Here is a 144,179-nt window from a genome sequence, read left to right as displayed (position 1 = left end):
GTTGTGCAGAAGCTTTTAAGTTTAATTAGGTCCTATTTGTTTATTTTTGCTTTTATTTCCAATATTCTAGGAGGTGGGTCATAGAGGATCCTGCTGTGATTTATGTCAGAGAGTGTTTTGTCTATGTTTTCCTCTAGGAGTTTTATAGTTTCTAGTTTTACATTTAGATATTTAATTCATTTTGAGTTTATTTTTGTGTATGGTATTAGAAAGTGTTCTAGTTTCATTCTTTTACAAGTGGTTGACCACTTTTCCCAGCATCACTTGTTAAAGAGATTGTCTTTTATCCATTGTATAGTCTTGCCTCCTTTGTCAAAGATAAGGTGTCCATAGGTGCGTGGTTTGATCTCTGGGCTTTCTATTCTGTTCCATTGATCTATATTTCTGTCTTTTTTGCACATCATTTTAAAGCACATTTCTCACTTTATGTTATTTTGCAAATGATATTACTTTCTGTGTATTTTATATTTATTTTAGACTATGAAAGTTATATTAGACAAAAAGCAAATTCCAGCAATTTTCTTATTTGAATTCAAATGGGTTGTAAAGCAGTGGAGACAACTTCCAACATCAACCTATTTGGCCCAGGAACTGCTAATGAATGCACAGTGCAGCAGTATTTCAAGAAGTTTTGCAAAGGAGACAAGAGCCTTGAAGGTGAGGAGAGTAGTGGCTGGTCACTGGAAGTTGGCAATGATCAACTGAGAGCCATCATCAAAGCTGATCCTCTTACAACTATGCAAGAAGTTGCTAAAGAACTCAATATCGACCATTCTATGGTTGACTGGCATTTGAAGCAAATTGGAAAGGTGAGAAAGCTCGATAAATGGGTGCCTTGTAAGCTGACCAAAATCTTAAAAAACCATTGTTGTGAAGTGTCATCTTCTCTTATTCTACACAATAACAACAAACCATTTCTCAATCAGACTGTGGTGTGCAATGAAAAGTGGATTTTATACAACAACCAATGATGACCAGCTCAGTGGTCAGACTGAGAAGAAGCTCCAAAGCACTTCCCAAAGCCAAACCTGCACTGAAAAAAGATCATGGCCACTGTTTGGTGGTCTGCTGCTGGTCTGATCCATGACAGCTTTCTGAATCCTAGCGAAACCATTAGTAAATCTGAGAAGTATGCTCAGTAAATTGATGAGATGCACCGAAAAACTGAAAACCTCAATGTCTGCAGCCAACATTGGCCAATAGAAAGGGCCCAATTCTTCTCCAAGACAATGCCCAACCACATGTCGCACAGCCAACACTTCAAATGTTGAATGAATTGGACCACAAAGCTTTGGCTCATCCTCCATGTTCACCTGTGTGTGCTCAGTTGTGTCCAATTCTTTGTGACCCCATGGACTGTAGCCCAGCAGTGGGCTGTCCACATGATTTTCCATGCAAAAATACTGAAGTGAGTTTCCATTTCCTACTCCAGGGGATCTTCCCAACCCAGGAATCAAACCTGTATCTCTTGCGTTGGCAGGCAGATTCTTTACCACTGCATCACCTGGGAAGCCTAATATTCACCTGAACTCTTGCCAACTGACTACCACTTCTCCAAGCATCTCAACAACTTGTTGCAGAGAAATGACTTTCACAACCAGCAGAGATGGAACAATCTTTCGAAGAGTTTGTCAAAACTCAAAGCATGCATTTTTATGCCACAGGAACAAGTAAACTTATTTTTCATTGGCAAAAACGTGTTGATTGTAATGGTTCCTATTTTGATTAATAAAGATGTGTTTAAGCCTAGTTACAATGGTTTAAAATTCACAATCTGAAACCACAATTATGTTGCACCAACCTAATAATATTGGAGAGTTTCCTAAAAGACTATTTATATTCCCTAAGAATTTATTTTACATATATATATTTTCCTGTGGCTCCCACCCACGTCCTCTCTATTGCGGACAAGTCTTTTACCATCCGAGCCACCATGGAAACCCATAATATTGGGGAGTTTCCTAAAGTTATTTATATTCCCTAAAAATTTATCTTGGGAAAAAAAATATATATATATATATATTCCCTTGTTGAAATACATCCACAATGGATAACTGGTAATTATAATGCCTTTTGAAGAATTTCCAGGTTTTGTTATGACAGATTTTACTTTTTCCTGAGAACAAAGCCAGACATTTTGCTTTGGTCTTTGATAGCACTGAATTTGTAAAATTCATTTTGTCATCTTATCACATCCCACCCCTCTATGTCATCAGAGAGCACTGGGTTGAGCCTTCTGTGTTACACAACAGCTTCTATTTTACACTTGGTGATGTATGTATATCAGTGCTACTCTCTTAATTCATCTCTCCCTCTCCTTCCCCACATGTGTCCACAAGTCCATTCTCTACATCTGCATCTTTATTTCTATCCTGCAAATAGGTTCAACAGGACAGTGTTTCTAGGTAACTTATATATGTGTTACTATATTTGCTTTTCTCTTTTGGGCTTACTTCAGAAGGTATGGTACCCATATAAAATGGAATACTACTTGGCCAATTTTTTTGTTTTTTGATCTGTGTACTTGCTTGTTGAAGTGATCTTCAATCCTTACTTTATAGTTGTCTTTCCTGTAGGGATTTTTCTTTTCCTATGACTCTTACTTCTTTACCGTTGAGAGAAGACCCTTCAGCATTTGTTTCAGGGTAGGTCTATTATTGTGGAATTATTTTAGTTTTGCTTGTCTAAGTTCTTTATCTCTCCTTCTATTCTAAATGACAGTCTTACTGGATAGAGTACCCTGGGTGGCAGGGTTTTCCCTTACACCACTTTGAATACATCGTGACATTTGCTTCTGGCCTGCAAAGAAATCAGATGGTAGCTTTAGAGAGGTTCCCTTGTATATAACTTTTTCTCTTGTTGCCTTTAGAATTCTCTTTAATTACTGCCAGTATAATTATGATATATCTTGATGTGGGTCTGTTTGGGTTTATCTTGTTTGGGACCCTCTGTGCTTTCTATAGCTGCATATCTGTTTTCTTCTTCAGGTTTGGGTTGTTTTCAGGCATAATTTCTTCAAATACACTTTCCATTTTCTTCTCTCTCTTCTTCTTTTGCAACATCTATAATGTGAATGTTGGCACATTTGATGGTTTCCCAGAGATTTCTTAGATTCCTTACATTTTTTAAAATTTGAATTTTGTTCTGCTGTTCTGATTAGATGATTTCCAGTACTCTAACTTCCAGACAATTTATGTATTCTTCTGAACCACTTAATCTGCTATTCATTCCTTCTAGTGTTTTTTTTTTAATCTCAGATATCAAATTATCTATATTTGATTGGGTCTTTTAATATAATTTAATTCCTTATTGAAATGACCAGTATTTAGATCAATTATCTTCCCTTATTCAGTTTACATTTTCACTACCAATTTCTGAAATCTTTATCTGCTAAATTGTTTATTCATTTTGTTGTTTTTGTTTTCCTGGAGTTGTCTCTTCCTCTTTCATTTGAGAGTAGTTCTTCTGCTTTCTTATTTTTGCTTAATATTCTCTGCTTCTGTCAATTTAGGTGAAACAGTTACTGTGGTCCTGAAGGGGTACTCTTTTGTGGAAGAACTTCTATACATATTAAATGTGTCCAGTGCCTTTGGTGAGGAGCTGAATTTGACATGGGCATCCGCCGCCTTTCCTCAGCGTCCACTGGCAGCTATCACCTTGGTAGAGGAGGGACTAGATATGGTGGAGCAACAGCCTGCAGTCTTTCTGCAGGCTATAAGAACTTTCTCTCTGCCTCTGGGACTTCTCTCTACTCAGTGGTCATTCCACCCTTTCAAGGGTGGGGACTGATCCCAAGTTGCTGATGTGGAAGTCCTTAGGGCCGGTCTTGTGTTTGCTCTGTTCCCTTAAAGTTATGTTTTCTTTCTCCCTGTTCCAGAACCTTTACCACAAAGGAAGGGAATGAGGAAGTGGGGTTTCTGCACCTACTGAGGTCCTATGCTCTGCCTTTGGAGGCATCAGTGTATCCATGCAGATACAGCCCATGGTTACCTTTTCCCCTGTCATAGCTACCCCAGATCTAATGCCATGTGTAAAGTGTAGAGTAAGTGGATGTAGTGTTTGCTTGGAATGGGGATGCACAAACAGACAGTCATGAGAATCCTGGCAGCTGCACTGCAATCGGAAGTCTGGGCTGCTTGTGGGGCACTCCCTGAGTAAGGGCCAGCATTGGCTGACACCTACCCACTGGCGCTCTTCCCTGGGAATGGGTGGCCTCTGCATTCCAAGGTTGAGTATTTTCCCTGGTCCTGGAAGCCCTAGGTTCTGTGCCACTCTGTGAAGTAAAATGCACGGGGCCAGGGTGTTCACTCCAATTGGGGCTGAGGAGTATGGTGAGGCAGCTGCTAGGGCAGATGTCTCTGCACCCTGAGAGAGGAATTGTTCATGAGTGGAACTGGGGTTTCTGTAGCCTTTTTATCTGTTCTTCAAAGTTCTCCAAACGGCCAATGGCTCTTGCCCCCTATGCATAGGACCTCGAGACTAGGAGGGCAAGTCTGTGACTCAACCTCCTCATGACCCAGAGTGGATGCCCACCTGTGGGCTCTCCCTTTTCCTCTGAGCTCCATCCTAAGGGCACAGGTCCCAACCCAATCATTTCTCTTCCCAACCTACCTGATAACATGAGATCTTTCTAAGAGCCTTGATTGTATAACATTCCTTCAGCCAGTTTCACGCTACATGTTAGTGAGAATTATTCCACATGTAGATGAATTGCTGATGTGTTCATTGTTAACAGTGAGCTCCACATCCTCCTACTCTGCCATCTTGATCTCTCCCAGAATACATTTCATGGTAGATCGAATAATTGCTTGAATTGGATATGTAAACAATAAACAAGGTTCAAAAATGAACCCCTAAAATTGTATCTCATATTACATCAAATCCAAATCTCTATTTGACTAAACTAACAAAATCTTGGATCTGTTTCTCCCTCAAATATGATCCCAAGTCCCAGGAGTACCTTTAATGATTGACAATCTCTTCTTATGCTCTCAATATTCACTGGTGTTACCAGAATGTAAGTGAATCCCCTGCAGAGTCAGCAAAGTCCACAGTGGCTGCCATATTACTGGAAGCGCTTCCCTGAGTCCATCCCTACCACTACCCTGGGGGCTACTGTGAGTTAGTCTCCTGACTCAATTGCCCTTTGTCCTTTACCCAGCCATTCTGAAAATTCCTCAGGATCCTCCACAATGGGGGCCATCCTAAATCCCCATTCACTGCAAGTTCTCTACATTGACACTTCCAGATCCTTATTGGTGAATATTGATCCTCGATCCTAGAGTGCTCAATACCATCTATTACAGGAAATTATAGGCTTCCCTGGTGGCTCAGATGGTAAAGAATCCGCCTGCAATGTGGGACACCTGGGTTCGATCCCTGGGTTAGGAAGATCCCCTGGAGAAGGAAATGGCAACCCATTGCAGTATTCTTGTTTGGAGAACCCCCATGGACTGAGGAGCCTGGTGACCTACAGTTCACGGGGTCGCAAAGAGTTGCACACAACTGAGCACAGCACAGCACGATGTCTAGAAATGTCTAAGAGGTTCCCCCTTGGCTCGGTGGGGGAAGCTTCCTTGTATTCCATCTTCTGTTTTACGTTCCCACAGGAGGCTGAGATGGAATTTACACTGGAGGGTCCTTTAAGCAAGATTTAAATGGGAAGAAGGGATGGAAAGAATTAAATTTTTGAGTCCCTACTTCAGGTAAAGCACTGAAATTATCTCACTTGATCAACCCAATTTAAAGTGGTAAGAGGAAAGAAAAACTGAAAGATGAAGTCCAAGATCACAGAGTTAGAAAGTAGTGAGAAAATAGCGGGGACTAATGATAATAGCTATCTCTTAACTGGAAATATCAGCCCAAATTTTCAGATCCCTGTCATTGGCAAGCATAATGCCACCTGATAATTTCCTCAGAACTCTATGTTTTCTGAAGTGAGTAGGATGGAGGTATGATCAGACAGCAGAAATAGGAAAAATTCAGGGTTCACAGAAGAAGAGGATGCTCTTCATTTCTACCTCCTCCAGCAAGCAAAGCCCTTCTGTCTGCAGCCTGGCACTGCCCTGAGAGGGAGAGAAGGCCACTGAAGGCGGGATCTGATGCCTGTGTCTCCCTGGTGTGGTATTGTGATTCATAATAAGAAATGTATATTTGATCTTCATTCTCATTCCTGACACAGGGCTCCTCAAATCCTTTACTAATCACTTAACAAACATTTATGTTAAAAACATTTGTGTGACTTTGACATCAGACTGAGAAATGAAACCAAAAGTCTGTTCTCACACTGGGAGTGGCCTGAGTAACAAGCAGCAGCTATGTGGTGAAATAAACTTGTTTGTAAATTTGATTTTGAGTTCATGGGATTGCTTTACCCCCTAGTTAATTTATCATTTCCTGAAATCTTATCACATATAGAAAATGTGCTCACGTTGTGAGAATCTAAGGTACATCAGACACAGGCTCTGTGATCTCTCCACAGCACAGCAATAGAGACGACACAGGCTGATACAAGACCCAGCACTGAGTGCAAAAAGAAAAAAGAAAACTCCACTCATACAGAAATACTCAGGTTCAAAGTAAACACTGAAGGAACACTGCAGCTGAAGACACTCTATTTGATATCTCTTGTTTGGACACATTTCATCTTCAAACAAATCATGTGCTGGGGGAGAAAAGAATTCATATTTGAATACCAGCTTCAGGTCAGGCACTGGGTGGGACTGACCTATCTCATTTATCCTCATTAATGTTATATGAGGTAGCTAGTGCTACTGGAAAGTCATTCCACCACTGGACTATTTCTTACTTAGGTAGCCCCACACACCTAAATATAGTTAGTAATTAGTAGATCCTGGACGAACTGAAGCAGCACATGTTTTAGGAATCAATAAAGCATATATTCTAACATGTCTGTGATAATCACATTGAGGGTTCAAAAATATTCCCCTAAAATGGTATGTCAAATTACACCAACTCCAAGTCTCTATTTGACCAAACTGGCAAAAATCCTGGATCTGCTTCCCCCTCATATCTGACCCCAAACCCGAGGGATACCTTTAGTAACTAGTAATCTCTTCTAAAGTTTTCAATATTCATGAGTGGTACCAAAATGCAATTGAATCCCTTTCAGAGCCAACAAAATCCACGACGGCTCCCACATTACTGGGAGCTCTTCCCTAAATTCATTCTTACCACTTCCATGGTGGACACTCCAAATTAAGCTTCTGACTTAATTTCCCTTTGCATGGTTCCTGGCTATTCTGAAAATCCCTCAGGTTCTTCTGAAATGGGGGCCACCCTATATCCCCAACCACTGTAAATTTTCTACATTTGCTCTTCTAGATTCATATTGATGGTATTTACCCTGGATTCTAAAGTATTTCAGTATCATCAATTTTAAAACCTATCATAATATCTAGAAAGGCATAGTAAGTTCTCCGCTTGGCTTAGTGATGGAAGATTCCTTGAATTCCATCTTCTGTTTCACACAGTGTGAAAGTGAAAGTTAGTTGCTCACTCATGTCCAACTCTTTGCAACCCCATGGACTGTAGACAGCCAAGCTCCTTTGTCCATGGAATTCTTCAGGCAAGAATACTGAAGTAGGTAGCCATTCCCTTCTCCACGGATCTTCCTGACCCAGGGATCGAACCCAGGACTCCTGCACTGCAAATGGATTCTTTACTGTCTGAGACCCCTTCAGTTTTGCATAATCAGTTTCAGTACCTCCGTCGGAGACTGAGATGGAGTTTACACTGGAGATTCCTTTAAGCAGAACTTAAATGGGAAAAAGAGATGGAAAAAACTAATATTTTGAGCCCCTACCTCGGGTTAAGCCCCGGAATTCTCATTTCATCAACATAATGAAAAGTCGCAAGAGAAATGTTACTGAACTTTTACAAACTTGAGTTCACTAGCACATGTAAAGCCAATCTACTGACACCAAATTTTGGTGAAGGAAAGTGAAAGTGAAAGTCACTCAGTCCTATCTGACTCTTTGAGGATTATACCCAGGGACTATACAGTCCATGGAATTCTTAGGCCAGAATACTGGAGTGGATAGCTGTTCACTTCTCCAGGGGATCTTCCCAACCCTGGGATCGAACCCAGGTCTCCCACATTGCAGGTTGATTCTTTACTAAATGAGCCACCAGAGAAGCCCAAGAATACTGGAGTGGGTCGCCTATCCCTTCTCCTGGGCATCTTCCCTACCCAGGAATCAAACTGGGGTCTCCCACACTGCAGGCAGATTCTTCATCAGCTGAACTAGGAAACATGCTGCATTTAATACAGAGCCATACAAGCAGTCATATGGGCTCAAAAGGTCCAGATTCCCAAGTAGATTTCAGAAAAGGATTTTTTTTTTAAAGGCAAAGTGAGGGAGAGAATCAGAGGTGTGTGATCAGCTTGTGAATAATTCTCTGATTGGCTGATGGTGATATAACAAATTGGTGTCATAGGGGTTAACAGCATCAATCAGACTCCAATCGGTCTGGGGGCCACATTCTCATAGTCATAAGGCAGTTAACTTCTTACATCTGGTGGAGGTTTTCTAGTATTTGCAAAACAACCCAGGAAGTTGTATCAGACACCATTATCTATGTACTTCAGGAAGGAACTAAAGGTCCTGTGACTGCTATATGGTTGATCTGTTGTTTAAACTGTTACCAGTTCTCCTGGCCCAGCTACTATTTTTTGTTACTACAAATTCACAGTCTTTAAATCAAGTCTTGAGCCAGCCTTTTGGGACTCAGGAGAGACCTGGGAGACTAACGCTTTTCTACAAAGAGGCAGATGGAGCACATGGGAGGGCAGGCGGTTTGGTTTTGGAAAAGCCCTACAGGGTCCACCTTAGTTACTGAAAAATGGAGAAAGATTAAATGAGTGACCAAAGTTTGTATAATTAGAAAGTAACCATATGGAGTTCAGGCCCACATTCCATGTAAATACACACCTTTAAGGAGATTAGTACTGATAGCCATCCCTAAACTTGCCAAATCAGCCCAAATTTTTATATCCCAGGAATCTGCAAGGATAATGCCACCTAAATATTCACTTAGAAATTCATGTTTTCTAAAGGGAGTAGACTGGAAGTAGGATCAGACAGCAGAAGCAGGAAACTCTCAGGGTTCACAGAAGAGGACGCTCTTCCTCTCTACCTCTACCTAGGGCTAGCAAAGCCCTGCTGGCTGCATCTGGGCACTGCCCTGAGAGGTAGGGGGGGAAGCCCACTGAAGGCAGGATCCGATGCCTCTGTGCCTTTCCCTGTGTTATTTTGTTATTTATAATAAGAAATATATAGTTGATATTTGTCCCAATTGATAAAATAGGGTTCTTGAAATGCTTATAAATTCCTAAGTAGTAAGAATGATAGAAGTACTTTGGTTTTAATGAGGCAACTCTGGTTGTGCCCCTGGATGGGAGATGGTCACCAGAAAGACAAAGCCATGATTAGAAGTTTCATATGTTCAGTCCTTCACTTCCCATTCTCCAGAGGGCTGCTGGAAATTAACTTTAAAATAGAGGAATCCTATGTGAGAAAGCCTACATGAAATCCCAAGAGCATGGGGTTTGAAGGGCTTTCAGTTTGGTGAACACATTCATATATACCAAGAGAGGGATGGATCCCTACTCCACAGGGACAGAACCCACCCAGACTTCAACCTATGTATCTCTTCATCTGTCTGTCCATCTGTATCCTTTATCACATTCTTTACTCAACTAGTAAACATAAGTCTTCCCTGAGTTTTAGAAGTTGCTCTATCAAGTACAGCAAAACCTGAAGAGGCAGCTTTTGGGAACTTCTCATTTATAGCCATGGCATACAGAAGTTGAGGGTAACCTGGGGATCTACTGCCTGAAATTGACATGTGAAGCCAGTGGCAGTCTCCTGGGACTGAGCCCTCAAACTGTGGGACCTGACAGTACATTCAGAAAGATACATAGTGTCAGAATCAAGTTAAACTGTAAGACACTGGGCTAGTGCTGCAGAATTGCTTGTTGTGGAGAAAGACCCACACACACCTGGTGTTGAAACAAAGGAAAACTGTTTTGCCTTTTCTAAAACACCTAGGTTGTCTGATTTTTTCTTCCTCTTCTTCCTCTCTTTGATGGGACACAGTGCAGGTGACCCAACATATGCCACTTCGGGGTGTAGATTATTTCAACCTGAAGGTAAGGAAGTTCCAAAAGACTCAGAAAGAAACTTTGAACTTCACGTAACTGCCTAAGAGAACAGAATATAGAGCCTGTTCCAGGAGGGAGATACCACTATAGACAACTATACAACACTGTATACAACTATAGTATACTATGAACTAGGTGTGCGAAACAGGGAAGAACTTAGCAAGGCCAGTTTGATGGAAGTCCTCTCTGTGTCCTATTCTCTCTAGACTGACCTGCAAACATTTGTTTAACAAACATTAAATCTCTACATTTTCCTGTGACTTACTTTACTTCCCTTTGAAGTCCCAGACTCTGACCTCTTACTCCTTAGTCCAGTAGGATTTATAAATGTACCTCACTTTGCCTTAGTATCTTTCAAATTTCTCATGCCTCTGTTAATTCTCCAGACATAGGTATTAAACTTATTTTCTACTGGGAATGTCTTATATCATTTAAATTATTTGACTAGCCAAAAGAAATGAAAGGGGGAAAAGAAAAATACCACACCCCTTTTTTGTTGGCAAGTATCACCCACCTGATTTCAGAAGAAGCCAACAGAGTCCCTTAACAGACATATTCTCTTAGTCAAAGAAGAGCCAATTAGAAGGAAAGAATCAGGGGAAGATGTCAGGCAAGAGAGACCCAGTGATCTCCGCTGCCATTTTCTCTGTAATCAGTGGGTTAGAGACAGATTGGTTCATGCCAGGATGTTTAGCTGAAGCTAAAAGAAGGGCTGAAATTTGGGTGAAACAAGTGAGGCACTCAGACAACAAAATTCAAATCTCTCTCATCACAAGTTCCCTTGTACCCTAAACTCTTCTCTTGCCTCACCCTAGTTCCAGCCCTGGGTGCTGGGCTCTCTCTATAATCACTGTGGAGGACTGGGTGATTTCCTTTTTGCTGTTTATTCAGCATAAGGCTCTAACTTTTCAAAGAGAACTTAAGTTAAAAACTGGCAATAAAAAAAGAAACAAAAAGACCCTGGAGAAAACATCTTTCAAAAAACAGTCACTAGTCATTTAACCGAAGTTCATCTTAAAAACAAATATTTCCTGGAATTGAGAGAAAAGTGAAAAAGAAAGCAAAAGTCTGTTTTCTGTATTGGGCATTGACACGGAGTACGGGAGGTAAATTGGAAATAAACTTGTTTTCAAATCTGATTTTATTCTAAGGGATTGCTTTTACTCCTTCATTAATTTATACATTTACTGAAATCTTACCATGTACAGAAAATCTGTTCACTGTGTGACAGAATCTGAGGTACAACAGACGGACTCTGTGATCTCTAGACCCAAAGCATAGCAATAGAGAAGATGGGCAATGACGCAAAGCCCAAAACAAGAATCGCAAAAACACGCAGGTAACAGAAATACTCAGAGGTGCAGGATGAACAGTGAGGGAACTCTGCCGCTAAAGACACATCCCTTGATATTTCTTGTTCTGACAGATTTGGTCATCAAACCAATTGTGTGCTGGGGACAAGAATTCATACGTGAATGTACACTTCAGGCCAAGCACTGGGTGAGATTAACCTATCTCATTTTATCCTCATTAATACTCTGCAAGTGGATGATGCTACTGACGCAAATTCATTCCACTACTCGACGGCTCCTCATTAGTTAGGTCACCCTCTCCACACTCATAAGCAAATATAGCTAGGAAGTGCTGGATCCTGGACTCCAACTAATGGCTGACATTGAAACTCTGGCCTACTAGAAAACACTTTCATTCCTATTCTAAGAGTAGGAAAAGGGAAGTCTTATTGGAAGGGTACCATTCCAGCCCTTCTTATCCCTTCCTTGTGTCTTATGTCACTCACTGAAATAGCTGCTAATATTCTCACACATAACTGAAGACCCAGGCTCAAACAGACCAATCATTTTCTTATTCAATCATGACATTTTGTTCATCTATATGGTTCACGCACTACGTGTGGGATACAAAGACGAATAAGCCAGATCCCCCACAACTGGGAGGAAGACAGGGAGTGGGGAGGTCTGAGGTTGGGGGAGAAATGAGTGGACAAGCACAGTTAGAGAGCAGCGCACTGTGGCAGGAGCATCGGCAGTGGAGTCAGTGCTCTGGGAGCACTCCCAGCCAGCTCAGTAAGGTCCCTGCAGGGGAGACACACAGGTGCACTGGGGGTGGAAGGGGAAATATGAGATGGCGTGGGGAGACTTTCTAGAGGTCCTGAGAAAAATGAGTATGAGGTTCTCCTCCAGGAAGACATGTGCAGACATATACAGCTTGAAGCAGAGAACAACGCAGCAGGCAGTACTGTTTACAAGCAAAATCATGATGAATTAAATCATGGGGTAAGATAATAATCAATGAAACAAAATGCTTTACATGAGATATGTAAGGGAAAACAGATTTTTAACATTACTCAAAATCTCTGCTTCCCTTGTAGCTCAGTCAATGAATCTGTTTGAAATGCAGAAGATCTGGGTTCAATTCCTTGCTTGGGAAGATCCTCTGGAGAAGGAAATGGCAAACCACTCCAGGATTCTTGCCTGGAGAACCCCATGGACAGAGGAGCCTGGCAGGCTACAGTCCATGGGGTTGCAAATGTTAGACACGACTTAGCAACTAAACTACTACAAAAGCTCTAATATAAAATTAGAGAACAGTAAAATTTTCTTTCTCACTATAAACACACAGTATGCTTTTAAGAATTTAGCTCATGGTAGTGTTGAATCATCCACATCAGCTAATACAATTTCGAAACTTTGTTAATGTTCAAATAAATCACACAGCTAGAACAGTAAAGCAGTTAAAGCAAGTTCCTCGAGGAAGACATTCTAATGTGCCCTTGTCTCTTTTCTGAAATTCTTTCCCTATCCTGTTTCTCCCATGTTCTTTATCTGGTGCTCACCCCAGGCCACCATAAATAAACATGCACACACCACTCCCCCCGAACATTAGTCTTCCATTTGCAATAACCTTATCATCCAGGAATCACAATGTAAACACAATTGTAATTCACAATTATCTAATCATAATTATATAAATAAATATAAATCACAATTATAAATGAATGAACAAATAAATAAATGAGGATTCTTTAAAATCAGCTGATCTTATAAAGAGGGGAAAAAAAACTAAAGTGAAACCAGTATTTCACTTCCTGCTTGCTCTTTTACCACAGAAGGAGCTGAAGTCTAGGCTGGAGATTTCAATAAGCAAACTGCCAGACTCGGGGAAGGAACCTGCCCTGCTTTCTCGCTCATCTCTCTGGAGCAAACTGAAGACAGGAGTTTGGCCTCAAGGAGACAGGTAAGTGGAGGAAAAGGAGAGAAATGGGTAGACAGAGAGATACAACCACATACTCAGAGACTAAAATACAAACAGAAATTGATGGAAACAGGAATAAAGACAGTCAGAGATCAAGGCAGATTAAGGCATGATGGGAACACAAATATGAATCTAACATTCTCATTGTTCCAGTAAACAGCTCCAAATCTAAGGGGAAGGGAGTACATTATCAAAAGAGACAAACAATTTGGCAACTTCTATCATCAAATAAAAATAAATCATCATCTACAGGACAGTGATTGTAGCACAGATCAGCTCAGGAGACCCACTGTCATTCAGAATCCCCATCAATATGAAGCCACTTTCCAGGGTGGAATTCCAGTACTCCATTCTGTGTTGTTTCTTTAGTTGCCTGGAACCAAGTAGATTCTAGGTGAAGTTTTGTTAGGATGGTTGCAATATTTTGTAACATCAGAGGCCCCATAGAATGACCAATATTAGTCCAGTATGGTGATTCCTTTCCCACTGGTAGCTAATTATATTTCTTGATCTCTGTTTCTGAATCTTTTAAGTATCTTGAAAAGAACCATCTGAATGGAGAACAAGCATCACATTAACAGCTAAATATTCAAAGATCACTAGATAAGAATATTATTCAGGACATCAAACCTGAACATGTATCTCCCCAGAAATTCAAATCATCTTTTGCATTACAATGTATCAATATTCAGGTATCCATGCTCTTAATGATTCTTATACCTATGCTTTAGGTATAATGTTTGACTGATGATTTAAGTACCCCGTCACTGTTCTGTGTACCTATTTTGAATATGAAATACTAAAACAAGAGCATCAGGGTGATATCGATAATGTGCCTCATTATTTTTTTCCATATACCGTATGTTCACATTGATTTGCAGCCCTCAAAGCTGTAGAAACAGCCTTAGTAGAAGAGCTAAAGTGTTCACCTTAGTTCACTAGACCAGGCCTACACTCTCCACGTGCCAAAGAGGGAAGAGAATTTAGATTGTCTGAGACTATGGAGTAGTGTCCTTGAGGTGATGTCACTTTCAGAACTTAACCTTTAAAATCAAGGCAAACATAGCTGTTTCTTTTATAACATATTATAATAAATGTGACCCTGGGATTATTCAGAAATATGAAAAACATAAGGAATTGATAAGGAAGCTCAGATTGTTTTGGAGAGAAATAGGGAAAGTTGTAGGAGAAAAAAGAGCATGTGTTGTATTTGTAATCAAGTTCACTAACCTCAGCTCCCCTCTCTTTCACCATCTTAGGTCCCCAAACTGCAGAGCCAGGGTATCCACACCGAACTGAGAAGCCACAGGGGGAGGAAAAAGAGCTCCTGTTCTGAAAGCTGCCATGGGAGTCTGGGACCCACTCCCAGAGAGAAGCTTTCTAGAACAGGGACACGAGATGGATGGAAATCAGTTTCACGCACCATGGAAACTGGGCAGATAAATCCAACTTTGAACATATCTTAAGAAGTCTGTCAGTGAAGCATATTTCTAAAACTCATTTTCCTCTATTATGGCATATATTTCGACATTTCACTAGTTTCCATTGACTTCTACAAGGTCCACAGAATGTTAATAGTAAAGAGGTACTAAAGCATGTCACAAAACTACCATCTGATCTTAAATGATCCTTCAGAGGCATATATTATAACATAGCTACAAATATTTTTATCAGACGCCAGTAAAGCCTAAAGGTCTAAAGACAGATCCTGATGCTACCACCAGGAAGCAGATACCCTGGTATGGGATGTAGCATAGAATCTTCCATCAGGCCTCACTGATTCCTCCTCATATTTAGAAAACAAAGAATAGAGGAGTTTGTGATCAGGTATAGAGCCCAAGCACCAGAGAACCTGGAAGACAGAGTAGCTGAAGATCTTGGGATCTGCACTGGGCTCCATTTCTCAAGTCAAAATTCCTCAAGACTGCACCCTTCCCTGAAAGTGAGACAATACTCTTACCTGAGGTGGTTAAATGCCAGCTGCCTGACCACATGGACAACCCTGGGGATTGTTTGAGGATCAAGGAAGAGGCAGTCGAAAACGAGAAGGAAGATGGGACTTTTTAAGCCGTATCCAATAGGTTTCATTTTGTAAGTGATGCTACAAGTCTGAGGGTTCTGACCAAGGTCGGTTAGGACGACTTTCATTCCTTCAGTTCCTCTACAGGTCTGCTCTGGAAATGCAATACTTGCTGACAGAGCCAACTGAATCCTTCTGACTTGGAGAGCTTCTACGGAACAAAAGTATAGCTTTCCTGTTTTTACACCTGTGGAAAATTAAAAGAAACTGCTTCTGTCACATAGCTCCTCAAGTAAAAGTTTCATCTATCTATTGTGCATTAGTCAGACAGGGTTCATGGGTACTGATGCTCAGAATTTTATTTACTCTTGCTGGGATCTGGGAGAAAAAATGAAAGCAGTGGGAATCGGGAGGAAGTAGATATTAGAAGGGCTGCTCCAAGGAGACCCTGCAATGACTGACCTCACTGTCCCTGGGGCCATCATGGAGCCAGGGCCTGTCCTGGGGGAGGCTGCTCAGTTTCCTCATCCCACGATCCCACTCCCTGTGTTCTACCCCTGTGTTTAGAGGGACTTAGCCTAGCCTCTCAGCTGAAATAGCCTTCCCTGGAAAGGCTGGTCCAGGAAACGGGATGGTAATGAATCCCTTTGGGCCTGTTTCCTGTCCTATATGCTTGCACTCTTCTCTCACTAAATGAGCTTGGAGGCCCTGGGTTTCTATGTCACCTAAGGGAGGCACTGATGGCCCATTTCCAAATTACTGACTGAAATGAACAGGAAGAAAAGACCCTTTTGTGGTCAATCAGTCCTCTGCCCCAGCTTTAAGGTGGGTTTTGAGGCATCTGTGGGACGTTGCTTCCCACCTCCATCCCCCTGGCCTCACTTATCATCTTATTAGCCTGGACTATTTAATTCAACATGACTGTGCTCTGTGGAGTCTCTGATTACCAAGTCGTCCCTCCATGACCTTTGGCATCTGTTTTGTCCTGTCCATATGTACGTGTGTTTGGTGTTATATTGTGTGCCCCAAGTGACATTTGAAGAGAAAGTGTGCAACTTCATAAGCATTGAGCAGGGGCAATAAAAAAAAGTTATCCAGACAGTACTGAATATGGAGAATATCAGTGTTAATGAAAATCTTTTAAATTCTCTCAAAGAAACAAGACAGATTTCCCACTGACAAAGACAGAAGATAGTGGAGTTTTCATTGAAGTTATAGGACAAGAGAGAAATACCTTCAAAAGTGCTGAGGGAACATAACTGTCCCCACCAAGAGTGTTTTGCATAGATAAAGCATCAGTAGAGAGTGACAAAAAATTACAAACAAAACTATAAGGCTTTACCACCAAAGATACCTGAATATAATAATTTCATTAAGACAGAAGGTGATGCCTAGGGATGTATATATATTACAGGGAGCAATGATGAACACAGTAATTGACTCAACAAATGATCTAGCAAGTTTAATTGACAGAATAAATAAAATTGTATTTCAAAACTATAACACTAAACTCTTGACAAAAAACAATATGGCAGGGGACTTTTTCTATTGGTACTTAAAGAAGATTGTAAAAGCAGGATATTAAAGGCTTCATATCCTTTTATTTACAATTATCTTTTCCTATTCTTTTTCAGTTTTACTAAGGTACAGTTTTCATATGGTTAAATTCACCTTTTGTAGTATATAGTGCTGCAAGTTTTCATAAATGTATACTTGTTGTTCAGTCACTAAGTTCTGTCTGACTCTTTTGGGACCCAATGGACTGCACTTTCCAGGTTTCTCTGTTCAGGGGACTTCCCAAGCAAGAATACTGGAGTGGGTTGCCATTTCCTTGTCCAGGGGCTTTTCCTGACCCAGGGATCAACCCACATCTCCTGCAATGGCAGATTCTTTGCCACTGAGCTACTAAGGAAGCCCATATATAGTATACAGTCACCATCAAAATCAAGACATAGAAGTTGTATCGACCTCCCAAATTCTCTGGTGTTCTTTGGTAATTATATCCTGCCTTCCACCAGTCCCCCGCCAACTCTCTGATCTCTTTACCATTGCTACTATTTTTCTTTTTTGCCTTTTCAGCATGTCACATGAATGGTATCAGACACGTTGAGTATAGCTCCTTTCACTTAGCATAATATATTTGAGATTTATCCAAATTCTGCTGATTATTAGAAGCCTGTTCACACTTATTGCTAAGTAGAGTCCATTTATATGGACGTATCATAACTTGCTTATCTATTCATCAAAGACATTTGTGTGTTCTTTCTGACTTTTGTTGTTTGTGTAAAAAGCCATTGCAAACATTCAGGTGCAGATTTTCAAGTGAACATAAACTGTTAATCACTTGGGTAAGTATCTTTCAGTGAATTAGCTCAATTTTTTGGTAAATGAATTTTTAAGGAATTATCTTCCATAGTGACTGAACCATTTTCATTTCCAATTTTATTTTCATTTTGCATTCTATTAATTGCAAAATATAGGGTCTTTAAGTTGTTATTCAAAATGAGGGAATTATTGCCTCAACCCTTAAACCTCACATCTTTCCAATAAGCATTTTAGAAAATAAAAAAGGAGTTTTGGGAAATGAGCAGAATTTTTTATGCCTGTAAGAAAGAGTGCAATTCCAGAGAGAGAATCATGTATGAACGCACACATTGAGTATAAGACTAAAAGCATTAATGACAATGGAATTCTGTACAGTTAGTGGTGCTGGAAGTGCCTACAAATTGTTCTAAATTTTTCTGAGACATGTAGATTATAAATATTTGTTGTATCTTCTATGGAATTTAGTTTTTAATCTCTAAAGTCTTTTGATGGTCATTGGTTATCATGAGTAGTATATAGTGGTATATACTATATATAACATATATATATGATATATCTATATATCTATATCATATATACTATATATCATGGTAAAAGTTCACTTTTACCATTTTATAAAATACACAAACTATATTTTCTTTGTCGGACGATGAATTTCAAACCTGTTTAATTGACAAGCACAGCTTCAGTGCTCTGGGTGTGGAGTGGAAGGGAACCTGACTACAGTGCGTGTGTCCTGAATAGTAGAAAAGGACCTGAAGCTATACATACAGTTAGTCCTAAACCCATAGTTTCTGGTAAGATGATTTGCTCTGAGAAATGGAGTAGTAACTGGAGGGAAGAGTATGACTTCAAAGAAGAGGTCTTTAAGATGGGGGTTACTGGAGCAAGTGTGTGAACTGTAGCAATATTTCTGTAAAGAGATGCTGTGGAGCAGAAGCAGGTAATTCCAATACCTGTTTCTTTGAGTAGTAACAGAACTTGGTTCAAGAGTACTTAGTGTAGTGTTTGGTCTCTCAAGGGCACTGTTTACATTTTAACAATGAAAAATAACTCGGCCATTTAAAAAAGAGTGAAATTCTGCCATTTGTATCAATATGGATTGTCCTGGAGAATATGATGGGCTCTTCCAAAGATAAATACACTACGTGCAGCTGTGCTAGTAAAGCTGGTACTGGAAGATGACGAAGTTCTATGTAACTACTCTCCCTTTCCCTGCGATGTATGATGCAAATCATAAGCAGAGAGTCAAGGTGTGAAATGGTATTTTTAGGGAATAACAAACAAATTCTATTGGGTGAGGCAATGGGATACTACATTCCTGGGAGTTAAGACTAGATACTGCAAAAATATAGCATTTCCAAATCAATGTATGAGTTAAATACAATAACAACAATATACCAGTGGGGTTTTTTGCACAGTTAGCAGATGATTCAAAAATTCAACAGGAAGAATAAACCGATGATAAAACCTAAGAAAACTTTGGTGAGGAAAAATGGAAACAGAGACTCTTTATTGACCAATGAAACTAGAGAACGGGAGCAGAAACATTCTCTACTGCTAGACTTACAAGACAGCATATAGTCAAGCAATTATAAATACAGTAATAGAAATAATAAACACATACTATGGAAAGATGATTAAGAATACTAGTAAGAAAATCAGCTATTTGGGGAGAGGAGCTAGGATGGCGGAGGAATAGGATGGGGAGACCACTTTCTCCCCTACAAATTCATCAAAAGAACATTTGAACGCTGAGCAAACTTGACAAAACAACTTCTGATCGCTAGCAGAAGACATCAGGCGCCCAGAAAAGCAGCCCATCATCTTCAAAAGGAGGTAGGACAAAATATAAAAGATAAAAAGAGAGACAAAAGAGCTAGGGATGGAAACCCATCCTGGGAAGGGAGTCGTAATAGAGGGAGTTTCCAAACACCAGGAAACCGTCTCACTGGCGGGTCTGGGGGAAGTTTTCGAATCTCATAGGGCAAACTAACTGGAAGGAAAAATAAATAAAACCCACCGATTACATACCTAAAAGCAACTCCCATTAGAAAAGTACCCCAGATGCCCGCATCCGCCACCAGCAAGTGGAACGGAGAGGAGCAGGCAGCATTGCTTAGAGCCGGCGTGAAGGCCCTGAGGGCAATCGGAGGGAGCTAACATGAGACAGCAACTTAAACTGTGGGATAGCAAGAGAGAGAGAGAAAATTAACCAGTCTGAACACACTGCGACCCCTTCACAGAACAAAGAAGAACTGTGATTCCAGAGAAGAGCTAACTGGCAGCGGGCCGTCCCATCCCCCGCCAGGGGGAGGGGAAAGGGGCAAACTCGGCCCCAGAAATGGCGTCCCCTACCAAACTGCAAACAGGTTCCCAGTTTCTAACCAAAGACTTCCTGAGATTCTGGATGGTTGACATCGGCCGGGAGGGTCGCGGCTAGAGACCAGTCCCCAGAACAGACACAAGGTGCACCCAACCGGCACGCGCGGAAATTGAGGCAGGGACCGCGGAGGGGATAAGGCGCACCGCACCCGGGAAGGGTGCTCCTGTTAAGGTCCTGGCTGCCTGAGCTGCTCGGTCGGGGAAGGCACAAAACGCAGGCGTTCTTGTGGAGTACCCAAAAACTGGAGCCGCACGCAAACGCAGGGCCCACTCCCTACAGAGCAGCCTGGAGCCTGAGCAGTGTAGATGGGGGAAGCAAACGTGCCCGCCGCGAGCAGGGGCAAAGCCAGTGTGGCCAGAACACTCCGAGTGCTCCCCACACATGCCAGTGACATTTTTCTGGAGTGCCCCTCCCTCCCCGCAGCAGAAGGGAACAAGCGAACCTAAACAAGAGACCACCTCCGCCCATGTGTGTCAGGGCAGAAATTAGACATTGAAGAGACCAGCAAACAGAAGCCAAATAATCAAAGGGAACACTTCAGAAGTGACCCATGCAACAGATTAAAAGCTCTGTAGGTAACACTGACTATACTGGAAGGGGCCTATAGATATTGAGAAGTGTAAGCTGGAACAAGGGGCTATCTGAAACTGAACCGAACCCACACTGACCACAACAGCTCCAGAGAAATTCCTAGATATATTTTTACTTTTTTTTTAATTAAAAAAATTTTTTTCCTTTTCTTTTTATTTTTTCTCTTTTATTTGCTTATAAAATTCCCTGTTACTCCTCTATTACTCTTAACTTTCATTTTCATTTTCATATATTTTTACTTTTTTAATTAAATTTTTTTTTCATTTTTTACTTTTTTTCTCTTATTTTCTTTTAAAGTCATCTATTACTCCTTAATTTTCCTTTTCACTTCACTATAACCTTGCAAAAAAAAAAAAAGAGGCCCTATTTTTAAACCGAATTTCATATATATTTCTTAAATTTTTTGTGTTTTTGTTTTTAATATTGTATTTTTAACAGTCTAACCTCTACTATAGATTTTTAATCTTTGTTTTTCAGTATTTGATATCAATTTTGGACATTTAAGAATCCAATATTCAGTACCCATTTTAACTCAGGAGTGTGTTGATTACTGTCTCCCACTTTTGACTCTCTGTTTTCTCCCCCAGATCACATCTATTTCCTCCCTCCCTCTTCTCTTCCCAATCCAATTTTGTGAATCTCTGTGGGTGTCTGGGCTGCGGAGAACACTTAGGGAACAGACAACTGCGTAGATCTGTCTCTCTCCTCTTGAGTCCTCCGTTTTTCTCCTCCTGCTCATCTCTATCTCCCTCCTTGCTCTCCTCTTCTTCAAGTAACTCTGTGGACCTCTCTGGGTGTCCTTCACGGTGGAGAATCTTTTCACCATTAACCTAGAAGTTTTCTTATCAGTGCTGTATAGTTGGAGAAGTCTTGAGGCTACTGGAATAATAAGACTGAAATCCAGAGGCAGGAGACTTAAGCCAAAAACCTGAGAACATCAGAAAATTCCTGAGTACAGGGAATACTAAGTAATAAGAGATCATCCAAAAGCCTCCATACCTACACTGAAACCAACCACCACCCAAGAGCAAATAAGTTCCAGAGTAAGACATACCATGCAAATTCTCCAGCAACACAGGAACATAGCCCTGAGCGTCACCATGCAGGCTGCCCAAAGTCACACCTAACACATAGACCCATCTCAAAACTCACTACTGAACACTCCATTGCACTCCAGAGGGAAGAAATCCAGTTCCACGCACCAGAACACTGACACCAGCTTCCCTAACCAGGAAACCTTTACAAGCCAATTGTCCAACGCCACCCACTGGGTGAAACCTCCACAATTTAAAGGAACCACAGACCACCAGAATATAGAAAGCCCACTCCAGACACAGCAATCTAAACAAGATGAAAAGGCAGAGAAATACCCAGCAGGTAAAGGAACATGAAAAATGCCCACCAAGTCAAACAGAAAAGGAGGAGATAAGGAATCTACCTGAAAAAGAATTTAGAATAAAGATAATAAAAATGATCCAAAATCTTGAAAACAAAATGGAGTTACAGATAAACAGCCTGGAGACAAAGATTGAGAAGATGCAAGAAATGTTTAATAAGGACCTAGAAGAAATAAAAAAGTCAAATAAAAATGAATAATGCAACAAATGAGATCAAAAACACTCTGGAGGGAACCAAGAGTAGAATAACGGAGACAGAAGATAGGATAAGTGAGGTAGAAGATAAAATGGTGGAAATAAATGAAGCAGAGAGGAAAAAAGGATCAAAAGAAATGAGGACAACCTCATGGACCTCTGGGACAATGTGAAATGCCCAAACATTCGAATCATAGGAGTCCCAGAAGAAGAAGACAAATAGAAAGGCCATGAGAAAACACTCGAGGAGATAAGAGCTGAAAACTTCCCCCAAATGGGGAAGGAAATAGTTACACAGTTCCAAGAAACCCAGAGAGTCCCAAACAGGATAAACCCAAGGCAAAACACACCAAGACACATATTAATCAAATTAACAAAGATCAAACACAAAGAACAAATATTAAAAGCAGCAAGAGAGAAACAACAAATAACACACAAAGGGATTCCCAAAAGGATAACAGTTAATATATCAATAGAAACTCTTCAGGCCAGAAGGGAATGACAGGACATACTTCAAGTAATGAAAGAGAATAACCTATAACCTAGATTACTGTACCCAGCAAGGATCTCATTCAGATGTGAAGGAGAATTCAAAGGCTTTACAGACAAGCAAAAGCTGAGAGAATTCAGCACCACCAAACCAGTTCTTCAACAAATGCTAAAGGATCTTCTCTAGACAGGAAACACAGAAAGGTTGTATAAACACGAACCCAAAACAACAAAGTAAATGGCAACAGGCCATACCTATCAATAATCACCTTAAATGTAAATGGGTTGAATGCCCCAACCAAAAGACAAAGACTGACTGAATGGATACAAAAACAGGACCCCTAAATATGTTGTCTACAAGAGACCCACCTCAAAACAAGGGACACATACAGACTGAAAGTGAAGGGCTGGAAAAATTATTTCACACAGACGGAGACCAAAAGAAAGCAGGAGTCGCAATACTCATACCAGATAAAATAGACTTTCAAATAAAGCCTGTGAAAAGAGACAAAGAAGGACACTGCATAGTGATCAAAGAATCAATCCAAGAAGAAGATATAACAATTATAAATATATATGCACCCAACATAGGAGCACCGCAATATGTAAGGCAAATGCTAACGAGTATGAAAGTGGAAATTAATAGTAACACAATAATAGTGGGAGACTTTAATACCCCCCTCACAACTATGGATAGATCAACTAAACAGAAAATTAACAAGGAAACACAAACTTTAAATGACACAATGGACCAGCTAGACCTAATTGATACCTATAGGACATTTCAACCCCAAACAATCAACTTCACCTTTTTCTCAAGTGCACATGGAATAGATCTCCAGAATAGATCACATCCTGGGCCATAAATCTAGCCTTGGGAAATTCAAAAAAATTGAAATCATTCCAGTCATCTTCTCTGACCACAGTGCAATAAGATTAGATCTCAATTACAGGAAAAAAATTATTAAAAGTTCATACATATGCAGGCTAAACAACACGCTTCTGAATAACCAACAAATCATAGAAGAAATCAAAAAAGAAATCAAAATATGCATAGAAACGAATGAAAATGAAAACACAACAACCCAAAACCTATGGAACACTGTAAAAGCAGTGCTAAGGGGAAGGTTCATAGCATTATAGGCTTACCTCAAGAAATAAGAAAAAAGTCAAATAGATAACCTAACTCTACACCTAAAGCAACTAGAGAAGGAAGAAATGAAGAACCCCAGGGTTAGTAGAAGGAAAGAAATCTTAAAAAATAGGGCAGAAATAAATGCAAAAGAAACTAAAGAGACCATAGCAAAAGTCAACAAAGCTAAAAGCTCGTGTTTGAAAAAATAAACAAAACTGACAAACCATTAGCAAGACTCATTAAGAAACAAAGGGAGAAGAACCAAATTAACAAAATTAGAAATGAAAATGGAGAGATCACAACAGACAACACTGAAATACAAAGGATCATAAAAGACTACTACCAGCAGCTCTATGCCCATACAATGGACAACTTGGAAGAAATGGACAAATTCTTAGAGAAGTATAACTTCCAAAACTGAACCGGAAAGAAATAGAAGATCTTAACAGAACCATCACAAGCAAGGAAACAGAAACTGTAATCAGAAATCTTCCAGCAAACAAAATCCCAGGACCAGATGCCTTCACAGCGGAATTCTACCAAAAATTTAGAGAAGAGCTAACACCTATCTTACTCAAACTCTTCCAGAAAGTTGCAGAAGAAGTTAAAGTTCCAAACTCATTCTATGAGGCCACCATCACCATAATTCCAAAACCAGACAAAGATGCTACCAAAAAATAAAACTACAGGTCAATATCACTGATGAACACAGATGCAAAAATCCTTAACAAAATTCTAGCAAACAGAATCCAACAACATATTTAAAAAAATCATATATCATGACCATGTGGGCTTTAGCCCAGGAATGCAAGGATTCTTTAATATCCAGAAATCAATCAATGTAATAAACCACATTAACAAATTGAAAGATAAAAACCATATGATTATATCAATAGATGCAGAAAAAGCCTTTGATAAAATTCAACATCCATTTATGATTAAAACTCTCCAGAAACCAGGAATAGAAGGAACATACCTCAACATAATAAAAGCTACATAGGACAAACCCACAGCAAGCATCACCCTCCATTGTGAAAAATTGAAAGCATTTCCCCTAAAATCAGGAACAAGACAAGGGTGCCCACCCTAACCACTATTACTCAACATAGTGTTGGAAGTTTTGGCCACAGCAATCAGAGCAGAAAAAGAAGTAAAAAAATCCAGATAGCAAAAGAAGAAGTGAAACTTTCACTGTTTGCAGATGACATGATCCTCTACATAAAAACCCTAAAGACTCTACCAGAAAATTAATAGAGCTAATCAGTGAATATAGTAAAGTTGCAGGATATAAAATTAACACACAGAAATCCCTTGCATTCCTATACACTAACAATGAGAAAACAGAAAGTGAAGTTAAGGAAATAATATCATTCATGACTGCAACAAAAAGAATAAAATACTTAGGAGTATATCTACCTAAAGAAAAAAGAGACCTATACATAGAAAACTGTAAAACACTGATGAAAGAAATCAAAGAGGACACAAACAGATGGAGAAATATACCATGTTCATGGATTGGAAGAATCAATATTGTCAAGATGACTATACTAAACAAAGCAATCTATAGATTCAATGCAATCCCTATCAAGCTACCAATGGCATTTTTCACAGAACTAGAACAAACAATTTCACAATTTGTATGGAAATACAAAAAACCTCGAACAGCCAAAGTACTCTTGAGAAAGAAGAATGGAACTGGAGGAATCAACCTGCCTGACTTCAGACTCTACTACAAAGCCACAGTAATCAAGATAGTATGGTACTGGCACAAAGACAGAAATATAGATCAATGGAACAGAATAGAAAGCCCAGAGATAAACTCACGAACCTATGGACACCTTATCTCAGACAAAGGAGGCAAGGATATACAGTGGGAAAAAGACAAGCTCTTTAACAAGTGGTGCTGAGCAAACTGGTCAACCACTTGTAGAAGAATGAAACTAGAACACTATCTAACACCATACACAAAAATAAACTTAAAATGGATTAAAGATCTAAATGTAAGACCAGAAACTATAAAACTCCTAGAGGAGAACATAGGCAAAATACTCTCCAACATAAATCATAGCAGGATCCTCTATGATCCACCTCCCAGAATATTGGAAATAAAAGCAAAAATAAACAAATGGGACCTAATGAAACCGAAAAGCTTTTGCATAACAAAGGAAACTATAAGTAAGGTGAAAAGACAGCCCTCAGAATGGAAGAAAATAATAGCAAATGAAGAAACAGACAAAGGATTAATCTCAAAAATATACAAGCAACTCCTGAAGCTCAATTCCAGGAAAATAAATGACCCAATCAAAAGATGGGCCAAAGAACTAAACAGACATTTCTCCAAAGAAGACATACAGATGCTAACAAACATATGAAAAGATGCTCAATATCACTCATTATCACAGAAATGCAAATCAAAACCATAATGAGGTACCATTACACGCCAGTCAGGATGGCTGCTATCCAAAAGTCAATAAGCAATAAATGCTGGAGAGGGTGTGGAGAAAAGGGAATCCTCTTATACTGTTGCTGGGAATGCAAACTAGTACAACCGCTATGGAGAACAGTGTGGAGATGTCTTAAAAAACTGGAAATAGAACTGCCATATGACCCAGCAATCCCACTTCTGGGCATACACACCAAGGAAACCAGATCTGAAAGAGACACGTGCACCCCAATGTTCATCGCAGCACTGTTTATAATAGCCAGGAAACGGAAGCAACCTAGATGTCCATCAGCAGATGAATAGATAAGGAAGCTGTGGTACATATACACCATGGAATATTACTCAGCCATTAACAAGAATTCATTTGAATCAGTTCTAATGAGATGGATGAAACTGTAGCCCATTATACAGAGTGAAGTAAGCCAGAAAGATAAAGACCACTACAGTATACTAATGCATATATATGGAATTTAGAAAGATGGTAACAATAACCCTATATGCAAAACAGAAAAAGAGACACAGATGTACAAAACAGACTTTTGGACTCTATGGGAGAAGGCAAGGGTGGGATGTTTTGAGAGAACAGCATCGAAACATGTATATTATCAATGGTGAAACAGATCACCAGCCCAGGTTGGATGCATGAGACAAGTGCACGGGGCTGGTGCACTGGGAAGACCCAGAGGTATGGAGTGGGGAGGGAGGTGTGGGGGGATCGGGATGGGGAATACATGTAAATCCATGGCTGATTCATGGCAATGTATGGCAAAAACCACTACAATACTGTAAACTTATTAGCCTCCAACTAATAAAAATAAATGGAAAAAAAAATACAAGAAACTACTGAATATAACAAAACAGAAACAGACTCACAAACTAGTGGTTACCAGTGGGAAGAGGGAATAGGGGAGGGGCAAGAAAGGGGTAGAGAATTCATAGGTAAAAACTATTATATATAAAATAAGCTACAATGATATATTATACAATAGAAGGAATATAGCCAATATTTTATAATGACTATAAATGGAGTATAATCTTATCAAATTGTGAATCACTATATTGGAAGGACTGATACTGAAGTTGAAGCTCCAATACTTTGGCCACCTGATGTAAAAAGTGGACTCACTGGAAAAGACCCTGATGCTGGGTAAGATTGAGGGCAGGAAGAGAAGAGAGTGAGAGAGAACGAGATGGTTGGATGGTATCATCAACTCAGTGGACATAGTTTGAGCAAACTCAGGGAGACAGTAACGGTCAGGGGAACCTGGCATGCTGCAGTCCACAGGGTTGCAGTCAGACACAACTTAGGGACTAAACAATAACATATCATAAACCTCCAACTTATATAATATTGCACATAAACTATACACAAATAAAAAATTTAAAGATAATTTTTCCTTATATGGGAGAGGGTCAGCTATTCTACCTCCAATTTTTTATATTCTCACCTTCATCTTCAAGCATATCAATCACATCCTGTATGAGGCTCACCACTTCTTTGCTAATCTTCGGATGTTGTAAATTCACCCAAGTCCTGACTTCTTCAGGGGAATTGTCAGGAACTGCTCCAGCACCAATAACTCTAGAATCTGTTTCTTTGTATGAATTTCTGGTCTCAGCCACTGAAGACTGAGCTCCCAGAGTTGGCTCAGGGCTTCACGAGGCCCAGACACTTCCAAATACTGGAAATGCCTGAATTTCTGACGAGAGGCCTCACAGTCATCTGTCTCCATGACTGGGATGGTTTCCTGCTGCCAAGACATATTTGCTCTCAGGACATCACTTTGTTCATGAGCCAGGTTATGAGGTTTTGATATAGTCATCAGCTTGCTCAAAGGATGCATCTTCCTCCACAGAACTCTACCTGCAGTTCAAATTTGTCTTACCAGAAGATTACAATAATTCTCAGGCTGGGGCTAAGCACTTGTGTACAATGTATATATGCAGTGAGAAAAGTTCCAGGAGCTTCAGACACACAGCCAATATTCAGGTAACTGAGAAACTGAAAAAAAAAAGACACAAATGAGATCTAGGTCAAAAAGTATATCCCCAGACTATAATAATTAAAAGCTTTCATTTGTTAGGATTTGCTATGAACCAGTCTGCAATGTGCAAAAGGGCAATATTCAAGACTTACAAGTCTACCACAAGTCATATTTGGCACAAGCTATTAAGAAGGCTACTAGACAGAAAACAAAGCTTGCTAGCAGAGGACTGAGGAACTAGAAGAATTCTTCACTGGGAGTTCTCACAGAGTATAGCTCAAGTGCAAGGCAATGTGGCCCAGGTAGGTTGGGCAGAAAGCATCTTGACTGAAAGGTTCCTTCCACAGGACCAATATCTAACGACTCTACAAGTGAAGCTGTCAGAGATCTCCAAAAGAGCATGCCTGATTATAAGAGTCACTGCAGTCAGAGAAGTTCAGATCCAACTTTCAATCTGGTTTACAGTTCTCCCAGTCCAGATGCAATTTACCATTCAGGAGTCATGCTTATTTTAAGCTGCTAGGCCAGTGGTTCTCAGGTGCAATTCTGCCAACACAGAAAATCTGGCAATGCCTGGAGACAGTTCTGGTTGTCACAAGTGGGGCTGTTACAGGCATCTAGTGGCTACAGCAGGGAAGCTGCTAAACACCCTGCAGTGCACATTAATCTCCTTATAAAAAATAACTATCCAGCCCCAAATGTCAATAATTCTGAAGCTAAGAAACCCTGATATAGTCAATATATAGTGGCTAAGAGTACACACTTTGGAGTCATAGACATGAAGTTAAATCCAGACTGTAGTAGTTACTACATGTATGAACTTGTGCAAATTATTTAGCCAAAGTCTGAGTTTTCGCAACTGTAAATGCTTGTAACAAAATCTGTCTGATTGAATTATAGGGATTAAAAGAACACTCACCTCACTTCTCAGCAGATAGTAAGCTCTCAATATATTATCATATATCATCATACACAACACAGATGTGTCTACCTATAAGTATACCTTACAATCTGGCCAAAATTTTACGCATAAAGGTATTTCCGGACCTCATTTACTGGCAATGCCCACCTGAATAGATCAATCAACATTCAAGTAAGGATTAATAAATAAAGTAGGGGAAGGATATATGAAGGCCTTTGAAATGAGAGTGTGATAGAAGGAAAAATACACAATGCTAGAGAGGAGAAGAAAACATTTTAGAATACGACATTCCAGGAAAAAAAAAGGAGTCTGGAAATAAGCAGAATCCATAAGACTAAAGGCAAAAGAGAACATGTTCCTGTTGATAGTTATTTTCCATGAAGGCAGAAATGAACAATTCTGATACCGATATACACTTGTGCTGAATAATAATATGTCAAAGGCACACAGAAGCTAAATAAATAAGCTGAATAATAAGTAAATCGCGTGCAGTTTCTGAGAGCCAGGTTTCTCAATGTTTGAGTGGGAGTTTACAGATAACCAAGGGAAGGAGGCCAAACGATCCACGTGGTAACGAATTAGAGCTGGAGATATCAGTATGAACTTATGTTTTGCTTAATACAGGTAAAGAAGGTTACATACAGAAATATTTACAGATATATGAATATATAGGGGTTAGTACACACACATATATTTCCTTGCTCTGTCAGCAGAGTAGGCATAGAAGGAACACCTAGCTCCCAGATCTTGGTTTCTAAAACCATTCTTCAATAAAAGGAACCAGTATTCCATCGACAAATGGATGATCTGAGGACTGGGGTAGGAAATATATAAGATGAGCCTGGCACATCTTCAAGTGCCAGAAAGTAGAGACATGCTCAGAAACCAAACAAAACACATTTACTGGGGTATGTCAAAGGCACACAGAAGCTAAATGAAAGAGCTCCCAATGGTCAAAGCTGGAGCAGCATGAACAACTGAATGAAGTAATACGGGATTATAACCCAAACTATAAAATAAATATCTTTAAGCCACACTGATATACATGAATGAATCAATCAATAAATGCGGAAGAATACACAAATCCCCAATGAGAAGAATTCCAAATATTTATATACTCAGCCCTTCAGGAGGTAGGGCAAAACTCTCCATTGAGTGTGGGCTCTTTGTAGTGATTTCCTTCCAAATGAGTAAACTATAGAGAGGAAGAAAAGTGCATTTATAGTGGAGAAAGGGCTTCCCTGGTGGCTCAGATGGTAAAGAATCTGCCTGCAATGCAGGCAACATGTGTTTGATCCCTGGGTCAGAAAAATCCCCTGGAGAAGGGAATCGCTACCCACTCCATTCTCCATTCTTGCCTGGAGAATTCCATGGAAAGAGGAGCCTGGTGGGCTATCGTCTCTGGGGTTTTGAATCATCGTGGTTTTTAGACATCGAGTGTTCCCCAGTTTTCTGCTCATATTTAAGAATCAAGTGTTAGGTTGATTATTCTAGATTGTCACATGAATTTCTACTTCTTCTGTATCAGTAGACTAGTTTCCTAATGGGTAATGCCCTGAATGGGAGACTTACCAAGAGCTATGTGAATATCTTGTCACCCTGCTTATTTAACTTAAATACAGAGTGTATCATGAGAAACACTGGGTTGGATGAAGCACAAGCTGGAATCAAGATTGCCACAAGAAATATCAATAACCTCAGACATGCAGATGATATCACCCTTATGGCAGAAAGTGAAGAAGAACTAAAGAGCCTCTTGATGAAAGTGAAAGAGGAGAGTGAAAAAGTTGGCTTAAAACTCAACATTCAGAAAACTAAGATTATGGCATCTGGTCCCATCACTTCATGGCAAATACATGGGGAAGCAATAGAAACAATGATAGACTTTATTTTGGGGGGCTCCAAAATCACTGCAGATGGTGACTGCAGCCTTGAAATTAAAAGACGCTTGCTCCTTGGAAGAAAAGTTATGACCAACCTAGACAGCATATTAAAATGCAGAGACATTACCTTGCCAACAAAGGTCTGTCTAATTAAAGCTATTGTTTTTCTAAGATTCCTGTATGGATAAAAGGGTTGGACTATAAAGAAAGCTGACTGCCGAAGAATTGATATTTTGAACTGTGGTGTTGGAGGGCTCTTCAGAGTCCGTGGGAGAGCAAGCGGATCCAACCAGTCAATCCTCAAGGAAATCAGTCCTGAATATTCGTTGGAAGGGCTGATGCTAAGCTGAATACTTTGGCCAATACTTTGGCCACCTGATGCAAAAAACTGACTCATTTGAAAAGACCCTGATGCTGGGAAAGATTGAAGGCAGGAGAAGGGGATGGCAGAGGATGAGATGGTTGGATGGCATCACCAACTCAATGGACATGAGTTTGAGTAAACTCTGGGAGTTGGTGATGGACAGGGAGGCCTGGCGTGCTGCAATCCATCGGGTGGCAAAGAGTCGGACACAACTGGGCAACTGAACTAAACTGAACTGATGTGAATATCAGTGAGACATACACATTGGCAAGCTTAGATTTAGGGTGAGAGGAGGAGCTCGCTGTCAAGCTATGGGCTCCCTACACAACAGAGTGAAAAGGTTTTACTATAAAAAAATGTCAACACCAAAGCTAAAAGTCTTCATTCTCCTCGTATGGTTTATTCGATTTATTTAGGAAAGAACCTTTTGTGGGAGGAAGGTGCTGGAGCTAAATTGCTTCTCTATGCATGTGGAAAGAGGGCTGGGAGTTTGGGGAGATAACTGGAATAGATGTTTCACATGTAACCCTTCACTCAATCCCTATCTTCTATTTGACTCAGCCTGCCTGCTGTGTTGAAACAGCTTAAGATTCACAGAGGCAGATGGGTTTCCACCTTCACTGTGGTCACCTCCTAGCATATTCTAAGTGGTGGCCTTTGCTAAACTGTTTCTTTAAACAATATTTTCACTGTCTTGTAGAAATATTTGAAACCATTTATGTACTCATTAAGATCCCCATTAAATGGGGACACAAGGCAAAGTGGATCAACTGAGGAAAGATTCTGAGACCCAATACAAACCTTCTCCAAACTTTAGGAATGTATGGGTTTATTAAAAAAAGAAGTTCCAAGTGCTGAAGAGGTATCACTCACTGAGTTTCAGCAGAAGAATGAACTATGGGCCCAGATACTTTAAGAATGAATAATAAACAAGGAGAAAAAAGAAGAAACAGTTCACAGATCACATGTTAAAAATAAAAACCGAGGGAGCATTAAAAAGAAAAAAAAGTAGGTTTAACAAAAAAGAATATCCATTGTAATGATAAATGCACTGAGTAAAAATTTAACTCAATTATGTAAAAACTCATGAGACATCCAAAAGAACTCCAAAGTTTAAAGGGATGATTAAAAAAATAACAAGCAAATGTAAACAATAAAATAAGCAGGGATAAACTGAATTAAGATATATATTGAATTGAAAGCACAAATGAATGACATTAGACAAGGAGGAAACCTTTAAATGATCGAAGGCACAACTCATGACATTATGACTACTACTCTCTGTATAAAATCACATAAGTGAAATATATTTATAGCAAAACTTTCAGAAACCAAGAGATGTGATCAATAATAGCACAATATAAATAGGAGACTAAGACAACTTTTTTCAGTCCTTACCAAATAAAGTAAACTAAAATTAATAGCACAGTGGACATGAATATGCTTACTTTGATATACAAAACCAGATAGAAAGTAATTTCTATTCAACACTTGTGAGAATGCTTTAAAAAGCTGCTCCTTATTAAGGTACCAAAACTCTTCAATAAACAAAAGGTAAACAAAAGTTGTACAAACTACATTTATTATCAGAATGAAAAATAGCTCTTAACACCAAGTAGAAACAGAAAAAAAAATCACTACTTTGAAATTTAACTTTTGCTTCTAAAACACAACTCAAATTAAAAACACTTCAATCACTGCACTTCAAACTCTACATAGCACAGCTCAAGTTCTACTGTTAGGCAATGGCGAAGCCTTACATATATAAACAAACAGGAATGAGATGAAATACACATTCAACTCAAAGTGAGAAAAATCAACAAAAAATAGGGATTTATAGATTAGAAATTAATAAATTACTCATTATATTTACTACTAAATATAAAATTACTAAGTTACTTTTAGTGCGTAGCCAGAAATGGCTGAGAAAGCAAGGCAAGTTGCAATGAACTTTTCTCCATTTTCTTTTCCAGTTAATCGATCCAATCAAACTTGATCTGGAATCCACGAGTCATTCCAAATCAAGCTGAGCAAGATATATTTACCAGGGCAAGCGCCTGGAGACTGCCCGCATCGCAGAATTGAAGGGGAGACAGGGGACCTGGACGTGGAACCTAGCCTTGCTGTTTCCCACCCATATCCTGCTTACTTCCCCTCTCCCATGCGCTGACTTCCTTCCACAGCCCAGGCCTCCACGCCTGTCAGGTCGCGTCCTCCTCCAGCGCCTCCAGCAGAAATTGCAGAGCGCAGAGCTGGAATCCAGGCAACTGCAAACAAGCCGAGGAGGCCCAAGCGCTCCGCGTGGAAGCCCTCTAGCCGGATTCCCAATTCCACTCTCCCGCCTCCTCACTGCCCGCTGAGCCGCGTGAGGCCTGCAAGTACTGCTCCCAGTCAGGGCTGAGTTCAGTCACACCCAGGAGCCAGTTCAGAGGAGCCACACAAGTCGCCCACCGGTCGGGGACAGGAGCTTGCGTTGGTAATCACTCCAGAACTGAAGTACCTTGGGTCACACTTGACCCTTACTCGCCGGCGCCGGTTCCGTACCTCTTAAAATTCCAGGAGCAGGCCGACACACCTGCGCTCGCTCACCAGGCTTGGCTGAAGCCCCCAGCAGCACCTGCGGCCGAGGTTTGTACAGTTGACCAGGGGGTGGGGTCTCTCCCAGACCCGCCCCTTTCCCAGGCCCCTCCCACTTTGTAGACTTGACCCCAACTCTACTGCCTAGAACCGAGGCCCACCCATAGGGTAGGTGGGAAAACGGCTTGTCAAACTTCTGTGGCTTCCTACATCTACATCTAAAACTGGCCGAAATCTTTCTTACACGTTTTCACTGCCCCACCTACCCATCTCCCCTTTCTCCTGGAATCAAAAAGCAGACAGGAATTTGTAGATAGTCAAGATATGAGAAAGGGTAGGATTTAGTTTCATGGGCTATGTGTCATGGATATTTGTTAATTTTAGGCTTCTGATCATTTGAATAACCTTTCTATAATTATAGTTTGGGTTTCCCTGGTAGCTCAGACGGTAAAGCGTCTGCCTACAATACGGGAGACCTGGGTTCGATCCCTGGGTCGGGAAGATACCCTGGAGAAGGATATGGCAACCCACTCCAGTATTCTTGCCTGGAAAATCCCATGGACTGAGGATCCTGGTAGGTTACAGTCCATGGGGTCACAAAGAGTCAGATATGACTGAGCGAATTTCACTTTCACTTCTGTAATTACAGTCTTCTGTTGAGTGTTGTGGAGAGTTAGAGCCTATCTCTGTCCATAGAAATTGAATGCATCTAATATTAACTGCATTTGTCTGCATTGATGTTAGGACTTAACCAATTAGATACACCCAATCTAGACTTTGCCCTGCCTGTTGAGAAACCTATATGCAAGTCAGGAAGCAACAGTTAGAACTGGACATGGAACAACAGACTGGTTCCAAATAGAAAAGGAGTACCTCAAGGCTGTATATTGTCACTCTGCTTATTTCACTTATATGCAGAGTACATCATGCGAAATGCTGGGCTGGAAGAAGCACAAGCTGGAAACAAGATTGCCAGGAGAAATATCAATAACCTCAGATATGCAGATGAAACCACCCTCATGGCAGAAAGTGAAGAGGAACTAAAAAGCCTCTTGATGAAAGTTAAAGAGGAGAATGAAAAAGTTGGCTTAAAGCTCAGCATTTAGAAAACTAAGATCATGGCATCTGGTCCCATCACTTCATGGGAAATAGATGGAGAAACAGTGGAAACAGTGTCAGACTTTATTTTTTGGGGCTCCAATATCACTGCAGATGGAGTCTGCAGCCATGAGATTAAAAGACACATACTCCTTGGAAGGAAAGTTATGAGAAACCTAGATAGCATATTAAAAAGCAGAGACATTACTTTGCCAACAAAGGTTCATCTAGTCAAAACTATGGTTTTTCCAGTGGTCATGTATGGATGTGAGAGTTGTGCTTTGAAGAAAGTTGAGTGCCGAAAAATTGATACTTTTGAACTGTGATGGTGGAGAAGACTCTTGAGAGTCCCTTGGACTGCAAAGAGATCCAACCAGTCCATCCTAAAGGAGATCAGTCCTGGGTGTTCATTGGAAGGACTGATGCTGAAGCTGAAACTCTAGTACTTGGCCACCTCATGTGAAGAGTTGACTCATTGGAAAAGACCCTGATGCTGGGAGGGATTGGGGGCAGGAGGAGAAGGGACGGCAGAGGATGAGATGGCTGCATGGCATCACTGACTTGATGGACATGAGTTTGAGTAAAATCTTGGAGATGGTGATGGACAGGGAGGCCTGGTGTGCTGCGATTCATGGGGTCACCAAGAGTCAGACAGGACTCAGTGACTGAAAGAACTGAACTGACTTGAAAAAGCAAGAACATTAGTTCCTTTGTTTTTTCAAAAACAGACTTTATTTTTCAGATCAGTTTTAGAGTTAATGAAAAAATGAGAAGCTATAGTACAGCGTACATGAACCTGAACTTCCAGATTTGCAAGTTGGATTTAGAAAAGGCAGAGGAACCAGAGATCAAATTGCCAACATCAGCTGGATCATTGAAAAAGCCAGAGAGTTCCAGAAACACATCTATTTCTGCTGTATTGACTATGCCAAAGCCTTTGACTGTGTGGATCACAATAAACTGTGGAAAATTCTGAAAGAGATGGGAATAACAGACCACCTGACCTGCCTCCTGAGAAATGTGTGCAGGTCAAGAAGCAACACTTAGAACTGGACATGGAACAACAGACTGGTTCCAAATAAGAAAAGGAGTACGTCAAGGCTGTATGTTGTCACCCTGCTTATTTAACTTATGCGCAGAGTACATCATGAGATATGCTGGATTAGATGAAGCACACGCTGGAATCAAGTTTGCTGGGAGAAATATCAATAACCTCAGATATGCAGATGACACCACCCTTAAGGCAGAAAGTGAAGAACTAAAGAACCTCTTGATGAAAGTGAAAGAGGAGAGTGACAAAGTTGGCTTAAAACTCAACATTCAGAAAACAAAGATCATTCGATCACTTCATGGCAAATAGATGGGAATCAATGGAAACAGTGTCAGACTTTATATTTTTGGGCTCCAAAATCAATGCAGATAGTGACTGCAGCCATGAAATTAAAAAATGCTTACTCCTTGGAAGGAAAGTTATGACCAGCCTATACAGCATATTAAAAAGTAGAGACATTACTTTGCCAACAAAGGTCCATCTAGGCAAGGCTATGTTTTTTCCAGTAGTCATGTATGGATATGAGAGTTGGGCCATAAAGAAAGCTGAGTGTTGAAGAATTGATGCTTTTGAACTGTGGTGTTGGAGAAGACTCTTAAGAGTCCCTTGAACTGCAAGGAGATCCAGCCAGTCCATCCTAGAGGAAATCAGTCCTGAATATTCATTGGAAGGACTGATGCTAAAGCTGAAACTCCAATACTTTGGCCACTTGCTGGGAAGAACTGACTCATTTGAAAAGACCCTGGTGCTGGAAATGATTGAAGGTGGGAGGAGAAGGGGATGACAGAGGATTAAATGGTTGGATGGCGTCACCAACTCGATAGACAGGAGTTTGCATAGGCTCTGGGAGTTGGTGATGGACAGGGAAACGTGGCGTGCTGCAGTCCATGGGGTCGTAAAGTCAGACATGACAGTGAATGAACTGAACTGATAGTAAAACGATTTCCCAGATACTTCCCCATAAACTTTTCCCATTATTGACCTTGTTTTTGTTCAGTTGCGACCAATTCTTTGTGACCCATGGACTGCAGCAACATGCAGGGCTATCCTGTTTTTCACTATCTCCCAGCCTTTGCTCAAACTCATGTCCACTGAGTCAGTGATGCCATCCAACCATCTCATCCTCCTTCAACCCAATCTCCTCCTACCCTCAATCTTTCCCAGCCGTTAGGGTCTTTTCCAATGAATTGGCCCTTCACATCAGGTGGCCAAAGTATTGGAGTTTAAACTTCAGCATCAGTCCTTTCAGTGAATATTCAGGGTTGATTTCCTTTAGGATTGACTGGTTGGATCTCCTTGCTGCTGTCCAAGGGACTCTCAAGAGTCTTCTCCAGTACCACAGTACGGAAGCATCAATTCTTTGGTGCTCAGCCTTCTTTATGGTCCAACTCTCATATACGTAGATGACTACAGGAAAAAACATAGCTTTGACTATATGGATCTTTGTCGGCAAAGTGATGTCTCTGCTTTTTTATATGCTGTCTAGGTTTGTCATAGCTTTTCTTCCAAGGATCAAGAATTTTTTAATTTCATGACTTCAGTCACTGTCCACAGTCCATTGTTGTTATTTACATTATTATGGCACATCTGCTACAATTAAGAATATAAGAATGATACCTTATTATTAACTAAACTTTACACTTTGCTTGGATTTCCTTAAGTTTTCTTTTTTATCCTTTTTTTCTGATCCAGGAATCTACTCAGGGTACCATATTACATTAAGTTGTCATGTCTCCTTGGGCTCCTCCTGGCTGTTACAGTCTCTCAGATTTGTTTCTGAGGACCTTTAAAGTTTTGAGGAGTAAAGGTTATACGTTTTACAGGAAGCCCATGTATGAGAATTTGTCTGATAATTTTCTCCTGATTAGACTGAAGTTATGGGTTTGAAGATCTTCCGATCATAAAGTGATGTTTCCATCACATCATCTCAAGGGAACATACTGCCAACGGGATTTAACACTATTTATGGTAACCTTGAGCACTTGGTTGAGGTTGTTTGTCAGCAATTTCTTTTTTTCTATCAGCGGTAGAGGAAGCCGCGCTATTCCAATTTCCAGATTCAGCGAAGTGCTGCGCCAGCCTGAAGAAGGTATTGACTGTGTAAGCTGCGCCCCCTAGTGCTGAATAGCAGTAATGTCCTCACTGACCTGTGCGCGCATGCGTGCGTGCAAAGTTACAGCAGTCAGTGTCTGACTCTGTGACCCTGTGGACTGTAGCCCACCAGGCTCCTCTGTGCATGGGACTCTGACCCATTCTGTGATAAGTGAATTAGACCTGTGGTTCTGGCTGAAGGTAGGAGTTAATATTATTCAGTATTTTTTCTTTTTAGCTTAAATCATACACAGTCAGTTTCTGTTACTTGCAACTAAAAACCCTGACTGATACATCATCTTTATTATAATTCTTTAGAAGCCTCTTGGTCCTTTATCCCCGTCTCCCTCCATAGCAGGAGAGGTAGTGGTTTTCATTGGTAATGTGAAAGAGCCCCACAGACATCTATTTGAATGGGAGAGAGCATGATTCTCTCAGAGCTTTAGTGATTCATTGCTGCATAACAAACCATCTCAAAACTTAGTGCCTTAAAGCAGCAGTCATTTTATTTCCTCAGGATTCTGTGGTTTCACAATTTGGAAAGTGGGGATGACAACTATTGGCAACGACAATATTTAAGATATGACCACTGTTGAAATCATTGAAGGAATGAAGATCAAATAATTATGAGAATGCAAAGTATCTGAATATTTCATTCTGTGTGAAAAGTAAAGTAGCCAAGAGCTTTAAAAAGAGCAGTGTGTTAGGGAAAGTGGCAGTGAGTACGGGGTTAAAGTCTGAAGGAAAAGGGAAGGGGCCTGTAAATCTAAAATAAATAAATAAATTAAATTAAATTAAAAGCCCACAATCCCACTTTCACAGTCATATCTTATTTCTTCCTTTGCCTTCATGGCAAAACTTCTCCAAATTAGTGTCTGCATTTTCTGTGTACATTTTCTGGTTTTTTTTTCCTCGAGTCACTGAATTAGATTTCATCTGGATCATCACTGGCAGCCAAGTCACAAACTTCAACTATTAATTTTTGTCCTTTTGTATGTCACCTCAATTATCACAAGCTTGAATAGGGGTTTTCTCTGATCCTTATTCTTCAATTAGAGTTTGTCTATTGTAGTGCCATTCTAGTAATTTTAAAAAGATAGTAACAAGCGCAAAATGTGTATGAAAACACTTTATGTGTCAGTCATTTCTTTGGGTGTATTGGATACACTTGGATAAGATAAAATGAAATAAGAGCTCAATAAATGGTTTTAAAATGATTGCATGGATACATGAATGAAAGAAATAAGAACTTTAGCTACTAGATATCTCCTCACTGGGGAGATATTCTACTGTGAAATCAATCTGAGGCATGTTGTTCCTGACCCATGTTTATGGTAACTGTGGAATGGTTACCATGGAATCTCCTCTAAATGTGTACCTGATTAAAGTTTGAGTAAAAGAGCCAAGCAGTTGTCAGCCAGTTTATTTAGATTAAGATTTTATTTGGATTAAGTACCTGAAGTGGATTCCAGAATTGACCATTCTAGAGAAGGTGAACCACAGTGAGATGTAGTTAGAGGCAGCTAAGCTTATGGAGTTACCAGCCTAGAGTTGGATAAACTCCAATTTCTAAAATTCTAATTCTATTTTACTTTCAGAAGAGATATTCATTGGGTAAACTGGGATCATTCAAAGGAAGGTGATCCGAATGAATGTAGGGTACCAAAGGATGTTAGATAAAGGAATTTTAAAAGAACAAGTGGGTGATTGGCTGTGAGAAATGAATTTGGGTAGATATAGAAATTGACTTCAGTGAGTTTTAGTATAGAAGTATAATGAAAAATTATTCTAAGAGTAAAACTAGTGAAAGTTGGTTTGAGATATAGGAAAACTGAAAGATCTTTCTAATAGTTAAAAACTGTCTGTATATGAATGGGAATGATCCTAGAGCATAGGGAGCTAGCTATATCATTCTTGTTTAGACAAATGGTGGACAATTAATAGAAATATTATAGAATAGTTTAAGCCTCAGACATATGTTTGGATTAGATGACTGAATTCCCTCTTTACTCTGATAATCTGTGATAGATGAGCTTTGGGGTAATGAAATAAAAAATTTTCCGGAGCTTTCAGAAAAGAACATCATGAGCTAGGAAGTAGTGTTGCCTCTGGAACCTTTTTACAACTGGAATGCTTTGGGCCATGAATGATCCCAGTATTAAAGACTCTTCCAAACATGTTGATTGTTTTGATCAGACTATTCCCAGGTTTGTATGACTGGGACATTCAAACTTGAAATGTCTTTGAGGTTAAAATAATGTACTCAACTCATATTAGATATTATCTCAGGATAATCCAGTTTAAATCTCTTAGAGTCAACAGTGATCATGCTTAAAACATGTTCATGTTAACCAAAAATTCCCTCAAAATAGCACTTAATACTTTTCATAATCAAGAAGTAACCTAACTTTTCATCCTTTTATTTTTTTGCCTATGTTTAGCACGATATATTCAAAGTTTCTGGAATGCATCCCTTACTTTTATCCTTCTTCCTGGAATGACATAATTCACAACTGCTGACTGCAATTTTGCTCTTTTTTAAGGATGTTACCATGCCTACAAAAGTCAGACCTAAAGGTCACCGTCTCTGAGAAAATGACTTTCTTCTGGCCAGTTTTCTGAGAGCTCCTTTGACATCCTTGTTTCTCAGGCTATAAATTATGGGGTTCAATATTGGAGTTACCACGGTATAGAACACAGATATCATTTTATCCTGCTCTTTTATGGTCTTGGAATTTGGCCGCATGTAGGTGAATATTCCTGATCCATAGAAGAGGACAACAACAATGAGGTGGGAGCCACAGGTAGAAAAAGCCTTGAGCCGCCCCTCCCCAGCCTGCATCTGGATCACAGTGGAGATGATATTCCCGTAGGAGACCAGGATCAGGGAGACGGGAGCCAGGAGGATGGCCACACCCATTGCAAAGATGGCCATTTCTGTTCTGTAAGTACCTGCTGAAGCCAGCTTCAGGAGGGCAGGGGGTTCACAAAAGTAGTGATTGATAATGTTCTGTCCTTGATGAGGGAGTTGGAAAGTAAAGGTGGTATCTACCAGAGCCACTACTGCACCACTGGCCCAGGACCCTGTGGTCAGCTGGAGACACACTTGCTGGTCCTGATGGTGGGGTAGTGCAGGGGCTTGCAGACCGCCACAGACTGGCCATAGGACATCGCTGCCCGCAGAGCACCTTCTGTGCCCCCGACCGGAAGGAAGACAATGACCTGTGTCATGCAGCCCACGAAAGAAATAGTTTTCTTCTTCACCAGGAAGTGGACCAACACTTGAGGGACAATGCTGGTAGAGAAACAGAGATCTGCAAAAGAGAGGTTTCTGAGAAAAAAGTACATGGCGTGTGAAGTTGAGAATCCGTGAAGATGAGAATGAAGATAAGCAGGTTTCCAAGCACAGTTAACAGACAAATGAGGAGAAAAAGAATAAACAGCAGGGTCTGGGTCTGTGAGTCCTGTGAAAGGCCAAGGAAGATAAATTCTGCCACAGAAGTGTGGTTTTCTTCTCCCATTGAGGTTTATGCTTGTTTCCCTGTTTGGCACAAACAAAAGTAACAAACTTTGGGTTTATGCTATTGGGCTTCCCAGGTAGCTCAGTGGTGAAGAATCTACCTGCCATGCAGGAGACACAGTTTCAATCCCTGGGTGGGGACGATCCCCTGGAGAAGAAAATGGCAACCCAGCCCAGTATTCTTGCCTGGGAAATCCCATGGACAGAAGGAGCCTGACAGGCTATTATCCATGGGATTGCAAAGAGTTGGACTGACTTAAAAGAACAACCTGTAGAAGAGGCTCATTTAAAGCCCAATTTAAAAGCTAATTGGATATTTCTAGCTTTCTGCTCTCCAGCTTGTTCTAATTGATACTAAGTAGAATTTATTCTTATTAGTTGGCTACAATTTAAATCCACTCTATTTTCCCCCCAAATCTCACAGTGCCACTTATTTACAGATAAAATATGATGTTGTTAAAACCTTCTTGGGTTTTATATGTTCTGCTATGAAGATATTAACAATTTATGTGAACTTTACTGAATGGCTATACACAGATTATTAGGAAATGACTGTGTATACTGTTAGGATTATCACCGTGTGTAAAAACAGTACCACTAACTGTTCAAAACACTATATGTTAAATTATAACACATGCTTGAAAAACATGAAACAGGTTTCAGGCATCAAATTTAATTTGACCTCTTAAGAAACAGCAAACTTTTCTTGGGTTTAAAAATATAGCCTTAGCATATCAATACTAAGGACAATTCTGTTTGGATTAAAGAATATAATAGTAAAACTAAAACAACACAAAAAAGGAAAAATAGGTTTAAGTTGTGATATATGATTAGAATTAGACTTGAAAATCACAAAAGCCTTCTAAAACACCTTGAAGGAAAAGTGTCGAATTTACAACATAAATGGAAAGACTTCAGTGAGATAATAGCATCATGAATAAATTTAAAAGATAACCTACAAACTGAGAAAAATATTTGAGGGAGATATCAGACAAAACTTAAAATACTTTACTACATTATGATTCTATATAAAACACTATGAAAATTGTTGAGTCTAAGAAATAATGGGCCAAGGACATGAACAGACTATTTACAAAGAAAAAAAGGCAAATAGCTACTAACTACAAGAAAAAAAATTCAATATTATTATGACTAAGTACAATGACAACGATGAGAGATACAGCTTTTACCTGGGAAATTAGCTGAGGTTTTAATAGCAAAAGTGACAGCAAAAAATAATAACTAGTATTTTATTGAGCATTTAACACATATCAGGCATTACTTTAAGGGTTTTATATGATCCTATTGTCCTGATAACATCTTGAAGTAGACACTGCCTTATTTTTCAGATGAGAAAATTGAGGCACAAAGAGGTTAAGTCACCCAATTAATAAATGGCAGAATTCATTAGCTCTATAATGTATAATGAAAATGCAGAGAAAAGTCAATTTTGTACAATGTAAGTAGGAAAGTTAGTATAGTATCTCTGAGAAACAATTTTGTCATATACATTAAATGACTCAAATGCTCATATGCTTTGACTGGTTCTCAGTAGTATGGATAAGGAAGAAACTATTTTTTACCAGTCCTTTCTCCCCAGGAGGAGTAAAAATCTGATTTGTAATGTGAGGCTGTTGATTGGTCCATGTTTACTACTAGGTAGAGTTATTGTGCTTTAAAAGGCCATGCTCACTTCTCTTTCTTCTCTTCTTCCTGAGAATGGACTGTTAAGGTTCCTTACTGGACCTTGAACAAGGTCACGCTTTAGAACTTTACTTGCTCTATTCTTTCATTTTTAACTAGTTCCTTGGTGTACTCATCATCACTTTGTTCTTTTGTATCATGCCACCAGTCAGAGTAATACAATGATACAATATGGATTTAAGCCATAAGGGAACTTTAAAAGAACTTTAGACTAGACCAGGTAACCCAATCCATGCTCCTCAGAGCTCTGAACTTCAGTGGCTTTAGAGACTAGCCTGATTAATAAAAAGTGGCATCTTAGTTTTCATTATTTCATGTTTCTTTTGTAGAATTCTAAGGGGAGGAATGATTAGGAAGAGAGTAGTATTAAGACCTCCTAAGTCTAATATAAGACCTCCTAAGGTGGCTGAGAGGAGCAACCCCACATCCAAGGCAAGGAGCAGTGGCTGCGCTTTGCTGGAGCAGCTGTAAAGAGATACCCCAGGTCCAAGGTAAGAGAAACCTAAGTAAGATGGTAGGTGTTGTGAGAGGGCATCAGAGGGCAGACACACTGAAACCATAATCACAGAAAACTAGCCAATCTGATCACAGGACCACAGCCTTGTCTAACTCAATGAAACTAAGCCCTGCCGTGTGGGGCCACCCAAGACGGACAGGTCATGGTGGAGAGGTCTGACAGAATGTGGTCCACTGGAGAAGGGAATGGCAAACCACTTCAGTATACTTGCCTTGAGAACACCATGAACAGTATGAAAAGGCAAAATGATAGGATACTGAAAGAGGAAATCCCCAGGTCGGTAGGTGCCCAATATGCTACTGGAGATCAGTGGAGAAATAACTCCAGAAAGAATGAAGGGATGGAGCCAAAGCAAAACAATACCCAGTTGTGGAGGTGACTGGTGATGGAAGCAAGGTCCGATGCTGTAAAGAGCAATATTGCATAGGAACCTGGAATGTTAGGTCCATGAATCAAGGCAAATTGGAAGTGGTCAAACAGGAGATGGCAAGAGTGAATGTCAACATCCTAGGAATCAGTGAACTAAAATGGACTATGGGTGAATTTAACTCAGATGACCATTATATCTACTACTGTGGGCAGGAATAACTTAGAAGAAATGGAGTAGCCATCATGGTCAACAAAAGAGTCTGAAATGCAGTACTTGGATGCAGTCTCAAAAATGACAGAACGATCTCTGTTCAATGTTAAAAATTTTTTTAAAAATAAGTAAATAAAAGAAAAAAGGACGGGGTGACTGAACTGAACTGAACTGAAGCTTAATATCTTCTAACACCCCCCAAACATTATCCCAATTTCTAAATCCAACTCTAGGAGTCCATTCTAAATAAATACTCTAAATTTCAGAAAATATTCACAAGAAAATACATTCTCATATCATATAGTGAAATAATGCTTAAAAGCAAACATTCAGACATAATGAGAGCCGAAAATAAACCCCCACATATATGGTTAATAAGATGCCAAGAATATATAATGGGGAAAGGATAATCTCTTCAATAAATGGTGTTGGGAAAACTGGATATTCACACACCAAGGAATTAAATTGGACCCGTATCTCACACAATATAAAAATTAACTCAAAATAAAGACTTAACTCCTGGAGGAAAGTATGGGGGAAAACTTCTGGACATTAGTTATGGTGATGATTCCTGGATATGACAGTAAAAGCACAAGCAATGAAGGCAAAAGCAGACAGGTGAAAGAAACTACATCCAAAGGCCTCTACATTCCAAAGCAAACACTTAACAAAATGAAAAGGTAACCTATGGAATGGGAGAAAATATTTGCAATCCATCTACCATAAAAAGTTCATGTTTAAAGTATATAAGCAAATCATACACACAATGTCAAAAGAGCAAATAACACAATTAAAATATGGACTAAAGAACTGAAAAGACATTTTTCCAAGAAGACATACAAATGGCTAACAGTTACCTGAAAAATGCTCAACATCACTGATCTACATCGAAATGTAGGTCAAAACCACAATGATTACCTCATCCTTGTTAGGATGGCTATTATTAAAAAAACAGATATAATAAATGTTGGTAAAAATGTAGAGAAAAGGGAACACTTCAACACTGTTTGTGGGAATGTAAACTGTAGCAGGTATTATGGAAAACATCATGAAAGTTTCTCAAAAAACTGAAAATAGAACTATCCTATAATCCAGCAATTTTACTCCTGGGTATATATCCAAAGAAAACAAAAACACTAATTTGAAAAGATAAGTGCACCCTGATGTTCATAGCAGCATAATTTATCAATATATAGAACAAATCTTAACATCCAACACAAATGAATGGATAAAGAAGATGTAGTATATACACACAGAGGAAGATTACTCAGCCATAAAAATAATGAAATTCTGCCATTTGCAACAAGATGGATGGACCTAGAAGGTATCAAGTGAAATATGTCAGAGAAAGACAAATACTGTATGACTTCACTTATATGTGGAATCCAAGAAATAAAACAAATGAAGGAATATAACAAAACAGAAATAGACTCGCAGTTCTTGAGAACAAACTCGTGGTCACCGAAGGGGAGAAAGACAGAGGGAAGAAGTAGGAGATTAAGAGGAACCAAATACTGTGCATAAAGTAAGTAAGCTACATGGATATATTTTACAGTACAGAGAGTATAGTCAACATTTTATAGTAAATTTAGAGTATAATCTATATGTTAAAACACTAAATCATTGTGTTGTACACCTGAAGCTAATATAATATCATAAATCAAGTATATCTCATTAAAAAATGGTTAAAGAAAATGTTGGATATACACACAGTGGAACATTATTCACCCTTAAAAAGAAGGAAATCCTGCTATTTGTGTTGACATGGATAAACTGAGAAAACTTTATGCTAAGTGAAATAAACCAGACACAGAAGTCCAAATACATAATATCACTTATATGAGAAGTATAAAATAATCAAACTCATAGAAGCAGAGGGTTGCCAGGGGCTTTGGGGAGGAGGAAATGGGGAAATATTAGTCAAATGATACGAAATTTCAGTTACACAAGATGACTTCTAGAGATGTACTGTATAGCATAGTTCTTGTAGTTATTCAAAGAAATATTTCCTTTTCCAGTTATTTTTGAAATTCCACAGGGAATAACTTACCTGTTCTCAGCAGGCTCAGCTTCAAAGTCAAGTCTATCATTTTCTTTTTTCCATTTTCTTGTCTAGGTGTTATCTGAGCCCCATTTCTTCTATACCCTACAAATAATGATTATCAATAATGATAATGAGGACAATAATCTTCCATTGGTGTGAGAGAGAGAAAGAATATCTTCCAGGTGGTGCTAATGGGAACGAATCTGCCTGCCAATGCAGGAGATGCAATTTTGATCCTTGGGTGGGGAAGATCCCCTGGAGGAGGAAATGGCAACCCACTCCAGTGTTCTTGGCTGGAAAATTCCATGGGCAGAGGATCCTGGTGCATTACAGAACATAGGGTTGCAAAAGAGTCACACACACACACACACACACACACACACGCATATTCAAAATGTATAGAAAATACTGAACAAAATGTTCCAAAATTTTGAGAGCAGTTTACTCCAGGTACTGGAATTTTGGGTGGCTTATTTTTCTTCTTTTCTAATACTGTGATGCTTTAAAGTTGTTCTTTAAAAGGCCACATAGTTACAATATAGGAAAAAATATGAAAATAGGAAAATCTTAGTATTTAACTGAGGATGCTTTAAACTAAAGTCATTTTACTACTTCTACTTTCAGTCTTGATAAAATAAGTGGTATAGAACTAGCCATCTTGCTGGAAGCAAATATAAAACAAAATATATAACAATCATTTTTCAGATGTTGGACAATAGCCAACTCAGAATATAATCCTGTATAAGAAGATTAGCAAAGGTGAAAATAGATTGAAGTCACCCAATGTATATTGGAGAGTGGGGCAAACAGATTTGAAGTATGTAGCATGTACATTTACCAAAATCTCTCTGGAAGATAATCTCAAAATATTACAAAATTCTAAAATAAGCTTATCTTTTTTCTGAACAATGCTAATTTTAGGTCTTTATATTTTGGAAATCATTATAGATATTCAAAATCCTTGTCTCAAAGGATATTCACATATAGAATTGTTTCCAGAAAAAAAGAAAGCACTTAAAGCCTAACAATGGGTGATATGTTAAATAACTTCTAGATTTACTATTTAATGTAATCAATTAAGCACAGAGAAACAGGTAAGAGTAAAGATGTCTGAGTCACACAGATGTAAGTTGGATCCTTTTCCCCTCATTTCTTAACTCTGTATCCCTGGACAATTTAAGTATCTCTTGCTTGCATGTGACAGTTTCCTAATGTAGAATGGACATAGCACAAATTCACTGTATGATTATAAAGATTAAATGAAGAACTTAATGGAAAATAGTTTGCTCAATGTCTGGCAACTACATTAAAGAAATGCCTGCCTACCATTAGGGTGAGGATGATGATGCAATAAACCATTGAAAGGTAAGTAGATCTATATTTTCCATAGGAAGATGTCTGACACTGTTGCCTCAAAAAAGTAGGCTGCAAAATAACATGTGTGTGTGTGTATCTCAATGAACCCTTTAAATAATACCCTTATCACATTGATAAACAACACACAGCAAAACTAAGAATTCAGGTAGAAACTGTACAGTACATATGAAGAATGGTTATCTATCTAAGGTGGGATTTGTACATTTAACATACGTGTATGTATATGTGTGGGTTGGGAAGAAGTTGGTTTAATCTCCAAGCAGAAAGAGAGAGTAATAAATGAGTGAAAAAAAGGGTCAAATAAGATGAAATGTAGTATCATTTATATCCCAAAGAAGATCAGGGAAAATTATTCTTTTACACTCTAAATGTTCATGTAACTTTGTCAATTTGACTAAATAATTCTCTTAAATACAGATAGAAAATGAGGAAGCAGAAATGGATGGGGAAAAATATTAATGGGAATATAAATTAGAAGAAAGTAGGGAGGGGAGGCTGAGCATAGAGGACAGGAAGCCAGAGATGTGGAGAAAAGCAGAAGGAGGAAGGGGCCACAGGAGGAGATCTGTAAGTCTGGCTCTTTTCCCAAACAAAAAAGACAGGCAGTGAACCTTTTATACCTCGGAGGCCCTAATGACATCATAACCAGTATGGTCTTTCCAGATATCTTCTCTTAGTGAGTTAATCTTATGTACACACAACTGCGAATTTGGGAATGACTTCTTGTCATACACAGATAATGATGCTATGTGTACCTACTCAGTCAACTTCACAAGCAATATTTCACACAAACGCACAGACAGCTACACATCACAGATATAGTCACATAAGTATTTTGTATTCTTACATACTTACTCTCATAGCCCCCAAATCTCTACCATAACAAAAGGAGTCACAGAGTAAGTATTGGGCCAACTGGATACTGACTGAGGTCATATAGGAAGTCACCGTGCCTGACTCGTATGAGAAGATTATTGGAATATGAGGCATACGTGTGATGGCCCAGCAGTGGAGGCTAGAGTCCTCCTCCTACTGGAAGGACAGCGCTGACTGTAGCTTTCCTCCATCTGCTCTGACTCATCAAGGGGATTGGAGGCGGCAGTACTAGCATTCCTAGATCAGTGTATCATACAATCAGGCTCCTTCACATCTCCTACACCCAGAGCATGTTCACAGACAAGAAACTCTTGAAGGGGCTCCTCAAAGCAAGATTCCCAGTATTCTTCCCGCTCCCTGCCTACTCAAGAGGAGATGGTAGAAAAAAATGCAAGCTGGGGGAACAGTGAAGACCAAAGGGTTGATAGCAGAGGGCAGGGGTGAATAAAACATAGTTGTTTGTTAACAGCAAGAGAGAAGTCATGTGACCTTTCTGGAAACAACTTCATCCCAGAAGGAGAAATTTTGGAAGAGGATTTGGGGCTGGGATTCTTGAGGAGAAGACTGGAAATAGAATTGCCTTCGGGAGTCTAGCAAGAAAAACATTAATGGGTAAGAGTGACAAAGCTCATTTTCCCAACACCATGCCCACAACCCAGTCCCCAACCTATATTGCAGATCTGTAGACTGAGGTCAATCAGAGATTTTCCTACTCTTACCTGAGAGCAGAGAGAAAATAGAAAAAGGCTGAGGAGTCATTGGAAAAGGAAATGAGGATCAAGTGCCAGAGGGAGTGAGTCCTATAGCCTGCATAGCCATTCTTGAAGAACATCACCAGTTGTATGTAGGCGCTTAAACAATACCTCTCAAAGTCTGCACTTGAGTCATCCTGTGAGTTTTACTCCAACCCAAGCTTCCCTGCTTTACTTAATTCAAGGTACAAATTCCCATTCTCTTATGTCCCAGTTCTGAACAGATGATTTTCCTTCCAGGGAATATTTAAAGGTGAGGTCCTGAAAGTGATGTAAACAGGGCAATCCCTGGAGTTCAAGAACCCTCAACCTTTTTACCTTATTATCTTAATACTTTCCATCCTTTGAGACACCCTAGGGCATTTCATGTTATATTTGAAATCACAGACTAAAGCCTTCAAATCATAATCATCTCTCTTTTAAATCTTATAATGTTATTCAAATAATGTTAGCACATATAGGCTCAGAGGTTCATAAGTCATCAAAAATTGTATCTTGTATGATAATTAAATAGAAATGAAAATGAGCAGATACTGGATTATGCAGATGCCAGCTTTCTAATTGAGTTATGCAGCTTGGTTGAAGGGCTTGCATTTTCGTTTCAATTTATGGTTGTTTAGGTGCCATGTGATCACCTTAAGTGGTAGAGTTTAATTTGGTTAGTGCTGTCTGATACCACATGAGAACAGGGTGTGCTGTTATATTAAAATTGTATATTTTTACTGAACAAAGTCAAACTTTTCTTTTGTGGAGAAAATTTACAATCAAAAGACAGTTTTGTAGAGTGAAACTTTAGCTTTGTTTCTTAAACTATTAAGACTGGTTTGACTATGTGAAAATGGAACTCCTGCTACAATTCTCTCAAGCTAATGAAAAAAATGTAAATATATCTAAATGAGGATTACATATCATCTAAAGGCCAAGCAATGCATAGTGAAATGATGAAAGAATCAAGTTATCAAAGGATAGTATAGGCATATAAGATTCAAGAAAATGTCCTGAAGCTGTTTGTTCTCCAATCATAGTTCAAGTGGCAATTTCGTTTCAGCAAGACATCATCTGTCACATTAAGGAAATGCTATTAATTTGAATTTTGTAGTTTTACTGGCTTTGTGGTTTGGCTTAGACATTATTGGTGGTTTAGTTGAGGTTTCATAGAACATATAAATGTAACTCATTAAAAATAAATGGATTTTGATTTGTGATATAAATATGCCGTGATCTACTTAACTATATTCACGTTAATGGACTGCTGGGCTATTTCCAATCTTTAGATATCAACACAGTGCTATGATGAATAATTTTGAATACATATCATTGTGTCCTTTTCAAATATATTTGATGAGTAAGTTTCCTGAGGCTTAATTGCTGGGTCGAAAAGTATATTGCTTTAAAATATTAACAAATATTGTCAGTTGCATTAATTTATACTCATCAAAATTGCATTCAAGTTCCTATTTAATTACATCTTTCCTTACAGTTGGTATTGTCATGCTCTTCAATTTTGCCAAGTCATTAGGGAAAAAACCCTCACGGTTATTCTATTATATAATCTTGATAATATAATCTTTAAACATATATTTGAGGATGAGCATAATTTTATATGTTTATTCATCCCTTTCATTTCCTTTTCTGTAAAGGGACTATTTACTCATTTTCTCTTATTAGGTTGTTCAACTTTCTTTCTGTTGTTAAGTCAGTAAGTACTCTTCGACTCTTTTGCAACCCCATGGACTGTAGCCTGCCAGGCTCCTCTGTCCAAGGGATTTCTCAGACAAGAATACTGGAGAGGATTGCTATTTCTTTCTCCAGGGGCTTTTCCTGACCCAGGGATCGAAACTGCATCTCCTGCGTAGGCAGGAGGATTCTTTACTGCTAAGCCACCAGGGAAACCCCGACTTTCTTTAACTGCTTTCTAAGACCTTTGAATATTTTGAAAAATTGACTCTTCAATTTTCCTTCAGAAATAAGTACTTTTTCATTTTGTTGGTTGACCTACTTTATGAATTTTTATATCACACAAATGCTTTTATTATTTAACCAATCAGTCTTTATATTTATTTAAAAGTCTCTGTTTATATTTTAAATCATTATGCTTTTTAAAAATATTAATTTCTTTCTTCTAAGATTTTCATATTTTTGCTTACATTTATATCTTGCTCCATCCAGAATTTATTTTGATGTAAGGAGTGGGATAGGAGCTTCTTAGTTCTTTCCCCCAAATGAATCTGTCACAGAATGGGGAAGAATATTTGCAAACCATAGGCTGATAAGGCTATTTAGAGCCTTGTGCATGTTTTCAGAGTCCTTGCATGTTGTCGCAAATATCAGTACTTAATTCCCTTCTATGGATATAACACATTTTGCTTCTTCAGTGCTCAGTTGGTAGACATTTGGGTTGTCCCAAACTTCAGGGTATTTTGACCAGTGCTGCTATGAATATTTATGCACAAGTATTTGTTTGAGTTCTTATTTTCAGTTCTCTTCGGTGTTTACCAAGGAGTGGAATTGCTGAAACGTATGGTAGTTCTACACTTAACTTATTGAGGACCTGCCAAACTTTTTCACAACAGCTGCACAAATTTACATTCCCAATAGCAATGCATGAGGGTTCCAATTTCTCCACATCTTCACCAATCCTTGTTATTATCTTCCTTCCTTTGTGTCTTTTATTATTATTATAGTTATCCTAGTGAGTGTCAAGTGATAGCTCATTGTGGTTTTAAATTCCATTTCCCAAATGCCTAATGGTGTTGAGCATTTTTCATATTCTTCTTAGCCATTTTCTTTGGAGACATGCCTTTTAAGTGCTTTGTGCATTTTTACTTTATTTATTTAGTCCACTTTAAAATTAGGTTGTTTGTTTTTGTCTTAAGTTGAATGAATTCTTTATACATTCTGGATATTAAACTGTCATCAGCTATATGGTTTGCAAATATTTTCTCTTATTCCACAGGTGGTCCTTTTCAGTTTCTTGGTTAAAACAGCACAAAGGTCTCCTAATTGGATTCCAGTTGTCTTTTTCTTGATTAAACCTGCAACTGTTTATTGTAAGCTTTTGGTATTTTCCAGAGTCTAGATAAGGGTTTTCTTTCGGACAGTATTTGCCATTTTTTCTTTTATATTTCTTTGGCGGAATGGCCCTTTGGGATCCTCTATTTTACTGTTTCACTCTTAAAAATAATTTTGGACAGAACTTTGACTATCTTAGTAATCTTTACAAAGAACCAGTTTGGGATTTTGATAATCTTATCATGTTTATATTTTGTCTATTTCATTGATCTCCTCTTTTGAATTTGGATGTGCTCTGCTACTTCACACCTCTGCCCCCAGCAGCTTTAATTAAATGCATCACTGTATTTTTCCTCTCCTGTCTCTCTCTTCTCTCTCACCTCTCTTTCTTTTAATGAGGTGTTACTTACACACAGTAATATGAACCAATCTTAGGTACAGTTCAAGAAGTTTTTACATATGTGTACACCTGCATAACAATTATGTAGGTCAGAATGCAGAACATACACAGATATCAAAATGTGCCTAGTCAACGCTCCTTCAACAGTAACCATTATTTGAGATTCTAAAAGCAAAGGTTAGGTTTTCCTGTTCTTGTGCTTCAAATAAATGGAACCATGCAGTACATACTTCTTTGTATGTCTGGCTTCTTTTACTGCACATCATGCTGTGAGTTTCATCTGTGTGGTTGTATATAGCAGCAGTTCTTTCTTTTAAAAGTATTTAATAATATTCCAGTGCTTGATTGTACCACAGTATATCTTTTCTATTGTCTATGGAAATTTATATTGTTTCCATCTGTGGCTATTATGAATAGACTTATGACATCCTTGTACGTATCTTGTGATAAATATAAACATGCACCTCTATATGGTATATATTCAGGAAAAAGTTTACTAGGTTGTTGGAGAGAAGACACATGCTTAGGTTAGTTTTCAAAGATACTTCCTGATGGACTTTTAAAATTTATTGTACCAATTTATGCTCCCATCAGCAATAAAAATTTTTCCACATCCTGTCATTTTATGGATTTTTATTGAGGGTTAGTGCTATTTCACTGTGGTTTAAATTTATACACTCTGGTGGCTAATTATGCTGTTCCTGTGCTTATGAACTATTTTCTATATTGCAAGCACATGTTCAAGTCTTTTACCCTTTTTAAAAGCTGGAATTTCCTGACTTTTCTAATCAATTTGTCGAAGTTCTTTATATATTCTGAGCATGATGTCTATAGCTTACCATTAAATTATTAAAATACTGTGGGTGTAAATGAAGAAAGTGTTGTTAAATGTTAATAATTAGAGGATCTAGTTATTTTCTGAGACATACTACATTTGCATTCTGCAAATTATAAAATTCCTCAAAATCATACACAGACTATGTGATAGACCTGGGGTTGCAACCTGATAATTTTTCCTCCAGAAAACAATACTTAACTGCAAAAAACAACACTTCTCCAAAGAGAAGACACGTTAGAAGAACTGGTAATGTGGCTTGTAAATGGAGATGTGGGTGCTTACTCAATGTTATTTTCTGTCCTCCTTATAACCATTTGGGAACCTTCTGAGAGGAATGCAGCTCAGGATCCACCCTAATGGTTCAAATTCTCCTGAGCACTTCAGCGGCTCCAGAGGCTGCTCCTGGTATCCTGGTGTTTAGCTCATTTAAAAGGAACTATTGTTGCACAGCGTGCCCCTTGATCAATAAGAACTTTGGATAGAGCAGGAGGACACAGGAGATGTGGGGATTCCCTTTCCTGCTTTGTCCTTGATCTTGACTTCAGAGATTTTACTGAGTAATTTAACTTGATAACGCAATACCCCAGTCTCTGCTCTTCTAGTTCTGCAATCAGTACACCTGTAGCAATTTTCCCCTCAACAGTGAGATGTTTTTACTGGCTTTAATATGCTAATATGATCTTTTTTGTTCTCCACTGGATGAGAAAATGCTGATATGATTGTTAGAGGGAGGAAAAGAGAAGGTATGAGTTGAACACAGGGGATAACTTGGCATATATTGGGAGTGAACTGGTTTAAATCTCTGCATAGATTTGATTTTTAAAACTCAACTATTAATAATTTTGTCCTAACAGTCTGATTCTTAATGCTAAATCTTCTGGCATAGATCTAGGCAAGGTTTTTTCCACAGTGAATTTACCTTATCAAACCACAATTACAATGTCAAATTCTTTGTGACGAGGAATTGTGGTTCTCACCTGATGGAAACATAAGCAGAACTTCCATGGGGATTCTTAAACTTCTCATGCTTCTGTGGAGCTGGGCTTGGAAGACAGTAAATAGGTATGGGAAGTAGGGACTAGGTGAATTTGAGCCCAAAAGATCTTGGGCTCAGAAAATTAGTATTTTGTTGTTGTTGTTGTTGGTTCCTATGGATTTCCTCAGTATCCTCTTCCTAAAAGAAATGTCAGATTAGACAAAGGCTGGCTCTGTGACCCTATCGTCCTGTTCCACATCCAGTAACACATGTCATTTTTAGAGAATTGAACCTACCATCTTATGTTGAATCTGAGGAAAAGGCAAAATAACACAAGAGAAAGATTGACAGTAAACATCACTTTCTTACAAAGGTTTCCTGACCCTAGGGGCAGATTTGCAGTCACTTGGGGGAACATTTTCTTCTTCATGCTTGCATGGGAGAATAATATCCTGTTAAAAACAAATCAAGAAAGGTCAGAGTGTAGCCCTCTAATGCTGCACTCCCAGGGTCCATGAGAGCTGCTACCATTTGACAGTTCACACTCATCTCTGACTCCTGCTACTTTGGCTCAGGTCAAGTCAATTCCAAAAAGGTGTGATAATTATTTCTATACCAGGATTTATCTTATTTACTCTAAATAAGTATGATTCAGTTGAGGTTCCTGCCCTTGAACATCTTACAGTTTCAGAGAAAGAAAATAATTTCAATATAATTCATTAAGAGTTATGATGCTATAATTACACTTATGTATCTAGGATAGACTAGTTTGAGAATGTGTGTATCTGTGTGTGTGTGTGTGTGTGTGTGTGTCTGTTTTGTTGGGAGTGACTGGGAGTGGGGAGTGGGGAAAAGGTGTGGGTCAGAAAAGAAAATGATCCAAAATAATATTTTTTTCCCAAATGGGATTTGAAAAATCTATAGCAGGTGAAGAAGTCATAGAAATTACCAATATCCTGTGACTGCCCATTCAATAAGTTAACCACTGATTGTAGGCATCACTTTGAACTTTGCAACAAGTGTTTAGTTCTATGCTATCTACCTCTTTGCATCAAAACAGATAGATATTTGCTTACCATTTAATTTTCCCTGAGATCTAGTCACATGATTGATACAGTTGCACTAGTTTCTATTCTGGGAATGATGTGTGGCAGAGAAATTAGTCTAAAGGACCCAAACTGAACTATATCCTGGAGACTAAGAACCTATGAAGTAATAACTTACACTAAATGGGTGACAATTCTAAAAGTATCTATCTTAACATAGCTTGTGTTCTCACAATTTATTTTTATGTCAGCTGTTTTGACAACAGACTCTATTTCCCTTTAGAAGCAATTCTGTATCAGTTTGATATAAGTAATTGTTAGGTGATACAGAATCACTTGGCCCAGTACTTTCATTCATTAAACCACGATATGCTGTGAATCTATGATGTTCTAGGGACGACTCTAGAAAAGACCCTGATGTTGGGAGGGATTGGGGGCAGGAGCAGAAAGGGACAACAGAGAATGAGATGGCTGGATGGCATCACCGACTCGATGGACGTGAGTTTGAGTAAATTCCGGGAGTTGGTGATGGAGAGGGAGGCCTTGCGTTCTGCGATTCATGGGGTTGCAAAGAGTCGGACACGACTGAGCGACTGAACTGAACTGAACTGAACAGCCCTAGGGATGAAATGCGACTATAGTTTGGTCCCTCCTATCTGAGGGCCTCTGGATTTGGGTTTTCTATCTGTATTGCCTTTACTAAGCGTGTGCTTGGCCAATAATATTTGCTCACAAATCAGGTAACTGAATATTGCAACAGTGTTGAATGCTCAAGGAAAACAATGCTGTCACTGTGTAGCGGGCTTACCTGTTAATAGAGGGTCTAGGCTGAGCAAAAACCAATGAGGTTTAAAAATGCAGTGTGTCCTGCGTATGCGGCAGGAAAAATAGCTAGAAAAGTGACTTGGGGTCGATAAGGAAGCCATAAATGACCATCAGGCAGAGATGAGATTGTTCTTATTAATGTTTTATTTGTTCATTTACTATTTCAATGTTGAATTGAAATCTTTCATCACATTGACCCATCGAGAACCATCCAAGAACCTAAGATTCCATTATCTGAAAACACAGAAAGTAATTATGACTTTTTGAGACAACTCCTGGGAATTCCTTTAGCCCACAACTTCCTAACTTGAAATTCTTCAATTCCATGAGGGTTCTTCAATTTAGATATAAATGCTAGTTCTTTGTGTTTAACTGAAATTTCTTTCTTGTTTGGATGTAGCAGTATCCATGACTTTATCACCAACAGAAATTAGAAGTATTTTAAAATAATTTTGAAGTTGTTGAAGTTACCTCAAAATCATATTTAAGCTCATCATTTTGAAACTTAGGTGATTATTAGATCTGCCTAAGTTTTAATGTATTAAAGAGCCACACGTATTATTATGTCACATAGTTTTTTCCCACAAAACTATTTTGGTAACTGTTTCATTGGTAATCTTATGTATTCTATTTGATGTACGTATTTTTCAATTTATTTTTAATGTGATATATTGTTTAAAATACTTTGAATCACCTTTACCAAACACAAAAAGGACTGGTAGCCCAAAACTTGCATAGGGTTCTAAACTTTAGCCTTAAGTATATTTCTTTCCTTTCTATTTTGCAACAGCTCCACAAAAAAATTTATTATTGTTCCCACATTATTGCAAGTCTCTCTAGGCTTTCTAAACAACTCGACTAAAAACTATGTGGTCAAATCATTTTTATTTACTTCATGAAACATAATTTATTGAATAGAGTTCTATGCTATGTCTTTTAAAGAACACAAAAATGAAAAAGACATAGACACAGTTATCAAAGGAGTTTTTAGTCTCTGAGAATGTAGAAATACAATGCAAGACATGATAATGCAATGATAGGCGAGAGATGATGTGCTGGAAGTGGTGGATTAGTGCTGTTTAGTCTGAACAAAACCAGACAGGGTGCTGGCTTAAAATGGATATTACGTTATAATGGTGTTTTGGAAGTTCACTGATGGCTAAGATTTTTATTAGGAGCTCTAGTTGAAGTGGGGGACAGGGTTGTCAGAAAGATTATAGCACACGCAGAGTTATCCCTTGGTTTCCTAGCTCTTTCAAAATAGGTTATTTTGTCAGAGGGAAAAATATCAATTCTACAAGGTATTTTGGTTCTGTTTCTTATACCTTGGTGAGTGACTTTTTTTTTTTTTTCAGGGAAGAAACAATAGGAAGATTTGTATGTTTGAAAAACTAAAAAAAAGTATCTACACCATCATGAGATGGGGGAGGTGTCACAACAGCAAAATAAGACTCAAATGTTTTTGCTGATAATAAAGAGAAATTAAATTTCATGACTTTACAGGTGAATTCAATCTGTTGTTTTTATCATTAGAAGTATGATGTTCAGATACAGAAGATGATGAAAATGATTCTTTTGATCTACCATATGATTGTCAGATGACACCATAAATGAATGTACCATCTTATGAAGTATTAAGTTTTGCAACATTGAAAACATTCCAAAAAAGCAGTATAGTCATCTTCTAACAGCCTAATAAAGGGGATTCTTAAAATGATTGGTATGACTGGAGGCAATTTCTAAGCCTTCCAGCTCTGAATTGTATAATCTTATAGGCTATAGCCACCTATATATACTGTACAGTGACTTCACAGTGATAAAACCATGAGACAGACAAATCAGACGCAGGTGACAGAATTCCTCCTTCTGGGACTCTCTGGTGACCAACGCACCCAAGAGCTGCTTTTCACCTTATTCCTGGGTGTCTACCTGGCCACCGTGCTTGGAAATCTGCTTCTCATGTTCCTTATTCAGGCTGACTCTCGGCTTCACACACCCATGTATTTTTTTCTCTGCAATCTATCTCTGGCTGACCTCTGTTTCTCTACCAATATCGTTCCTCAAGCTCTAGCCCATCTGCTCTCCAGAAGGAAAGTGATTTCATTCACACGCTGTGCAGCTCAGCTTCTACTATTCCTCATTTTCGGGGGTACACAGTGTGCCCTGTTGGTGGTGATGGCCTGTGATCGACAGGTGGCTATCTGCAACCCTCTGCATTACCCTAGCACCATGACTTGGAGGGTGTGCATCCAGCTGGCTGCAGGATCATGGGCCAGTGGCATTCTGGTGTCTGTGGTGGACACCACCTTTACACTAAGGCTGCCCTATCAAGGCAGCAATAATATTGCTCATTTCTTTTGTGAGGCCCCTGCAATGTTGATCCTGGCATCCACAGACACCCACACTTCAGAGATGGTCATTTTCCTCATGGGGACTGTGATTCTCCTCATACCGGTTTCTCTAATCCTGGTATCCTATGGCCGCATCATAGTGACTGTGGTCAGGATGAGGTCAACTGAGGGTAAGCTCAAGGCATTCTCAACCTGTAGCTCCCATCTCGTGGTGGTCATCCTTTTTTATGGGTCAGGAATTGTCACCTACATGACACCAAAGTCTTACAAAGAACAGGAGAAGCTGGTATCTGTGTTCTATGCAATGGTGACCCCCATGCTTAATCCCCTCATCTACAGTCTGAGGAACAAGGATGTGAAGGGCGCTCTGAGGAAAGTAGCCACAAGGAATTTCCCATGCAGGTTTGGAGTTTTCCACTGACACCAAGAAACTCCTGGTTGTCTACTTCTAAGACTGGCTGAGTAGGTGCTTCTGCAAGATTGGAATATGGTAACTTTCATCTTTGGTACTTGTCTGTGGACCCACGTGCCATCCTTTACCCAGCACTCCCTCTGTAGAAGAAGAAGGACAATAATTCATGGAGGTTTAGGAAAAATGCTGTGCTTCCTTCTGGTCGGTCTTTTAAAAAATCACCCAAGAAATACTCCCATTTTATATCAATGAATTATCAATAAATTCTTATGAATACTTTACACAAAGCTATGGTGTCCATGTTCCAAGTCTGCTTCTTTTACACCCTTTCTGTCCAACAATTGCCATATCCAAGGTGGATAGTTTGAGATTAAGGCAGTTTTCCATGTAGTGAATTAGTTTTCCCCATGTGAGGCACTGACCAATTATGGTAGCAGAGGAAGTCCTCAAATCATACCCTTCTAAACATGGGTACTTTACAAGCAAATGGAGGATTTAAAGTATCATTTTATTTTCTCTCTTTGTCACTAGAATATAAATTCCATGATGCAAGAAATTTGTTTTTTTCACCCATGTGTCTTCAGGGTCTAAATAAGGTCTGACATATGCTGAATAAAAATTTACTGACATTTTGAGTTCTTAAATTTTTTAAAGTTTGATTTTAAACCCAAAGATTCTGGGGGGAAAAAAGTGAGTGAAAGAATGAAGCAAACTCTACTATTTATTATCATAATTATCATTAATTTGTCTCCTAAACAGAAAGATCTTTGAAAGTTACTGGTGGAGTTTTTGGACGTACAGAGACATCGGTACCCCAGTCCCAGAGAATACTGGGCCTACTGAAGTTCTTTATTGCATCACTCATGTTCTTTCATTCATTAATGGATCCCAGTGAAAATCCAAAGTCCCAGTGTGTATACTGTGGCTCTTGGAAAGAATAGAGACCAAAGACGTATTTGAGGAACTTGCTTTTCTTTCCTTTGTCTATGTGTTCCATCCCCTCAGTTTCCATCTAAGTCAGTCATAGTTTCTGAAAGCCCAAGGTCCTGCGGATGGCCCGCCTTAGTGCAGCCTTTACTTCACTCTTCCTCAAGCTGTAGATGATGGGGTTCAACATGGGAGTCACCACGGTATAGGAGAGTGACAACAGCTTCTTGCTCTCAGGAGAGTTGCTGGACCGGGGTCGAAAGTATGTGAGGATGGCAGTGCTGTAGAAGAGCGAGACAACCAGCAGGTGGGAGGAGCAGGTGGAGAAGGCCTTGCGCTTCCCCTCGGCTGAGGGCATCCTGAAGATAGTGGAGAGGATGCGGACATAGGATCCCAGGATCAACAAGAACGGGAAGAGGATGAATAGGACAGTAGCTGTTAGAGCTTCCAGTTCAAACAGAGAGGTATCAGCACAGACCAGTGCGATGACAGGGGGGCTGTCACAGAAGAAGTGGTTCACCCTGTTGGGGCCACAAAAAGGGAAGCTGAAAATCCACGTGGTTTGCACAGTAGCCACTGGGAATCCTGAGAACCAGGAGGCAGCTGCCAGCTGGCCACAGGCCCTGCGACCCATGATGACTGGATAGCGCAAAGGTCACAGATGGCCACGTAGCGGTCACACGCCATGGTGGCCAGGAGGCAGCACTCAGCAGCTCTGAAGAAGAAGAAGAAGTACATCTGGGTAGCACAGCCAAGGAAGGAGACGGTTGTGTCCTGGATGATCAGGGTCCCCAGCATCTTGGGCACAATAACCAAGTTGAAACCTATCTCCAGGAAAGACAAGTTCCTGAGGAAGAAGTACATAGGACTTTGGAGGGCAGAGTCAGCTGTAGTAACCAGGATTATGAGGACATTTCCCACCAGAGTAACAAGGTAAATGGTCAAAAAAAGGAGAAACAACAGAGCTTGTAGCTGAGAGGACAGGGATGAGAAGCTCACAAGAACAAACTCACTGACAACTGTCCAGTTTCCCCACATCATTCCTCTGCTCAGGATTTCATTGGACAGTCACACTCCAGGAAGGTGGCAGTCTCCATATGCTATTTAGACTCTATTACACCCTTAGAAAGGGAAATTCTCATGGCCTCTTTCTTCATCCTCTTGTTATTATTGTTGAAGCCTAAACGGCTATACTTTCCAATGCTAAAAACAAGTCTGACTATGGGATTCACTTTTTTTTTTCTAAGAATATAAACAATTTTTTTTTTCAGACTGAACTAAGGCATATAATGTATATCTATACATGTCCTGACTTTTCTTTACTCAATAGAGGATGGCCAAAGTCACAGCTTCATTTTTGTGCTTCTATCCTATCTCTCTTCAACAGTCAGTAGTGCCAAAATAGAAGCCAGGCCAACCATTTCTGAAGAGAAGGGTCTTAATGTACAGAAAGGTGGTGAGGGCATGTTTTCTGCAAAATGAAAGAGGGAAGGAGAATGTCAAGGAAAGTGAGTTACCATTACCAATGATCCCTCAGGAGGAAACCTGAATGTGTCTCAATTTGGAGCCGCTCATACTTGGGAAGAGTTCAGTATACTGGAGTAATCATTTCTAAACTCAGACAATTGTAGTTTAAACAAGATGAATAATATAGGACCTGTGGCTTATCTTAATCACAGGACTAAATACCCTGCATGTGGCTATATGTGATCAGACAAAGAGAATATAGACTCAAAATACTGTCAGACCATAGGGAGCATCCAGGTATGTTATGTATGAAACCTTTCATTAGCTTCTACTGGTCATCTTGTGTCTTGACTCTCAGGAAACATGAAACAAATTTTACACATTAATAAAGACCAAATCAAGTATGCAAGTGTGACTAATAATGTTAAATCCTGTGAAAAATAATCAGACGGTTTCACCATTGTATCAATAATTAAACTTCAAAATTGGAACACTGAAAGTTTTTTTGATGGCTACAAATTTAAATGAAGGAATAAATCTAAAGCACGTAGCATGGTGACTGGCCTATAACACACACTCAGTGAATGCTATTCATTATAATTATAATGATTTCAAGCTAGATCTACCTCTAAAATCTTCTTCTTATATAATCTATTGCCCCAAATCACTAGCCTTTTATTTTCAATCGCTAAGAGAAAAAAATAATTTATTAAATAAATATTGATTATCTTTAGTGTGCCAGAGATTGCTCTAGATATTGAAAAATAATATACTAGTAAAAAAAGCAAACAAAAATCTCCACCCTCATATAACTCACTTTTTAACAGGAAATGTGTGTTATATTAAGTTATGTGAATAGAATGTTTATTATGTTAGATGATGAGAAGAATAAAGCAGTGGAGAAGACAGGATTTAGGCTGTGGGGTGTGTCACAGAAGGTCTCACTGAGAAGGTGATTTTTGCGTAAAGTACTAAGCAGGTGCAAGACATGAAGTCAAGGTGGTGAAACAAAGAGGGAGGTAAAGAGCAAAAATAGGGAGAAAGAGTCTTTTAAAAACTTTTTCCTGATTCCTATTCATTTAAAAACTCTCAAGCTGGGCATCACTTACTTTATAGAAACTTTTTTGAAATATTATTTATTTTCATAGTAAAAATGAACATTTATTGGGCACCAAGTCAATACTAGACAGTACTATGAGTGTTTTGCAAGTGTTATGGTTTTTTTTACAACTACCAGAAGATGTAGGAACTATTACTAGTTTCACTTTACATCCAAGGAATCTGAGGACCAGAGAAGGGAGTAATTTTCCTAAAGTTAGGCAGCCAGCAAGTGTTGGCATCTGACTCCAAACCATGGGCTTGCCTGTTAGGTGGCACTTTCACCCCCTCTCTGAGAATGGAAATGAATTTGAACTCACAGGTCAGACTAAGCTGGAGCACTTGGCATAGGATGGTAGCAAAGGAGAAAAGAAGCAAGATTACTTCTAGAAGGGCAGAATATTTCAAGGTGTTAGCATCACTGCAGACCTGAAATACCTCTTTCACAGTCCTTATCTTAGAATAATCATGAATATATGTCTCCATCTCATATTCTATGGGGTAGATTCCTTGAGAGCAGAAACTGTGTTATTCAACTTTTTATCCCAACACCTTGCAAGGCAGATACCCAGTAATTTGTTATTAACTGAAGAATGAAGAAGATATGAAAATAATTAGGGAAATACCTATATGGCAGTGTGTAGGCACAGTGAGCCACATTCATAAGGAATTTAGACACAAAAGACTGCATACAGCAACAGTACAGCCTTAGATGTAAAGACTGGTGAGTCATATCTTCCTCCTGCCCAACCTCACCACCCTCTCCTCCCCACTTTCATCTACCTCATTTCAGGAAATGATGCCACCTGGCTGTGTCCCCAGGAACTGGGTTAAAAATTCTTCATTCATCCCCCAAACTTCATTATTTTTCTTCCTAAACACTGATTCAACATCACCTTCTCCACCTCTATCACCATGGCTTTAGGTTCTGGCTCTTATTTCCCCGGCCTAGACTCTTAAAGGAACCCGACTCTATCTCATTCTCTTCGATCCATTCTTGGCTTGTATGTGATCTGACAGCAGCTCAAACAAAGTTATTTACCTGTTAACTCTCTTTCAGTCACTCCTTACTGTTCTTGGAATAAGTAAAATTCTTAAAAGGTTTTTTCCTCTGATTTCTGCTTATTTTTCCAGTTTGAAAACCCCTACAGGGCTGATGCTCTAATCACACCAAAATACTTTCTGTTCTGTGCACACATGGTTTTCTCTCACCTCTCCTTGCCTTTCTGCCTGTGGCTCTCTACTCTGGGAACCTCTTCCTGCAACTATGTATAACTTTCTGCTAATTTTTCAAGTCTCAGTGGAAACATCATTTTCTGTGTGAAGTTTCTCTGTCCTCCCTTGGACAGATCAAGGGATTATTCTTTCACTCTTTTAACACTTGATGTAAGCTGCTATTAGAGCATCTTTATAATTGTGTATGTGTGCATCTATTTATGTTATATAATTATTAACATCATGAGGACAAATGTATACATTCGCCACTGTATCTTTTGCCACTAGCAGAGTTCTTAACTCTAAGTGCTTAATAATTAATGTAGCCTAAGGTTTAACTTTTTTCAAAGCAGGTTCATGATACTATTGGATCTCTAGGTGAACCAATAGTTATATAAGGCCTGTGTGTGTGTGTGTGTGTGTGTGTGTGTGTGTTTCCTAGCTGATAGATTAGATTTTATCTTCCAAGTTATATTTGTTTTGTTTATTTTTATTTTTGCTGTGTACTGAGAAGACACTTTTAAAGTTTTACTCCACTATTACAGCATTGCATTGCTTAGTGTGCCATAAAAGTCTGATTCACTCACATATTTAATCAAAATATTTCTTAGGACAGAGCCAGGACTGTAGGGGACATAACTGAAGGCTTATTCCCAAATTGTTGGAAACTAATTTTTAAACTCTACTCTTTAAACAAATAGCAAAGCTACTTTATATTTTTATCAGTGACTTTAATCCTTTCGGGCATGGTTGGGTATAAATAAACATAGTTATATGTACTCTCAAATGGAATGCATCTCTTTAAAATAGTAACAAAGGTCTCGGGCCTGGTGCACTAGGAGGACCCTGAGGAGTTGGGTGGAGAGGGAGGTGGGAGGGGGGATCGGGATGGGGAATACGTGTAACTATATGGCTGATTCATGTCAATGTATGACAAAACCCACTGAAATGTTGTGAAGTGATTGGCCTCCAACTAATAAAATAATATTAAAAAAAAAAAATAGTAACAAAGGTCTCATAAAACGTTCATCAAATGCCTTAGGTGAAACACAGGTAAACCGTATAAATACTTATTTTTTAACCCGAAGTTGAATGCCAAGTTCCTAATAAAACCTTTTCTGATCATTCCCACACCTAACTGGATGTAACTAATTACTCTTTCCCTGTGTTCCTCCAGGATTTTAAAATACTCTTATTATAATAATGGCTTTGTGTCACAATTATATGTGTCCTTGCCTGCAAATTGTACACTTCTTTAAGCCACAAACCAAAATGCATCCATCACTATATCCACATTTCATTCTCTAGTACCCACAAAGTAACAGTAAATGTTTGCTGAATGAGTAGTTAGCATTTATCTTAGTGCCATCAATAAATTGGCTTAATATCTTGAGGTCACCTGGTGGCTAAGATGGTAAAGAATCTGCCTGCAATGGGGAGACCTGGGTTTAATTCCTAGGTTGCGAAGATCCCCTGGATAAGGGAATGGCAACCCACTCCAGTGTTCTTGCCTGGAGAATCCCGTGAACAGAGGAGCCTGGCAGTCTACAGTCCATAAGTTTGCAAAGAGTCCAAAGACTGAGCAACTGAACATGTGCACTAATAACTTAAAAAGTTAATGGAGCCCTCTGTCATGAAATTCTCAGGGATTCAATGATGGATTAAACTCATCACTATCTTTTTTGGTATTTGTAAAAGTCCTTTTAACAATGTTTTAAATTATTAGCTGGTAAGAGATATGGTGTGGGGGTGTGATCACTCACCTAGAGCCAGACATCCTGGAAAGTGAAGTCAAATGGACCTTAGGAAGCATCACTACAAACAAAGCCAGTGGAGGTGATGGAATTTGAGTTGAGCTATTTCAAATCCTGAAAGATGATGCTGTTAAGGTGCTGCACTCAATATGCCAGCAAATTTGGAAAACTCAGCAGTGGCCACAGGACTGGAAAAGGTCAGTTTTCATTTCAATCCCAAAGAAAGGCAATGCCAAAGAAAGTTCAAACCACTGAACAATTGCACGCATCTCACACACTAGCAAAGTAATGCTCAAAATTCTCCAAGTCAGTCTTCAATAGTACGTGGACCAAGAACTTCCAGGTGTTCAAGCTGGATTTAGAAAAGGCAGAGGAACCAGAGATGAAATTTCCAACATCCATTGGTTAGAAAAAGCAAGAGAGTTCCAGAGAAACGTCTACTTTTGCTATACTGACTACACAAAAGTGTTTGACTGTGTGGATCATAGAAAAGTGTGGAAAATTCTTAAAGAGACAGGAATACAGGCCACCTTTCCTGCCTCCTGAGAAATCTATATACAGGTCAAGAAGCAACAGTTAGAACCAGACATGGAACAGCGGACTGGTTCCAAATTGGGAAAGGAGTACGTAAAGGCTGTATATTATCACTCTGCTTATTTAACTTACATGGATAGTACATCATGGGAAATGCCAGGCTGGATGAAGCATATGCTAGAATCGACACTGCCAGGAGAAATATCAATAGCCTCAGATATACAGATGACACCACCCTTATGACAGAAGGCAAAGAGAAACTAAAGAGCCTCTTGATGGAAATGAAAGAAGAGAGAGAAAAAACTGGCTTAAAACTCAACATTCAAAAAATGAAGATCATGGCATCCAGCCCCATCACTTCCTGGCACATAGATGGGAAAACAATGGAAACAATGATAGACTTTATTTTCTTGGACTCCAAAATCACTGCAGATGGTGACTGCAGCCATGAAATTATAAGAAGCTTGCTCCTTGGAAGAAAATCTATGACCAACCTAGACAGTATATTAAAAAGCAGAGACATTACTTTGCCAACAAAGGTCTGTCTAGTCAAAGCTATGGTTTTTCCAATAGTCATGTAAGGATGTGAGTTTGGACCATAAAGAAAGATGCTTTTGAACTGTGGTGTTGGAGGAGACTCGAGAGTTTCTTGGGCTGCAAGGAGATCAAACTAGTCAATTGTAAAGGAAATCAGTCCTGAATATTCATTGGAAGGACTGATGCTGAAGCTGAAGCTCTATACGTTAGTCACCTGGTTAGAAGAACTGACTCATTGGAAAAGACCCTACTGCTGGGAAGGATTGAAGGCGGGAAGAGAAGGGGACGACAGCAGGTGAGATGGTTGGATGGTGTCACCGACTCAATGGACATGAGCTTCAGCAAGCTCTGGGAGTTGGTGATGGACAAGAACACTTGGTGTGCTGCAGTCCATGGGGTCGTGAAGAGTGACACAACTGAGCAACTAAACAGAACTGAAGAGATATGGAAATAAATGTAAAATTATAAAACATTTGAATTATTAGTCATTATTATTATTGATATTATATATAATATGTGTGTTAGTCAGTCGTGTCTGACTCTTTGTAACTCCATGGACTATAGTCCTCCAGGCTCCTGTCTCCATGGAATTCTCCAGGCAAGAATATTGGAGTGGGTAACCATTCCCTTCTCCAGGGGATCTTTCCAACCCAGGGATTGAATCCAGGTCTTCCACTCTGCAGGCAGACTCTTTACCAGCTGAGCCACCAGAGAAGCCCAAGAATACTGGAGTGGGTAGCCTATCCCTTATCCAGCGGATCTTCCTGTCCCAGGAATTGAACAAGGGTCTCCTGCATTGCAGGTGGATTCTTTATCAGCTGAGCTACCAGAGAAGCCCATTAAATAATTTATATATACATGTATAAAAATATATATAATTTATATATACATATATAAAAATATACACTACAGTTTCTATAGTTACAAGAAGCCTCTAAATCCAAACTTTTGATAAAGCAGTGTTAGGCAGATAGAAAGCAATCCAATGAGGTTTGGCCAAGTTGTATGACAGTTGAAACCAGACGAATACTGCTGCAAACATAGTTTGAGAATTTCCTGATGACACTACTTAGACACTAGGTAGTATGTGACAAGAGACCAGAAAAGAAAAGGTTCTCGGGCTCCAAATTCAGAAGCTATCGAAAAGAATTTCTGAACACTTAGTTAATGAAGCTGAGGGAACTTACATATGCATAACAGTAGTTTTTCTGACTTTTAAAGCAGAGGAGCTCCTTCCCTTTTCTATCAAACCAAATCTTTCAGAACTCTCAAGACTTGAGTTCAATGAGGATGAACTAGGGCAGGGACCAGGGCTAAAAGACCCATTTGCTTGGCTCTCACTTTTCTCCTGGCCACTGAAATGGCGCCCTCATGCCTCTTCTTAGGACCCTGAGGCTGCACGAAGCACAATATGAAAGCAGGAGTCCTGGCTTTGTGTCTGCCTCCCTCCCACAGTTTTCAGTCATGTATTCCGTCATTTCCTTGATCTTTCTCTATCAGTTCAGTTCAGTTCAGTCACTCAGTTGTGTCCAACTCGTTGCGACCCTATGAACCACAGCATGCCAGGCCTCCCTGTCCATCACCAACTCCCGGAGTCCACCCAAACCCATGTCCATTGAGTCGGTGATGCCATCCAGCCATCTTATTCTGGTCGTCCACTTCTCCTCCTGCCCTCAATCTTTCCCAGCATCAGGGTCTTTTCAAATGAGTCAGCCCTTCACATCAGGTAGCCAAAGTATTGGAGTTTCAGCTTCAAAATCAGTCCTACCAATGAACACCCAGGACTGATTTCCTTTAGGATCGACTGGTTGGATCTCCTTGCAGTCCAAGAAACTCTCAAGAGTCTTTCCCAACACCACAGTTCAAAAGCATCAATTCTTCAATGCTCAGCTTTCTTTATAGTCCAACTCTCACATCCATACATGACCACTGGAAAAACCATAGCCTTGACTAGACGTACTTTTGTTGACAAAGTAATATCTCTGCTTTTCAATATGCTGTCTAGGTTGGTCATAACTTTCTTTCTTTTGACCTAGACTTCATTCTCTTTCTCTTTCACCTTTCTCTTCTGTTTTTAATATTGTTTTCTCCCTGTAAGTACGAAAGGGGTGATAGAGGGGAAGAGAGTCCCTTTCCCAGGGGAAGGGGACATTATGGGGAAACTTGAAATCCTGTTCCTGTCAGTTGAGGCTGTGTGACCAGCTATGTCTCTATCCAGATCTCTTTTTAGGGATTCCATCTTGGAGAGTCTATGTTTTGCTTCAACAAGGAAGAACTAGTTAACACACCTAAGAGAACTTTGCAAAACTACCACATAAGTGGTAGTTTGAGACCACAAAGTTATCATGGCAAGGATCTGGGGAGAGCTAAAGTTCCAGTTATTATTTGTTTTAGATATGAGACACAAAGCTACTGACCTGACATTTTTTGAGTTATGTTTCTTTCCAATCATAAAATGTCAGTTATTATAAAAACCCTACCCACCTTATAGGGTTATTGTGGCTATGAAATGAGATAATTCATGTGCAAACACTTTGAACAGTCTAAAGCACAATACACATTTTATCACTGTTACCTATTCTTTAGCAGATTCCCTTTGTCCTACTTCTTTTGTCAAATTCTATAAAATCCCATGTGTTTTACTTGAGATTTCTGATCACCTTTCTTATCTAAGATATGTACCAAAAAGGACACCTTTCTTGATGGTGAGCCATCATCCTCTTTACAGGAGATTTCAAGTTTGTGCCCTGCCTTCTCATCCTTCACTTACCTCCTGTGAGTGAGGTTTGTCTGTTGCACATTGAAGAGAAGCCCTGGTTTGTGTCAGTCGCTCTAGAACAGCTTTGGATTATGTCTGAATGGTGATGCCAAGGAAGTTCTAAATTGTGGTGATGTCTGTGCAAGCCACTTCAGAAAAGTCCTGTACTGCATCTGTACCAGTCATTCCAAAGACACTCTGCTTGCGCTTGTCCTGGTCCACACTGCTGGTGAAGTCGGGTTTGCCTTGTCACATTCTCAAAGAAGCTTTGTCCCGGTGTCTTGGACACTGCGGGTAGCTACGAGGGGCCAGCAGCTGTAAATCAGTCTGAGCTGGGCAGCGTTAGTCACTCCAGAGAAGTTCTGGACTGGGCCTGCGCCATTCATTCTAGAGGATTCCAGGCTGGGTCTCAGGGCTCCCTGGTCCCTGCTGTTTACTCTTGGAAGTGACTTCCCCCAATACTTCCTCTTCTTCAGGAGAAATCACTTTCTGACAGGTATGAGATTTGAGGGGTTCCCAAGAGTACAAAATCTCATGAAGATTCTGCATGAAACCTTCCTTGGAGGAAGGTTTTTACTGCAGCTTCAACTTCTCCTGCACTTGTGAGGCTACAAGAGAAAAGGAACAAAACTCAGTGGTCTGTCTATTCTCCAAAGTTTCCACCAGACAGAGACTAGAGGAGCATACCAGTATTCTTAATTTTTTTTCCAGATTCATTGAGATATAATTGACATAGAACATTGTGTAAGTTTAAGGTGTATAATGTGATGATTTGATGCATGTGTATATTGTGAAATGAGTATAATAGAGTTAGTTAACAGGCCCATTACTTCACATAATTAGCTGTATGTTTATGTGTGTATGGTGAAAACATTTAAGATCTTCTCTCTTAGCAACTTTCAAGTATATAACACAGTATTGTTAACTAGAGTAACTATGCGGTACATTTGATCCCCAGAACTTAATTATTTAAAACTGAGTTTGTACAGTTTGACCAACCTCAACATACCCAGGTCCTGGCAACCATCATTCTTCTCTCTGTTTCTTTGAGTTCGGTATTTTCAGATTCCACATATAAGTGAAATCATACAATGTTTGCCTTTTTCAGTGTGAATTATCTCACTTAGTATAATGCTGTCAAGTTCCATTCATGATGTCGCAAGTAGCAAGATTTCCTTCTTTTTTTTTTTTTTTTTTACAGCTGATTAATATTGCATTGCATATATGTATACATATGCCAATTTTCTTATGCATTCATGTGTTGATGGACACTTAGCTGGTTTCCATGTATTGGCTATTGTGAAAAGTGTTGCAATGAATATTGGAGTGCAGGTATCTTCAAGGAAGTGATTTAATTTCCTCCATACTAGTATTTTTTTACATTTCCTTTCACTTTGATTCTTATTGGGCTTGGTTCTTAGGACTTGTTTCTGACCTGGACTCAGGAGAGTTCAGAAGAGGCATGAAGAGGATGATTCCATAGTCATTGTCTAAGCAAACTGGAGAATATTAATGAAAACCATAAGCAGTTTGTTTAGGATGCTCTCAGTAGGGGAGGCTATAAACTACTGGTTAAGATGAAAAGGCTACCATCTCAAAATCTTTAATCCTTCTGGAATAGGAATTGAAATTGAAGGGGTAAGATGATGTCCATGTTTAAGATAAAATTTCCTCCAACTGATTATGGCTTAACCCAAAAAGCCTAATGCATATCTAGGCATTCCTTACAGTGCTTCTGGAATAGACTTTTGACTTCATGTTTCTTACTGAAAGAGGTAGCCACATCTGACCTGTTTATTATTGTTTGCTTTGCATCTGGCACAATGCCTGAACGTTCATGTTTGACTTTTTCTACAAGGCATATTTAAAATACCAATCTTCTCCCTCATTTTCCACCTCTAGCTTCAAAGTTGTATATATTTTGAGAAGCCTCAGTTCAGTTCAGTTCAGTCACTCAGTCATGTCTGACTCTTTGTGACACCATGGACTGCAGTATGCCAGGCTTCCCTGTCTGTCACCAGCTCCCAGAGCTTATTCAAACTGATGTCCATTGAGTTGAGAAGCCTGCGTTAACCCTATTTATCCATGGTATTTTAATGTGAGTTTTGCAGAACAAAAAGTTTTTAGGTATGCTTATTTATACTAAAACAGAAACACTTGTACAGAATTCATTTTCAGGGTTACAGGTACATTGGGGGAAGGCAAACATAAAAATTAGTATAGTATAGTATACACAGAATTTAATTTGTCCACTGAAAAATTTAACATAGATGCAAGCCCAAGCTGGAATCGAGCTTGCTGGGAGAAATATCAATAACCTCAGATATGCAGATGACACCACCCTTATGTCAGAAAGTGAAGAGGAACTAAAGAGCCTATTGATGAAAGTGAAAGAGGGGAGTGAAAAAGCTGGCTTAATACTCAACATTCAAAAAATGAAGATCATGGTTTCATGACCTGGTCCCATCCCTTCATGACATATAGATGAGAAAACAATGAAACAGTGACAGACTTTATTTTCTTGGACTCCAAGATCACTGCAGATGGTGACTGCAGCCATCAAATTATAAGACACTTGCTCCTTGGAAGAGACGTTATGACCAACCTAGACAGTATATTAAAAAGCAGAGACATTACTTTGTCAACAAAGGTCCGTCTAGTCAAAGCTATGGTTTTTCCAGTAGTCATGTATGGCTGTGATAGTTGGACCGTAAAGAAAGCTGAGCATTGAAAAGTTGATGCTTTTGAACTGTGGTGTTGGAGAAGACTTTTGAGCATCCTTTGGACTACAAGGAGATTAAGCTAGTCAATTGTAAAGGAAATCTGTCCTGAATATTCATTGGAAGGCATGATGCTGAAGACGAAGCTCCAATACTTTTGTCACCTAATTCAAAGAACTGACTCATTGGAAAAGACCCTGATGATGGGAAATATTGAAGGCAGGAGAGGAAGGGGATGACAGAGGATGAGATGGTTGGATGGCATCACCAACTCGATGGGCATGAGTTTGAGCAAGCTCCAGGAGTTAGAGATGGACAAGGAGGACTGATGTGCTGCAGCCCATGGGGTCGCAAGGAGTTGGATATGACTAAGCCACTGAACTGACTGAGGAAAGAGTAATTTAGCTGTTTGAGGAGTTGTAGTAGACCTTGAAATATAAAACGGATTTGGTTAAAATGAAGGTCAAAAGAAGCTTTCAAGTGGAGAAAATAGAGTACCAAGACATCACCAACTGTAAATCATCTAAACTATGAATTCTGAAGTCTAAATGAAATGCATATCTTTCCTCTGATTTACTCATCTATTCACTCTGCATTCTTCAAATTTTATTCACTCAAATTAATATTTAATTATTTTTTTCACCTATTACATAAGCTAAATTCTAAATGATTGGTGACAAGTATTGTTGGTGTGGCTCTGGGGAGAAAAGAACTTTCATAAATTTCTGTTGGGAGTGTAAAATGGTACAGTAAGTTTGGAGAGAAATTTGCCAAGATAGAAACACTGTAAATTTGCACTTTGGCCAATAAATCCAACTTCCAGATTTCCACATGTCAGGTACACTGGCAAAAATATAAAAAGGTTTACACATAAAACTATTCTTTGTAATTGTAGAAAACTCATCAAGTAAACTATGGCATATCTACAAAATAGAGTACTATGAAGTTATAAAAATAATGAGGACTCTTCTATGTTACAGAAGAGCTATACTGGAGTTAGCTGGATCTATTTTAACCTTTGATGAAACCAGCATCATGATCGAAATTTATGATATTACTTCAACAAGGTTAAGAACTTAAACAAAATTAATGATTAAAAACGACCTTTAAACAAATAACCACCCTAAATTTGGACACCCTAAATCTAGACACCCTAAATCTGACACCCTAAATCTAGAGAGCCAATGGAAGCTCAGGTCATTCTTCCTAGGATAAATAGAATGAGGAATAAAGAGGTTGCTAGCATTATAAAGGTGTAGGTATGGGAATTATTGATCCACTTTCCCATGTCCAGACTTCAACCAGTGAGCCTAAAAGAACTAACACTCCCTCAAGGACATGAAAACTAATGTAAGTCAGTAATGAGAGTTACGCACCAGGGGAGGACTAGTAGAGTTTCCTATCTGATGAGCGGAGTCATATTCGCCCAAAGGAAGACAAACTGACATGGTGATTTTCGATGAGTCTTCCACTTTTTTATTATGTGTTTTCCCATGCTACAATTATAAGCAGTTTCATACTTTTAACAGTATGGAAAGAGGAATGTGAATATCTGGGATTATTTGGTCACAGAAGTGTTAAATTGACAATAAGAAAAGAATGTAGTCTATACTGGACAAGCAGAGGAATTTTCCAGGTGGTGGTGATAGGTCTAAACCACCTCTGTGATGGTTTATTTTCACCGAGTTTTCCAATATTCATTTCAGCAGTGGGTTTCATCACAGTGGAGATAAGCAAAGGGATTCTAAATATCAAACTGATTGTTCCTTATTTGATAAACTTTAATATTATTTGTTGATGCTTATGAGATGCAATTTCTAAGGCCTAGGGCCTTGTGGAAGGTCTGACCAAGGGCATTCTTCACCTCATTATTTCTCAGGCTGTAGATGATGGGGTTCAGCATGGGAGTCACAACAGTGTAGGACAGTGATAGCACTTTCTTGCTCTCAGGAGAATTATTGGACTTAGGGCGGAAGTAGACGAGGCTTAAAGATACATAGAAAAGGGAGACGACGAGCAGGTGAGAGGAGCAGGTAGAGAAGGCTTTATGCTTCCCCTTTGCCGACGGAATCTTTAGGATGGCAGCAGCGATGCGAGTGTAGGAACAAAGGATCAGCAAACAGGGTATCATGACAACCAGAATGGTTCCAATGATGGCATAGACCTCAAACAGTGCTGTGTCTGCACAGACCAGCCTCAGCACAGGCGGGCTGTCACAGAAGAAGTGGTCCACCTTGTTGCTACCACAGAACGGAAAGCTGAAGAGCCACGTGGTCTGCACAGTAGCTACAGGAATGCCTGGAAACCAGGAGACAGCTGCCAGTTTGGCACGTGTCCTTGGATTCATGATGACTGGGTAGTGCAAGGGACTGCAGATGGCTACATAGCGGTCATAGGCCATGGTGGCCAGGAGGAAGCATTCAGAAACCCCAAAGAAGAAGGAGAAATACATCTGACTGGCACAGCCAAGAAAGGATATGGTTGTGTCCTGAGCAATCAGGGTCCCCAGCATCTTGGGCACAATGGCTAAATTGAAACCTATCTCTAAGAAGGACAAATTCCTGAGGAAGAAGTACATGGGGCTATGCAGCATGGGGTCAGCCAAGGTAACCAGAATGATGAGGCTGTTTCCCAGCAGAGTGAGCAGGTAGATGAATAGAAATGTCAGGAAGAGTAATGACTGTATTTCAGTAGGTAAGGAAGAGAAACTCATGAGGATAAACTCATTAACTCTTGTCCAGTTTCCTTCAGCCATAAATATAGGAATGAACCCCCAACTGTGGTCATAGAGATTCTCGATTGGAAGAGTCTGATTCTGGATTTGTTTTTCAGAATCCTTTTTAGTGTCAGGAAAAGAGGCAAGATCAGGATCTCAGTTGCAAGGGAAATTATCTTGTGTTATCTGAGAATAAAAGCACAGGGCAGAAGGGCCACAGCATGAGCTCTGAAATGGTCCTGGATCAGGTTTCAGAAGAGTTGATATCTTTCTATCTGCACGTTGACAAATAGGGAAAGTTTATGCCTAATCAGAACCATGCAACCCTGAAGGAACCACCAAAGGGTCCATTTTTGGAGGCAGTGGTATTTCTAAAAACACATAAACTTTTGAGAAACAAGCACAATGCTCACAATTTCATTAAAGAACACATAATGTGAATTTATCATAAGTTTAGAAATATCTTTATGATTATGAAGCAGATCCATGCATCTAATTAATTTTCACCTCTTCATAATACTTTTTATGCCTGGTCAGAATTTGGGAGGTGAATGAGAAGCTAGTATTTATTATCATATGCATGTGCTTTATCCTTACACATGTGCATTTTACAGGTGCGGAAACTGACCCCAGAGAAGTTAATAAATAGCAATTAAAGTGGCAAATCTGGGGTCTAAACCACATCTGTTGGATTCTGAAATACTCTGATTTCTATTAAACTATGCATCATTGAACAGTTTTGACTTGATCTGGGGATTATTTCATTAATGGTTACAAGAATTACAATTGGAATTTTTGCCAAATCACATTGATGATAGAAGAGAATCAATACCACTAACATCAAGGTGTCCAGACTCAACTGGATCCTCATTTTACATTAATTGCTTCTAATTTGCAACTGGTTATCAAGAGGTTCTTCTTCTCTTGTTATCTTGGTAAAATAAAATACTGAATTCTAATGGAGACATTATGAGATAAAGTTGGAAAATGATGTGGGCCAAGAGACTGGGATAAATGAAAGGGAATTAGATGTGGATGGAGAACTATAGTAAGAACAACACACATTTACTAACAGAAATAAAACATTATTAGGAGCAGTAAAAGCCAAAGTTGACACAAAGAAAAACAGAAACAAGGATATAGTTAGAAGAGACTACCTGGGGGAAATCATGATACTAAAATTAAAAGATTATAGAGTCCAGGGTTAGAAACTTAAGAAAACTGAATTAATGAATTAGAACACAAGAGAATTTATATCTAAATTACTGAGAAAATATAATAAAGAGACAAAAATAATAAGAATAATGAAGTAAAATACAGTAAGTAAAATCAATAGGCATTCCAGAATATGTAGCAAAGGAGAAAAAAAAAAAAAGAATATTCGAAGAAGTACCAGAGGAAAAATAAACATCTCTGAGCTAAAAGGAGACATGATTTTTGAACTGAAAGCATCCCTAAATGCAAACAAGTTTTAAAAGATTCACACAGCCGTATGTCTTTATATAATTTTTAAAAATTTCTGAGGATGGGAAATCATTTTATTCACTAACCAACCTAGCAAATGATCAAAACAAAACAACAAATGAAAACAAGTTCTGTAAACTGCAACCAAACAAAAACTCTGGCCCAACTGCAAAGGAAAAAGATAAATCAGGAAGTTCTGTGTCTATAAGATGGAGCAGGCAGGCTTTTCCTTTTCCTTCCCACTAATTATGACTAAAAACCTAGATAGTACACATCAAAGAAACAAAAAATTCTTAAAGGTGAGGATCATATACATCGACAGGTATTTAAACATGTTATAATATTACTATATAATATTATATTTCCTCATGGTATTACAATATTTTATTATGGTTATTTGTGCATGCTCTGAAGACTATCTCTCTAGGCACATAACTGAAATAGAATGAATCCCTGGACCAATGCATATATAAACATCTCTGGGGCAACTTGAGGGGAAAATAAATGTTACATTCTTACATTAAATAACACAATAAAATATACCCAACATGGAAAAAGATTTAAATGTAAATACGAAGCTTTAGCTGAATTGAATATAGGTAACTACATTTACTTTAGCTTTCTGAAGTTCTTTCTCTAAAGCAGAATCCAAAAAAGAAAATATTCATTGATTTTAACATATAAAAATAAAATAATTTTAAACACTAATAGTTTAACACAGAAATTAAAAGATAAATTTTAAGGAGACAATGTGTACAAGATAAATGTCAACATATTGCTACAAATTACCCAAGGGAAAACTAGGGAAGTCAATAATCTTTCAGTTCGCATCATCAGAAATCAAATGCCAGAAGAGAAAAACAGTTCAAAGTCAACAAAAATTAAGCACAATTTTTTAAAGGAGATAATTTTTTCTTAAAAAATTTTAAACATGGTATTTATTTTGGGTAAATGTGAAATATAAACATTCAAACACTATAGGTCCAAACAATAAGTGGATTTTACACTATGTATCAGAGATTCTTTGAACTAGCAACTTCATATCTACAATTTTAGATTAAGATTATCTACAAATTTTATATACCAGGATGCTCCTCTCAGCTTTATTTATAATAGTGTAATTAGAACAAATAAATGATAAAGAACAATCTAACTATATAAAAATAGATTGGGAAATAAATTGTTACATCTACACATCTATATTATGAATACTATGATGTAATTAAAATGTATGTTATAAGGATAACAAATGACATGAGAAAATATTCAATAAGTTTTTGCTAAGTTGATAAAGTGTGCTACAAGATAGTATATTTAATATAAATCATTTATGTTAAATAGAAAATTTATATATGTATTATATAATACATATAGAAAGCCTTCAGTTCTATTTCTTCATTAATATTTTAGTGGTACAATTCCAAGAGTTTTAAATTTCTTCTTCACATTTTATATTTTTTACGTTATCCACAGTGAAAATGTATTTTTTTAATTTGAAGAACAAATACTTGAATATTATTAAGAACGAGACACTTATAACACAAAACAATCCATAAACAAAAGGGAAAACTTAATGACAAGCTGGGAAAATATTTGTAATAATGGCAACAAATAATAAAAAGTGTTTGGCTACCTAATATATAATAAGCTATAGAAATCCCTTTTAAAATGACCCAATCTCCTCAAAAGAAAAATACAAGACACAAAGATTTATTTCACCAAAAATTTCCAATGGCCAGTAAGCATATGAAAATTACTCTATTTTGCTAGTAATAAAGTTAAAAATTAAGATAGAAACTTAATTTCTTCATCAATTTGAAATATTGAAAAGTATAATACTCAGTGCTAGTAAGGGTTGGTTAGTAAGCAATATCTTATTCTGCTTGAGGCTATGCAAATTAGCCTCAGTTTGTCACAAACTGTGTGAGGATCCTATAATGTTCATACATTTTGATTCAAGAACTCCTCAGGTAGAAGAATTGGAGGCAATGATTTTATGTGTCTGTTCAGTGCTGACCAGTATAGTGATACTTTGAAAATGATCATTAATAGATAGACGAATGAAAGGTTAACTTATAGAGCATGAATTTAAAGAAAATCAGGCAATCATTTAAATAATTTTGAAGAATGTTTAATAGTGTAATGCAATAATCACAGTATAATATTAATGAAAAAATACGATGCCAAAACTGCCCATATATGCTAAATTTCTAATTTTGTAAATACATTTTTTGTATAAAAAGGCTGAAAGGTTATAATCAGAATTTTAAAGTGATCTATTTCCAAGTGCTGTAAAAAGGTGATTTCTTCTTTCTATTTTTATGGATTACCAAATTTTCTACAATGAGCTACATTTATTATATGATAGTAATAACATTAAAAATGAAAATGATGATGATCATAATGATGATGAAGCTGCAATATTTACTAAAAATGTAATAGATTTATACTTTGTGCTTTACATTCATTCTCTCATTTTCTTCTCATAACTGTGATTTAAATGCCATCATTATGCTCCCCATACTAGAGATGAATGCAGAATTTTAATGCAGAGACATAATTTTGAGGTTGAGAAATTTTTAATTACATAGAAATTACATGGAAATGACTGAACCTGTACTTAAAACCATAATCAGAAAAATGTATAATAAAAACAACACATGGGTTTTCGACAAAGTGTATAAAATGAACCCAACCTAAACATTTAAGTGTCAACCTTTGGCACCAGAACTTCTGTAAACTACTGGGAAGAAGAGATACAGCCTGACTTGAGGTGGGGGACACAGCAGAACTTGGCCCATGGCCATGCTGCAGTCTCCTTGCCAGTCACTCCAGAACTTCTGCAACAATAGAGGACAGTTAGGACTTGGAGGAGGTATATGTTTTGTCAAAACCTACAGAGAGGGAGATTTTTCTGACCCAGAAAGCTTTAGGGGACCGAATTGGAAGCCAAAACACACACACACAGATTGGGTAATCTCAATCTTCTTGCATTTTCAGATCTCACTCATGCCATAGAAAGGAGAAACTAAGGCCCAGAGAGAAGATTGATGATGTCTTCTCAGTGTGGAAAAGGAATCAAATTAGATGCTCACCAAATCCTGCCAAACCTTGTCTAGCTGAGCACCTGAACCTCGAGAGGGGCCTGGGTTGACTCGACACTTGACAGGAACCTTACCTGTGCCCAATAGGAAGGTCTGCCTTGTTCAGCTCTACCTGATACCTGTGCTTCATGCAGGCTCCTGAGAGTTTGGCGACCTCTGGCTCTGCTGTCAGAAGAACCAGAAAAAGAATTAGGGAGGTCCTACTCCCTTTCTTGGATGAGCCATTAGTGACTGGACCTGAAGGCAGGTCACTGCAGCCTTCTGTGTTAGGTGTGAGTGAGCAGACTAGATGGACTGGCCCTGCTCCCAGCCCTGATTTAGGCGATCTGTTCCCAGCGGTGCCTCTTTGGTCCTCAGGGCCCTATGAAGGGCTGGCACATGTATTTTCCCCCAGGTGTTTCTGGGCTCAACTTAGCTTCTCTTCCTGCCCTTCCTCAAGGGAACCTGACCTTTTTGATTCCACTGCCCTTTGGGATCCTATGGAATGTCAGATGCCAATAGGATAAAATTCAAGAAAGGAAAACCATACTCTAGGAATGTGTATTCTGTATTCTGTAGAGACAATGTATTCTGTAGAGAAAAGCACAAAAGTTGTGGATTCTGAGTGACCTAAGTTTAATCCCAGCACTAGACCTTTCTGTTTTGTGATGCTTAGCAATTTAAAAAGTTTACTTAAAAAATCAAGGTATACAAGATCAATAATATCCATTACAAAATCTTCAGGACTTTGCTTGTCAATTTCTTGAAGTGACCACTTAAAATAACAGATTCTGTTTTTTCAACAATGTTTGGAGTTGGTTCTAATATCCTAACTTCTTCATACGTGTAAGACCAATGGACAAAGTAGAAGCTATGCTTTTGAATTTAAAAAACCAAGGTCGAGAACCTGATACATTATACCATGTAAACTGCATGTATTTTATATAAAGAAAATTTCAATATATAAAATGAAATTATATATAATGAAATATGTAAAATATATAAATGAAATTATTTATTAGAAAATTTCTGTAAGGATATAAAAATTGCTAATAGTTGCCTTTAGGAAATGAATTTGGGTAACAGAGGGAATTCTACTTTTGGTTGTATATAATTTTATGTTGATTGAAATTTTATGTAAAACACTTTAAGTTTTAAAATAATTTTAGACTTAGGATCAGAAATAATAATTATTTCTATACTCCATCCATTTTTTTCCCATCAAATTGTAAAACATCTTATATGAACATGGTTCATTTGTTAGAACTAAAAAATTAACATTGGTACAACTGCAGGCCTTAGCTGAATTCACTTTACTCACAGGCTTCAGTACCAAGATTCATTTCAAAATACTATATAGTATTTAGTCATAATATATTCTCATTTTTTCCAACCTGTGATGTTTTCCCAGTATTCCCTTATTTTTCATTTTTGAATAGCAACTGGTAAGGTATTTTGCAGAATCACCCTCAAGTATGGTTTGTCTGCTGTTTTTTTCATGATTAGGCTTTTTTGGGGGAATGAGGTGGGGACTATATCACAGGAGTAAAGCATTCCTCTCATCACATCACACCAGGGTGTGTATGATATATGAACATGACTTATTACTATTTCCTTTTCATGGTCTGTTGCACAGAAGTAAGTCACTAAGTCTAACCCACATGCAAGGAAGGGGAATTAATTTCCACCTCCAGGAGGAAGAAGTCTGGTGAATTTTTGTCATAAGCAAATTTTGTGGTTTTAGTGAAATGGAAAGATATCTAAAACAAAGGAAAGCTACCATTCTGAAAGGAACCTGCCTGCACTGTTGGGGATGTAAGCTAGTGCAGTCACTAGGGAGAACTGTATTGAGGTTCCTTAAAGAACTAAATATAGAGCTACCATATGGTCCAGCAATCTCACTCTTGGTCATATATCTGAAAAACAGAAAAACTGTTTAAAAAAATACATGCATCCAAATATTTGTAGCAGCACTAATTATAATAACCAAGAAATAGAAGTAATCTAAGTGTCCACTGACAGATGAATGGGTAAAGAAGAGATGGTATATATACAAAATGGAATATCACTCAGCCATAAAAAAGAATGAAATACTGCCACTTGCAGCAACATGAATGTATCTAGAGATTATCATGCTAAGTAAAGTTAAGTCAGACAGAGAAAGACAAACATCATATGACATCACCTATATGTGGAATCTAAAAAAGTGATACAAATGAACTCATTTACAAAACAGAAACAGACTCACTGATCTAGAAAATCAGTTCATGGTTACCAAAAGTAATATGGATGAAGGGATAAATTAGGAGTATGAGATTAACAAATACATGCTACTGTACATAAAATAAACAAGGACCTACTGTATAGCACAGGGAGCTATATTCAATATCTTGTAATAACCTATGTAATGAAAAAGAATATATATATGTATGTTGTTGTTTAGTCACTAAGTCATGTCCAACACTTTTGTGACCCCGTGGACTGTAGCTTGCCAGGCTCCCCTGTCCATGGGATTTCCCAGGCAAGAATACCAGAGTGGGATGCCGTTTCCTCCTCCAGGGGATCTTCCCGACCCAGGGATCAAACGTGCATCTTGTGCATTGGCAGGCAGATTCTTTACCACTGAGTCACCAGGAAAGCCCATAAATATGTACACACATATGTATCCATATATCTGATTCCCTTTGCAGCACATCTGAAATTAACACAACATTGTAAATCAATTATACTTCAATTTTAAAAAAGGAAACTACCATTTTAGTTCATTCCATTGATTCCTAACATCAAGACCTGGAGAAAATTAGTCCATGTCTTAGTTTCTCTTCTATAAAATGCCCAGTACCTGTCATGAGAAGGAAATGAAACAAAGTACAGGAAATACCATTGCGGCCATGAAATTAAAAGATGCTTACTGGGTAGGAAAGTTACAACCAACCTAGACAGCATATTTAAAAGCAGAGACATCACTCTGCCAACAAAGGTCCATCTAGTCAAGGTCATGGTTTTTCCAGTGGTCATGTATAGATGTGAGAGTTGGACAGTGAAGAAAGTTGAGTGCTGAAAATTTGATGCTTTTGAACTGTGGTGTTGGACAAGACTCTTTAGAGTCCTTTGGACTGCAAAGAAATCCAACCAGTCCATCCTAAGGAGATCAGTTTGGGTGTTCATTGGAAGGACTGATGTTGAAGCTGAAACTCCAATACTTTGGCCACCTCATGCAAAGAGCTGACTCTTTGGAAAAGACCCTAATGCTGGGAAGGACTGGGGGCAGGAGGAGAAGGGGATGACAGAGTATGAGATGGCTGGATGGCATCACTGACTTGATAGACATGGGTTTGGATAGACTCCGGGAGTTGGTGATGAACAGGGAGGCCTGGCGTGCGGCGATTCATGGGGTCGCAAAGAGTGGGACATGACTGAGCGATTGAACTGAACTGAACTGAACAGGAAATATGCCATGTGCTGGTAAGAGGCATAAATGATAAGGTTCCATTAACATACTGTTTGACCTGGGACTTGAAGGTTGTCATTAAGGAGAGGAAAGGACACTTCAGTTGACTATATGATGACCAACTTCAACTACTACTATTTCTACCAACACTATTTCTGTACTTACTGACTTAGAATCTTTGTATATACTAATTCTTTTGCTTTGTATATTTTTCCTTTCTGTTTTTAGCTGGTTATTTGCTACACAATCTTTTTATAGCACTTCAAATATCACTTCCTCAGTGAGGTCTTCTCTGATCCCAAAAGCAAATTAGGACTCCCTCCTTTTATTCTTTCTCCAGGGCAGTATGTTCTTTTCCTTCATAGTCGTGATATCAAACTGTAATTATACATTTATTAGTGTAGTTCTTTCCTCACTATCTCTCCTCTCCTTCAGACTGTAATGTCCCTGAGGCAGGGGCTCTGTTCTGCACACCCTTGTAAATTGAGTACTTATCAATGAACATACAGATTTGCAGAACAGGAAGCAATGAGAACACTGAGGAGACTCTCACGATATTACTTTAGACCTGAAAGCCCGCCAAGTGTTATATAATGGTGTGTAAAGACAATGGCAATGAAAATGAGAGTTAAGCCATGGTTTGAACAAGAAGAATTCTGCCAAGGAAGAATGAACAGCATTAGGAGACTGGTTGAACACTTCTATGAGAGCCTTCATTGAAATGCGGAACTGAAACATGGTACAGCACTCTGGGCTTCCCAGGGGCTCAGTGGTAAAGAATCCGTCTGTCAATGCAGAAGACACAGGAGACGCGGGTTTGATCCCTGGGTCAGGGAGGTCCCCTGCAGGAGGAAATGGCAACCCCCTCAAGTATTCTTGCCTGGGAAACCCTATGGCCAGAGGAGCCTGGTGGGCTATAGTCCATAGTGTCGCAAAGAGTCAGACACAACTGAGCATGCACATGTACCCACACACAGAGCCCTCTACATGGCGCAGTCTTTTTAGTCTGTAGCTATTTGCGTATTTGTCTGTCTCACAGCTCCGAGAGGGCAGCACCTAGTTCATTGTTACACCAAGATTCAGTCTGTGAATATTCACTGATTAAATGAAAAAAGTGTCAACAAATGATGAGGAGGTCACAGAAAAAGGATAAGTAACAAGAAAATTCTTTTCAGAATTTGGAGATTGTCTGGGAGTGTGGTGCCAGACATATGCTTTGATAGCTATGCAGACATGTTCTGGAGGCAGCTGTAAACACAGAACTCACATTTCAGTGAGAGATCAGGGCTAGGGAAACAAGTTTGGAATTATACATTCATTTATTCAGTCAGCCCATACCTATTATAGTCCAGACACTGAACTAGGCCTCAGAAATACAGACATAAACTATTAACTGTTCTTACTGTGTCCTCCACACATGTGAAAAATACAAAAGTATTTAATGCTTAATAGTGATTTATGCAAGATGCCACATGTGTTCAAAGGAAAGTGAACTTAGGTTTGCTTAGAGAGAGAAGAAAACACTAGTTTATTCTTAAGTGATATGGAGATTTTAACTTGATATGCAGGGTATGGAATAAGAGGTAGGAATTGTAGAGAGATGAGTAAAGATGTAAAAATTTAGTAATAATAATAATGTCTACCTCTTGTTGAAGATAATGTATCACATGTAACTTTTTTAGAGAAAAAAACTTTATTAGTCCTTTCAATGATCCCAAAGAAATATTAATAGCTCACCATAGATTATATATGTCTTAAAATATTTTTCTCCTATGATCCTTTTGAAGCCTCTTGGCCTTCTATGTTATATGTCATTTTTTCCTTTTCCTTCTAACTTGTTTATAATTTGTACCTTTATATTTTAGAGAATTTATACTATATTGAAAAGAACATGGAATTTTAGAGCATAGGGACCTGGATTCATACCTAAGCTCTGACACTTACTGGTTGCTCCTTTGTCCTATTCTATACATCCTGATGATATCTCTGAGGTTTAAATGATGCTTTGTATACAAATAGATAGTAGACAGTAACCACAGGTTAATTCCTTTCTTTACTCTGCTCTCTGGCAAAAGGAGGGAACCTAATAATTTACCTAAGTGATAATTAAAAGGAAACTAACTGAGAGTTCTGAGTAACTCATGCCCTACTTAAAACTGCAAGAATACTAAAGAGTATAATGAACTGCAAAGTTCTACAAGTGGAAATGTTTGCCTACATGAGGCCTCAGTTGTTTCACAGGATACCCAGCTTTAATGCTTTCAGAGTAAGTTTACTTAATATCACTTTTATCTTTACATCAAGCCCCTTCATCACAGAGGAGGAAACTGAGAGATAGAATCTTGCATGATCTTACATAGTTGGTAAATTGCAGACACAGGATTTGAACCCAGGTTTTTTAGATTTTAAATTGTTAAGGGGAATAAAAAAGACTATGCTTAGAGAATCTAGAAATGTGTAGCGTAGGGGGAAAAATAGTTTAGTATGTTTGGGGTATGAGAAGAACTGAAATTGGCCATCCTAGGAACAATTCGTTTCATTCTAAAAATGTTGGTGAATTTTAAGGATTTTAAGCATAATAATGATGGATCATCACATGTGTATTTATAAAGAAGTATGGAGATGGTGAGAAGGATGAATTAGAAAGAAGTGTATATAAAAGTCTTCAGTATGACTGGAGGCTGGGAGACCAATTAGGAGACACTTCAAGCTGGTTTTAGGAAAGGTAGAGGAACCAGAGATCAAATTGCCAACATCTGCTGGATCATCAAAAAAGCAAGAGAGTTCCAGAAAAACATCTATTTCTGCTTTATTGACTATGCCAAAGCCTTTGACTGTGTGGATCACAATAAACTGTGGAAACTTCTGAAAGAGATGGAAATACCAGACCACCTGACCAGCCTCTTGAGAAACCTGTATGACGTTCAGGAAGCAATAGTTAGAACTGGACATGGAACAACAGACTGGTTCCAAATAGGAAAAGGAGTATGTCAAGACTGTATACTGTCACCCTGCTTATTTCACTTATATGCAGAGTACATCATGAGAAACACTGGGCTGGAAGAAGCACAAGCCGGAATCAAGATTGCCGGGAGAAATATCAATAACCTCAGCTATGCAGATGACACCACCCTTATGGCAGAAAGTGAAGATGAACTAAAGAGCCTTTTGATGAAAGTGAAAGAGGAGAGTGAAAAAGTTGGCTTAAAGCTTAACATACAGAAAACTAAGATCATGGCATCTGGTCCCATCACTTCATGGGACATAGATGAGGAGACAGTGGAAACAGTGTCAGACTATTTTTTTGGGCTCCAAAATCACTGCAGATGGTGATTGCAGCCGTAAAAGATGCCTACTCCTTGGATGAAAAGTTATGACCAACCTAGACAGCTTATTAAAAAGCAGAGACATTACTTTGCCAACAAAGTTCTGTCTAGTCAAGGCTATGGTTTTTCCAGTGGTCATGTATGGATGTTGGACTGTGAAGAAAGCTGAGCGCTGAAGAATTGATGCTTTTGAACTGCGGTGTTGGAGAAGACTCTTGAGAGTCCCTTGGACTGCAAGGAGATCCAACCAGTCCAACCTAAAGGAGATCAGTCCTGGGTGTTGACTGGAAGGCCTGATGCTGAAGCTGAAACTCCAGTACTTTGGCCACCTCATGCGAAGTGTTGACTCATTGGAAAAGACCCTGATGCTGGGAGGGGCTGGGGGCAGGAGGAGCAGGGGACGACAGAGGATGAGATGGCTGGATGGCATCACCGACTCATTGGGCATGAATTTGAGTAAACTCTGGGAGTTGGTGATGGACAGGGAGGCCTGTCATGCTGCGATTCATGGGGTTGCAACGAGTGGGTCACGACTGAGAGAGTGAACTGAACTGAACTAAGTAATGGTCCCCATGGGAGATATAAGCCAACTCCGAAGTTTTATCTCCACAGGAGTGTTTTGTTGAAACCCTAGCAATGGTGGGATCTCTAAAAGATAGAGATATCCCACAAGGAGGAGAAAAGAGTGCCAATAAATGAAATTTCAAGACAAATGCAGTTTTAAAGGACTTGGAAAATGCACACAAAGAACCTGCATTTGGACATGGTGGAGGAATAGCAAAGGAGTCCATGATTATGGAAGGGAAGATGACAAAACTTCAAAAGAAAAATTTCTTTTACACAGGCATTGAAGAGAACCCGAAGAGCATTTGATTTCCTCAACAGTCTCTCTAGACTGAAGAGCTGGTTTGAGCCTGGGATCCCTGGGCTTTGTTATAATTCCTCCCACCTCGGTCTCTGGTTCCTCCAGACCTCAGTCTGCAGAATCACAGTCACTGAGAGCTGGAAGCGATGGATCCTGGAGACCCAAGAGTAAAGGCATGGAATCTCTGCTAAAGGGAGTTAGTTCTTTCTTCCTATCCTCAGCTCTACTCAGGCTGAGCTCTGTTCTCACTAGCTTCCATCTTCAGTCTCTTCCAACCCTGGGGCTTCAGACTAACCAGCCTATTAATGAGCAGTCATAGTCTGTGACTTCATTAAAAAGTTGTTAATAAGACATGCTGCTGTTCAGGGAGTACATCTGAGGGAGGCTCCCAGTGGTTTCTCCTGGGGCCTGAAGGGAGTGCTTAGGTGAACAGACAGGATCAGATCTGGGGAGAGGGTAATGAACTCAGGCTGCAGATTCACACCTAATGAAATCCTGCTAGAAAGCAGGCCAATTTTGAAGCTCAAGTCCCTGCTGACCTGCAGAGTGGGTGGGATCCAGAGCAGCAGTGATTTTCTCTGAGCGCTCAGCTCTGCTTACTGCCTGCTCTACTCACCCACTATGATGGAGGACTTCAAATTCTTAGATTAAGAGGTGGTTTTCCTTTGCACTGAATTTTGGTTTCATGATCTCTCCACTGACCAGTTACAAAGGTCTTTTGACTGATGTCTATCTTATAGACTGTGTTCCTTTGCTACCCATTCTCCATACCACTACCAAAGTAATTTTTCCAAAATACACACTTGACAGTTTCTTCATACTAAAAGTCCTCTTAATTAATCCATCCAGTTCACACAACAGTGTTCAAACACATTGACATAGAAGGCCTTTTAAGACTGGACTCCTCCAGACCTCACTACACTTATTGCTGTTTAGTTTTCCCTTACAAATAATTTTTGTTATTCTCATCATCATCCTCATCACCATCACTGTCATCAGCATCTTCCTAATGCTTGACTTTTCTATATAGAAGTTACTACGTGCTCAGCTTTGTTTTTTAGTAATTTACATATATTCACTCATCTAATTCTCTCAACCAAGATGTGGAAAAGGTTTTATGATTATCTTTACTGTACTTTACTGTATCTTTACTGTACAGAAGAGGAAATACAGTCAGAGAGGTGCTAAATAACTTGCCCAATATCACAGAGTTGTCAAGTGACAGAAGCAGGATAAAACTTGAACATTTTAGCTTCCTGTTCTTGCTCCTTCCCAGGTGTTGGCAAACTATACTCTACAGGCCAAATTCAACCCTCCATGGGTCTTCTATAGTTCATGAGTTAAGAATGGTTTTCACTTGGTGGGAGGGGGATCGAGATGGGGAATACATGTAAATCCATGGCTGATTCATGTCAATGTATGACAAAAACCACTACAATATTTAAAGTAATTAGCCTCCAACTAATAAAAATAAATGAAAAAATAAAAGAATGGTTTTCACTTGGTTTTTAAATGGTTAATAAATTAAAAAAATAATATTCCTTGACACATAAAAAGTATATAAAATTTAGGCCACCTGATGCGAAGACCTGACTCATTTGAAAAGACCCTGATCCTGGGAAAGATTGAAGTGGGAGGAAAAGGGGACAACTGAGGATGAGGTTGTTGGATGGCATCACCGACACGATGGACATGAGTGTGAGCAAGCTCTGGGAGTTGATGAAGAACAGGGAAGCTGGGCATGCTGCAGTCCATGGGGTTGCAAAGAGTCAGACACGACAGAGAGGCTGAACTGAACTGAACTGAATGTATTTACTGTTTTTTCTTTGTTTTCTTGTGCTTTTGGTGTCATATCTAAGAATCCATTTTCAAATCTAAGATCATGAAGATTTACGCTTGTGCTGTCTTTTAAGAACTCTGTAGATTGAACTCTTACAGTCAAATCATTGATCCATTTTGAGTTAATTTTAGTATATCGTGTGAAGTAAGAATCTCTGTCATCTGAGATTCTGATAGGGATTGTGTTGAATCTGTAAATGAACCTGAAGCACATTGCTATCTTAATGATGTTAAGTTTTTTTGATTCATGAACCGTGGATACTTTTACATTCATTTAGATCTTTAATTTCCTTCAACGTTTTACAACTTTCAGAGTATAAGGTTTGTACTTCTGTTACATTTACTCCTATATGTTTTATTCTTTTTCATGCAATTGCAAACAGAAATTCTAGATTTTATTTTTCAGGTTGTTCACTGCAAGTGTATAAAAATACAATTATGTGTATTCATCATGTATCCTGCAAGAAAATAAAAGTAAATAAAATCCAAATTCTAGTACCTAGAAGTAAAGTTTTATTGGAACATGCTCACTCATTTACATATCTTAGTTACTTCATACTATAACATCAAAACTGAATGGTTGTTTGAAGTTTATACATTAGTGGTACTTTCATCTGTGGCTTAGGTATTAAAACTCATGGGGATGCGCAAGAACAAAGTTGTAAATATTTGAAGCGATATATTAACTAAATTTTTGTGGTAATCATTTTGAACCGTGTACATGTATTAAATTATTATGCTGTACATCTTAAACTTATAAAATGTTATATGTCAATTGTATCTCAGCAAAACTGGAAAAAAACATTTCCAGGAGCTAGGGTAGGTGGACATAGGAGGGAAATGGTCACAGTTTAATTGGTTACTTCTTTTTGTAGCAGTTTTCAAGTTATAAGAGTATGTTCATGGCTCTGTTTGCTGCTAAGAGTGAATTACTCTTGCAAAAAATAAACATTACAAGTTTAAAAGAAAAGCACAGTGATGAGGTTATTGCTTGACAGCATATTGAGTGCCATGTGTACTTCTGTACTATAACATTCATTTTGTTACCAATGCATAGACATCAAGTTAGAATGAGAAAAAAAAGTTATATCCAATGTCACATTTTATTTTATTTTTTCATTTATTTTTATTAGTTGGAAGCTAATTATTTTATAATATTGTAGTAGTTTTTGTCATACATTGGCATGAATCAGCCATGGATTTACATGTATTCCCCATCCCGATCCCCCCTCCTACCTCCCTCTCTACCCGATCCCTCTGGGTCTTCCTAGTGCACCAGGCCTGAGAACTTGTCTCATGCATCCAACCTGGGCTGGTGATCTGTTTCACCCTAGATAATATACATGTTTCGATGCTGTTCTCTTGAAACATCCCACCCTCGCCTTCTCCCACAGAGTCCAAAAGTCTGTTCTGTATTTCTGTGTCTCTTTTTCTGTTTTACATATAGGGTTATCACTACCATCTTTCTAAATTCCATATATATGTGTTAGTATAGTGTAATGTTCTTTATCTTTCTGGCTTACCTCACTCTGTATAACGGGCTCCGTTTCATCCATCTCATTAGAACTGATTCAAATGAATTCTTTTTAGTGGCTGAGTAATATTCCATGGTGTATATGTACCACAGCTTCCTTATCCATTCGTCTGCTGATGGGTTGCTTCCATGTCCTGGCTATTATAAACAGTGCTGTGATGAACATTGGAGTGCACGTGTCTCTTTCAGATCTGGTTTCCTCGGTGTGTATGCCCAGAAGTGGGATTCCTGGGTCTTATGTCAGTTCTATTTCCAGTTTTGTAAGACATCTCCACACTGTTCTCCATAACGGCTGTACTAGTTTGCATTCCCACCAACAGTGTAAGAGGGTTCCCTTTTCTCCACACCCTCTCCAGCATTTATTGCTTGTAGACTTTTCGATAGCAGTCATCCTGACTGGCGTGTAATGGTACCTCATTGTGGTTTTGATTTGCATTTCTCTGATAATGAGTGATGTTGAGCATCTTTTTATATGTTTGTTAGCCATCTGTAAGTCTTCTTTGGAGCAATGTCTGTTGATCTTTGGCCCATTTTTTGATTGGGTCATTTATTTTTCTGGAATTGAGATTTGCCTGTATATTTTGGAGACTAATCCTTTGTCTGTTGCATCGTTTGCTATTATTTTCTCCCAATCTGAGGGCTGTCTTTTCACCTTTCTTATAGTTTCCTTTGTTGTGCAAAAACTTTTAAGTTTCATTAGGTCCCATTTGTTTACTTTTGCTTTTATTTCCAATATTCTTGGAGGTGGGTCATAGAGGATTCTGCTGTGATTTATGTCGGAGAGTGTTTTGCCTATGTTCTCCTCTAGGAGTTTTATAGTCTCTCGTCTTACATTGAGATCTTTAATCGATTTGGAGTTCATTTTTGTGTATGGTGTTAGAAAGTGTCCTAGTTTCATTCTTTTACAAGTGGTTGACCAGTTTTCCCAGCACCACTTGTTAAAGAGGTTGTCTTTTTCCCACTGTATATCCTTGCCTCCTTTGTCGAAGATAAGGTGTCCATAGGTTCGTGGGTTTATCTCTGGGCTTTCTATTCTGTTCCATTGATCTATGTTTCTGTCTTTGTGCCAGTACCATACTGTCTTGATGACTGTGGCTTTGTAGTAGAGTCTGAAGTCAGGCAGGTTGATTCCTCCAGTTCCATTCTTCTTTCTCAATATTACTTTGGCTATTCAAGGTTTTTTGTATTTCCATACAAATTGTGAAATTATTTGCTCTAGTTCTGTGAAAAATACCATTGGTAGCTTGATAGGGATTGCACTGAATCTATAGATTGCTTTGGGGTAGTATAGCCATTTTCACAATATTGATTCTTCCAATCCATGAACACGGTATGTTTCTCCATCTGTTTGTGTCCTCTTTGATTTCTTTCATCAGTGTTTTATAGTTTTCTATGTATAGGTCTCTTGTTTCTGTAGGTAGATATACTCCTAAGTATTTCATTCTTTTTGCTGCAATGGTGAATGGTATTGTTTCCTTAATTTCTCTTTCTGTTTTCTCATTGTTAGTGTATAGGAATGCAAGGGATTTCTGTGTGTTAATTTTATATCCTGCAACTTTACTATATTCATTGTTTAGCTCTAGTAATTTTGTGGTAGAGTCTTTAGGGTTTTCTATGTAGAGGATCATGTCATCTGCAAACAGCGAGAGTTTCACTTCTTCTTTTCCTCTCTGGATTCCTTTTACTTCTTTTTCTGCTCTGATTGCTGTGGCCAAAACTTCTAACACTATGTTGAATAGTAGTGGTGAGAGTGGGCACCCTTGTCTTGTTCCTGATTTTAGGGGAAATGCTTTCAATTTTTCACCATTGAGGGTAATGCTTGCTGTGGGTTTGTCATATACAGCTTTTATTATGTTGAGGTATGTTCCTTCTATTCCTGCTTTCTGGAGAGTTTTAATCATACATGGATGTTGAATTTTGTCATAGACTTTTTCTGCATCTATTGAGATAATCATATGGTTTTTATCTTTCAATTTGTTAATGTGGTGTATTGCATTGATTGAATTGTGGATATTAAAGAATCCTTGCATTCCTGGGATAAAGCCCACTTGGTCATTGTGTATGATTTTAATATGTTTTTGGATTCTGTTTACTAGAATTTTGATAAGGATTTTTGCATCTATGTTCATCAGTGATATTGGCCTGTAGTTTTCTATTTTTGTGGCATCTTTGTCTGGTTTTGGAATTAGGGTGATGGTGGCCTCATAGAATGTGTTTGGAAGTTTACCTTCTTCTGCAATTTTCTGGAAGAGTTTGAGTAAGATAGGTGTTAGCTCTTCTCTACATTTTTGGTAGAATTCAGCTGTGAAGCCATCTGGTCCTGGGATTTTGTTTACTGGAAGATTTCTGATTATAGTTTCGATTTCCTTGCTTGTGATGGTTCTGTTAAGATCTTCTATTTCTTCCTGGTTCAGTTTTGGAAAGTTATACTTTTCTAAGAATTTGTCCCTTTCTTCCAAGTTGTCCATTTTATTGGCATAGAGCTGCTGGTAGTAGTCTCTTATGATCCTTTGGATTTCAGTGTTGTCTGTTGTGATCTCTCCATTTTCATTTTTAATTTTGTTAATTTGGTTCTTCTCCCTTTGTTTCTTTTTTTTTTTTTATTACTAATGTCTCTGCTTTTTCCCTTTGTTTCTTAATGACTCTTGCTAACCGCTTGTCAATTTTGTTTCTTTTTTCAAAACACCAGCTTTTAGCTTTGTTGATTTTTTCTATGGTATCTTTAGTTTCTTTTGCATTTATTTCTGCCCTAATTTTTAAGAATTCTTTCCTTCTACTAACCCTGGGGTTCTTCATTTCTTCCTTCTCTAGTTGCTTTAGGTGTAGAGTTAGGTTATTTATTTGACTTTTTTCTTGTTTCCTGAGTTAAGCCTGTAATTCTATGAACCTTCCCCTTAGCACTGCTTTTACAGTGTTCCATAGGTTTTGGGTTGTTGTGTTTTCATTTTCATTCATTTCTTTGCATATTTTGATTTCTTTTTTGATTTCTTCTATGATTTGTTGGTTATTCAGAAGCATGTTATTTAGCCTCCATGTGTTTGAATTTTTAACAATCTTTTCCTGTAATTGAGATCTAACCTTACTGTACTGTGTTCAGAGAAGATGACTGGAATGATTTCAATTTTTTTGAAGTTACCAAGACTAGATTTATGGCCCAGGATGTGATCTATTCTGGAGAAGGTTCCATGTGCACTTGAGAAAAAGGTGAAGTTGATTGTTTTGGGGTGATATGTCCTATAGATATCAATTAGGTCTAGCTGGTCCATTGTGTCATTTAAAGTTTGTGTTTCCTTGTTAATTTTCTGTTTAGTTGATCTATCCATAGTTGTGAGTGGGGTATTAAAGTCTCCCACTATTATTGTGTTACTATTAATTTCCTCTTTCATACTCATTATCGTTCACCTTACTTATTGTGGTGCTCCTATGTTGGGTGCATATATATTTATAATTGCTCTATCTTCTTCTTGGATTGATCCTTTGATCATTATGTAGTGTCCTTCTTTGTCTCTTTTCATAGCTTTTATTTGAAAGTCTATTTTATCTGATATGAGTATTGCGACTCCTGCTTTCTTTTGGTCTCCGTTTGTGTGAAATATTTTTTCCAGCACTTCACTGTCAGTCTGTATGTGTCCCTTGTTTTGAGATGGGTCTGTTGTAGATAGCATATATAGGGGTCTTGTTTTTGTATCCATTCAGCCAGTCTTTGTCTTTTGGTTGGGGCATTCAACCCATTTACATTTAAGGTAATTATTGATAGGTATGGTCCTGTTGCCGTTTACTTTGTTGTTTTGGGTTCATGTTTATACAACCTTACTGTTTTTCCTGTGTAGAGAAGATCCTTTAGCATTTGTTGAAGAGCTGGTTTGGTGGTGCTGAATTCTCTCGTCTTTTGCTTGTCTGTAAAGCTTTTGAATTCTCCTTCACATCTGAATGAGATCCTTGCTGGGTACAGTAATCTAGATTGTAGGTTATTCTCTTTCATTACTTTAAGTATGTCCTGCCATTCCCTTCTGGTCTGGAGGGTTTCTATTGATAGATCAACTGTTATCTTTATGGGAATCCCTTTGTGTGTTATTTGTTGTTTCTCCCTTACTGCTTTTAATGTTTGTTCTTTGTGTTTGATCTTTGTTAATTTGATTAATATGTGTCTTGGGGTGTTTCACCTTGGATTATCCTGTTTGGGACTCTCTGGGTTTCTTGGATCTGTGTAACTATTTCCTTCCCCATTTTGGGGAAGTTTTCAGCTGTTATCTCCTCAAGTATTTTCTCATGGCCTTTCTTTTTGTCTTCTTCTGGGACTCCTATGGTTCGAATGTTGGGGCGTTTCACATTGTCCCAGAGGTCCCTGAGGTTGTCCTCATTTCTTTTGATTCTTTTTTCTTTTTTCCTCTCTGCTTCATTTATTTCCACCATTTTATCTTCTACCTCACTTATCCTATCTTCTGTCTCCGTTATTCTACTCTTGGTTCCCTCCAGAGTGTTTTTGATCTCATTTGTTGCATTATTCATTTTTAATTGACTCTCTTTTATTTCTTCTAGGTCCTTATTAAACATTTCTTGCAACTTTTCAATCTTTGTCTCCAGGCTATTTATCTGTAACTCCATTTTGTTTTCAAGATTTTGGATCCTTTTTATTATCATTATTCTAAATTCTTTTTCAGGTAGATTCCCTATCTCCTCCTCTTCTGTTTGACTTGGTGGGCATTTTTCATGTTCCTTTACCTGCTGGATATTTCTCTGCCTTTTCATCTTGTTTAGATTGCTGTGTCTGGAGTGGGCTTTCTGTATTCTGGAGGTCTGTGGTTCCTTTTTATTGTGGAGGTTTCACTCAGGGGCTGGGGTTGGACGATTGGTTTGTCAAGGTTTCCTGGTTAGAGAAGCTGGCTTCGGTGTTATGGTGCGTGGAACTGGATTTCTTCTCTCTGGAGTGCAATGGAGTGTTCAGTAATGAGTTTTGAGATGGGTCTATGTGTTAGGTGTGACCTTGGGCAGCCTGTATGTTGACGCTCAGGGCTATGTTCCTGTGTTGTTGGAGAATTTGCATGGTATGTCTTACTCTGGAACTTAATGGCTCTTGGGTGGTGGTTGGTTTCAGTGTAGGTATGGAGGCTTTTGGATGGTCTCTATTACTTAATGTTCCATGTAGTCAGGAGTTTTCTGGTGTTCTCAGGTTTTGGACTGAAGTCTCCTGCCTCTGGATTTCAGTCTTATTCTTCCAGTAGTCTCAGGACTTCTCCAACTATACAGCACTGATAATAAAACTTTTAGGTTAATGGTGAAAATATTCTCCCCCATGAGGGACACCCAGAGAGGTTCACAGAGTGACATGAAAAAGAGGAGAGGGAGGAGGGAGATAGAGATGAACAGGAGTAGAAAAAGGGGGACTCAAGAGGAGAGAGACAGATCTACACAGTTCTCTGTTCTCAAAGTGTTCTCCATAGCCCAGACAACAACAAAGATTCACAGAATTGGATTGGGGAGAAAAGGGGAAAGGAGGAAATAGAGGTGTTCTGAGGTAGAAAATGGAGAGTCAAAAGTGGGAGAGAGTAATCAACACACTCCTGATTAAAAATGGGAACTGATTATTGGATTCTTAAATGTCTAAAATTTATATCACATACTGAAAAACAAGGATTAAAAATCTAGAGTGAGGTTTGTCTCTTAAAAATACAATATTAAAAACAAAAATAAAAACACAAAAAATTTTAGAAATATATATGAAGTTGGATTTAAAAATAGTGCTTCTCTCTTTTTTTTTTTTTTTTTTGCAAGGTTATAGTGAAATGAAAATGAAAACTGAGGAGTAATAGAGGACTTTAAAAGAAAATAAGAGAAAAAAAGAAAAAGAAAAGAAAATTGTTTTCCTAACTAAATAATCATTAAAATATATGAAAATGAAAGTTAAGGAGTAATGTGGGAGTAATAGGGAATTTCAAAAGAAAATAAAAGAGAAAAAATAAAAAATAAAAGAAAAAAAAATTTTTTTAATTAAAAAAGTAAAGGTAAAAATATATCTAGGAATTTATCTGGAGCTGTTGCGGTCAGTGTGAGTTCGGTTCAGTTTCAGATAGCTCCTCGTTCCAGCTTACACTTCTCCATATCTGCAGGCCCATTCTGGTGTAGTCGGTGTTACCTACAGGGGTTTTAATCTGTTGCACCGGTTCCTTCTGAAGCAGTTCCCTTTGTTTATTTGGCTTCTGTTTGCAGGTCTCTTCAGTGTCTAATTTCCACCCTGACACAGGCGGGCGGAGGTGGTCTCTTGTTCAGGTTCGCTAGTTCAGTCCTGCTGTGGGGAGGGAGGGGCGCTGCAGACAGATATCGCTGTGTGTGGGGAGCACTCACATTGTTCCCGCCACACTGGGTTTGCTACCGCTCACGGGTGTGTGTGCTTTCCCCGTCTACACTGCTCAGGCTCCCAGCTGCTCTATATGGAGTGTGCCCTGCGTTGCATGCGGTTCCAGTTTTCGGGTACTCCACAGAAGTGCGGACTCGGTTGGGCCTGCGTTTTGTGCCTTCCCTGGCCGGAGCAGCTCAAGCAGCCAGGAGCTTGATGGGCACACTCTCCCTGGGTGCAGGTGCGCCTTTTCCCTTCCACGGTCCCAGCCTAAGTTTCTGCCCGCGCCAGTCAGGTGCATGCGCCTTGTGTTTAGCCGCGACCCTATCATCGGAAGTCGACCATCCATAATCTCAGGAGGTCTTTGGTTAGAAACTGGAGGCCTGTTTGCAATGTGGTAGAGGATGCCGTCTCTGGGGCCGAGTTTGCCCCTTTCCCCTCCCCCCTGCCTCCTACCTCTGGCGGGAATAAGTCCTTTGTTCTGCGAATGGCTGGCAGTGTGTTCCGGCCGGTTAATTTTCTCTCTCTCTCTTGCTATCCCACAGTTTAAGTTGCTATCTCATGAAAGCTCCCTCCGATTGCCCTCAGGGCATTCAGGCCTGGTCCTCACCCTAAGCAATGCCACCTGCTCTTCTCCATTCCGCCCCCACTTGCTGGTGGCGGATGCGGGCGTCTGGGGTACTTTTCTGCTGGGAGTTGCTTTTAGGCATGTAATCTGTCAGTTTTATTTATTTTTCTTCCCAGTTAGGTTGCCCTCTGAGATTCAAAAACTTCCCCCAGACCCGCCAGTGCAAGAGTTTTCTGGTGTTTGGAAACTTCCTCTATTAAGACTCCGTTCCTGGGGTGGGTCTCCGTCCCTAGCTCTTTTGTCTCACTTTTTATCTTTTATATTTTGTCCTACCTCCTTTCGAAGACAATGGGCTGCTTTTCTGGGCGCCTGATGTCCTCAGCTAGCGATCAGAAGTTGTTTTGTGAAGTTTGCTCAGTGTTCAATTGTTCTTTCGATGAATTTGAAGGGGAGAAAGTGGTCTCCCCGTCCTACTCCTCCGTCATCTTGGCTCCTCCCCCTCATTGTCACATTTTAAAGAGCAGAGACATGAAGAATATTCTGACATCAAATTAGATGGCAAATCATTGTGTTTATAATGTAATGATATTCAGGCTTTGCCAAACATAGACAATACATGTAGACATTGCTACACTAAGTACTCACTGGAATATTTCCAACTTACAGAAAGCAACAGTCAGAGTAATTTGAAACTTAATGGAATATCTTGTTATGGCAGGATGTCTTTATGAAAAAGAAAAAATTAAAGTGGGGATGCAAGCAAAGCTTCCAAGTGGTTCATTTTAAATAATGTTTGACTAGAACAACCAAAACAAATGTGTCTAGAAAAAATAAACTTGCTGAAAACAATTATCATTTTGATGAGAACTGATCCTTGAGGAATTGACGACCTTGGAAACAGTATCAATCCCAGTCAATTAAAAAGTAAGGCAAGTGATTATGAGTGGTTTCCTGTGGCTTTTGATGAATTCATTGATGTTAGTGGGACTGCTCACTTGTCATTTATTCAGAATTAATAATGAATTTTAACTGATTGAAGAATTAACATTCTTCCCCATTCTGCTTTTATTTTATTTTAAAAAATTATTTATATTTTAATTGAAGGATAATTGCTTTACAGAATTTTGTTGTTTTCTGTCAAACCCCCTGTCCAAACACAAACCAGCCATAGGTATACATATATCCATCCCTTTTGGACCTCCCCCCATCTCCCTCCCCATCCCACCCCTCTAGGTTGATACAGAGCCCCTGTTTGAGTTTCCTGAGCCAGACAGCAAATTCCAGTTGGCTATCTGTTTTACATATGGTAATGTACGTTTCCATATTACTCTTTGCATACATCTCACCCTCTCTTCCCCTCTCCCCAAGTCCATAAGTCTATTCTCTATGTCTGTTTCTCCATTGCTTCCCTGTAAATAAATTCTTCTACACCATTTTTCTAGATTCTGTATATATATGTTAGAATATGATATTTATCTTTTTCTTTCTGACTTACGTCATTCTGTATAATAGGCTCTAGGTTCATCCACTTCATTAGAACTGACTTGAATGCATTCCTTTTTATGGCTGAGTAATATTCCATTGTGCATATATACCACAACGTCTTTACCCATTCACCTGTCGATGGACATCTAGGTTGCTTTCATGTTCTAGCTATTGTAAATAGTGCTGCAATGAACAATGGGATACATGTGTCTTTTTGAATTTTGGTTTCTTCATGGTATATGCCTAGGAGTGGGATTACTGGGTCATATGGTGGTTTTATTCCTAGTTTTTTAAGGAATCTCCATACTGCCTTCCATAGTGGCTGTATCAACTTACATTCCCATCAACAGTGCAAGAGTGTTCCTTTTTCTCCACATCCTCTCCTGCTTTTGTTTTTGTAGACTTTTTGATGATGGCCATTCTGACTGGTGTGAGGTGATAACTCATTGTAGTTTTGATTTGCATTTCTCTAATAATGAGCAATGTTGAGCATCTTTTCATGTGTTTCTTAGTCATCTGTATGTCTTCTTTGGAGAAATGTCTGTTCAGGTCTTATTCCCACTTTTTTTTTTTTCATTTATTTTTATTAGTTGGAGGCTAATTACTTTACAGTACTGTAGTGGTTTTTGCCATACATTGACATGAATCAGCCATGGATTTACATGTGTTCCCCATCCCGATCCCCACTTCCACCTCCCTCCCCATCCCATTCCTCTGGGTCTTCCCAGTGCACCAGCCCTGAGCACTTGTCTCATGCATCCAACCAGGGCTGGTGATCTCTTTCACCCTTGATAGTATACTTGTTTCAATGCTATTCTCTCAGAACATCCCACCCTCACCTTCTCCCACAGAGTCCCAAAATCTGTTTTGTACATCTGTGTCTCTTTTTCTGTTTTGCATATAGGGTTATTGTTACCATCTTTTTAAATTCCATATATATGCATTAGTATACTGTATTGGTGTTTATCTTTCTGGCTTACTTCACTCTGTATAACGGGCTCTAGTTTCATCCAGCTCATTAGAACTGATTCAAATGAATTCTTTTTAATGGCTGAGTAATATTCCATTGTGTATATGTACCACAGCTTCCTTATCCATTCGTCTGCTGATGGGCATCTAGGTTGCTTCCATGTCCTGGCAATTATAAACAGTGCTGTGATGAACACTGGGGTGCACATGTCTCTTTCAGATCTGGTTTCCTCGGTGTGTATGCCCAGGAGTGGGATTGCTGGGTCATATGGCAGACTTTTTGATTGGATTGTTTGTTTTTCTGGTATTGAACTGTATGAGCTGCTTGAATATTTTGGAAATTAATCATTTGTCAGTTGTTTCATTTGCTATTATTTTCTCCCATTCTGAGTGTTGTCTTTTCACCTTGTTTATGCACCTCCTTTGCTGTCCAAAAACTTTTAAATTTAATCAGATCCTACCTGTATACATTTGTTTTTATTTCTGTAACGCTAGGAGGTGGGTCCTAGAGGATCTTGCTTTGATTTATGTCATCGAGTGTTCTGCCTCTGCTTTCCTCTAAGAGTTTCATAGTTTCTGGTCTTACATTTAGGTCTTTAATTCATTTTGAGTTTATCTGTGTGTACGGTGTTAGGAAGTGTTCTAATTTCATTCTTTTACATGTAGCTGTCCAGTTATCCCAGCACCATTTATTGAAGAGGCTTTCTTTTCCCCACTGTATATTCTTGCATCCTTTGTCAAAAATAAGGTACCCATAAGTGCATGGGTTTATTTCTGGGCTTTCTATCTTGTTCCATTGGTCTATGTTTCTGTTTTTGTGCCAGTTCTGTACTGTCTTGATGACTGTAGCTCTGTAGTATAACCTGAAGTCAGGAAGGCTGATTCCTCCAGTTCCATTCTTCTTTCTCAAGACTGTTTTGGCTCTTCAGGGTCTTTTGTGTTTCTATATGAATTATGAAATTTTTTGTTCTAGTTCTGTGAAAAATACCATTGGTAATTTGATAGGGATCACACTGAATCTGTAGATTGCATTTGGTAGTACAGTCTTTTTCACAATATAGATTCATCCTACCCAGGAACATGGAATATCTCTCCACTTGTTTATGTCATCTTTGATTTCTTTCATTAGTGTCTTAAAATTTTCTCTGTATCGTTCTTTTTTCTCTTTAGGTAAGTTTATTCCTAGATATTTAATTCTTTTTGTTGCAGTGGTTCAAGGGATTGATGCCTTAATTTCTCTTTCTGATTTTTTCATTGTTAGTATATAGAAATGCAAATGATTTCTGTGTACTGATTTTGTATCCTGCAACTTTGCTACATTCACTGATTAGCCCTAGTAATTTTCTGATATTATTTTTAGGATTTTCTATGTACAGTATCATGTCATCTGCAAACAGCAAGAGGTTTACTTCTTCTTTTCTGATCTGGATTCCTTTTATTTCTTTTTCTTCTCTGATTCCTGTAGCTAGAACTTCCAGAACTATGTTGAATAATAGTGATAAAACTGGACACCCTTGTCTTGTTCCTGATCTTAGGGGGAATTCTTTCAGTTTTTCACCATTGAGAATAATGTTTGCTGTTGGCTTATCATATATGGCCTTTACTATATTGAGGTAGATTCCTTCTATGCTAATTTTTTGAAGAGTTTTAATCATAAATGGGTGCTGAATTTTGTCAAAGGCTTTTTCTGCTTCTATTGAGATGATCATATGGCTTTTATCTTTCAGTTTGTCAATATGGTGTATCACATTGATTGATTTGCATGTATTGAGGAATCCTTACATTCCTGGAATAAACCCAACTTGATCATGGTGTATGAGCTTTTTGATGTTCTGCTGAATTGATTGCTAAAATTTTGTTGAGGATTTTTGCATCTATGTTCATCAGTGATATTGGCCTGTAGTTTTCTTTTTTGTGTGTTGTCTTTGTCTGGTTTTAAAAATATAGAATGCTTAACGAATCTGCATGTCATCCTTGTGCAGTGGCCATGTTAATCTATGTGTCATTCTAATGTTATTATATGTGCTGCTGAAGTGAGCACCCATTCTTATTTTTTAGAGTTTTACTTTGAATCTGAGTTAATTACTTGCTTAATTAGCTGTTCAGTGGTGGCAGTGGTTTAGTCACTAAGTCATGTCTGACTCTTGTGACCCCATGGACTGTAGCCTGCAGGGCATGGTACTAAAAAAAGAGAGAATCGAGATTCAGGGCATCCGAATTTTGTTTAAACATATGTAATAAAATATCTTTGAACCTTGCTTTCCTTAGCTATAAAATAGGGACTCAGATAAGGTACTTGCTAAGAGTAAATACCTATATTTGTATCTACAATATGCTTAGTGCTGTCATAAATGCTTTATATGTAATATTTACACTTAAAAACACACCTATCATATAGACACTATTACTATATGCATCATTTTACAGATGAGGATAGAGGCATAAAGAATTTGATTGGTCATGGTCACCCACCTAGTAAATGACAGAATATGATATGAACTGAGGTAAGGCCCCTTTATGTAAAGTAATATTTCCTTATTTTAGCAATTTATGGTTTTTCTTTTATAATTTATATTGTTGATTAAATTATAAAGTTCTGAAGGCAGTAATTATGTTTTATGGTCTTTTGTATTTTCACATCAACAAACCCAAAGTTTTTAAATTGAAAAGCACTAGGCAAAACATAGGGGATTCTCTGGGGGCTCAGACAGTAAAATATATGCCTGGAATCCAGGAGACCTAGATTTGATCCCTGGGTTGTGAAGATCCCATGGACAAGGGAATGCCTATCCACTCCAGTATTCTTGCCTGGAGAATCCCATGGGCAGAGGACCCAGGCAAGCTACAGTCCATAGGGTTGCAAAGAGTTGGACAAGACTGAACAAATAACACTTTCACTTTTCAGGCAAAACATGGCAGTTGTTGGTAAGGCCTATTTGGAGTAGGTAGGATCCATTATAAGCCTTGATGAAAGAAGCATCCTGACTGAAATTACGTTTGTGAAAATTTGAAGCTACTTCATCAAGGCTTACAAACTTGGAAAAGAACTCAGAAAATTGAAAACTCCAATCATTCTATTGGGAAAAATAGCCTGAAAAGAGTTGATTAAGGATATTGGGGTTATAAAGGAATAGTCATTGGAAGGACTGATGCTGAAGCTGAAACTCCAATACTTTGGCCACCTACTGTGAAGAGCTGACTCATTGGAAAAGACCCTGATGCTGGCAAAGGTTGAAGGCTGGAGGAGAAGGGAATGACAGAGGATGAGATGGTTGGATGGCATCACCAACTTGATGGACATGAGTTTGAGTAAGCACCAGGAGTTGGTGATGGACAGGGAAGCCTGGCGTGCTGCAGTCCATGGGGTTGTGAAGAGTTGGACACGACTGAGTGACTGAACTGAACTGATAGGAATAGTTACAGGGATTAGTGATACACTTTTCTCTGTCCATGCTAAATACCAATGAATTTAGGAGCCCATACTGCCTTAGGTGCATGCAAAATGAAGTAAATGGATGAGAAGTATTTTGTACTTAAGGGATTATAGACTTCTTTTTGTATTAAATGGAGTTAGATTTGTCTTAAACACAATAAATGCCAAGAGAACTTCCTGTCTGCAAGTTCACATTTCAAACAGTTTCATACTGTTCCCAAAGTAAGTCACATTGGCAAAACTTTACAGAGTAAATATGCCATGTGTTTTACTCTGGAATGTATTGCCACAGCAATGTCAAATGAGAAAAAAAAATGCATAACAAGCAAGCAGAGGAATTTGATAGGTGTGATGCTAGGTCTAATCTATTTCTATACTGCTTTCTCTCTACTGTGCTTTTCAACAGCCCTTTCAATAGCTGGTTTTTGTCCTAGTGGAGATGTGAATAGATGCAGAGAGGAATCACAAATATGGAACTGATTGTTCCTCACTTAATAAATTTATTTATACCTCAAAATGTCTACAGAATGCAGTTCTGATGCCCACAGCCTTGTGGAAGGTCCGACCAAGGGCATTCTTCACCTCATTATTTCTCAAGCTGTAGATGATAGGGTTCAGCATGGGAGTTACAACTGTGTAGCACAGTGATAGCACTTTTTTGCTTTCAGGAGAATTATTGGACTTTGGACGGAAGTAGGTGAGGCTTAAAGATACATAGAAGAGGGAGACAACAAGGAGGTGGGATGAGCAGGTAGAGAAGGCTTTATGCTTCCCCTTAGTTGATGGAATCTTCAGGATGGCAGCAGCAATGTGAGTGTAGGAACATAGGATCAGCAAACAGGGTATCATGACAACCAGAATGGTTCCAATGATGGCATAGATCTCAAACAGTGCTGTGTCTGCACAGACCAGCCTCAGCACAGGCGGGCTGTCACAGAAGAAGTGGTTCACCTTGTTGATGCCACAGAATGGAAAGCTGAAGAGCCACGTGGTCTGCACAGTAGCCATGGGAATGCCTGGAAACCAGGAGACAGCTGCCAGTTTGGCACGTGTCCTTGAATTCATGATGATTGGGTAGTGCAAGGGACTGCAGATGGCTACATAGCGGTCATAGGCCATGGTGGCCAGGAGGAAGCATTCAGAAACCCCAAAGAAGAAGAAGAAATACATCTGAGTGGCACAGCCAAGAAAGGAGATGGTTGTGTCCTGGGCAACCAGGGTTCCCAGCATCTTGGGCACAATGACCAGGTTGAAGCCAATCTCCAAGAAGGACAAGTTCCTGAGGAAGAAGTACATGGGGCTGTGCAGCATGGGGTCAGCCAAGGTAACCAGAATGATGAGGCTGTTTCCCAGCAGAGTGACCAGGTAGATGAACAGAAATGTCAGGAAGAGTAATGACTGTATTTCAGTAGGTAAGGAAGAGAAACTCATGAGGATAAATTCACTTACTCTTGTCCAGTTTCCTTCAACCATTGATATAGGAATGAACCCCCAGGTGTGGTCATGGAGAGAGACTCTTGATTGGAAGAGTCAGATTCTAGATTGTTCTTGGGATTCCTTTTAGTGTCAGGGAAAGAAGCACAATCAGGATCTCAGCTGTAAGAGAAAAGACCTTGTGCTATCTGGGAATAAAGACATAAGAAAGAAAGATCAGAGCCTGGGTTCTGAAATGGGCAATGTCTCATCTTTCCCCAGTCTTACGCTTTATGCTTCATTTCCCACTTTTTTACTGTATTTGCTAAAACAATTTGGATCATATCCACACACACTCTTTTTCCGATGCACACTTAATATCCTCATAGTGTGGTTAAGTGAGAGGGGTCCTGAGGCAATTGGGTGGAGTCAGATGGAAAAACAATAGAAAATTTCTATTTATACCTATTATGTCTCCCCTTTCTTCAAAGATTCATGGTGTTTGATTCTCCACCTATTTCTAAATATAATGCTAACTTTAAGAAAACATTTATTTATTTGTTTATTCATTTATTTGGCTGTGCTGGGTCTTATTTGCAGCATGAGGGATGTAGTTCCCTGATCAGGAATCTAACTTGGTCACCTGCATTGGGAGGGCAGATTCTTAGCCACTGGACCACCAAGGAAGTTCCAGTAATTACTTCTTTGTACATATTTAAGGACTGTAATCCTAAAACAACTTGAGAGGGTATATAAATAGAAAAATTCAACTGTTTTATCATGTTTTGTTTTGAGGTGACTCAAAGTAGTAGAAAGAGTGGCAAGCAGATGCAAAGAAAGGATGTAGCAGTTTTAAGGCAAGCTTTCCCCCTTTTCAATGTACAAACAGTAGAGTACTTCATGTCATATAATGCTTATTCTTTCTTGTCTAATCACATTATGAGGTGACTGCCTTAGGATATTTCTCCTCAGTCCAGCAAAGTAATTGTCAGGACCCAGAATATCCACTGGCTTTCAAAATTAAAATCTGAGAGGAGTATTTTAATATACCTAAGTAGATAGTGAGTGTGCCCCAAGAGTTCCAACTACTTTTCTTTCTAGACTGGACAAATAAAAAAAAAAAAAGAAAAAGAAACAGATTCTCACAAAATTCTGCAAAAATTATGAGGAACATTAGAGTCAACGTGCAAGAAAAACTCTTTTGTGTAAACAACCTGGTTTATATGAATAAGAGATAGAGCCTTCAATGATATGGAAAAATGCAGTATATATTCTACTTCTTTTGAGGCACTGGTGATATGATGATTGATTGCCTCCTTTAACTTTAGAATCAAATAATCAATTATTTTAAATCAAAATGTAGGGCATGATACAGGAAATAAATAGTACCTTGGGTGGGATGTATGAGAAATAGGAGTTCCTATTGCAGTCTATGAAGGCTTTTCTAGGCAACAGGGGTGAATATGAAGTTTGCTAAAAGACAGCCAAAACATCTAGGGTGTTGTATGAAATTATGAAGTTTAATCAAGAATAAATGACTAGGAAAAATATCAAAATAACTAAGCTAGCACTTGAACTGAAAGTATTCCTCAGTATACAACAAAATAAATGGAAATATACTCATACCAGTATGTCCTTATCTCTGTGCTATTTTTCTTTTAAATTTGAGGATAGGGAAATTTTTCTTTACCCATTCAGATAGAAAACAAACAAAAATGAAAAAGTAAAATCACAAAAGCCACAACAAAAAGACCTTTTCTGCTACACACAAAAACACAAAACTATCTTATACAATTCAAAAAGCTAAATCTAAATGGATTAAGGTTTAGATGTAAGGCCTGAAACTGTAAGAGTAGAATATTGACATCCAGGGAACTGAAGGAAGAAAAAAAGGGGAGTTTCTTTGTAAAGGGTATAAAGTTTCAGTTTTGTCAGATGAATCACTTTTAGAAATCTAATGTGCCTATAGTTAACAAATTGTTTGGATAACTAAAATGTTTTAAAAAGTTCTCATGTTAAGTGTTCTCACCACAATTAAAAAAATTCTTTAGAAAAAAGACATTGGGAAAAGAAAAAAATCATGCAAAGTATATAATCATACATTTGACATCAAAATGGCTATAAAACATGGGAATATGTTCAAAGTTTCTAAAAAGTAAGTACAAATTAAAAATAAGATTAAACAACTGCAGTACTCAGTTATGTTAAAAGTTAAGGGAAATAAACTTGATAGGTATGAAATGACAAATAAATCTCCCAATACAAATCAAAGAAATTTTGAACTAACAATATCTTATCTGCAATTTTAGACTAAGTTTGGGTGAAAATTGTGTTTACCTGAATGTTTTTCTCAACCTTATTGATGATAGTGTAGTTGCAAACAAATGAGCCAAAAGAACAAAAACAGCAAGTTGGTTAAATAAATTGTTATATCTCTGCTATGAATTTCTAAGCTGAAATTTAGAATCATGTTATAAAAGAATATTTAATAACATGGAGGCATATACGTGAATGGAGTATGTTACAAAATAATATGTTTAATGTGAAGATACTTATTTTAAAATATAAACTACATCCATAAATTGTGCTCTGAGTATATGTGCTCAGTCATGTCTGACTCTTTGCAACCCTTTGGACTATAACCTGCCAGGCTCCTCTGTCCATGTGCTTTTTCAGGCAGGAATACTGGAGTGGGTTATCAATTCCTTCTCCGGGGGATCTTTCTGATCAGGAATTGAACCCACATCTGTGTCTCCTGGATTGCAGGCAGATTCTTTAGAGCCATCAGGGAATTCCATATCCATCAATAGAACAACTCAATTGCACTCATTTAAATGTTAAAATATTAATGTGGTGGTTATAAGTGTTTTAACTTTTTTCTTTTTGTTTCATGTATCTATATTATTTATCTTGATACTGTAATCTTTGTATTTGAATAAACACAAATATTATAATGAAATATTCATGCTACTCAAAACAACATTCACATTTTAAAATACAATGATAAATTTGAAATTTTATCTGTAGTAACAGGTAAAACAAATTACTATTATTCAACAAATAATAAAAACTGTCTATTGGTCTTTGGAGGGGTCACAGAGCTTTAAGGAAAACCGTTATCAATAAAAGCAAAAATAAATGGGACCTAATCAACATTAAATCCCTTGTAGAACAAAAGAAACCACCAACAAAACAAAAAGACAACACATAGAATGGAAGAAACTACCTGCAAATGTTATTAGGACCAACAAGAGGTTAACATCCAAAATACACAAACAGCTTGTACAATTCAATATCAAAAAAACCAAACAACCCAATCAAAAACTGGGCAGAAGGCCTGAATAGAATTTTTTCCCAAAAATGTACAGATGGCTAATGGACATGTGAAGAGATGTTCAACATGGCTAATAATTGGGGGGATTCCCTGATAGTTCAGTTGGTAAAGAATCTGCCTGCAATGCAGGAGACCCTGGTTCAATTCCTGGGTTGGGAAGATCTGCTGGAGAAGGGACAGGCTACTCACTCCAGTATTCTTGGGCTAATAATCAGATAAATGCAAATCAAAACCATAGTGTGATATCACCTCACTCCTTTCAGAATAGCTATCATCAAGGAGTCTACAAATAACAAAAATTTGCTGGCAAGAATGTGGAGAAAAGGGAACCCTTGTACCCTGTCACTGGGAATGTAAATTGGTACAGCCACTATGGAAAACAGGATGGAGGTTACACAAGAACTAAAAAGAGAACTAGTGTATGACCCAGCAATCCCACTGCTGAGTATATATCCTAAGATATAAAAACATTGATTCAAAAGTATTTGGGCGCAAATATATATATATACACACACATATATATGTATACACACACACACACACATACGTATAACGGACTATATTGCTCAGCCATAAAAAGAATGAAATTCCACTATTTGAAACCATGTGAAAAAAGTAAATGAAAATATGTGCATGGACCTAGAAAACATCATAATTAGTGATATGTCAGAGAAGGACAAATATTCTATGATAACACTATATAAGGAATAAATCACTTATATAAATCACTTATATTCCTTATATAGGAATAAAACAAACTAGTGAATATAACAAAAAAGAAACAACCTCACAATAGAGAAACCAAACTAGTGGTTACTAAAGGAGAGGGGGAAGACAGAGGGGCAAACTAAGGGTATGAGATTAAGAGATACAAAATTACTATGTATAAAATAGGTAAGAAACAAGGATATATTATATAGTACTAAGAATTATAGCCATTAGCTTGTAATGACTTTGAATGGAATATAATCTATAAAAGTATAGATTATATATGTGGAATTTAGAAAGACTTTAAGGATGACCCTACATATCAGACAGCAAAAGAGACACAGAAGTGAAGAACAGACTTCTGGACTATGTGGGAGAACGGCATTGAAACATGTATATTATCATATATAAAACAGAATGACCAGTGCAGGTTCCATGCATGAAGCAGGGCACTCAAACTTGGTGCCCTGGGACAACTCGGAGGGATGGGTAGGGAGGGATGTGGGAGGGTGGTTCAGGATGGTGGGACACATGTACACCCATGGTTGATTCATGTCGATGTGTGGCAAAAAGCACCCAAAATACTGTAAAGCAATTCACCTCCAATTAAAATGAATAAACAAATTTTTAAAAAACATAAAAATTTTAAAGATAAAAAAGTCACTATGTATAAAATAGGTAAGAAACAAGGATATATTATATAGTACTAAGAATTATAGCCATTAGCTTGTAATGACTTTAAATGGAATATAATCTATAAAAGGACTAAATAAATCACTATGCTGTATATCTGAAACTAATAAAACCATTTAAATCAACTATACTTCAATTAAAAATGATCTCTCTCCCTGAAAAACATAAGGAATGAAGATTCAATTCACCAAAAATATCAATAAGAAATGAACATGTAAAATTACTCTATTTTCCCAGTACTAAAAATAAACACAAATTAGACAAATCAATAAATAACACTGGAATTCAATTTTGCTCATCAAACTTGGAAAAGTAAAAATAATCATAATGCTCAGTGCTAATAAGGGTGTGGTATAGTAGAAAATACCTTTGATTTGGGTGTAAAAAAGAGTATAATTTTTCTGAAGAGATATTTAGAAAATTTAAATGAAATCTCTTAAAGTGGTCATCCATTTTGTCTCAAGAACTCAGTGTTTCTAATTTAAACCAATAATCAGAGCCTTAGACAAAGATTTCACTTATAAACATTTCAGTTTTGTATCTCTATAGTGTCAGAACTGGAAACAATCACTAATGAATAATTGACTAGGTCAATTATGACCTAAAGACTTCAGAAAATATCATGTAATCATCTAAGCATTTTTTGAAGAAATGCAAATGAATAATATCCATGACATAATATTAAAATTAAAGAACAAGAATAAATGTGTACATGTAAGATTCCAAGTTTATAAATAAGAAAAAATAGGAGAAACACTGAAAGAATACGCCAGTTTTAGCAAAAATCACCTTCAAGTGGTGGGGAAAGGAATGAGTTACTTCCTAATCTTATTTTCTGATTATTCAAGCGCACAACAGTGAGCTATGCTTTGTTATATAACAGCAATAAAGTAATAATGATAAAAATGAAAATGATGACTGTATGTTGTTACTATTGGCTGAATACATAATAGAATTATGCTAGTATTTTTACTTTTTTAATAGTCTTCTCCACAACAACTGTCTGATTTTGAGGCTATTATTATTCTACCTAAACTGCTAATGGAGGAACTGAAGTTTGGAGAGGTTAAGTAACTTCCTAGTTAAGGAATTTGGTAAATTGTTTGCACAGCAGGACAACACAGGTCCTGCAATTAGAACCATAATGAAAAACAAAATAGTAAGCAATACAGGTTTTCAACAAGGCCTACATTTTGAACACAGAATACATTTTAGGTCTCACCTTTTGTCTTTCATCATCAGCTTTTTTGCACTTATGGATGGATTACTTCCCTTCATGATTCTATACAGAGGTTGGTGATTTTTTTTCTCTACAAGGACAAGACATAAAATATTTTAGGCTTTATGGCCCATGTGGTCTCTGTTGCAACTACACAACATCTAAGCTAATGCACACATGCAAGATACTGCATCTATATTATAAGTGGTGCTGTGTTTAGTCACTCAGCTGTGTCTGACTCTGTGTGACCGTAGGGCCTGCAGCCTGCTAGGCTTCTCTGTCCATGGGATTCACCAGGCAAGAATACTGCAGTGGGCTGCCATGCCATTCTCCAGAGGATCTTCCCGAGCCAGGGATCAAATCCAGGTCTCTACACTAGCACCACCTGGGAAGCCCATACACATCACAGGTACACAAATATATACCAAACCTAAACAAATGAACATATCTGAAGACCGATTTTATTTATCAAAATTTGAATTTTATATAATTTTCAGATGCCATGAACTATTATTCTTCTTTTGATTTTTAAAAATCATTTTAAAAACTTAAAAGCCATTTTTAGCCCGTGGGCCATAGAAAACAGGAGGCTAGCTGGAAGTTTGCCAGTCCTGCTCTGTATCTTTCACACAATGTCACTTGTTGGCACACCTGCCTCCTTTATCCTGCTGACCTCTTCTTTCTCTTTTTTAAAACTCAGGTATGTTTTCCCTGTGCTACTTCCAGATGGGGTTATTCCTGGCTTTAAAAATAATTTTCTTTAATTTTCTATTTTAATTATTTATTGAATCACAATTTCCTAGTTTAATTTGCAAACTCTTTCAGACAAGGAACTGCCTACTACTTAGAACAAGCCCAGCGCAAATGCAGATTGAGCTATTTATGATAAATGAATTCAAGAATTTCAGAAAGTTCATGATTCCTTGAGTTTTCATTAGACTTCATGCCCAGTCACATTCTTCTACTGAAAGTGACTTTCACTAGAAGTTTCATTTCATGACAAAACATGGTGAGTGGTTCTGGTGGACAAGGACCGGGAAGGAGGAGGGAGTAGAGATGAAATGGACTATTGGTTTTTCCACAGAATTTCTGGAAACTGCTGGGCAGAAGAGATGGCAGACTGTCTTGATGGAAGACACTGCAGAACCTTCTGGTCCATGGTCAATGCACAGACTCCTTGCCAGACCCTCCAGAACCTCCATAGAACATTCTTCTGTCTTTCCTTATTTTATTTTTTATTGGCAGATAGTGGCTTTACACTGCTGTGTTAGTTTCTGGTGCGCAGCAGAGTGAATCAGTCACATACATCCCCTCTTCCTTGTATTTCCTTCCCGTTTAGGTCACCTCAGAGCACTGAGTCCCCTGTGCTCTTCAGTTAGTTCTTATCAGCTATGTGTTGTATACATAGTAGTGAATATATTCTAACCCCAATCTCCCAATCCATCCCATTCCCCTTCCCCCTTGGTATCCATATGTGTGTTCTTTACATCTGTGTCTCTAGTTTTGCTTTGCAGATAAGTTCATCTACACCATATTCTAGATTCCACATAAATGTGTTAATATACAATATTTGCTTTTCTCCTTCTTGCTTACTTCACTCTGTATGACAGTCTCTAGGCTTTATGTTAATCACTGACTGACTGTCCCAGGAGGAGGAACTCACTTTTCTAGACTTTCTGCAGTCATAGAATTGTGTAAAGAATAGTGCGCTCTGCCTCATGAACGTTCCACTGAGGAAGTCTTTCTTGAGTTAATTAGAGGAAAGTCCAGAGTTGGAGGAGGTATATGTCCTGTCAAAACTTCAGAGACTGGAATTTTTCTGAACCAGAAAGATTTGGAGTCACAGTTGGACAAAAACTTGGGTAGTCTGAATCTTCTTGTGGTCTCAGATCTTACTTTCTGACAAAAATTGGGAAATCAAGGCTCAGGGAGGCCAAAAAACAGATATGATTTTTCTGGTGTGGACACAGGAATAGAATTCTGGCGTTCCACCAACCTTGTCTAGTTGAGCAGCTGAAACTTGAGATGGGCCTGGGTTGATTTGGCTCTTGATGAGATCCTTACCTGTGCCCAGAAGGGAGATCTGCCTTGTTCAGCTCTACCTGATACCTGTGCTTCATGCAGGCTCCTGAGAGTTTGATGAACTCTGGCTCTGCCGTCAGAAAAACCAGAAAAACTACGAGGGAGGCCCTACTCCCTTTCCTGGATGAGCCATCAACGACTAGACCTAAAGACAGATCACTGCAGCCTTCTCTGTGTCAGGTGTGAGTGAATAGACAAGATGGGTTGGCTCTGCTCCCAGTCCTGACTTAGGAGATCTGTTCCCAGATGTGCCTCGTTTGCCCTCAGAGCCAGATAAAGGGCTGGCACCTGCATTTCCCCCAGGTGTTTCTGGTATCAGTTTAGCTGCTCTTCCTGCCCTTCCTCAAGAGTACCTGATCTTTCTTAACTTCACTGTCCTTTGGGACCCTATGGAATGTCAGATGCCAATAGTATGAAGTTCAGAAAGGAAAACGATTCTATATGAGAGTGATATTGTGTAGAGCATAAACATTTTGAACTCTAAGTGACCTAAATTTAATCCCAGCTCTAGAAATGTCTAGTTTGTGATGTCTAACAATTTTATTAAACTCTCGGAGTTTCCATTTCCATATTGCTGAGACAAAGATAACATGCTTATTTACAGGGTTGATATGACAGGATGGGATATATTAAAAAGGATTTTAATGTATTCTATTACAGCCTGTGCGTGTGTGTGTCTGTGCGCTAATCACTAAGTCATATCTGACTCTTTGCAACTCCACGGACTGTGGCCCAGCAGGTTCCTCTGTCTATGGGATTTTCCAGGCAAGGATACTGGAGTGGGTTTCCATTTGCTCCTCCAGAGATCTGCCCAACCCAGGGGTCAAACTTGGGTCTCCTGCATTCTAGCTGGATTCTTTGCTACTGAGCCATCTGGGAAGCCCTATTATAACATATGTATTACTATATCATGAATATCATGTTGTAATAACACCTTCCAACCTTCCCAATAGCCAGTACTTGTTCATCAACAAATATTGACTAATTACTACATGCCAGGCATTGTTCTAGGCTATTAGAAAGAGAAATGAAAAAAAAAAAAAGTCTCTGTGCTCCTAAAGCTTACATTTGAATGGAGAAATCCAGGCATTGAACAAATAAACCATTAAGCCTTATTATTAAGTAGTTGCTATACACAAATTCAGGATGGAAGAAATAGAAAACTGCTGAAAGAAGGGATTTCTCTATCATAGGATCTTTTTGTCTTTTTGCTAATAGTAGGCTTGTCATTGTTAAAGCAGTCATATAAGCTGAAGATATAAGCCCTTGTCCAAAGGTTGATCAAGTTAATTGAGGTTACTGGTTATGAAAAGTCTAGAGAGCCAGTACAGCATAGAGCTGGTGATTCAGGCTTTACTAATCATACAGTTTTAGGTCAAGGAAAGATTAAATTTCTTATTATAGTACAATTATTAACAGTTAAATAATATACAAACTATTTTAACTCCATCAATAGGTGATAGAATAAAAATTATAAATTTCCCATTGTAATACAATTTTTCTGTGAAAAAATTATGTTAAAGTGGAATAAACTCCAAGATGAAATTTTATTTGAAATAAAGCCATTTCAAATAAAGGACATGATATAAGCATTACAAAAATTATAAAATATAATTATATATTTTCATAGAACTAACATTACACATATATACATATAAAATATGTAAATAGTAAATTCTTAGAAAAATACACAAGGAATTAATTATAATTGTTTCCTTGGTGCAGGAAAGTGGGAAAGCAGAGAGGTGAACCCTGAGAAGGAAATATTTTGATTAAATATTATTGTATACTTAATTTTAGCATGTATATTTATTAAAATTTTAATAAAAAATACTTGAAATAATACTTTAGTTTTATCTTATCCCTTCACTATTAATTCCTAGTCTTATGATCTAGAGAAAGATACTAAAATTACTCAATGTCCCAATACACGTTGTAAAGAGGAAATAAGTTTAAGTACGGAAAACTTGATAAATCTAGGTGAAAGTCATGTTAGGCAAGTTTCATCAAGACACTACCTGATCTGAGACTTGAAAGTTTCCGTTAGGTGAGGAAAGGGCATTCCAGTTGACTATAGGATGAGGCAACATCATTATCATTCCACTATGTCTGCAATCATTGATTTAGAATCTTTATACTAATTCTTTTGCTTTGAGTATTTTTCCTTTTTATTTTTACTTGGTTAACTCCCGCACAATTTTCTCTTATCACTCTAAATAATCCTCAGTGAGGTCTTCTCTGAATCATGCTTATAAATTAGGACTCCCTCCTTTTATTCTTTCTCCAGAGCAATATACCTTTTCCTTCATAGCAATGACATCAATTTGTAATTATAATTATTTGTGCAGTTCTTTCTTTAATACTTTTCCTCTCCACTGGACTGTAATGTCCCTGACGCAACGACTCTGTTTTGCTTATCCTTGTAAATTCAGTACTTATTAGTGAGTGTAAGGCAGGAATGGGAAGTGCTCAGAAGCAATGAGAACACCAAGAAGACTCATGATAATAATTTAGAAATGAGGGCCTGGCTAGTGTCATATAATGGTGTATAATGGCATTGGCAATGAAAAGGTGAATTGAGTCAAGGTTTGAGCATGAAGACATTTGCCAAGGAAGAATGGGCAGGATTAGGAGACTGGTTGAACCCTTCTGTGATAGCCTTTATTGAAGGGCAGAATTACATCATGGTGCAGCACTCTGCATGGCACCTTTTCATTCTGTAGATGTTTGTGTGTTTGTCTGTCTCACAACCAGGGGCCCTGAGAGGGCAGCACCTGGTTTACTGTTACACCAAGATTCAGGCTTAAATATCCACTGATTAGATGAAAGAAAATGTCAACAAATGATGAGGTCAAAAAGAGGGATAATTTAAAAGAAAAAGGTTTTTAAGATTTGGAAATTCTCTGGGAGGATGGTGCTAGATACATGCTTTGACACCCAAGAAGAGATGTCTTAGTTTTAGCTGGAAACCTGGAATTCACATTTCAGTGAGAGGTCAGAGCTAGGGAAACAATTTAGGATTTATACATTTAATCATTGGTTTATTAACCAAGTACCCACTGTACTCCAGGCATTGGACTAGGCTTCAGTAATACAAGCATGAATGATGAATACAAGCATGAATGTCCCTACTGGGTCCTCTATGCATGTGAAAAATACAATTGTGATATCTTTAATGCTTAACAGTGCTAACTTATTAACTTAGTGCTAACTGAGCTTACCATGAAATTAAAAGATGCTTACTCCTTAGAAGGAAAGCTATAACCAACCTAGACAGCATATTAAAAAGCAGAGACATTACTTTGCCAACAAAGGTCTGTCTAGTAAAGGCTATGGTTTTTCCAGTGGTCGTGTATGGATGTGAGAGTTAGACTGTGAAGAAAGCAGAGCACCAAAGAATTGATGCTTTTGAACTGTGGTGTTGAAGACTCTTCAGGGTCACTTGGACTGCAAGGAGATCCAATCAGGCCATCCTAAAGGAAATCAGTCCTGGGTGTTCATTGGAAGGAGTGACGTTGAAGCTGAAACTCCAATACTTTGGCCACCTGATGGAAAGAGCTGACTCATTTGAAAAGACCCCGTTGCTGGGAAAGATTGAGGGCAGGCGGAGAAAGGGATGACAGAGGATGAGATGGTTAGATGGCATCACCAACTCGATGGACATGGGTTTGCGTAGACTCCGGGAGTTGGTGATAGACAGGGAGGCCTGGTGTGCTGCGCGGTTCGTGGGGTCACAAAGAGTCGGACATGACTGAGTGACTGAACTGAACTGAACTGAACTGAGCTTAACACATGCTAGATGCCACGTGTGTTCAAAGGAGAGTGTACTTGGATTTGCTTGGAGGAATCTGAGAGAGACTAATAGAAAACACTGGAATTTATTCTTACATGATACATAGACACTAACTTGACATGAGAAGTATAGTATGGTGTCTTTTAATATCATTTTGGTCTAGTTTATTTTAGTGTTGCTCAATTGTTTTATGTTCTTACTGATTTTCTTCCTACTTGTTTTACTCATTAATGAGAAATGATATAGAAATCACCCACTGCATATGGTTTTATCTATTTTTCATTTCACCTTTACCATTTTTTCTCTATATTTTGAAGCACTAATCAGGTGACTACACATGTAGGTTGATTACGGTTACTTGATGAATTGTCCTCTTTGCCATTAAAAGTTATGCCCGTTTATCACTGGAAATACTAATGAACACAATGCTTGAATCACAGGAATAGATCAATAATTACAGGAAAAATAAACAAACAAAATTTCAGGGACTTTGACCCACTATTCTACTGTTGGAATTTTAACTCTATATGGTGGCTGAAGAAGACTTTTTAAAAAAAACTTAAAATATTAAAATGCTCACTACATTACTATTTATACTGGAATATAAGAAACAATGAATCATGGAGAATATAAAGCATATAGAGTAATGGCACTTACACATGGTGACATGTTTTATAGTCTTCAAATATTATTCTTACAAGTAATTGCCACAGTGTGAAAATAAATGTTTATGATTGGTGTCAGGAGCTTTATATTCATTACCCAGTTTAATCCTTATACCAACTCTATGTGGAAGTTAACCACGATTACCTGTTTTTAAATAAGAAAACTGCTTTATCTACCCTAATAACTTGTTGGGTGTCTAATCTGTTAACCTCTGTTATGACATTAAGTGATAATAATAATTATAAAGATGTGCATGCAGTATGTCTATAATTGTCAGAGATTATCAGAGGTAAGTTCATAAAGGTATTCAGATGAGGTAACTGCTAAGAACCAAAACCTATATATGATTCTGCATTATGCTTGAGCTGTCATAAACACATTATTAATATCTAGTCTTAAAAAAACCTATAGGATAGATATGATTATTATTTGCATAATAATATGCAATAATAATAAATAATGATTATTATATGCATAATTTTACAGATGAGGAAAAAGGCATGAAGAGTTATTGACTTTCCTTTATTCACCCAACTAATAAATGGCAGAGGGGAATATGAACACAGGCAAGGCCACTTTATGCTGTATAATATTTCATTATTTCAGGAGTTCATAGTTTTTCTTTCATAACTTCAAATGTTGATGAAATAGTAAACTTCTGAATGCAGTAATTGTGTTTTATGGTCTTTGGTACTTTCACAGCAACATACACAAAGGTTGAAAATTAAAAGGCACTAAAGTAAGCAAGGCATAACAGAGTTGTCAATAAGACATATAGGAACAGCTAGGATCCATTGGAAGCCTCGAAAGCACAACGATGCCTGAAATTAAGTTTGTGAAAACTTGGAATTACTTCAACAAAGCTTACTCAATATAGAAGAGTGAAAATTGGAAACTCTGACCATTCTATCTCAGAAAAAATAGCCTGAAAGGAGGTGACTAAGGATATTGGAGTTATGAAAGGATAGTCATGGGGATTAGCGATCCACTTTTCTCTACCATGCTAAATACAAACAAATTTAAAGCCAAAACTGCCTCAGGTATGTGAAATGAAATGAATAAATGGGACAAATAATGCATGGGGGATTTATGCCTTTATTTCTATTGCTGGAGTCAGTCTTGCAGAACACAAAGAAGACTCTTATGTCCCCAAGTTCACATTATAAGAAATTTCACACTGTCCCCAGTGTATGTCACACTGGTGCACATTAGCACAGTAAATACCTAGAATATATTGGTCGCAGAAGTTTCAAAATAGCATTTGTACCAGTAAGATAAAAGTTAAGTCCATATTGGGCAAACAGAGGAAAATGGCACATAATAATGATGGGTGCAGTACACCTCTGTGCTCCTTCCCTCCACTGGTCTTTTCAACAGCCATTGCAGCAGCTGGGTTTAATCCCAAACAGATGAAAACAGAGACAGAGAGGAATCCCCAACATGGAACTGCTTGTTCCTCACCTAATAAACTTCAGTTCCACCTCAAAATGTCTACAGAAAGCAGTTTCTGACACCTAAAGCCTTGTGGAAGGTCCGACCAAGGGCATTCTTCACCTCATTATTTCTCAAGCTGTAGATAATAGGGTTCAGCATGGGAGTTACAATAGTGTAGGACAGTGATAGCACTTTTTTGCTCTCAGGAGAATTATTGGACTTTGGACGGAAGTAGGTGAGGCTTGAAGATACATAGAAGAGGGAGACAACAAGAAGGTGGGATGAGCAGGTAGAGAAGGCTTTACGCTTCCCCTTTGCCGATGGAATCTTCAGGATGGCAGCAGCAATGCGAGTGTAGGAACATAGGATCAGCAAACAGGGTATCATGACAACCAGAATGGTTCCAATGATGGCATAGACCTCAAACAGTGCTGTGTCTGCACAGACCAGCCTCAGCACAGGTGGGCTGTCACAGAAGAAGTGGTTCACCTTGTTGATGCCACAGAATGGAAAGCTGAAGAGCCACGTGGTCTGCACAGTAGCCATGGGAATGCCTGGAAACCAGGAGACAGCTGCCAGTTTGGCACGTGTCCTTGGATTCATGATGACTGGGTAGTGCAAGGGACTGCAGATGGCTACATAGCGGTCATAGGCCATGGTGGCCAGGAGGAAGCATTCAGAAACCCCAAAGAAGAAGAAGAAATACATCTGAGTGGCACAGCCAAGAAAGGAGATGGTTGTGTCCTGGGCAATCAGGGTCCCCAACATCTTGGGCACAATGACCAGGTTGAAGCCAATCTCCAAGAAGGACAAGTTCCTGAGGAAGAAGTACATGGGGCTGTGCAGCATGGGGTCAGCCAAGGTAACCAGAATGATGAGGCTGTTTCCCAGCAGAGTGACCAGGTAGATGAACAGAAATGTCAGGAAGAGTAATGACTGTATTTCAGTAGGTAAGGAAGAGAAACTCATGAGGATAAACTCACTTACTCTTGTCCAGTTTCCTTCAGCCATTGATAAAACACCCCAGCTGTGGTCATGGAGAGAGATTCTTTTTTGGAAGAGTCAGATTCTGGATTTGTTTTCAGACTCTTTCTTAGTGTCTCGAAAGAAGCACAGTCAGGATCTCAGTTGTAACAGAAAGTGCCTTGTGTTACCTAAGAATTAACACAAGGAGAAAAGAATGGAGTCTGAGTTCTGAAATGGGCAATGTCTCATCCTTCCCCACTCTTATTCTTTATGATCCATTTTCTACTTTGTTATCATATTTACTAAAACAACTTGGGTCATATCTATATACATTCATTTTCTGTTGCACATTTAATACCTTTGTAGTGGGGTTAAGTGAGACGGGTCCTGAGGCAATGAAGTGGAGTCAGATGGAAAAAATAGTAGAAATTTTCCATTTGTGCCTATTATATATCCCCACTTCTTTAAAGATTCATGGTGCTTATATTCTCCATCTACTGCCAAAGTAGGATTTACCTTTATGTATGCATTTAAGGACTGCAAACATTGAGAGTATTTGAGAGGGTATAGAGTAGAAAAAGTCAATTGTTTTATCATGTTTTGTTTTGATGTGACTCAAAGTAGTAGAAAATGTGGCAATGAGATGCAAAGGAAGGATATCTACAGACTGTGGTAGTTTTAATGCACTTTCTCTCCCCTTTCAATATAAGAACTGTAGAGTACTTCTAGTCATATAATGTTTATTCCTTATTGCCTAATCAGATTATGAGGTAACAACCTTAGGATCTTTCTCCTCATTCCAGCAAAGCTACAATTGACAACTTATTGTCAGAATTCAGAATATCCACTGGCTTTCAACATTTAAGATATGAGAGGAGTATTGTAGTACACCTAATTAGATAAACTGTGTGTTCCAGGAGAGTCCGACTACGTCTCTTTCAAGAGTGGACAAATTGGAAAAAAGAAGCAGATCCTCAGAAAAATTATGTGAAAAGTATGAGGAAGATTAGAGGGAATGTTCAAAAAATAATATTCATAAATAATTAACCTGGACTATATTAAATAAGAGAATCTTAAACCATATGAAAAAATTCAATATCTATTCCACTTCTGTTTGGGTACTGGTGATATGAAGCTTTCTTCCTCCATGAAGCTTAGAATCTAATGGAGGATATATTTAAATAATCAATTATATTAAAATCACAGTGAAGGTCTTGACACAGTAAATATACAGTATCTTGGTGGGGGTAATGTATAAGGAGAAGGGATACCTAGTAAAGTCTTTGATGGTTTTCTAAGAAATAAGGATGAAAATGAAGTTGGTTGAAGGTGTGAGGAACACCTAGGGTGCACTTTATTGTGACAATATTATAAAAAATAAAGAATTAGGAAAAAGTAAAAATCACTGAGCTAACTTTTTTAACTGAAAGCATTCCTTAATACAGACACAGGTGTGTATTAAGACACACAAATGGAAATATACCAATATGCCTTGATCTTTGTCATTTATTTTTAAGAAAAGTCTTAGAATAGGGAAACTATCTTTTAAGCAATCAGAGAGGTAATAAGCAAAAACAAAAAAGCAAGACCACATATCACAGTCAAAAGACCTTTCAGGCTCCTGTCAGTCCCTCCAGAACTTCCAGAAAAACCTTCTTCTTCCAATCATTCACTATCTTAGGAAGAGGAACCCACTCTTCTACCCTTTCTGCACCCACAGAATTGATCTAAGGAAATAGTGTACTTGATGTGATCTATCTTGTTCCACTGAAGCAAGTCTTTCCTGAGTTAATTAGAGGACAGTCAAGACTTCAGGAGATATATGTTCTGTCAAAGCTACAGTGACTGGAAGTTTTCTGACCCAGAAAGATTTACAGGACAGAACTGGAGAAAAGAAAAACAGAACCCTGGGTGATCTCAATCTGCTTGTTGTCTTAGATGTCATTTATGACAAAGAAAGGGGAAACTGTGTCTCAGGAAGAGGGAAAACTGATAAGATTGTTCCAGTGTGGACAGAGGAATGGAATTAGGTGTTCCACCAAACCTTGCCTAGCTGAGCACCTGAACCTTGAGATGGGCCTGGGTTGATTTGGCCCTTGATGAGATCCTTACCTGTGCCCAGAAGGGAGATCTGCCTTGTTCAGCTCTACCTGATACCTGTGCTTCATGCAGGGCCCAGAGTGTTTGACAAACTCTGACTCTGCTGTCAGAAGAACCAGAAAAAATACCAGGGAGTCTTACTCACTTTCCTGGATGAGTCATTAACGACTGGACCTGAAGCCAGATCACTGCAGCATTCTCTGTGTCAGGTGTGGGTGAGAAGACTAGATGAGTTGGCCCTGCACCCAGTCATGACAGGAGATCTGTTCCCAGCTGTGCCTCTTTGGTCCTCAGGGCCACATGAAGGGCTGGCACCTGTATTTTCCCCCAGGTGTTCCTGGGCTCAACTTTGCTCCTCTTCCTGCCCTTCCTCAAGAGTACCTGACCTTTCTTGACTTCACTGTCCTTTGGGACCCTAAGGAATGTCAGATGACAACAGGATGAAGTTCAAGAAAGGAAAACCATACTCGTGGAGTGTGGTATTGTGTAGAGAAAAGCACAAACGTTTTGGATTCTGAGTGACCTAAGTTTAATTCCCTGATGGCTCAGACGGTAAAGCGTCTGCCCGCAATGCGGGAGACCCGGGTTCGATCCCTGAGTCGGGAAGATCCCCTGGAGAAGGAAATGGCAACCCACTCCAGCACTCCCACTCCAGCCTAGAAAATTCCATGGATGGAGGAGCCTGGTGGGCTACAGTTCATGCGGTCCCAAAGAGTGGGACACGACTGAGGGACTTCACTTCACTTAAGTCTAATCCCAGCACTGGAGACAGAGACATAAAGAACAAACTTTTGGACTCAGTGGGAGGAGAGTGTAGGATGATTTGAGAGCCTTTCTCTGTCTACTTTGCTGCCCTGCATGTGTATGCCTTAGCTGATTCATATTTAATGTATGGCAAAAACCATCATGATATTGTAATTATCCTCTGATTAAAGTAAATGAAAAAAAAAATCCCAGCACTGGAACTCTCTGGATGCTGATGCATAGCAATTTTATTAAACTTTTTAAGTTTCCATTTCCATATTGTTTAGACAAATATGCTTACTTTACAGGATTGATATGAGTAGGATGGGATATATTAACAAGGATGTTAGTAGATTCTATTATAGCATATATGGGGCTTCCCTGGTGGCTCAGATGGTAAAGAATCTGCCTGCAATGCAGGGGACCTGGGTTCGACCCCTGGCTTGGGAAGATCACGCAGAGACGGGAATGGCTACACACTCCAGTATCCTTGCTTGGAGAATTCCAAAGACAGAGGAGCCTGGCGAGTTACAGTCCATGGGTTCACAAAGAGTCAGACACAATTGAGAGACTAACATACACACACAGAATATATATTACTGTATCATGAATATCATAATAACCTTCCCAATAATCAGTAATTGTTCATTAATAAACATTGAATGGTTACTATATGGCAGGCATTGTTATAGACCCTCAAAGAGAGAAATAAACAAAACAAAGTCCCTGTGCTCCTAAAGCTTACATCTGATTGAGGGAAGCTAGGCATTGAACAAATAAACAATTAAGCTTTTAAGACTAAGTATTTAAGATGGCAGAGGAGTAGGATGGGGAGACCACTTTCTCTCCTACAAATTCATCAAAAGAATAACTGAATGCAGAGCAAACTTCACAAAACAACTTCTGATCACTAGCTGAGGTCATCAGGCGCCCAGAAAAGCAGCCCATTGTCTTCGAAAGGAGGTAGGACAAAATATAAAAGATAAAAAGAGAGACAAAAGAGCTAAGGACAGAGATCCGTCCCGGGAAGGGTCTTAATAGAGGACGTTTCCAGACACCAGGAAACCCTCGCACTGGCGGGTCTGGGGGAAGTGTTTGAATCTTGGAGGGCAACCTGACTGGGAGGGAAACAATAAATAAAACCCACAGATTACGAGCCTAAAAGCAACTCCCAGCAGAAAAGTACCCCAGACACCCGCATCCGCCACCAGCAAGTGGGGGCAGAACGGAGAGGAGCTGGCGGCATTGCTTGGGGCAGGGTCCGGGCCTGAGTGCCTTGAGGACAATCGGGGAGCTTTTGTGGGTTGCCAACTTGAACTGTGGGACAGCAAAAGAGAGAGAAAATTAACCGGCCCGAACACACTGCCGGCCGTTGGCAGAACAAAGGGACCGAGAAAGTCCTGAGAAGAGCTCGCAGGCTGCGACCGGTCCCGCCCCGATGGAGGCAGGAGGCAGGGGGGAGGGGAAGGGGGCAGGCTCTGCCCCAAGGACCGCATCCCCTACCGCACTGCAAACGGGCCTCCACCTTCTAATCAAAGACCTCCGGGGATTCTGGATGGTCGACATCCACCGGGAGGGTCGCGGCTAGACACAGGGCACAAGCACCCGACCGGCGCGGGCGGGGACTGAGGCTGGGATCGCGCAGGGCAGAAGACGCGCCGCACCCGCGGAGAGAGCGCCCGTCAAGCGCCCGGCTGCCTGAGCCACTCGGGCGGCGTAGGGACAAAACGCAGGCGCGGCTTTGTGTTCCGCGCTTTTGTGGATCACCCGAGGGCTGGAACCGCGCGCAGCGTGGGGCGCGCTCCATACAGAGCAGCCGGGAGCCTGAGCAGCCCAGACGGAGAAAACAGCGCCAGCCCCTCCCCGCAGCGAGACGGACCTAGCTACCTGAATAAGAGTCCACCTCCGCCCGCCTATGTCAGGGCGGAAATGAGGCCCTGAAGAGACCGGCAACAGAAGCCAAATAAACTGCAGGAAGAAGGTAGACTGCAGGGATTTCTTTGAACTATTGCCACACTGTTGCCTTCTGTTCCAACCATAGAGAAGATTACCTGTATAATGAAATTCCTATTGCTCTGCATTCTTTTTAAACTGCATTTATAGAATTATTGTGGCTTCCAAGGTGGCTCAGTGGTAAAGAATCCACCTGTCAAGCAGGAGACAAAGGTTTGACCTCTGATCCGAGAAGGTCCCATGGAGAAGGAAATAGCAATCCACTTTAGTATTCTTCCCTGGGAAATTCCATGAACAGAGGAGCCTGAAGGGCTACAGTCCATGGGGTTGCAAAGAATTAGACACCACTTAGCGACTAAATAACATACACAAAATCCAAGATGGAAGAAAAAGAAAACTGCTGAAAAGACTCAAACAGGCTTCCTCTCTTATAGGATATATATATATATATATATATTTGCTAATAACAGGCAGGTCATTGTTATAACACCTTGTCCAGAGGTTGATCAAGTGAATTGAGGCTATTGGCTTTTGAAAAGCCTAGAGAGCAGTACTGGAGAAGGAAATGGCAACCCATTCCAGTATTCCTGCCTAGAGAATCCTGTGTACAGAGCAGCCGCTGGGCTGCTGTCCCTAGGGTTGCACAGAGTTGGACACGACTGAAGTGACTTAGCAGCAGCAGCAGCGAGAGCAGTACAATAGAGCTGGTGATTCAGGCTTTAAGAGTCACAGAATTTTAAACACAGGAAAAGTTAAACTGTTTCTTATTATAGCACAGTTTTTAATAGTAAAGTAATATAAAAATTATCTTAATTCTATCAATAGGCAATTGATTAGAAATTGTAGATTTCCACTGAATCCTGTTAATGCAAGTTCGTGTGCCTGATGCACAATGAGGCCAAACAAACTGAAACGTTGGCATTTGGGGCAGAGAAAGGTTTATTGCAAGGCCATGCAAGGAGATGGGAGGTTTATGCCCTAAAAAGCCCTGAACTCCATGAAAGGTTTTGGTTTTAAAAGCCAGGTAAGGGAGGGGTGTTTCAGTGTCTGTGATCAACTTGTGCACAATTCTCTGAATGGCTGATGGTAAGGTAACAGGGTAGTGTCACAGGGGTTAGCATTATTGGTACTGAGGCTCCAGGAGGAATCAAGTAGTTAATATCTTCCATTTGTTGAAGAGGGGGAAGTTTATTCACATCTGCAGAACAACTCAGGAAATGTTGGTCAAATACTATTATCTAGGTACTTCAGGGAGGAGCTAAAGCAGGAGATATGGGGGAAGGCCTGTCCCTGGGAAAGCCCAGTGGGGTCCTCTCTCCCTTACAATACTATGTAACTGTGAATGTATTAATGTGGAGTACACTTCAAGATAAAATTTTATTTGAAAAAAAGCAAGATGAAAGAAACTGTATACACAGTATACAATTAAATATATTTTATAGAGCTAAATATTATACACATACATATAAATGTGTAAACAGTAAATTCTTGAAAGATACACAAAGAACTGATAATAGTCATTTCCTTTGGGCCAGGAAAGTGGGGAAGAACAGAGGCCAACCCTGAGAGGTAGATATTTTGATAGTATATTCTTTTGTTCTTAATTTTATCATGCAAATTTATTAAATTTTTAATAAAAATAAGATACTTGAAACAAAATAATACTTTCATTCTGGTTCCTCCCCTATTAATTTCTAACCCTATAACCTAGAGAAAGATCTTAAAATTACTCCATGTCCCAATACCTGTTGTGAAAAGGAAAAGGGATTAAGTATAGAAAATGTGCCAAGTCATATAAAGCAGGTTTCATCAAGACACTATATGAGTTGAGACTTGAAGGTTTCCATCAGGGAGAGGAAGGGACTTTCCACTTGAGTGTATGATGACAGCATCACTTTCATTACTTCTACCATTGCTGTTTCTGCAACTATACTTAGTATTTGCCAGATTGACTTCTTTATTTTCCACTAATTCATTAAAATTTCCTTCATTAGGATCTTTGCATAGGTTAATTCATTTGTTTCTAATGTTTTTCCTACTACTTTCACCTGGTTAACTCTTACTCAATTTTCTGAAATGACTTTCTGATTTTTTGTCGTTACTTTCTAAGAAAAGAGTTTCCTGCCTCCCTTATGTTAAAAGTCTCACTTAACCTTCTTCAGAGAGTTTTATGATTTTACTTAATAGCTATGTTAGCATTGTATAATTATATATTTATTTATAAATTCTGTAAATCAGTTCTTGGCCGTGAGTGTAAAGGATGATTGGAAAGAAAGAATGAAGCCATGAGCACAGTGAGGAGGCCTGTACAGTAATATTTCAGCAACAAAAGCCTGGCTAGGCCATTGACAGAAGCAATGTCAATGAGAATTGAAACAAAAGATGTGGAAGATTTTTGCCAAGGGAGAATTAGCAGGATTTAGAGACTGGTTGAACAGTCCCATTGTGGCACTTACCAACGTGTAGAATTATTGCACAGTGAAGCACTATGCATAGGAGCTCTTAGAGGGCAGCGTCTTGTTCATTTATTTGTTGTACCTTCAGGACCCCATGTGTAAATATACACTGATTACGTGAAAGTGTATGACAACAAAAAGGGAAATAAAAAAGAGGAATAAATAACCTACTTTGGCAATGGGAATGTGAACTAACAGAGATGAATAAAAATTGTCTCCAAGGAAGAATTTTCAGGAGTTGAAGACTTGTTGTATACTCCTACAATAGCAATTATCAAGTTGTGGCATTGTATTAATAGCAGAGTAAAGTACATTGAATGATGTTTTAATTCTACTTCTCTGATCCATTTACTGGATAAGCACCAACTCAACAGCAGTGCATTTGTTCACCATTGTACTCTGAGAACTTGGTGTACGTGTTTCCTGATGGAATGTAAAAATAAATCAATGAAAAATTAAAACGAAGGGTAAATAATAAGAAAAAATTGTCTAGATACAATGACTGGAAAATGAGTTTGTGTTTTATTCTAAGTAACCTTGAGCTCAGGATTTCATCATGTAGGCATAGCACACAAGGGATGGAGTTGTCTTATGAACTGTGCATAACCCTTAGCTAACCAGTTCAGCATGCCTTTAACAAGCTCTGATCTTTGCTCCATGTTCTGACGGTTTGGACATTTATGTTGAGTAGGGTGGTTGGGTGCTCCAGTGCACCTCTTTCTTTTTATATGGATCATAGTTGCATCATTCATGTTTGATTGTTGGTATTCATATGTTTCATTATGGGTTTCATTATGGGTAATGCAAGTTGGTTTGAATAACTTGCTGTACATTGGAGCACAGCAGATGGTTACCACTTTTGGGTGAGCTGTTTTTTATCAGTGTATGCAAATAAACCCTCACAAGGTATTAAAACTGCTTACCAGTAAAGGGATTGCCACGTTCCCATTCTTTACTGGGCATTTTGGATAACCATTCTGGTGGGTTTGGGTGGTTAAAACTGGAGGGGACCTTCTGAGGAAAGCATATTAAAGAACATTTTGGGGAGGAAATTAGTGGAAACTTCTCTGCTGTGTTTATTGGTACTATTATCAGGGAAAAGGAAGCATCTTCATAAAATTTATTTCACAGATTATATTTTGAAAGCATTGTGCTAGTTAGATACTTTGTTATATAAGCAGAAATGTCTAGATGACACCTGGAAAACATGAAAAACATTTGGCTGAGAGGTCACTGCTAGAGGTAATGATTTGGAACTTAATCACTCAACATTTATGAGTGTTACTGAGTGTCAGGCAAAGAAATATAAACATGAGAGGTTGTTCATATACTCATCTATTAGATGTGCATGTAAAATACAATTAATTATATTTTCTTAAATGCTTTAGCAGCAATATATGCCCAAGATATGTGTGACAAAGGCTAGTGAACTTAGCTTTGTCTATGGGAATCAGAGAGGGTTTCTAGAAGGAAAACATTAGCATTGTATTCCAGAGAATAAAACTAGAGCTGAATCTTGAAAGAGAAGTTGAAATTAACTTAGCATAGGGAGGAAGCTATGAGATGGAGGAATTTTAGACAGAAAAATTGTGTAAAGACACAAAGGCTTAACCATAAATTCTGCCATTTATTGAACATTTATTCTGTGCCAGTTATCTTTTTCACTCAGAAAATAAAAGTAATTTTGTAAGTGCTTTTAATTCTCCCAGAGAAATCGTTCATCACAGAATAGATCAGATAATTTCCATTTAAGTTGATTTCAACATTGTTTTTTGTTGTGTTCTATTTTCTTTGCTCATTATCCCTCTCCTAGGAACTATTTTAATCTCTGTGTTAAACATTATTTTAAAAAATTTACTTATTTTATATAACTCTTTTCAAGTTCTACTTTTATATTTTAGAGAAGTCATATGCAATATTTTTAAACTACTTGATATTTTGGATTCATACCAAGACTAAAACTTTTGGTCTGATACTTAAATAGTTGTGACAATGGAACAAGTTACTTGCTTTTTTTTGAAACACGTATCCTATTTAAAAATTGTGATGAAACCAGAGAGGAATAACTGATACTGTATTTTAAAATGTGTGACTCATATTTGCCTATCAATAAATGTTAGTTACTTAATTCACACTGCTTCTTGGGAGGAGATAGCATTTTTTAGATTAATCATGTTACAGTTATAGCAAACATCCTTGAGAATTCTATACAACCCATCCTCCACTTTGAATTGAAAGAGATACTATAGAAAGATCAAACAGTTCCAGGAATGGGAGTAATTGGCTCGTGTAATTTTAATTCTATTGTATATCAAAATACATTAAATCTGGTTATGCATATGTTATTTATTATATTGTATCCCATTTACAGATTATTAAATATAAGGATAGATATTTAAAGCTGTTTAGTAGCAGGCACAGGATTTGAATACAGGTTTTTCAAATTCTAAATTGTTGAAGAGAATTAAAAAAGATTATGTTTAGAAAAACTAGAAATGCATGATACAAGGAGAAAAAAAATAGACCAGTGTGACAACTATTGAATATGCACTCAACTGTTGGAGTATGGAAAGATGGAGACTGGGAAGATAAGCTTGAGCTGGTTACACATAGGCTTGCATGGCAGGCTAAGAACATACTTTGATTCTGTAGATGAGGGTGAATTGTAAGGATTTAGGACATCATTGATGGATCATTACATGCGCATTTAGAAAGAACTCCGGAGATGGTGAGAAGGATGAATGAGCGTGGAGCCTGTATAGGAGCCTCTATAGTGTGACTGGCTTCCCAGGCGGCACTAGTGGTAAAGAACCACTTTAGTGGTAAAGTCCCAGTGCAGGAGACGCAAGAGACGTGGGTTCGATCCTGGGTTAGGAAGATTCCCTGGAGGAGAGAATGGCAACCCATTCCAATATTCTTGCCTAAAAACTCTCGTGGACAGAGGAGCCTGGTGGGATACAGTCCATAGTGTCACACAGAGTCAGACACAACTGAAGCAACTTAGCACACACACTTAGTATGACCAAAGGCTGGGAGACCAGTTAGGAGGCCAGTTATTACTAGTAATAATTCTCATGGGAGATATAAGCCAACACTCAGGTTTCATTGTCACAGGAGTGATTTGTTGAAAACTTGGCAATGGTGGAAACTCTAAGAGATAGTACACAAGAAAAATAGAGGAGGACCAACTACTGAACTCCCAGGACAAGTACAGTTTAAATGAACTTGGTAAATAGCACAAAGAATCTGCACTTAGACATGTAGGGAGATAGCAAAGGAATCCATGATTATGTAAGGCAAGATGATAAAAAGTTTCAACAGCAAAATTCCTTTTATGCAAGCATCAAAGAAAATCTGAGGAGCATTTGATTTTCTCGAGTCTCTCGAGACCAAGGGTTGGTCCAAGTCTGGAATTACTAGATTCTGTTGTAACTCCTCCCACCCTCTGTCCAGACCTTAGTTTGCAGAGTCATAGTCACTGAGAGTTCAAAGGGACCCTGGAGACTCATGAGTAAAAGCTTGGAATCTCTGCTAAAAGGAAATTAGTTCTCTCTCCCTGTCCTCAGCTCTCCATAGGCTGAACTCTGTCCTCACTGGCTTCTGTCTTCAGTCTCTTCCACCCCTGGGGTTGCAGAGTAGCCAGCCTATTAATGAGCAGTCACAAGCTGTGACCTCATTAAAAAGTTGTTAATGAAAAATAAAAATTAAAAAAAAAAAAAAAGTTGTTAATGAGACATACTGCTGTTCAGGGAGCACTGCTGAGGAGGCTCCCAGTGGCCTCTCTGGGGGCCTGAGGGAGAGCTTAGATGAAGAGACAGAATCAGATCTGGGGAGAGGGTAATGAACTCAGGCTGCAGATTCACGCCTAGTGAAATCCTGCTTCAAGTAGGCCGGCTCTGAAGCTCAAGCCCCTGATAGCCTGCAGGCTTACAGGATTGGGTGGGATCCAGAGCAGCTGTGATTTCCTCTTATCAGTCAGGTCTGCTTAATGCTTCCTCTGCTGACCCATTTTGATGGAGGACGTCAAAATTTGAGATTAAGAAGTAATTTTGTGTTGCCCTGAGTTTACGGCTCATGGACAATTGTATCTGTCTCACAGGTTTTGTTCCTCTGCCACCCATTCTCCACAACCAGGACAGTCTTTCCAAACACATAGCTGATTGTTACTTCATGCTCAAAACTTTTTAGTGGAGATGGTTCACAGAGTAAGAGTCAAAGCCCTAGCAAAGAAAACTTGAATATTTGGTCCCTGTCTATCCCCACCCTAATCTCCTCTAGACTTCTCTCCCATGTTATCATTTTCATTATTATTACCATTGATATCACCGTCATCATTGTCAGGATTAGACCAGTATACTTAACATTTCTGTAGCACTTTTTAGTCTTCAACAGTGTTTTATACATATTAATTCATTTAAATCTCACAGCAATGCAAGGCAATAGGTGCTGTGATTATCAGCATCTTTTAGATCTAATTGCCAACATCCACTGGCTCATAGAAAAAGCAAGAGAATTACAGAAAAACATCTACTTTTGCCTCAATGACTATGCTAAAGCCTTTGACTGTGTGGATCACAAATAAACTGTGGAGAAATCTTAAGGAGATGGGAATACCAGACCACCTTACCTGCTTACTGAGAAACCTGTATACAGGTCAAGAAGCAACAGTTAGAACTGGACATGGAACAACAGACTAGTTCAAAATTGAGGAAGGGGTATGTCAAGGCTGTACATTGTTACCCTGCTTGTTTAACTTACACACTGAGTACCTCATGTGAAATGCCAGGTTGGATGAAGCACAAGCTGGAATCATGAATGCTAGGAGAAATATCAACAACCTCAGATATGTAGATGACACACAACCCTTATGGCGGAAAGCGAAGAGGAGCTAAAAAGCCTCTTGATGAAGGTGAAAGAGGAGAGTGAAAAAGCTGGCTTAAAACTAATCATTCAAAAAACTAAGATCATGGCATCTGGTTCCATCACTTCATGACAAATAGATGGGGAAACAATGGAAACAATGAGAGACTATTTTCTTGGGCTCCAAAATCACTGCAGGTGGTGACTGCAGCCATGAAATTAAAAAATGCTTGCTTCTTGGAAGAAAAGTTATGACCAACCTAGACAGCATATTAAAAAGCAGAGACATTACTTTGCTGAGAAAGGTTCATCTCATCAGAGCTATGGTTTCTCCAGTAGTCATGTATGGATGTGAGAGTTGGACTATAAAGAAAGCTGAGAGCCAAAGAATTGATGCTTCTGAAATGTGGTTTTGGAGAAGACTCTTGAGAGTCCCTTGGACTGTAAGGAGATCCAACCAGTCAATCCTAAAGGAAATCAGCCCTGAATATTCATTGGAAGGACTGATGCTGAAGCTCTAATACTTTGGCCACCTAATGCGATGAGCCAACTCATTAGAAAAGACAGTGATGCTGGGGAAGATTGAGGGCAGAAGGAGAAGGGGACAACAGAGAATGAGATGGTCAGATGGCATCACTGACTCAATGGACATGAGTTTGAGCAAACTCTGGGAGTGGGTGATGGACAGGGAAGCCAGGCGTGCTGCAGTCCATGGGGTCACAAAGAGTTGGACAGGAAAGCAACTGAACAGTAATAATAGATGACGTGGAGTCAAGATATGCTGTGTAACTTGTCTAATATCTTACAGCTACTCAGGAAGAGAGGCAGGATTACAATACAGGCATTTAGGCTTCTGAGTTTATGGTTTTACACACTAGGAATACTTGCTTCTGTTGTCTTTTATACTTACTACTCATTTGTCTTGGAATGCCTATCTCGCATACAATTTTAAACCTTGACTCCTCACACTTCTTACATTGCTACTACTACTAATTGTTATGCATGTGTTATTACCTATTGTCCTAACGTTTATATGTCAGCCTACTCCCCTTTGGACTGAAAGTTCTTGCACTTGGATTGAGCAGGGCTCAGTAATCATTACTGGGAAAGTGTTAGTTGTTAAGTCGTGTCCTTTTTGACCCCATAGACTGTAGCCTGCCAGTTGCCTCTGTCCATAGGGATTCTTTTTCTCCAGGAAAGAACACTGGAGAGGGTTGCCATGCCCTCCTCCAGGGGATCTTACCTACCCAGGGATCAGACCCAGGTCTCCGGCATTGCAGGCAGATTCTTTACTGTCCTTAAAGATAAACTAATAGGTTTCTTTCACAGAAAGGCTGGATGTCATAGTCTGTTGACTTTTTTTGCTGTGCCCTCAGGTGCAGCTGGTTAGGAACTATTTCTCTGTTTGTTGTGGTCCTATGGGGCCCATGAACCTAAGCCCCACTGGCCACTGTGTAGTCAAGGGGCATCCACTGGGCATTAGTCACAAAAACCAGGGCACTGGATATGTGCACTCCTTCCTGGGAGATACTGGCAATCTGCAGTGCAGCAGAGGGAGAGATTGAAGGTGGTGCCTAACCTCTGAGGGCTCTGGAGAGGGTCATGGGCCTTTAGATGTGTGTTTAATATGAAGCCTGCCCCCAAGGCTGCACCTATGAAGCTAAGCTAACAGGCCTCTTTTACAGAAAGACTGGGCACCTTAGTCCATTGCCTTTCTGCTGTGCCTTGGGATATGGCCAGTGAAGAACTCTTTCTCTGTTTATTATAGTCCTAAGGAACCTGAGAATATAAGCCTAGCTGGCCACCAGAACCAGGGGACCAAGAGGTGTCCCCTGGGTGACACCCACACAAATTGGGGTACCAGACAAATGCACAAGCTCCTTCTCAAGAGATACTTAGGAGCTGGAGTGAGGCAGAGTGAGAGTGCAAAGATAGTGCCGATGGGCCTCCATCTTTGGAGAGTATTTCGGGAAGTCTCTAGATGTGTGTTAAATTAGATGCTTGCCCCTCAGGCTGATGTTTTAAGACAAACAAATAGGTCTACCTCATGGAAAGTCTAAGCATTTTTCAGTTGGCTGCCTCTGCTGAGCCCTGGGGCCCTGGGAGGTGCTGTGTGAGCCATTTAAGAACTGTTTCTCAGGTTGATATAGCCTTGTGGGCCTCATGGACACAAGCTTTGTTGGCATTTGCAGCTATATGTTTTGAGGGCTTGTCTCTTAGGCTCAAGTCTTAAAATTGGGGTACCATGTATAGAGTTTAAACTCTTCACTCCTCAGGGAAGTGAAGGATTGTGAGTTCCCTCCCAACTGTGGCCATCATGCTGGGGGTTGGATTATGATGATTGTGTCTCAGTCTCTCCTAGCTGGTTTTTTGTTTTTACCTCATTATTCCAATGTGTGGGGATCACTCATCTAAGTTGGGGGTTTCTTTCAGAGGAAACTTCCATATGTGGCTGTAGAGTTAGTGCATCTGTGGGAGGACATGAGTTCAGGATCCTGAATATGTTGCTATCTTGAACCAGAGCTCTCATGCGTCTTTCTTTAGATTCAATTGAAAGTACTGCTCATGGTCATCTATCGAAGACCTGCATCTGTGTTATTTCTCCCCTGAGATATTTTGTCCCAAAGGAGAGAATTTTCAGAGTATTTGTTATGGAAGCATCAACTGAAAAGAAAATGCACAACCTAAAAGTTTAGAATTAGGCTTTGTTCAGTACCTTACTGAGGACTATAGCCCAGGATGCAGCCTCACGGATACCTCTGAGGAACTGTTCCAAAGAGGCAAGGGAGGAGCTAGCAAATACAGGCGTTTTTGGTGGGAAAAAACCAAAACAAACAACAAAAAAACCCCACCATGTAGTTGAAGATCAAGATTACTCCTAATCATAAGAAATAGACATTTCAAGTTAATGATTTTAGTGTTTTTCTATGTATGAGAAGATGCAAGGGTCTGGGCTCATTGAAATTATTCCTTTGATATGCATTTACCAGCTGAGCTATGAGGGAAGCTCATCAAAGGTCAATATCCTGCTTTTCTCCACCCTAAACTCTCCTCACTGCCAGGTTTGGCTGGAGTGGCTGGTGGCTTGATAGCAGGCAACATCTTTTGTTTACTGAAATGGCAGGCAACATTTTTGTCCATAGGAGTATCTGTCGTCTAGCTGTAAGTCAGGATAGTAGTGATAGCATAGGTTGTGATGTACTTCATCCACTAAAATCTCAGTGACTTTCATCAACACTAACTTGTATTTTACTTGTGCTACATTTTCAGTGTGGGTTTACTGCAGTCTTACTTCATGTTCTTCTCACGGGAGGACCTGTATGAATGGAGCATTCTCTCTCATATATTGTTTCATGGCTGAGGAAGAATGCAGAGTTGGTAAACCACAAAATAACTGTTAAAAGTTTCAGCTCTGAAAGGGCACACACTTCAAACGCACATTCACAGAACAAAGGAGGTCACATGGCCAAAATTTAGCAGAGAGAGATGTAAAATTCTTGCACAGAGGAAAGGTACACCAAGTCACATGGTCAAGTTGGACCCTTGCAGTGCAGGAATATATAAATGGTCTACAGAGAAAAGAACTGCACATTGCAATGTAATATGTCCTACTCTCTGTATTGTCTTCTAGAAAGTTAAAATTTCATGATTGAAATGGTGTTTTTCAACAAATGTCCTATTGTTTAATATATGGATAATATAGTCATGTAACTAGATTGGCAGAAAGTACGTTCATTTGTGATAGATTTCTGAGTTTGTTTCACTTGTCTTTGTTGTTGCATCAGTATGATTTTACTGAGAGGTAGGAAGTACGATTACATCAATGATATATTTGTGCTACATTCATTGAAACTAAGAGCTCTGTTTTTCTTTTCATATTTTGACTTTGCACCTATTTTCTCTCAAAATATATTTGATAAACCAATAGCTTTCATTTTCTCCTGTAAATATTTCTTTTTTTTTTTCAAATACTGATACTTTACTAAAATTTATAACTAACATCTGGAAATAAATTTAACCTCTTAGTATTTTATATCTGAAGTTACAACACGTTCAAATAATGTGTCTGTGACAAATCACAAATTGCAACAAAAGTTGGTTTTTTTACTGACATAATTTCACAAAAATAAATAATTACTATCTCATAATTAGGGAATCATTGTGTAATATCTTCATGTATACAAAATTTACTCTGTGGATTATTGATGATAAATGAATGATTGTATGATTTTATGATGCTTATCAAGATAAAAATACTTGTAGATTAAAGTTGGGAACTCAGATATTCTATTCTTAAACAAAAAGAAAATATGAACTATAACATGTAATGTTAAATTTGACTGACCAAGCAATTATAATAGAGATTTAGATTTTTTATTTTAGCATACTCATTTATCTCTATATAGAAAAAAATGTACATTATGCTCAAATCTTTCGTGTCCTTACTTAATTTTTCTAGCTACTATAACAATTACTGAGAGAGAATTAGAGAAATTTCCTCCTAGGATTCTAAGAATTTTCTATTTATCTTTTAAATTCTGTCATTTTGTATTCGTGTATCCTGAAGCTGTGATATTAGAGGCACTCGAATTTAGGGTTGTTTGTTGGTCAGTTCAGTTACTCAGTCATGTCCTATTCTTTGCAACCCCATGGGCTGCAGCACGCCAGGCTTCCTTGTCCATCACCAACTCCTGAAGCTTGCTCAAATTCATGTCCATTGAGTCGGTGATTCTATCCAACCATCTCATCTTCTGTTGTCACCTTCTCCTACTGCCTCCAATCTTTCCCAGCATCAGAGTCTTTTCTAATGAGTCAGTTCTTTCCATCAGGTGGCCAATTCATCTTCAGCACCAGTCCTTCCAGTTAATATTCAGGACTGATTTCCTTTAGGATGGACTGGTTTGATCTCCTTGCTGTCTAAGGACTCTCAACAGCCTTCTCCAACACCACAGTTCAAAAGCATCAATTTTTCAGCACTCAACCTTCTTTATAACCCAACTCTCACATCCATACATGACTATTGGAAAAACCATAGCTTTGGCTAGACTGATCTTTGCCCACAAAGTAATGTCTCTGCTTTTTAATAAGCTGTCTAGGTTGGTCATAACTTTTGTTCCAAGAAGCAAACCCCTTTTAATTTCATGGCTGCAGTCACCATCTGCAGTGATTTTGGAGCCCAAGAAAATAAAGTCTACGGCTGTTTCGACTGTTTCCCCATCTATTGGCCATGAAGTGATAGGACCAGATGCCATGATCTTAGTTTTCTGAATGCTGAATTTTAAGCCAACCCTTTCACTCTCCTTTTTCACTTTCATCAAAAGTCTCTTTAGTTCTTCTTCACTTTCTGCCATAAGGGTGTCATCCTCATATCTGAGGTTATTGATATTTTCCCAGAAATCCTGACTCCAGCTTGTGCTTCATCCAGTACAGCATTTCTCATGATGTACTCTGTGTATAAATTAAATAAGCAGGGTAACAATATACAACCTTACTCCTTTCCAAACTTGCAACCAGTGTGTTGTTTTATGTCCAGTTCTAACTGTTGCTTCTTGACCTGCATACAGATTTCTCAAGAGGCAGGTCAGGTGGTCTGGTATTCCCATCTCTTTCAGAATTTTCCAGAGTTTGTTGTCATCCACACAGGCCAAGGCTTTGGCATAGTCAATAAAGCAGAAATAGATGTTGTTCTGGATCTCTCTTGCTTTTTCAAGGATCCAACAGATGTTGGCAATTTGATCTCTGATTCCTCTGCCTTTCTAAATACAGCTTGAACATCTGGAAGTTCACAGTTCACATACTGTTGAAGCCTGGCATGGAGAGTTTTGAGCATTACTTTGCTAGCATGTGAGATGTGTGCAATTGTGCAGTAGTTGGAGCATTCTTTGGTATTGCCTTTCTCTGGGATTGGAATGAAAACTGACCTTTGCCAGTCCTGTGGCCACTGCTGAGTTTTCCAAATTTGCTGGCATATTGAGTGCAGCACTTTCACAGCATCATCTTTTAGGATTGAAATAGCTCAACTGGAATTCCATCACTTCCATCAGCTTTGTTCATAGTGATGGTTCCTAAGGCCCAATTGACTTTCCATTCCAGAATGCCTGGCTGTAGGTGAATGATCACACATTGTGATTATCTGGGTCATGAAGATCTTTTTTGTATAGTTCTTCTGTGTATTCTTGCCACCTCTTCTTAATATCTTCTGCTTCTGTTAGGTCCATCCTATTTCTGTCCTTTATTGTGCCCATCTTTACATGAAAAGTTCCCTTGGTATCTCTAATTTTCTTGAAGAGATCTCTAGTCTTTCCCATTCTATTGTTTTCCTCTATTGCTTTGCACTGATCACTGAGGAAGGCTTTCTTCTCTCTCCTTGCTATTCTTTGCAACTCTTCATCCAAATGAGTATATCTTTCCTTTTCTCCTTTGCCTTTTGCTTCTCTTCTTTTTCATAACTGTTTGTAAGGCCTCCTCAGACAACCATTTTGCCTTTTTTGCATTTCTTTTTCTTGGGAATGGTCTTGTTCACTGCCTCCTGTACAATGTCATGAACCTCCATCCATAGTTCTTCAGGCACTCTGTCGGATCTAATCCTTTGAATCTATTTTTCACTTCCACTGTATAGTTGTAAGGGATTTGATTTAGGTCATACCTGAATGGTCTAGTGGTTTTCCCTACTTTCCTCAATTTAAGTCTGAATTTGGCAGTAAGAAAGTCATGATCTGAGCCACAGTTAGCTTCTGGTCTGCTCCATCTCCAGCTGGAGCAGCGACTGCATGGGGCTGGAGCGACTTTGAGGAGATACCCCATGTCCAAGGGCAAAGAAGCCCCAGCAAGACAGTAAGTAAAATCGCATTTAGAATCAAACCCCATACCCGTCAGAGACGCCTAGAGGGCTCAAACATACCTTGTGCGCACCAGGACCCAGAGACCCCACAGAGACTGAGACAGAAGTGTGTTTGGGCGTCTCCTGAGGAGGTACCGGTCAGCAGTGGACCGCTACAGGGTCAGGGGCTCCGGGTGCAGCAGACCTGGGCACGGCATAAGCCCTTTTGGAGGAGGTCACCATTAACCCACACCAGAGCCGGAAAAACCATATCTTTGATGATATGGACGTTTGTGGGTAAAGTAATGTCTCTGCTTTTTAATATGCTGTCTAGGTTGGTCATAGATTTCCTTCCAAGGAGCAAACAAGTGTCTTTTATCTTCATGGCTGCAGTCACCATCTGCTGTAATTTTGGAGCCCAAGAAAATAAATTCTGTCACTGTTTCCATTGTTTCCCCATCTATTTGCCATGAACTGATGGGACCAGACGCCAAGATCTTAGTTTTTTGAATGTTGACTGAAGCCAGCTTTTTCATTTTTTTCTTTCACTTTCATCAAGAGGTTCTTTAGTTCCTCTTTGCCTTCTACCATAATGGTTGCTATGTCAATGTAATCAGGGCTTAACTGTCTGTAAAGCAGTAGAGAATCTGTCTGCAATCGAACCCTGGTTAGATCCCCGGGTTGGGAAGATCCCCTGGAGAGGTAATGGCTACCCACTTCAGTATTTATGCCTAGAGAGTTCCATGCACAGGGGAACCTGGCTACAGTCTATGGGGTCGCAAAGAGTTGGACACTACTGAGGGACTTTCACTTTACCCCTTTTTTCACACACAAAAGCCCCAGCCAAAATGTGCTCTCTCGAGCCAAACGACCCAGCAACTTAGTAAGACAGAAATGTTTTAGATGATAACTACTCTACTTATTCCAAACGCAATAGGAAAAACTGAGGTCAAAGGCGGGGGAGACTACCTTCCTCCTCACTGTGGTGGGTAGGAGCCAGGAGTTTCATCCCCCGGCCACCAGGTGTCAGTGGAGAGCCCAGCCTTCCATACCCCCTGAGCAGCGACAAGGTGCCCTTTCTCTTTAATGCGCTTCCCTAGTGACTCAAGAGCGAAGAATCCACCTGCCAATGCAGGAGATGCGGGTTCCAGCCCTGGGTTGGGAAGGTCCCCTGAAGAAGGAAATGACAACCCGCTCCACTAACCTTGCTTGGGAAATCCCACACTAACTTTGTGTCAGAAAATGCAGAGAGTCAAGACTCGGAAATCAGAATCAACAAAAAAGCTTAGAACTAGAAGTGGGTTCAGAAAGACCATAGGATACCAAATAAACATATAAAAATTAAGTGTGGGGACTTCCCTGGTGGTCCAGTGTTAAGACTCTGAGCTCCCAATGGAGGGAGCATGGGTTCAAGCCCTGGTTGGGGAACTGAGATCTCACATGCTGTGTCCAATAAAAAAATAAAATGAAATATTTTTAAAAGTCAAGTGTATTTCTATGCAATTGCAGTGAATACATAGACATTGAAATTAATAACAATATTTAGAAATATTTAGGTTATACAAATATAAAAGCATATTTACAAGACTTTTGTGCTGAAAAGTACAAAATACTGATGAAAGAAATGAATGAAGATCTAAATAAAAGGAGAAACATACTGTGTTCATGGACTGGAATATTGAAGTAGTATGATGCTCAATTCTCCCCAAATTGATATACAAGTTTAATGTTATCTATCTTATCTATCTCAAAATCAAAGTAAAATTTTTGTCCCATAAAAACTTCTACATAAATGTTTTTAGCAGCCTTATTCATAATAACATAAATTGGAAACAACCCAGATGTCTTCAACTGGGTTGAAGCTGCATGTTTAAACAAACTGAAGTATATACAGCATGTAGCATTACTCAGCAATTAAAAAAAAACAAAAAGAATGAACTATGAATACATGCAATCTGAATGAATCTCCAGAAAATTATGCTAAGGAAAAAAGTTCATTTCAAATAATTATATAATATATTAATCCATTTATATAATGTTTATGAAATGATAAATTATAGAAATGGAGAACAGATAGTAGTTACCAGGGTTTAAGGAAGGAGTAGAGGTCAGAATAGAAATGGGTCTGCCTGCAAAGGGCAATAGGAAGACACTTGTGATGAAGATATTCTGTATCCTTCTTACAGTCAAAGCTGTGGTTTTTCCAGTAGTTATGTATGGATGTGAGAGCTGGACCATAAATAAGGCTGAATGCCAAAGAATTGATGCTTTCAAATTGTGGTGCTGGAGAAGACTCTTGAGAGTCCTCGGAGTGTAAGGACATGAAACCAGTCAATCCTAAGGGAAATCAGCCCTGAATATTCATTGGAAGGACTGATGCTGAAGCTGAAGCTCCAATACTCTGGCTACGTGATGTGAAGAACCAACTCACTGGAAAAGACGGTGATGTTGGGAAAGATTGAAGGCAGGAGGAGAAGAGGACGAGAGAGGTTGAAATGATTGGATGGCATCACTGACTCAATGAGCATGAGTTTGAGCAAGCTCCGGGAGTTGGTGATGGACAGGGAAGCCTGACATGCTGCGGTCCATGGAGTCGCATAGAGTTGGACATGACGAATGACTGAACAATGACAACAACCCTACATATTACCATGTGGATACCCCATTTGTGATAATGTACTATAGTTTCAAATGGGAAAATAGGCAAAGGGTACATGGAATCTTTCTCTACTATTTCTTACAATTATTTAATCGTTTTTCATTACGTACTCTTTTTTTTTCTTAAGTATAATCATACATGCAAATAAAATTTTATATCTATATTTTCAGTATTTGTTATTCACTTTGTTCAGGTTATATTTTATTACAAAAATTGCCAAAGCAACATGAAATAATGAGGAATAAGAATATTTTTGCCATCTTATATTTTCATAAGAACATACCTGGCATTTTTCCACTTGGCACATACATTTGGTTATAAATAGGAATAGATTCCATAAGCCTTTATCTGCAATGCATAAATCCAAGCAGCTTTGAAACTGAGCAGTTTTTCCTAAGTTTGGGGTCTTAAGACATTGGATTAAAAAACCTGTTATAAACAGATCATTTATTTATTTATTTCACATTGTATAGTCATATATTTTGCTGTAGATCTATTGAAGTGAAGTGAAGTGAAAGTCACTCAGTCATGTCAGACTCTTTGTGACCCCATGGACTGTACAATCCATGGAATTCTCCAGAACACTGGAGTGGGTAGCTGTTCTCTTCTCAAAGGGATCTTCCTAACCCAGGGATCGAATCCAGGTCTCCCAAGTTGCAGGCAGATTCTCTACCAGCTGAGCCACCAGGGAAGTGTAGATATACTGATGCATTTGATTATCGAACTCTTTGGAAGTGATAGGAAACATATGGTGTATGCAGCACATTATCTTTCTAAAACCTGAAAAGTTCAACAGCCCCATTTGTTTTGAATGAAGAAATTTAAACCTGTACCTTTTTTTTTTTTTTAATCTTAAGGACGTATCCCCTTTATCCTCATGAATGTTTATCGAATGGATTTCATAGTAAATATATATTGGGACGTCCCTGGCAGCTCAGAGGTGAAGAATCCACTTGTCAGTGCAGGAGACACGAGTCTGATCCCTGATCCGGGAAGATTCCCCTGCACCACAGCTACGGAGCCCGAGCTCTAGAACCCGCGCTCCTCTGTGAGAGCAGCCACTGCAGTGAGAAGGCTGTGCCCTGCAACTAGAGAGTAGCTCCTGCTCTCTGCAACCAGAAGGCCACACAGCAATGAGGACCCAACATAGCCAAAACAAGTAAATAAATAAAATTGTTCTTTAAAAATAGTACATATATTGAAATGATTATGGCTGCTTTATTTAACCTATTGGTGTGGTCTGGTGGCTGATAATAATCACCAAAGGCAAACTGACATCAACTTCTAAGTCTTAATGAGGTTTGCAAATATTGCTCATTTAAATAATACTACCATATCAACCAAATCAATGCTAATTCAAGCAACTGTTGGTTTGGACAGTTTTTAACTAACAGCATGGCAATAAACATGGCAATAATATTTATGTGTATACATATTTTCCTTTATTCAAAATAGGATTTAATACAATGTCTATGGCACTCAAAATTAGGTTTTCATTTTAAGAGTATTTGTAGATGTTCTTTCTCTCCTCACTGCTGCATCATGTTCTTGTGATTACTTCCTCTTGACTTTCTCAGCATTCTTCTGTTCCTGGAGAACTGAGTCTTGTTCCTATCATGGAGTTAGTCAGACTTATGGATGGCACACTAAACCAGATAATGATAAGTGTCCAATCATTCTTAATTTGTACTGATTATTCAAACATTGGGAATTGCTTCCTCCCAATTACTTAAAAGAATCTCTCAAACCCAGAATCTCAAAGACCCTTCTCTTAATCTCAAATGTTCCCACTAATAAATCTTCTCTAGTTTCAACAGGCTGAAATTCAACAAATATTTCTTGAACCCTAACTAACATTTTTTTTTTGAGAAAAACTATGTTCCAGATGTTGTTCTAAGAAACTCCCATCCATATATTTAATCTTCACAATTCTGTGAGATGGATATTAGAATCATTTCCATTTTACAGGTAAGAAAAAAGAAGCAGAGAGATGTTAAATAATTTTTTCAAGTCACATAGTTGAAAACAAGCAGAGTGATGATGGAAACCACATTATTAATCTCTACTTACACTGTTTCCCAGGGACTGAGATTGTGACAAACCTTTTCACAAATTTTGTTTTATTTAATTCTCAAAACATCTGTAAAGTATGTTATTATCATTTTATGGCAAATCAACTGATATATAAAAACATCCTTATCAAACAGAATATAAATTACAAACATTGAACTAAAACCCAGAAACTCTCAGTTCAGTGTTCCTTCTATGACATCATGGAATTATTAATAAGAGATGTCACCCATATGAGTTCAGAAGATAAAGGAAGAAATTTTGTAACATTGTTGAGACCCTAGCATGTTCCAAGCATTGTCTATATATCGTAATATTTATTTCTCTTAACAACTTTTTGAGGTGTATTATTCTCATTTTTTTTTTTTTGAGAAGGCAATGGCACCCCACTCCACTGTTCTTTGCCTGGAGAATCCCAGGGATGGGGGCACCTGGTGGGCTGCTGTCTATGGGGTCGCACAGAGTCGGACACGACTGAAGTGACTTAGCAG

General features: G+C 38.8%; 4 protein-coding genes, 1 non-coding gene and 3 pseudogenes across 5 annotated transcripts; 2 read left to right on the top strand and 6 right to left on the bottom strand.

Annotated features, from left to right (window-relative positions):
- Nucleotides 1–480: 480 nt before the first annotated feature.
- LOC136174334 (histone-lysine N-methyltransferase SETMAR-like) lies at nt 481–1,729 on the top strand (annotated as a pseudogene).
- Nucleotides 1,730–40,989: 39,260 nt separating this feature from the next.
- LOC136174798 (olfactory receptor 2D3-like) lies at nt 40,990–41,974 on the bottom strand (annotated as a pseudogene).
- Nucleotides 41,975–58,702: 16,728 nt separating this feature from the next.
- Nucleotides 58,703–59,650, top strand: LOC136175916 (olfactory receptor 2D2-like). The gene has a single exon (XM_065946103.1). It carries the CDS (start codon nt 58,703–58,705, stop codon nt 59,648–59,650), a length of 948 nt encoding a protein of 315 aa, XP_065802175.1.
- Nucleotides 59,651–60,662: 1,012 nt separating this feature from the next.
- LOC136174723 (olfactory receptor 10A4-like) lies at nt 60,663–61,609 on the bottom strand (annotated as a pseudogene).
- A 12,843-nt stretch (nt 61,610–74,452) lies between these two features.
- Nucleotides 74,453–75,415, bottom strand: LOC136174743 (olfactory receptor 10A5-like). The gene has a single exon (XM_065944928.1). The coding sequence runs from the start codon at nt 75,404–75,406 to the stop codon at nt 74,453–74,455; it is 954 nt and encodes a 317-aa protein (XP_065801000.1). The 5' UTR covers nt 75,407–75,415.
- A 26,807-nt stretch (nt 75,416–102,222) lies between these two features.
- On the bottom strand, nt 102,223–102,326 carry LOC136176110 (U6 spliceosomal RNA). The gene has a single exon (XR_010664490.1). It is a non-coding gene; the product is annotated as a U6 spliceosomal RNA (small nuclear RNA).
- A 1,896-nt stretch (nt 102,327–104,222) lies between these two features.
- LOC136175915 (olfactory receptor 10A2-like) lies at nt 104,223–105,191 on the bottom strand. Its single transcript, XM_065946102.1, has one exon. It carries the CDS (start codon nt 105,189–105,191, stop codon nt 104,223–104,225), a length of 969 nt encoding a protein of 322 aa, XP_065802174.1.
- Nucleotides 105,192–119,117: 13,926 nt separating this feature from the next.
- Nucleotides 119,118–120,074, bottom strand: LOC136174717 (olfactory receptor 10A5-like). Its single transcript, XM_065944900.1, has one exon. It carries the CDS (start codon nt 120,069–120,071, stop codon nt 119,118–119,120), a length of 954 nt encoding a protein of 317 aa, XP_065800972.1. The 5' UTR covers nt 120,072–120,074.
- Between the last annotated feature and the right edge of the window lie 24,105 nt (nt 120,075–144,179).

This window comes from Muntiacus reevesi, chromosome 9 (genome assembly GCF_963930625.1).
Source record: "Muntiacus reevesi chromosome 9, mMunRee1.1, whole genome shotgun sequence".
Taxonomy (NCBI): domain Eukaryota; kingdom Metazoa; phylum Chordata; class Mammalia; order Artiodactyla; family Cervidae; genus Muntiacus; species Muntiacus reevesi.
The sequence above is the reverse complement of the archived record's forward strand: the minus strand, read 5'-3'. Positions and strand labels throughout refer to the sequence as shown.

Bases quoted from the DNA above. Each gene is read 5' to 3' on its own strand.
- LOC136175916 (XM_065946103.1), top strand. From the start codon at position 58,703: ATGAGACAGACAAATCAGACGCAGGTGACAGAATTCCTCCTTCTGGGA.
- LOC136174743 (XM_065944928.1), bottom strand. From the start codon at position 75,406: ATGGCTGAAGGAAACTGGACAAGAGTTAATGAGTTTATCCTCATGAGT.
- LOC136175915 (XM_065946102.1), bottom strand. From the start codon at position 105,191: ATGGTTGAAGGAAACTGGACAAGAGTAAGTGAATTTATCCTCATGAGT.
- LOC136174717 (XM_065944900.1), bottom strand. From the start codon at position 120,071: ATGGCTGAAGGAAACTGGACAAGAGTAAGTGAGTTTATCCTCATGAGT.